This window comes from Arachis hypogaea, chromosome 2 (assembly GCF_003086295.3).
Source record: "Arachis hypogaea cultivar Tifrunner chromosome 2, arahy.Tifrunner.gnm2.J5K5, whole genome shotgun sequence".
Classification (NCBI taxonomy): Eukaryota; Viridiplantae; Streptophyta; class Magnoliopsida; order Fabales; family Fabaceae; genus Arachis; species Arachis hypogaea.
Window position 1 is genome coordinate 778,785 of NC_092037.1, and position 121,896 is coordinate 900,680.

Sequence of the window (121,896 nt, forward strand, 5' to 3'; positions counted from 1 at the left end):
GTTCTGTTTTGTTTCATCTTATGTTTTTCTAATTGTTTCTATAATTATTAAAATTGACCGAATAAAATTAAATTGATCTTTGACACTCACTGGCACCTTTTCTTGAACAAATGCACATTTATTTTTCAAAAGAACCACAAATAAATTAGTGCATTAAATTCTCCATCATAATTGGTTAAAATTAATGTTTCTATGTCCGTGATTAGTGGGTTGGGAGATGGTTGTTATTAGATATTAATACATTAATAATCTATTATTCCTTAGAAAAAAAATCTAATTAAACATTATAATATCTATGAAACTATGATGATTCTTGAACAATGCTTCACTCACTGTGCTTTAATTTTAGACCTTTCTCTATGAAAAATAGCTGCAAATGCAAAACTAAAAGACATTCATTGATATAAATTTGGTGCAACTTGATACACTTTTGGACCATGTTGAATAATTGTGGGGCTAAATCTTAAATTCATAAGAAGCATCATAATAATGTTGAGTGTTCATAGGGCTTCTTTTCAGATACATTGAAAAATGGGTGGCTCTCATTTAGATAAAGAACTCAATCAACCTACCTTTTCATCTCCATCAATCAAAATCTAATAGATAACATTAAAAATTTGATGTTTCATATAATAAGATCATGACTTTGGTACTCAACAATTTGAGATAATAAATAATAAGAAGAAGAATTAAAAAAGCTATAATGTTATGTTAACATATTTTGTAGATACACATTTTCAGGTTTTCATGTTTTTGTCCATTTATTCTTGTAAAGTTCCTGAAGATAAAAATAATATGCTTAAATATATTTTTTTTGGGGTGGGAGGGAATAAAAAGATTGTCCATTAAAAATTAAAGAGAAAGAAAAATGCAATTGAGTATGTACTTATATATATACACAATATGTAAATATTATACAACTTAATAATTAATTCATTATCACCCACTTTAATTATTATATAGCACAGTATTTATATAATTAATTTTTTCTTGATTAGTTTAGTGTATTTATTTTGTGTACACTTTTGTTTTCGGTTTGGACTTCTGGCAGATTTTTAGTTTTCGCAATCAAATGATAGCTAGGCACAGATTTGGGCCAGGTACAGTCTAGAAGCCCAGCCCAATTTGGTGGCCCATTTCAAAGATATACCAAAATGGTAGACAGAAGGATGCTACTAATTGAAGGATTAAAAAAATTTTGCTAATACCAATTTATGTACCACAATATAATAATGGTAATGAACTATTATTATTTATGAACCACAGATACTTTGCTAATTGATATATTTTAGACGCGATATTTATTAATACTTATTCGATATACATATTTATTGTGTAAAACCGTACTTTAATAAAAAAATTCTTTTTGGACATACCAAAATATCTTTACGTATATTCTTGACATGAATTTAAAATAATATATTATATTTATTAAAACAAAAATATTTTAAATATTTTATATAATTAGAAAATATTAAAAACAGTTAAAAAATTATTAAGCATGATAATTTATCTAAAAGATACTTCATATTTTATATATATGCCGTGTCATGTGTCTTATAAAATTTTAGAATTCGTATGTGAATGTTTTGTATCATCATATCGTATCACATTTCATATCCATGTGAATATCAATGTCTGTACATTATAGTTAATATATGATCGATTGAAATAACATATGTTTCTTTTTCTTAAATAGTGATTTCGAATTCAAAATTATTTTTAGCTAGGATCAAATTTGCATGATCATAGTTGAATCTACACTTAAACTATTTTGAAGAGAATAATAAGATATACATAGGATTTGTTTGGGTGAGTTTCTAAAAAAGATTTTTTTTCGAGTTATCTTTTTTTAAAAGATCTTATGAAAAAGTAAAAGTAATTGCATGTTTGGGTATCTCATACAAAAAGATCTTTTTATCTATCAATTATGTTTGGATATAACAATATAAAAATATTTTTTTGTTTATTTATTACATGAAAAACATCTTTTTTTAAGGAAAAAATATCTTTTAAAAAAAGATGTAAATTACATCTTCTCAAAAAAGAAGTTTTTCTGATTTTTCTAGTGCTTTTACTTTTACTACTCGAAATTTGCCAAACACACAAAAAAATAAAAAAGATCTTTTTTCAATGAAAAAAGATTTTTTTTATCAAAATAATAGCACCCAAACAATCACATATACTAAGACATACATCCGAATAAACCAAGCTTATTACTAAAAAGAAATTATATATATGGTTTATATTTTAAACAAGAAGCTAATTAAGTAGGCAAAAGTCCAATCATCATACTGAAAGGCTTACAAACTTAATAATAAAGAAGCCTTCATTTTGAGAAGTACAAGCAGTCTATTATATTATTCAGGACATTATTCTTTTTGCATCTAATTTTTTAAAGTACATTTAATGTGTGTCATAAAGTTATTTACAATCACTTTTTTTTTTTATCACTTGAAGCATTTCATAAATTTTGTTAAAAAAGTCAAGAATAAATGATTGTAAATATTTTTGCAACACACATTATTAAATATACCCTCTATACATATATATATATATATTCTTTTCTTATTCTTCCTCTTCTTCCTCACTTAACAACTTCCTCATATCTGTTCTTGGTTTGTCCAAATCCAACTCATAAAAAGCTCTACCTGTATTATGTATACATAAAAAAATAAGTAATTGGTAATAGTGTTAATTATAATGCTTATAATTAGCTGAGTCTTATTAGTTTGTGTTTTTGAGTTAAAAACATGAGTAGTAAATGTACATTAATTCTTTCTCTACTTTTTTTTTCTAGTATTAAAAAATTAATAAATGATTTAAATAAGTACAAATTTTTAAAAAACAAAATGTATTGGTAGAAAATAAAAAATCAACCAAATCCTAAAATACTAATAACATAGCAAGACAAGACAATGTACCTTAACATCACATTATTTAATTCATTATGTGATTATTTACTGATGTATGTTAGGGGTTAAAATAATAAAACATGTTCATTTTTTTATTTAGACAGATAAAAAAAATTACAAGGATCAAATTATTTAACCTAGTTTAAGCATTGATAAAAAGAGAAATATTACGTAAATAAATGATTTTGACAACGATATGCATGTGACAATAATTACACCAAAAACAAGAAAGATATGTATTTTGAACCTGTTATTAAAAGTTGAAAACTTATTATTTACGTAACATACATTTTTTACTAATAAATTATTTAAAGGATAAAATATATTTTATCTTTTAAATTTGTCAAAAATTTTAAACATATTTCTAAATTTTATTTTATTTTAATTTTATCCAAATAATTTTTATTTGCATCAAATATATCATTGACAATAAATTTTCAAAAAATTTAAGATTAATCTAATAATATTGTTAATAACTATCTCTAATTTACTTGTATTGATGATTATTTTTGTAAAATTACTGTTGAATTGATCCTAAGGTTTTAAAAAATTTAGTGATCAACAGTATATTTGATACAAATAAAAAATTTTTAGGATAAAATTAAAATAAAATAAAATTTAGGAATATGTTTAACAAATTTTGAAGGGGAAAAAAACTTTTCTCAGTTGTGCTTTTAGTAAACTCCCGTACATGCAATTATTTTTATGTGAAATTAATAATTATTAAAAGATAATTTAGTTAAATATGTTAAATTATTTAATTCTTCTTAACTATTAACTTTAAATAAAAATAACTGTACGTAAATCTTCGTCTTAAACAAATAATCAAAATGCTTACCTAATTCAAGCTTGAGTTTAGTCCTTTTCTGAGCAACATGAAATCCAACACAATCTACTAAACCTCGTGCCAAACAGCCACATGAATCTTGTCTTCCTTTTCCAATTGGATCCCTTTCAATCATAACTCTTGGATTCATTCCATCTTTTAATGGCCATATTCTTGTACCTAACCACTTTGAGTCGCTTTCCAAGGAAGCTATGCCGCCGCCGCCGTTCCATTCCGGCACCATAACTTGGTGTCTTGGACCTATAGGGACATGCTTTACTCTCACGTGTCGATCAAAAAACGATTTTTGTTTAGAATTGTTAGACATCTTTTTGGCTGTATGTTTTTTTTCTTTGTCTTCTTTTTTTTCTTCTTGTTTTTGAGGATCCAATGATGCATTTGAAGAAGTACGAATAGAAAATGTGGATCTTTTAGATGAAAATCTCTCATTATTATTTTTCTTGAGCTTCTTCCTAAGGTTATACATTCCATCCTTAGGCTCTTCTTCATACAATGATGGACACATCTTCTGACTCTACAAAATGATGACACCAATATTTTGGTTTAATAAGTATATATAATGTTATAGCTTATAAGTATAATTTGTTTACAAATTTTGATTTTATTGAAGTATATAATAAGTTGCAACATTGATAGAAAAAAATTTAAAGTATATATATAATAAGTTTGAACAATTTTTTTTAATAGTTACAATCACTCATTTAAGCTCAAAATATTGAAATAAGTGACATTTAATTAAATCAGCATAAATAAAACATTAACCGATCAAAAACTATAAATAAAACACCAACAACTTAAAAAATCAATGAAACTAGATATTAAAAAATATTATAAAAAAATATTTGGATAAAAAATATTAAAAGACATCTTGATAAACAACATATTACAAAGAAAAATATTGTACACAACCAAAGTTTTGATACCAAAATGAAGAGACATTTATTGAAAATGGATTTTAAGATTTTTATTATCCAACTACAATAGTGATTTAATTTCTAAAATAAATTAAATAATTCTGATGATATTTCTTTGGATAATATATAGAGTTGAAAATCTTCATTATCCAAAATACATGGAATATAATCTATCAATTTGAAAATTAATTCTTTTTCATGATAACTTAATAGATTAACTAATAGCAGAATAACTAAACTAACATATTGGGAATATAATCTATCAAAAATTGATTTACACAGATATATCTTTAATTATCCCAAAAAAAATTTTTTTTATAAAATAAACAATTAAAGTTACCTTCCAAAATTGTTGTTCCCTGCTTGACCTAAATCTTTTTTTGTTGGAGGCAGCCTCTCTATACGACAAAATCTTCTTCTTCTCAGGGTTTTTATTATTACAAGTTAAACCAACTTTAGATTCACCATAAGAATTCACCGCAACATTTTTAACCCAACTCAATAATTCCATTGAATTATTGTCACCTTTTCTGTCATTATCATTGCCGTCACAACCACCACATTTTTTATCTTCAACATCAAATTCCTTCAACACTTGTATTTCATCGTCACTACTATCTCCTCCTTCTTTTCTACCATACTCGGCGAGAATTGAGTCGTCGAGAATGAATTGATTCAATACACATACCGTTGTATCTACGTCCAGATCATGAAGATATTCTTGGTTAGAAACTTCTTTGTCTTCCTCATCACTTGACTCTGATGATGATGAACTCACAAGATTCACATAGTTACCACTATGAATCTTTTTTGTTGTTGTCATTGTTCGATCACCACCGATATCTATAAAGAATTGTGTCCATATGTATTAGTTTCATATATTATGTATAAAATGTTATTGGTTAAATTATCTTGACTGAACATTTAATAATAACTATATTATTTAGTCAAATAATTTTCTTAAATAGTTAAATTTATTTCAATTTTATCTACTCTCTTATAATTGTAAACCCATTTAGTCAAGCCAAGTTGAATCCTAAATTAATATTGAATTCTTTTGACTAGTGAGAGCATCTTTAATGCTTTTATGTTAAAATAAAACAATTTAAAATTTTTTTTTAACATACTAACATAATATATATATAAGAAAAATTTGATAATTTTACATTCGTAGAGATTAAATGAATTTATATAGGGTGAGCATTTATATTCCTCTTCCCCTCTCTATTCATTTATGACACAGGATTTCATTTCTGTAAATATTTTATAGGTCCTTATTTAATTATTTTTGTTGCAAATAATTTCTGCATATATCTATTTTGGATTTTATTTTCAAGTCAAATCCTAGAAATTGACACGCTTAAAACTTTTTCGACACATATCAAAGTAATATATCTTTAATTGACATTCTTAAAATTTTTTTATTATGAGAGAAGATTTATATATACTTAAATTATTGATGTGCAAATTTAGTTGCAAAAATTAAAATATCTACCGGCATTAATTAATATATATTTATCATTATATATATATATATATATTAATATTATTTTTTATGATATTTTCTAACTCAAGATAACAAAAAAAATTGAATATTCAATATAAATCTAAACTTTAACAACTCTGCATAAAATTCACACCGATTCGACTCGTGGACATTAAAAAATTAAATCTTAATCCACCTTATTCGTAGATATTCAGTCTAATCTGTTTTGTCTCATTCTATTTCTTCTCTAATTGTTTCTATAGTTATTAAAATTTAACGAATAAAATTAAATTTTAAAATTTATATAATCATCATTACTTATATAACATAAATTAAAACAAAAATTTAAATATAATACAATATTATTAATTATTTTACATATATATATATTCATATATATTATATATCGGAGCGAATATTACTTAAATCTGACTCCGTTCGTTAAAAATCTCGATTTGAACAGGTAGAGGCGCGATGGATACTTTTGAATAGTGTTGTAATTCTTAAATAGGTCAAATCTTTTTATACTTATTTAGACATATATGAGTGAATTAATTATTTAACCAAACAAAATTAATTCGATGTGATATATATTAAAATTTGTGATTATTCTAGGTAGGTGGTGGAATAAAATAAATATTTCTTATTAGATATTTTAAAAATTTTTTTGTTCTTTAAAAAGAATATTTATGACCATTATTTTAATTTATAGTATTAAATTTATACTAAAATAATTATTGTTTATAATTCTGTAAATATATAGATATGTCAATAGTCAATATGAACCTAGAAAAAGAGAAAAGAAAAGGAGCTTTTGCTTGTTAGTGAAAAATCAGTTTTAATCTCCATTTTTTTTCTTTTTATTTTTGTTGTGCAGAACAAATATTAATCGTAAGAAGAGAAAGAGAAAGGACTAAAACTTTAACACAAAAAATAAAAGACAGAGAGAGGGAGAGACAAAGACATACCAGTTTCTAGAGAGAGACAAAGAGAGAATCGAAAATTGAAAAGAAGATTTTATTAGTGGGTCTTTTGATGAATGTTTTAGTTTGAGAAAGGACTAAAAGTCTAAAACAGAGAATAAAAGATAAAGAGAGAGAGAGAGACAAAGACATACTAGCTTCTAGAGAAAGACAAAGAGAGAAAGAGAGAATCGAAAATTGAAAAGAAGATTTTATTAGTGGGTCTCTTTGACTAGTGTTTTAGTTTGAGTTGACCTCTTCCGTGAAACTACAAAATATATATTAAGGGTTTTTTACTACGAGAGTATTTTATGATATTTTCTAACTCAAGATAACAAAAAAAATTGAATATTCAATATAAATCTAAACTTTAACAACTCTGCATAAAATTCACACCGATTCGACTCGTGGACATTAAAAAATTAAATCTTAATCCACCTTATTCGTAGATATTCAGTCTATTTTGTTTTGTCTCATTCTATTTCTTCTCTAATTGTTTTTATAGTTATTAAAATTTAACGAATAAAATTAAATTTTAAAATTTATATAATCATCATTACTTATATAACATAAATTAAAACAAAAATTTTAATATAATACAATATTATTAATTATTTTACATATATATATATATATTCATATATATTATATATCGGAGCGAATATTACTTAAATCTGACTCCGTTCGTTAAAATCTCGATTTGAACAGGCAGAAACACGATGGATACTTTTGAATAGTGTTGTAATTCTTAAATAGGTCAAATCTTTTTATACTTATTTAGACATATATGAGTGAATTAACTATTTAACCAAACAAAATTAATTCGATGTGATATATATTAAAATTTGTGATTATTCTCGGGTAGGTGGTGGAATAAAATAAATATTTTTTATTAGATATTTTAAAATTTTTTTTGTTCTTTAAAAAGAATATTTATGACCATTATTTTAATTTATAGTATTAAACTTATATTAAAATAATTATTGTTTATAATTCTGTAAATATATAGATATGTCAATAGTTAATATGAACCTAGAAAAAGAGAAAAGAAAAGGAGCTTTTGCTTGTTAGTGAAAAATCAGTTTTAATCTCCATTTTTTTCTTTTTATTTTTATTGTGCAGAAAAAATATTAATCGTAAGAAGAGAAAGAGAAAGGACTAAAACTCTAAAACAAAAAATAAAAGACAGAGAGAGGGAGAGACAAAGACATACCAGTTTCTAGAGAGATACAAAGAGAGAATCGAAAATTGAAAAGAAGATTTTATTAGTGGGTTTTTTGATGAATGTTTTAGTTTGAGAAAGGACTAAAAGTCTAAAACAGAGAATAAAAGATAAAGAGAGAGAGACAAAGACATACTAGCTTCTAGAGAAAGACAAAGAGAGAAAGAGAGAATCGAAAATTAAAAAGAAGATTTTATTAGTGGGTCTCTTTGATAAGTGTTTTAGTTTGAGTTGACCTCTTCAGTGAAACTACAAAATATATATTAAGGGTTTTTTACTATGAGGGTATTTCTGGAATTTGTTAATTTAAATAAAGGATAAACTATTAACATTATATCTGAAAATTTATGTCATTGACAAAAATATTTTTTAAAAATATAAATAATAAATAAAATTTTAAAATTTTAAAAATATAACAAAAATATTTATTAATAAATATTATATTTTTTTTAAATGACAAAATTTTTTTATATTTAGCAAATGAATTCTTATTCGTTTGATCCAAATTTTTGTAGCCACATTTGAATAAATGAATAACTATTTAAAAGACTCACAAAAAAAATAGAACAAAATTTAATCTTTAATTTTTTTTATTTTTTAGTAAACCTTAATCAAACATAATAAAATTATTTTTAAAAAATATTCGTTTAACAGAAAATTATCAATTTTTAAAAAATAAAATATTTTATTTTTCTATTAATACTTGCAAAAAAATATCAAAATTTGATCTCTAAAATCTTTTTTAGAATATATATTTAATATATAATTATTTTTTATGTTTTAAAATATTTTAAGAACTTATTTATGGTTTGTATCGTTTTTGAGTTGTTTTTGTCAATGGTATAAATTTTTTGTCATCATTTTATTATTTTACCCTGAATACAAAAAATATATTTAGGGACAAAATTAACTCTCAAAGATATAATTATCATCAGCATTTCTGTTAATAGTATTTACTCTGATCTCAAAGGTATAATTGAAACATATTTAAAATTTTAAGAATAAAATTAAAATAAATTAAATATTAATGATATATTTTAATTTTTTTTAAATATTAGGAACAAAAAGAGACAAAATTTTACCCTATTGTCAATTTTGACCTAAAATAATTGCTAAGTACTAAGAGATTATCATTTTTATAAATAATTATATTATAAAAATGGTAAAGTAATTAAAAAAGGAATAAAATCATGTAATAATAATGGCAATTTTCAAAATATATTTGAAATATTTTTCTTTATCTCAAGATATTATTTTGTTATAATAATCCTATGTATATACTAAAATTTAGCTACTAATAAGCCAATATATATATTTGGCATCTTAATTTTTTATCATACTATTGTAAATAATTTTGATTATTCCAGTAAAATATTTTAGGTTTGGTTATTTTATTATGATAAATTTTATTATTTTAATGAATAATTATTTAATTAAAATTAAAAATTATATAAATTGATGTATAAATATAGACAAATATATAATAACTAATTTAATAGCTAAATTTTCTTGCACAAAATATTTTTAATTTAGTTAATACCTTTTTTAGTATCAAATAATTTTCAATTTTAAAAATTTTATTTTTCAATTTCAACCTATGTTGGTGCCATTTAAGAATTTGATGGGTTTTAAAATAATCTCAATAGTTATGATCTTACCTCATATATGAAAAAAGTCGTTTTAAAATAAACAACTTAGGACGATATTTTTTAAACCCAGCGTTTAATTTATGTACCCATTTATAATCTATTAATGAAACATTAACTTTGAATTGTTGCTACCTTAGAAACTATTATTCACTATTCAGTAACTTTTATACCGACATCAATAATGATATTTTATTATCATGTAATATCTTTCTTTTATTCACAGCTAGAGAGTAGTATTTAGTTTGTAAAATTGTTTAAATAAATAACTTCAAAGATCCATATTTTTATTATTAATTTATTATATGATCTTTTGTGATTTTGGATCCGTTATTCTTTCACTAAATTTTGGTGATAGTAAATACACTAGAGGGTGTAAAATCCCAAATATTGTAACTTAAGCCTTTTATGAATAAGACTATATTACTATAGATTACAAAATTTGACTTGTCTTTCTTCGTTGGTAAAGCCCAGAAGATTCATGATGAGTTGATAAATACATTTTATTAAGGTTAAAGAATTTAAATATGAAAAAATATGTATTTTTTAGAAAATGAACTTTTTTGATGTATATACAAGCAGGTGGACGTAATAAAGGTACAGGAATAACACATAGGTAACGTGCTGACTCAGCACGTAACCCACGTGTTGAACATTTGTCAAAATCTGAAGCAACACGCAAGTTCTGTGTTGACACGTGTCAGCCTTTCGTCAACACGCCTGATGCGTAATTCCAACGTGGTAGCAACACGCAAGTTGCGTGTTGCCACGTGGTGGACGTTGGTTAGACGGATTTGCAACACGTTGTCTGCGAGGTGAGTCTTCCGTCTATAAAAAGCAATGCTCGTAACCATTTTGCTTCATTCTGAGAGAAGTATTTTTCTCTAGGGTCGGTACCATGGAGGGCACTACCAATATAGTGGTTTACCACAACGGTGAGGTCGTACGAAATACATATGAGGGTGTGAACTTTACGTGTGAGAATATGTTTTCATTTGTAGTTTCGTGCAGTATAACGATCGCGGAACTACAGTACAGACTCTGTCAAAGCATAAAGGTTGATATTGTAAACATGGTGACCAACATTCTCTACAAGAGTCCGGTTGTCGTATTTGGCTGCCTGATACAATTTGAAGTTATGCCAATCGTCGATGAAACAAGTATTCAGCGGATATTTTGTATTTACCAGAAAACTCAGATGCAACACCCGAGGATTGAGTTATATGTTGAGTTTGAGCATATTGTTGCAGATGAGGTTCAACATGACCCATATGTGCAAGATGACAGAGGTGAGGCATACTTGGGAATGAACGATGATAGCAATGAGGAGTTCGAAGCTACGTACGAAGCCGGTGATGAAGACGCTGACGACGATGTGGGAGGTAAGGCAGTGGCAGAAACTTTAGTGGTTCCAGTCACAGTTAGTCAACCGATGAGCGTTCCACCCTTTATGCGTAGTTTGAATCTTGACGTCATGTATGCACCGAAGTTTTCTGAATATGCAAACATAGGTACCTGAGCAGTGATAATATGTTTACTTGATTTTGTTTTAGCGGATCAATGAACAACAAATTTGTTTTCTTATAGGTGTTGCTGATCTTGAGGATGGGGAGTTTAGGATCAGAATGGAATACGGTTCAAGAAAATCAGTGATTGCGGCAATTCGGAATTACATTATCTTCAGAGGGGTCGATTATGTTGTTTATGAATCCGAGCCACAGATGTTCTATGCAAAGTGCAAGAATTACGGACGTGGGTGTGACTAGCTTATCCGAGCCAGCTTGATACAGAAAAAATCTTGTTGGGAGATTCAAAGATACAATGGGAGGCACATGTGTTCCATGGGAATGATCTCATAGGATCACTCCAGGTTAGACCCAGACACGATTGCTGAGGCTATGAAGCCATCGGTTGAATCCGAAGCTTCCATAAAGTTCAAATCTATAACTGCGGAGGTCCAGGCAAGATTCAACTACACTATTAGTTACCGGAAGGCTTGGCTGACAAAGCAGAAGTCGATAGCCAAGGTTTTCGGTAGATAGAAAGAATCTTACCAAACTTTGTCGTTGTGGTTCTTGGCGATAGTTTAGAAGATGTTTGGTTCACAAGTTCAAATAGAAACACGACTCCTGTATAACGGGAGTCAAGAGGTGGACGGTGTAAGGATACTTCATCGGGTATTCTGGAGCTTTAATCCACGCATAAGAGCTTTCAAATATTGTAAGTCACTGGTTCAGGTTGATGGGACCCACCTATATGGAAAATATAAAAGTTGCATTTTGGTTGCAGTTGCGCAAGATGGGAATCAAAACGTTAATTGTACCGATTGCTTTTACCATTGTAGAGGGTGAGACTACTTATGCGTAGCACTTTTTTCTCAGTAATTTACGAATACCTGTTGTAAGGAAAGACGGCGTGGGGATAATCTCCGATCGTCATGAGTCAATTCGGGCCGCAGTCAATCGTAGCAGAGGTGATTGGAAACCTCCGAGAGCATGGTGGATGTTTTGTATTCGGCACATCGACATCAACTTTTTAAGGGAATTTAAGGTTCCGTACTTGCAAAAGCTTGTGGTCAACATTGGGTATTCAATGACAGTGGAGGAGTACAATGCCAACTACAGGAGGTTGCAAGAATGAGGCGAGGCCTATGTTCATTGGTGCGATAACATCGATCGTCCTCAGTGGGTGTTGGCATTTGACGAGGGACGTCGATGAGGTCACATGACAACGAACCTTGTCAAGTGCATTAATTCAGTGTTGAAGGGTGCTCGAAATCTTCCTATATTGGCGCTAGTTCGAGCAACATGTTATCAGTTGAACGAGTTGTTTACGCGGAAGAGTACTGAGGCTTACTAGCGTAAGCGTGCTGGATTTACTTTCTCTGAGTTTGCCACTCAGCGGATAGAGGCAAACATGCAGCGCGCAGGTAACATCGTTGTGAACCGGTTTGATAGAAGAAACAAGGTGTTTGAGGTGCACGAAATGCCTAGTGGAAAAGTGTTAGTTGTTGATCTTGCGCGACGGAGGTGCGAATGTGGGCATTTTCAGGTGGAGCGACTTCTATGTCGCAATGTTATTGCGTGATGTGCTAACCAGTGACTGGATTGGCAGATATATATCAGCGATGTATATAAGATGTCAGAAATTTGGAAGGTCTACAGAGAGAAATTTGTCCCGTTGGGCGACACGGAGACATGGCCTGATTACATGGGAGCGACCTTGGTCATAAATCCGGCCTTGCGACGAAAGTGAAAAGGTCGTCCCAAATCGACTTGCTATCTGAATGAAATGGATTCATGGAAAATGCGTGATCCCCGGGTATGCCATCTATGCAGAAATCAGAGTCATAGTCGCAGTAGATGTCCTCAACGTGCTGGACCAAGTGGGGTTGATGGCAGTGGGGCCTCGTAGTATTTTTAATATCTATGTATTTTTAATTTGAGTCATTGGATTTTAATTCGATCAAAAAACGATTTTTATTTGGAATTGTTAGGCACTTTTTTGACCATATGTTTGTTTCTTTGTCTTCTTTTTTTGTTCTTGTTCTTCAGAATAATCAGGATCCAATGAAGAATTTAAAGAAGTACGAATAGAAAATGTAGATTTTTTAGGTGAAAATCTCCCATTATTATTTTTCTTGAGCTTCTTTCTAAGGTTATACATTCTATCCTTAGGCTCTTCTTCATATATTGATGGACACATCTTCTGACTCTACAAAATGATGACATCAATATGTTGGTTTAATAAGTATATATAATGTTATAGCTTATAAGTATATGTTTACAAATTTTGATTTTATTGAAGTATATAATAAGTTGCAACATTGATAGAAAAAAATTAAAGTATATAATAAGTTTGAGCATTCTTTTTTAATAGTTACAATCACTCACTTAAGCCCAAAACATTGAAATAAGAGATATTTAAATAAGCATAAATAAAAAATTAACCGATCAAAAACTACAAATAAAACACCAACAATTTAAAAAGTCAATGAAACTAGATATTAAAAAATATTACAAAGGAAAAAAATATTTGAATAAAAAATATTAAAAGACATCTTGACAAACAACATATTACAAAGGAAAATGTTGTACAACCAAAGTTTTTGATACCAAAATAAAGAGACATTATTAAAAATGGGTTTAAGATTTTTATTATCCAACTATAATATATAGTTATTTAATTTTTAAAATAAATTAGATTCTGATGATATTTTTCTGGATATTATATAGAGTTAAAAATCTTCATTATCCAAAATACATGGAATATAATCTATCAATTTGAAAAGTAATTCTTTTTCATGATAATTTAATAGATTAACTAATAGCAGAATAACTAAACTAACATATCGGGAATATAATCTATCAAAAATTGATTCACACAAATATACTTTTAATTATCAACAAAAAATTTCATAAAATAAACAATTGAAAATTACCTTCCAAAATTGTTGTTCCGCTTGACCTAAATTTTTTCTTGTTGGAGGCAGCCTCTTTATATAAAAAAACCTTCTTCCTCTCTTAGGATTTTTATTGTTACAAGTTAAACCAATTTTAGATTCACCACAAGGATTCACCGCAACATTTTTAACCCAACTCAATAATTTCATTGAAATATAGTCACTTTTTCTGTTATTATCATCGCCGTCATAATCACCACATTTTTTATTTTCAACATCAAATTCTTCCAACACTTGTGTTTCGTCGTCACTACTATCTCCTTCTCTTTTTTCACCATACTCGGCGAAAATTGACTCATCGAAAATGAATTGATTCAATACACATATCGTTGTATCTACGTCCAAATCATGATGATGATATTCTTGGTTAGGAACTCCCTTGTCTTCCTCATCATTTGACTCTGATAATGATAAACTCACAAAATTCACATGTTACCATCATGAATCTTTTTCGTTGTCGTCATTGTTCGATCACCATCGACATCTATAAAGAATTGTATCCCATAAATATATAAAATGTTATTGGTTAAATTATCTTGACTGTACATTTAATAATAACTATATTATTTAGTCAAATAATTTAGTCAAGCTAAATTGAATCCTAAATTAATATTGAATTCTTTTGACTAGTGAGAGCATCCTTTTAATGCTTTTATGTTAAAATAACATAATTTAAATTTTTTTTAACATACTAACATAATATATATATATATATATATATATATATATATATATATATATATATATATATATATATATATATATATATATATATATATATATATATATATTATCAGAAAAATTTGATAATTTTACATTCGTAGAGATTAAATGAATTTATATAGGGTATGAGTATTTATATTCCTGTCCCCCTCTCCATTTATTTATATTATGAGATAGGATTTTATCTCTATAAATATTTCATAGGTCCTTATTTAATTCTTTTGTTGCAAATAATTTCTGCATATATATGTTTTGGATATTATTTTCAAGTCAAATCCTAGAAATTGACACATTTAAAACTTTTTCAATACATACTAAAGTAATATATCTTTAATTGACATTCTTGAAATTTTTTTATTAAGATGAGAGAAGATTTATGTATACTTGAATTATTGATGTGCGAATTTAGTTGCAAAAATTAAAATATCTACCGGCATTAATTAATAACTATTTATCATTACATATATATATATATATATATATATATATATATATATAATATTTTCTAACTCAAGATAACAAAAAAAATTGAATATTCAATATAAATCTGAACTTTAACAACTCACATAAAATCCACACCGATCTGACTTGTGGACATTAAAAAATTAAATCTTAATATATCCACCTTTGTAGATATCTGGTCTATTCTGTTTTGTCCCATCTTATTTTTTTCTAATTGTTTCTATAATTATTAAAATTTAACGAATAAAATTAAATTTTAAAATTTATATAATTATCATTACTTATATAACATAAATTAAAGTAAAAATTTAAATATAATACAATATTATTAATTATTTTACATATATATATATATATTAAAATAATATATATTTATATATTATATATCGGAGCAAATATTACTTAAATCCGACTCCGTTCGTTAAAATCTCGATTTGAGCAGGTAGAGGTGCGATGGATACCTTTGAATAGTGTTGTCATTCTTAAATAGATTAAATCTTTTGACACTTATTTAGATATATGAGTGAATTAACTATTTAACCAAACAAAATTAATTCGATGTGATATATATTAAAATTTGTGATTATTCTAGGGTAGGTGGTGTTATAAAATAAATATTTCTTAGATATTTTAAAAATATTTTTTTAGTTCTTTGAAAAGAATATTTATGACCATTATTTTAATTTATAGTATTAAATTTATATTAAAATAATCATTTTTTATATTTCTGTAAATATATAGATATGTCAATAGTCGATATGAACCTGGAAAAAGAGAAAAAAAAAGGAACTTTTGCTTGTTAGTGAAAAATAAGTTTTAATCTCATCAGTTTATTTTTATTTTTATTTTCTTTTGTGCTGTGCAGAACAAATATTAATGGTAAGAAGAGAAAGAGAAAGGACTAAAAGTCTAAAACAGAAAATAAAAGACAAAGAGAGAGAGAGAAAGGCATACAGTTTCTAGAGAGAGACAAAGAGAGAAAGAGAGAATCAAAAATTGAAAAGAAGATTTTATTAGTGGGTCTCTTTGATGAGTGTTTTAGTTTGAGTTGACCTCTTTTGTGAAACTACAAAATATATATTAAGGATTTTTGATGATGAAGGTATTTTTGGAATTTGTTAATTTAAATAAAGAATAAACTATTAATATTATATCTAAAAATTTATGTTGTTGACAAAAATAATTTTTAAAAATATAAATAATAAATAAATTGTTAAATAATTTAAAAATCTGACAAAAATATTTAATAAATATTATATTTTTGTAAGTGACAAATTTTTTTTGTATTTAGTAAATGAATTTTTATTCGTTTGATTCAAATTTTTGTAATCACATTTGAATAAGTGAATAACTATTAAAAAGACTAAGAAAAACAAAATTTTAATCTCTAATTTTTTTATTTTTTAATAAACCTTATTCAAGCATAATAAAATTATTTTTAAAAAATATTCACTTAACACAAAATTATCAAATTTTAAAAATAAAATATTTTATTTTTTTCTTAATACTTATAAAAAATATCAAAATTTGATCTCTAAAATATTTTTTAAAATATATATTTAATATATAATTATTTTTTTACGTTTTAAAATATTTGAAGAGCTTATTTATGTTGATATCATTTTGAGTTGTTTTTGTCTTATATAAATTTTTGGTCATTATTTTATTATTTTACCCTAAATACAATAAATATATTTAGGGACAAAATTAACTCTCAAGGATATAATTGTTATTAATATTTCTGTTAATAGTATTTACTCTGATTTCAATGGTATAACTGAAACATATTTAAAATTTTAAAAACAAAATTAAAACAAATTAAATGTTAGTTAATGATATATTTTAATTTTTTTTAAAATATTAGGGACAAAAAGAGACAAAATTTTACCCTATTATCAATTTTGATCTAAAATAATTGCTAAGTACTAAGAGATTATCATTTTTTTAAATAATTATATTATAAAAATGGTAAAGTAATTAAAAAAAGAATAAAATCATGTAATAATAATGGCAATTTTCAAAATACATTTGAAATATTTTTCTTTATCTCAAGATATTATTTTGTTATAATCATCCTATGTATATACTAAAAATGAGCTACTAATAAGCCAATATACATTTGGCATCTTAATTTTTTATCGTACTATTGTAAATAACTTTTATTATTCCACTAAAATATTTTAGGTTTGGTTATCCTATTATGATAAATTTGATTATTTTAATAAATAATTATTTAGTTAAAATTAAAAATGATATAAATTAATGTATAAATTCACAAAACATTTTTAATTTAGTTAATACTTGCTCTAGTATCAAATAATTTTCAACTTTTAAAATTTTATTTTTCAATTTCAACCTATGTTGGTGCCATTTAAGAATTTGATGGGTTTTAAAATAATGTTAATAGTTATGGTCTTGTCTCATATACGAAAAAAGTCGTTTTAAAATAAACAACCTAGGACGATATTTTTTAAATCCAAAGTTTAATTTATGTACCCATTTATAATATGATAACGAAACATTAACTTTGAATTGTCGCTACCTTACTATTCACTATTCAGTAACTTTTATACTGACATCAATAATGATATTTTATTACCATGTAATATCTTCCTTTTATTCACAGCTAGAAAGTAGTTTTTGGTTTGTCAAAATTGTTTAAATAGATAACTTCAAAGATCCATATTTTTATTATTAATTTATTATATGATCTGCTATTGTAAGTTTGGATCCGTTATTCTATCACTAAATTTTGGTGATGGTAAATACACTAGAGGGTGTAAATTCCAAATAATGTAACTTAGGCCTTTTTTTTTGAATAAGACTATATTACTATAAATTATAAAATTTGACGTGTCTTTTTTCGTTGGCAAAGCTAGAAGATTTATGATGAGTTGATAAATACATTTTATTAATTTAGATACAATAAAATCTAAGAAAATTTGCTATAAAGTTAACGTTAGGAATGGTAAAACTCTTGGATCCTAGCAGGGACGTCACCAAATGGGGTTTGACTATAAAAAATTTTTTTGTGAGAATAAAGACGGAAGATAAAATTTTTCAGAAATATGTGCGAGAATTTGAACGAAAATCTTTATTATGTTTTTGTTAATATCTGAAATTTATAAATTTATTTAATTATCTTTAATAATTTTTTTTATATTTTTTAGTCATTTCACATATGTCATATATAAAAAAAAAAATTTTAAATTTTTAATTTTTATTTGCATAATCCTTTTTCAGTGTAGAAACTTTTAGTGCCGTCCATACTATATGCAATATTCTTTTATATTGAAGAACGAAAACAGAGATGGTAAGTAAATCTGTAAGTAAAGACAAAAAATAGAGAGACATTCTCCACTTCTACTCTATCCTGTTATCATCCCTAATTAACATAATAATATTTCATGTATGAAAAGGTTTATCAACAAATATTGTGTATATGTGATTCAGATTCAGATGAAAGTTTAGTAGGATATATATGCAATGATTTTGTATATACTCCAATGCATATATAGCCTTTGAAATTGATTTGTATATGGAGAATGACATAAGCATTACATAGAGAGAAAAAAAAAATAACAAATAACCCAACCAGGAAGTTGAATTTTTTTTTTAATTTTCTTGGATTAGCCTTCTAATATACTCAACAAGAATAGTCCATTCTGTATAAGGCTCATTATTTTTTACAGTATTTTTTACTAATGAATCAGTAACAATATTAGCAAAATGCAACACCAAAGAATAAATTATCATTTGTACCCATAAAAAATATAAATACTGACAAACGTACTTATATAAGAATAAAACGACAATTATAACAACGGAAGATGGCTTTCGTGTGCCAAAAGTACCCAGACATTAGTTACACAATTGGTCCGTTAGAATATTTTTGACACACGAAAGCTATCTTCTGTGGATACAAAATTAATCCAAGCACGCCAATTTTTCACTAGTAAATCCTGAATCTTTTTTATAATATTCTTTTCCATGGCATGAATAGAGGCATTTGTTCTTGAATAAGAAGAACAATCTGATACAATTCGTTTCATAAATAACATCATAAATACCTATCTTTCAAATTAGAATCAAACTTCTTCAAACAGCAAAAAATTCTCCTTTAAGAATTGATCCAAAAATCTCGTCACTACTACCTCCTCCTCCTTTTCTATCATACTTAGCGAGAATTGACTCATCGAGAATAAATTGATTCAATACACATACCATTGTATCTACGTCTAAATCATGATGATGATATTCTTGGTTAGAAATTCTGTTGTCTTCCTCAACACTTGACTCTGATGATGAACTCACAAGATTCACATAGTTACCACCATAAATCTTTTTTGTTGTTGTCGTTGTTCGATCACCACCATATCTATAAAGAATTGTGTTCCATATATATATTAGTTTCATAGATTATGTATAAAATGTTATTGGTCAAATTATCTTGACTGATCATTGAATAAATATATTATTTAGTTAAATAATTCTCTTGAATAGTTATATAACATATTAATTATAAAAAATAATAATTTAAAATAAAATAATATAAAAAAATTTATGAGATAAAATTTTATTCCTGTGAATATTTTATAGGTTCTTATTTAATTTTTTTATTGTAAATAATTTCTGTATATATGTATTTTGGACTTTATTTTTAAGTCAAATTTTAAAAATTGACACACTTAAAACTTTTTTAATACATACCAAAGTAATATATCTTTCATTGACATTCCTGAAATTTTCTTTTATTAAGATGAGAGAAGATTTATTGAATTATTGATGTGCGAATTTAGTTACAAAAATTAAAATATTTACCGGCATTATTAATAACTATTTATCATTATATATATATATATATTATTTTTTATGATATTTTTTAATTTAAGAGGATAAAGAATAGTTGAATATTCAATATAAATATGAACTTTATGAACTCGTATAAAACCTACGCCGATCTTATCTGCAGACAGTAAAAGTTAAATTCTAATTCATCCTTGTAGATACTTGGTCTGTTATATTTTGTCCCATCCTATTTTGTCTCTAACCGCCTTTATAATTATTAAAATTCAACGAATAAAATTAAAATTTAAAATTTATATAATTATCATCACTTACATAACATAAATTAAAACAAAAATTTTAATATGATACAATATTATTAATTATATATATATTAAAATAATACATATTTATATATACTATATATTAGGACGGGTATTACCTAACTCTGATTCTGTTCGTTAAAAACTCGCTTTGAGCGGGTAGAGGTTAGACAAATACCTGCAAGTTCGAATAATATTATCATTTTTAAATAGGTCAAATTATTTGATATTTATTTAGGCACACGAATGAACTGACTATTTAACCAAATAAAATTAATTTGACGTGATATATTAAAATTTGTGATTAGTTATTCTAAGGTAGGTGGTGGAATAAAATAAATATTTTTTAGATATTTTAAAAATATTTTTAATGTTCTCCAAAACAAATATTTATATCTAATATTAAATTTATATTAAAATAATATTTTATTTATAACTAATATTAAATTTATATTAAAATAATATTTTTTTTTATATTTCTGTAAAGCACATTATATAGATATGTCAATAGTAAATATTAACCTGGAAAAAGAGAAAAAAAAAGGGACTTTTGCTTGTTAGTAAAAAATAAATTTTAATCTCACCGTTTTTTTTTTGCTCTGCAGAACAAATATTAATCGTAAGAAGAGAAAGAAAAAGGCTAAATTTTCAATTGAAGTTTTAAAAAATAAAACAGAAAATAAAAGACAAAGAGAGAGAGAAAGACATACCAATTTTTAGAGGAAGACAAAGAAAGAAAGAGAGAATTGAAAATTAAAAAGAAGACTTTATTAGTGGGTCTCTTTTATGAGTGTTTTAGTTTGAATTGACCTCTTCTTTTGTGAAACTACAAAATATATATTAAGGGTTTTTTGATGATGAGAGTGTTTTTAGAATTTGTTAATTTAAATAAAGGATAAATTATTAATTTTTTATCTAAAAATTTATGTCGTTGACACAATAATTTTTAAGAATACAAATGAAAAATAAATTTTGGAATGATTTAAAAGTGTGATAAAAGTATTTAATAAATATTATATTTTTTAAAGAGACAAAATTTTTTATATTTAGCAAATGAATTCTTATTTGTTTGATCCAAATTTTTGTAGCCACATTTAAATAATTATTTAAAAGATACACAAAAAATAGAACAAAATTTAATTTCTAATTTTTTTATTTTTCAATATAAATCTTAGTCAAATATAATAAAATTAGTTTTAAAAAAACATTCACCTAACACAAAATTATCAAATTTTAAAACTAAAATATTTTATTTTTATACTAATACTTACAAAAAAATCAAAATTTAATCTCTAAATTTTTTTAAAATATATATTTAATATATAATTTTTTGTATTTTAAAGTTTTTTAAGAATTTATTTATTGTTTATATCTTTTTAAGTTATTTTTGTCAATGATATAAATTTTTGGACATCATTTTATTATTTTACCCTAAATACAATAAATATATTTAGAGACAAAATTAACTCTCAAGGATATAATTATCATCAACATTTCTGTTAACAGTATTTACTCTCAAGAGTATAATTAAAAATATTTAAAGTTTTAGAGACAAAATTAAAATAAATTAAATATTAATGATATATTTTAAAACTTTTTAAAAAATATCAGGGACAAAAGAGACTAAACTTTACCCTATTATCAATTGGGCCTGCTACACATACAAGTAAAAAGACCGTACAAGTTTTACAAGTTATCAACCCAAACTTTATTAACACGCGCACCAACTCATTTTGAATGGAGCGTAACTACACGCGCCCCACTCAAACGGTTTCTCTTCGTCTTCTTCTTCTTCTTCTTCCTCTTCCTCTTCCTCTTCCTCTTCTTCTTCTTCTTCTCTTCTTCTTCTTCTCCGTCTTCGTCTTCTTCTTCTTCCTCTTCCTCTTCCTCTTCCTCTTCCTCTTCTTCTTCTTCTTCTTCTTCTTCTTTTTCGTTTTTTTCGATTTTCATGGTTTCTGAAATTCTTCTTCTTCTTGCTGCACCTTCTTCTTCCTCTTACTCTTCTTCTTCTCATTTTCTTTCGTTTCTGCACGTTCTTCTTCCTCGTTTTCTTTTTCTTCTTCTTCATTTACGTCTTTTCTCTCTGTTTTCTCGTTTTTTTTTTCAATTTTTCATGGTAAAATCATTTTTGAAGAAGAAGAAGCAGCAGAAGATGAAGAGGAGAAAGAGAAAGAGTTCTGAATTATGCATGATTTTGGGTGTATTTTCTTAAATCCTTTGGGTGTATTTTCTGTAACCCTTTGGGTGTATTCTATAATCGTTTGGGTGAATTCTTGTAACCGTTTGGGTGTATTTTCTGTAATCATTTGGGTGTATTTGAGTGATATCTGACTGATATCTATGGGTGTATCTGACTCATATCTATGGGTGTATCTTACTGATATCTATGGGTGTATTTTTCATTTCAGAAAAAATAGCAGGCATTACAGAAATTTTCATGGTTTCTGCAATTCTTCTTCTTCTTGCTGCACGTTCTTCTTCCTCTTACTCTTCTTCTTCTCATTTTCTTTCGTTTCTGCACGTTCTTCTTCCTCGTTTTCTTTTTCTTCTTCTTCATTTACGTCTTTTCTCTCTGTTTTCTCGTTTTTTTTTCAATTTTTCATGGTAAAATCATTTTTGAAGAAGAAGAAGCAGCAGAAGATGAAGAGGAGAAAGAGAAAGAGTTCTGAATTATGCATGATTTTGGGTGTATTTTCTTAAATCCTTTGGGTGTATTTTCTGTAACCCTTTGGGTGTATTCTATAATCGTTTGGGTGAATTCTTGTAACCGTTTGGGTGTATTTTCCGTAATCATTTGGGTGTATTTGAGTGATATCTGACTGATATCTATGGGTGTATCTGACTCATATCTATGGGTGTATCTTATTGATATCTATGGGTGTATTTTTCATTTCAGAAAAAATAGCAGGCATTACAGAAATACACCCAAACGATTACATAAAATACACCCAAGAGATTACAGAAATACACCCAAACGGTTACAGGAATTCACCCAAACGATTATAGAAATACACCCAAAAGATTACAGAAAATACACCCAAAGGATTTAAGAAAATACACCCAAAATCATGCATAATTCAGAACTCTTTCTCTTTCTCCTTCTCATCTTCTGCTACTTCTTCTTCTTCAAAAACGATTTCAGAGCTTGATGTCAAAAAACAATAGAAATCGAGAATAACGAAAAAAGAAAACAGAGAGAAAAGCACGTAAATGAAGAAGAAGAACAGAAAGAGTAAGAAGAACGTGTAGCAAGAAGAAGAAGAAGGAGAAAGAGAAGGCAAGAAACGTACATTGAATAATATTTCTTCGTTTTTTCTAGTGATTTTGATGAAGGAGAAAGAGAAAACGAAAAGAGGAGAAGAAATTTCAATAAAAAAAAGAAGGAGGAAGAGAAAAAAAAGAGACACAGAGAAAGAAGAAGAAGAAGAAGAAGAAGAGGAAGAGGAAGAGGAAGAGGAAGAGGAAGAAGAAGAGGAAGCACGGAAAAAGAAGAAGAAGAAAAAGAGGTACAAAAAAAACGTGAAACGGCATGAATAAAGCGCGTGTAAGTAACGTAGGAGTTGCAACACGTTTTGGTGGATTAGGCATTAATAAACTTGTAATAATTACAAGCCCTAATTGCTTGTATATTGAGCTTTTCCCTTATCAATTTTGATCCAAAATAATTGCTAGTAAGTACTAAGAGAGATTATCATTTTATACTATTCACTATTCAGTAACTTTTATACTGACATCAATAATGATATTTTACTACCATGTAATATCTTTCTTTTATTCATAGCTAGAGAGTACTAGTCTTTGGTTTGTTAAAATTGTTTAAATAGATAACTTGAAAGATCCATATTTTTATGATTAATTTATTATATGATCTATTGTAACTTTGGATCCGTTATTCTATCACTAAATTTTGGTGATGGTGGTAAATACACTAGAGGGTGTAAAATCTCAAATAATGTAACTTAGGCCTTTTTTAAATAACTATAGATTACAAAATTTGACGTGTCCTTTTTATGCAATTCTGCTGTCGAATCCATTCTCTTTTTTGCTGTTGCATCTCCTATCTCGTTCACTGCTATGTGCTTTAACTCGCCGTTGCGTCTTTCCACTGCATTGTTTCGAAAGAAGTCGTTGTCCTACCATTTAGACTTTTTGTATAAAATTTTATTATTTTTGTATAGAATAGATATTTGTAGCTTTATTCTTATGAAAATTATAATTAGTCAGAACTATCGAAAAAATATAAATGAAATCCCACAAAGAATAGAATTCTGTAAAAAATGGAATGGAGGACAATATTCTCCTATATGGGATAACCAGAACCAAGACGGTGAGCAAATCTGAAGGTAGAAACAAAAAACAGAGAGACATCCTGCTTCCACCCTATCTTGTTACCATCCCTAATTAACATAATAATAGTTCATGTATGAAAGAAAAGGTTTATCAACAAATATTCTGTATATGCGATTTAGATTCAGATGAAAGTTTAGTAGGATATGCAATGATTTTGTATATACTCCAATGCATATATAGCCAGTGGCGGATCCACGGGGGGACCTAAGGTGGCCATGGTCCCCCCCAAATTTTTTTTAAAAAAATAGTAAATAGTAATAATTAATAATATTAAATTTTTTTATATATAATATTAAAAAAATATAACTTACAAAATTTTATAAATTAAAAAAACTAAAAACTGCATTATGTATTAGATATTTGAATTATTGTTGCTCTTGTTAACAAATAGCACATTCTAATAATTAATAAAAATGGTTCTATTATACTAGTCCAAGCCCATACTATTAATTAAAGTAACCCTAGTACATTTTTCAAATATTTGTTTCAAACTATCATAGGCATAGCGCCACTTTTCTCTCTCTTTTAGTGATTCCCAAACTTTTGGTCTTCTACTCTTCTCATTCTAATTTTCTTTCCATACCAAAACAAGACATATGAAGAAAAACCATTGAAGAGAAGTGAACAACAAAATATTAACCATTGAATGCACAACAAAGATTCAAAGAGGTATATTTCAATTTTTTTTAAGTTAATGACAATGTCAAGTATTATTTACATTATTTATTTAAAATAATTAATTTATTTTTTTTATAATGGACAGTGTTCAAAGATTGAAGTGAGGACAAAACTCAATAGAATTATTTTTTTGTGAGACTTGGAACAAAAAATAATTAGGTAAATCAATAACTTTATTTTTGGTTATTATATATTTGTGTTTCTAAAATTATTTGTTATTGCTCAATAGGTTTAATATTTTTTTTTAAGAAAATAATATATATACAATTATTTTTGTTTTTTTTTTTGTTAGATAGTTCAAGTTAAGTTAAAAATGTCAAAGATGAAAACAATTCACTCATTTTTCAAGAGAAAAGAGAGAATATATGATGAACAAAATTCAGCTTCAGATTCTGAGTAATGTTCAAAATATTATTGAACAACCTGTGACACAACTTGTTGAGCAAGATATTCAACCCCCTGCTTCCAAAATAGCAAGGACTGAAATAGATCAAGTTAATATTGATACATTGATGCGTGATCCCGGAAAGCGTCCGCAAATTTGGAATTATCCTATCAATCAACAAGATGAAATCCGTAGAGCATACATAAAGTTTGGACCATATCAATTTATTATGGATGAGTACCCTCTTTCTGGTCTAGAAAGTCATCCTCGTCGTTTCAAAGCTCATTGGTTTAAGAGTTTTTCTTGGCTAGAATATTCGCCAGAAGTGGATGCTGCATTTTGTCTTTCATGCTATTTATTTTCTAGAAAATCAAGTCCATTCACATCAGGAGGATTTCGCAATTGGAAAAAAGTGAATAATGGAAAGGATTGTGCATTTTTATCTCATGTGGGTAAATCTCTTAATTCTCCTCATAATATTGCTGTTAAGTCTTGTAAAGATTTGCTTAATCAATTATGTCACATTGACAAAGTATTGGCTAAGCAAAGCTCACAACAAGTTTTAAGCAATAGATTGCGTCTTAAAGCCTCTATTGATACTGTCAAATGGTTAACGTTTCAAACTTGTGCTTTTAGGGGACATGACGAGAGTCATGAGTCTCAGAATCGAGGAAATTTTCTTGAAATGTTAAAATTATTAGCTTCTTACAATAAAGAAGTGGATGCAGTTGTTTTGGATAATGCTCCTCAAAATGCAATATACACATCACCTTCTATTCAAAAGGAAATTCTACATGTTTTTGCTAGAAAGGTGCAAAATGAAATTCGCAATGAGATTGGTAATGCAAAGTTTTGTTTGATTGTTGATGAAGCTAGAGATGAATCTAGAAGAGAACAAATGGCAGTTGTTGTTAGATTTGTTGATAAGCATGGATTTGTCAAAGAAAGGCTAATAGATGTTGTTCATGTCAAAGATACTACTTCTGCTACTCTAAAACAAGAGATTTGTTCTGCATTATCTCATCACAATCTCAACATTCAAAATGTTCGAGGTCAAGGGTATGACGGAGCTAGTAATATGCGTGGAGAGTGGAAAGGGTTACAAGCTTTAATTATTCAAGAATGTCCTTATGCATATTATGTTCATTGCTTTGCTCATCAATTACAGCTAGCTCTTGTTGCTGCGGCTAAAGAAGTTGTTGATGTTCATGCTTTTTTCCAAAGTTTGAGTAATATTATCAATGTTGTGTGCTCTTCTTGCAAACGCAATGATGAATTACGATCTGCTTATGCAACTGAAATTTCCCATTTAGTTGCAACTAATCAAATTGAAACAGGAAGAGGAGCAAATCAAATTGGCACATTAAAAAGATCAGGAGATACCAGGTGGAGCTCTCACTTCAACTCAATTTGTAGCCTTTTACGTATGTTTGGAGCAACAACTTCAGTTCTGGAAGATTTGGCTACTAATGGATCTACATATTCTCAACGTGGTGATGCTACTTATGCTCTTAAATCTTTATTATCATTTGATTTTGTTTTCATTTTGCATATGATGAAAGAAATCATGGGAATCACTGATAAACTTTGTCAAGCATTGCAACAAAAATCTCAAGACATTTTGAATGCTATGCATCTGGTTTCTAGTACAAAGTCATTGATTCAACAGTTAAGAGATAGTAGTTGGGGAGCACTTTTGGAGAAAGTTAGTTCTTTCTGCAATGATCATGCTATTCAGATACCTGATATGGGTGCTTCTTTTAGTGACATAATTCGGTCTCGTCGTAAAAAGGATGTTGTCACTGTTGAACACCACTATCGTGTTGACATTTTTACTAGCGTGATAGATTTTCAATTGAAAGAGCTAAATAGTAGATTTAGTGAGCAAGCAACCGAGCTCCTCATACTGAGTATATCTCTAGATCCTAAAGATGCTTTCAAGTTATTCAGTGTTTGCAACATATGCAATCTTGTAAAGAATTTCTATTCTTTAGATTTTTCTGAGCAAGAAAAGATTCAATTGGATTATGAGTTACAACATTATGAACTTGATGTGGTTAAAGCTCCAGATTTTCAGAATTTGTCTACTCTTGCTGAATTGTGTCAAAAATTGACAGAGACAGGAAAATCAAATATATATTCTTTAATTGATAGATTAATTCGTCTTGTTTTGACTCTTCCTGTGACAACAGCAACAACTGAACGGGCCTTTTCAGCTATGAAGATTATTAAAACAAGGCTTCGAAACAAGATGGAAGATGAATTTTTAGCAGATTGTATGATTGTATATATTGAAAAGGAAATTGCTTCAAAATTCACTTTAGAGATGATAATTGATGATTTTAGTTCCATGAAGCATCGTCGAGCAAGTTTAAAAATATCAAAATCTTAAAGTATGTAGTTGAACATTGACTTTTATATAATATAATTACTTTTTTGATATATATGCTACAAATCATATTTTGTTAATTTTTTGTTATATTTTATATTTAATTGGCCCCCCTCTTATGAAATTTCTGGTTCCGCCACTGTATATAGCCTTTGAAACTGATTTGTATTTGTGGAGAATGACATAAGCATTACATACATAAAGTTACAATATTTGTTTGGTGCGTAATAGAGAAAGAAAAAAAAAAGAAAAAAAAAACAAGAAAAAATAGCAAATAACACAACTTAGAAGTTGAAAGTTTTTTTAAATTTTTTTGGATTAGCCTTCTAATATACTCAGAAATATTTCATTCCATATAAGGCTCATTATTCTTTGTAGCATTTTTGGCTAACGAGTCAGCAACAATATTAACAGAACGCAACATCGAATTAATCAAAGCACGCCATTCTCTCACCAGCAAATTCTAAATTTTTTTCATAATATCTTTATTCATGACATGAACAGAGGCATTTGTGCTTGAATAAGAACAATATGAAACAATCTGTTTCACAAATAACATCATAAATATCTATTTTTCAAGTTAGAGTCAAACCTCTTCAAACAACGAAAAATTCTCCTCTAAGAATTAATCCAAATGGAAGAGGACCATCACAACCTTTACAATCAAATTCCGCTTAACTAATATCCTCCACAAAACTGGCATTACAATTTATCTTAAACTAACAAAAAAAAAAAGGACAGCAGCTTCTCAAACATGAACTGAATTGATATACTAAAAAAAACATCCAAAACTAAAATACCATGATATACATAAAGTTACATGTCTATATGTGAAGGGTTTAATACATGTTTATGATTAATTCAAGGATCAATTACTATGTCAATAAGATATTGGACTAACTTGATTGAATTTGATTACGTAACATCACCGATAGTTAAAACTGGAAAAATATATAAAATCAAAACAAAACTATTAATTCATGTATATTCTTCATTTATTATTAATAGATATTGATAAGAAAGAGGTGGAGAGAGTTATGCAATTTCATTTTCCATATTCTATAATAACAATATAATTATAGTCTTTCTTTTGGTGAGGGTACTTCAATGGCATGGAGCCATGGAGGTTGTTGTTGTTGGCCGCCGTGGCGGCGAAGGCGGCAACCGGGCACTAAAGTTTCTCAGAGGCAACTCTCCAGAATCATCCTCAAAATTGAGGGCATAGCTGGAAGGATCATAGCTAAAATCCGCAGATAGCGATTGGCGATGGTGGTGGTGGTGATGGTTGTTGCTGTTATGCCTACGAAGCCACCGTGATGTTGAGCCCGGTGAGGTGGCGGGTGACGATGACGATGACTTTGGTGTCTTAGACATCGGAGTGTTAATATTCAACATATTATTATTATTGTCTAATGATTCATGTACCTTGCCCATGAAGCAACACATTGAAGATTTCAATTTCTCTTTTAGAGAACTTTCATGATGCACTCCACCTTGCATTATCAATCACTAGTAATAATGATGATACTTTTTATGTTGAGATCAAAACAAAACAAGAATTTTCTGAGATTTTTGGATGTCTGAAAGATTGAAAATTATCATTTTCATTGCCATGAGATTTTTGGATGTCTGAAAGATTGAAAATTATCATTTTCATTGCCAGGTATGACGTGTCACGTGTGCGAGTTAATATTAATAGATACTAGTATTTTAAGAGGATGAATGTGAGTTATTGATGAGTTGGAAAAGTCCGAAAAATAATGCATATAATAAGCCTAACTGCGAATTTTTTGTGAAAAATTGTTTTAGTTATATGTAAATTTAAGTATTGACGGGTAAAATTTCTAATTTAGTACAAGATTTAAGTAGTGAGAAAGAGAAACAGTTTAGAATTTTTGTTTCTGCCATCTGTTTTTCCTTCTGATGTTTAACGTTCAAATCTAGTGTTTATCCTTATCAACTTTTTCAATAATGGATAACATATTTTTTAAGATCTAATTTATATTGCAATTAATAAAATTAAGACAGAACATATGAAACACAAGAATATAAATAAGGTTGGTTGATTTTTCTGTTAAGACAGAACATATGAAACACAAGAATCTAAACTGGTCTCATTAGTATGCAATAAAAAGAAGCAAATAATATTATAGCCTTGTAAAATCATACCTTGCAACATCAAAGGAAACCAACCTTTGGAAATAAATAAATAAATAAAGAATAATAATAATAAGGAAATAATAAATTTAAGAATCTGGTGAACAACCTTTGGAAAGATCTTATTCCATGGTCAGCTACCAGGCTGTCTGCAACTAGATACAGTCAACAACAGCCAGAATTCCACATCTACCTACACTTTTTTTATAAACTTTTTTTTATTTTATTAATATTTTTTTTCCTCTTTTGTACTTCTTTAAACATTAAATAAATTTTGCATTTTGCAACCCACAGTTCTTCTAGAATCTAGATACTAAAATGTAACACAAGCATCAAAATTGAGTCAAGATCATTGCACTTATGTTACAATAAAATTACAAGTTGAAAATGATTTGACAAATTTAAATCTCTGCTTATCTGCTCAATTGAAACAAGAAAATTTGAAACTATTACAGTATTACTACACTATATAATCTGGAAAATTCACTTCATGTTTCAGGATCCTAATTCCAAGCATTGTAAGATTCAATGAACAAAGTTAACTAACTAATTTACATCCACATCCCATTTTCTTTTTCAACTTTCTTCTTCCAATTCATCTCCTTAGGAAGTAACTAAAAAAACAAACAAGGAGGAAAAGGGAAAGAGATGAGGTATACTACCTTAAAATGCTATGATCTTGTTGGACTAATTAACAATTTACCATAACCTTTGTTATCTAACATCAACATTGACATTCACATCCATTGGGGAGGGAAATGCATCTCCAACATATGATTCTGAATCAGCAATTGACACTTCCAAGTTGCCGCCGGATAAGCCTCCGCCGGTGGAAATCTCATTGCCGGAATCAGACTTGACGCCTTGAAAGGACTCGCCGGTAACCAATGCTTGTAGCAAATTCGGCAATGGAGGATCCCTAATTTCCACTAACCCTTCCAACATTTTCACCACCATATCCATTGTAGGCCTAATAGCTTCATCATCTTGAATGCACCAAACTGCTACCAAACTAACCCTTCTAGCCTCCTCAATGTTATATACATCTCCAAGTTTCTTATCGATCACGGAAGCCACATTGCCGTCAATTATCTGCCGTGCCGCCCAAGGAGGAAAGAACCATCTCTCTCCCATCTCACAACCACTCTCTTTGCCTCTGTCACAACCACCAGCAGATGGCAGTGTCTCAATGTTTCGGCGACCACCAATTAGTTCAAGCAATGTCATTCCATAACTATAAACATCAGCCTTGGCAGTAATTGCCACCCCGGAAATCCACTCCGGAGCAACATACCCCCAAGTACCCCTCATGGTTGCCAGCACCCTACTGAAATCCCTCCCCATGAGCTTTGCCAAACCGAAATCCGAAACCTTTGCATTGAAACCACTATCCAAAAGGATATTCTCAGGTTTGATATCACAATGTATAATGCAGTTCCTACACTCCTCATGTAAATATGCAATCCCTTTGGCTGTTCCAACTGCAACTCGAAACCTAACATCCCAGCTCAAACTAGGCCCTTCCCTGCGCAGATAACCGCTCAATGCACCGTTTTGCATGAACTCATAAACCAAAAGCCTATGTGAATTCTCAGAACAAAAACCTCTAAGCCTCACAAGATTAACATGCTGAATGTTCCCAATCGTCGAAACCTCGGCCCTGAACTCTTTCTCCCCACTCCCTGGCCTCTCCAACCTCTTCACAGCAACAAGAGTTGAATCACTCAATTCACCTTGAAATACAGTCCCAAATCCACCATGCCCAACTTTCTCCGAAAAACCCCTTGTTGCCAATTGAAGCTCCTTGTAAGAAAACATCCTCAATTCAACATTTGAATAAATCTATCTTCCTCCTCCAACTCCTTCTTCCTCTTTTTCTTCACCAACACCAACAAAGTCACCACCACAACACCCAAAACTGCCACCGACCCAACAAGGACAGCAACAATCAAAACCTTACTATCCAAACCCTTCTCATTCCCATCTCTTGGCACCCTCACATACAACGCACCACCACCATCACCAACACCAAGACCAACAGAACTCACATTCTGAAAATCAAACACTGACCCATAAAAGTTCTTACACAAACCACTCCCTTCACTGAAAGTTAACCCAACACAATCACAAGATCCCAAACATTTACTCTCACAAAGGCTCCTAGACTTAGCTTTCGAAAAATTCACACTACCAGATCCAAATTTCACCAACCCCATGTCCTGAAAACCATCCCTTTTATCACAAGAATCCATTTTTTTACGAACACAACCCATAGTGTAATCCCCATTCCCCCAACCCACTTCATCAGAAGGCCCAAACCCATCAACACAAACACAAAGTTCAGAGCTTTCATGACCTTTGCAAACTCCGAACCTCCCACAAAGCCCCCGAACCTGACAAACCTCAGGCTTGAACCAAAACTTGTTCCACGCCCCAGCTTGCTTCCACCACGTGTACTGCTGAACCTGGCCGTGAGGCTCCAAACGGAACATCGTCGGAACAAAGCCACTATCCGAAGTCGTCTCTGTGAACCCAAACGACGCAGCTACAGTAAAAGGCTCCTCGAAATGGAACCGGTAAATGTACGGATTCGTCATCTCAGGAATTCCGGTGAAAAAATTACCGGTCCAGTTTCCGGTGGACCAGTACGAATCGGTGCCGTTGAAAACAAGCTCAAGCTCACCGTAATCCGGTGGTTTCAGCCGCAGAGAGTAAAGCCCCGGCGAAGGGTCCGTTTCGGTTTTCCACGAAACAAGGGACTGGGTTCGGGTCAAGTTCATACCCGGAAGCCACTTGTCAGTTGGTTCGTCGAAGCTCTGCCACAAAACGGTGCCATTTTCGGAAGAGAGAAGAACCAAGTTTCCATTTTCCAGTAACTGAACATTGCAAGAAGAAAAGGAAGGGCCTTTTGGAGTTGGGGTTTGCCATAGAGGGAGTGAGGTTTGGGGGTGAGTGAGGCTGAGGTGGCACGTGGTGGTGGTGTTGGTGAGTTGGAGGGTGGTGTTGGGTTGGGTTGGGGCGGGTTGGCGGCGGTTAGCGACCCAAATGAGGGTTTGTTTTGAGAGGGAAGCGTAGCGGATTGCGAGGTAGAAGTTGTTGGAAGATGGCAAGTTGAAGATTCCAAGTTCGAAGGTGTTGTTTGGGCTTCGGAGTGTGGTGCTTCCTTCTAGAATAATGGTGGTGGAAGAGGTTGCAATGGTGAAGGTTAGAATGTGTTGAAGGAAGAAGAAGAAGAAGAAGAGAGTGCAACAGAGTGGCATGTTTTTTTGTGGGGGTTGGGAGTGAAGAGAAGGTGTTTGTGTTTTTGTCAGTGAGAAAGAAAGAGAGAGAAAGTGTGTGTGTTTTGGTGGCAGTAAAAAGGTGACATTATTATTAGCAAACAATAGATTGTGGTGGCGTTGATTTTGTCGTTTTCTTAGTTGTTTCTCTGTGTTATGTTCTCTTCTTACCAGTTTTATGAAGTGTTACTACCATGGGAAATTGGATTTGCATTACTATGTTTGAAGTTTCAAGTTACCACTACCTTACAAATTCTCATGGTACTCATTACTCAAGTGGAATCATTTATGAGCTACAAAGTTTGGGTGGCTTAACATATTAGGTTCAACTTAAGCTTGATTTAGAAAAAAGTACAGACATTATTTAGTTTTGTATTTAGGAAATAAAAAAAAATTATATACTTAGTATTTGCTATTTTTAAAAAGTTATAGATAATTTTAAAAATATTAAAATTCATGTACAATTATCTTTATATGAGATTATTAGTTGAGAGTGTTAGATAATAATTTAGTCAAACATATCAAATTATTTAACGATTTTTAATTAATAATTTTACATTCAGAATGTGCATTTTCACTTATTTAAAATTAGTTTATATTTACCGAAAGTAAAAAAAATTTAATATTATTTTAAATATAAACAAGATGAAAATCCAAAAGCAAGGTGTGTCTTTTAAGTTATAACTACTTTATTATAAAACTCAATATGAATTAACTAATTTGGGTTAGTCGAGTAGTTAGCTCACATGTTCACTTAAACAAGTGTCGAGAGTTCGAATTCCGTCTTATACATGCAGTAACTCGCTAAATCCGCGACGGATTATATATTTTTCTTTCATTCAATAATGTATACTTTTTTATATACACATAAATAATTTCGAGATAGAATTTAAAATCACCCCCATACTCAAACTCTTGCTATTACTTAGCTTGGACCAACATGTCTTTGGTTAGCATTTTTTTAGTAATTTAATTAAGTTCTTGTCAACAATTCAAATAAAACCATTTCTATTCTTCAAAAAAGTGTGAGCCATAAATATATGTTGTAAATGTCATAAAAACTTCTTGTTTTGGTTAATCGTTGTTGAAAACGAATCTTACTAAAACAATGTTAAAAAACATAATTAAGAGCTGCAATCATTGCTTCCAAATGATTTCTTCATTTAGGCAAGCTTATCCTCAAAATCTAAATTAAAGTCAAAATTATATGCTCAAATCTTGTTTTAGTAGGTGCGAATGATCAAAGCTTTGAATAATAGTATTGAGTAGCGGGGATTAAATAATTAAGTAACAAATATGGTAGGTTTAGGGTTAGATCGATGATGACAATAATATTAAATATACAATTTGATTTGATAATATTTGTATCATGTAAGAATTAAACAAAAAAGTTTAAATTATAAGAATTTGATTGAAACTTTTATACAACATATATGCTTAATTAAAATTTTATTATAAATTGAAAAATTTAATCGGAAATTGAATAAAATAAAATTAAAAAAAATCTCTAACTTAATTAAACCGGAAAGAAAAATATCTAAAATGGCAGTGGTAAACCTATAAATTCATAAATTTAGAGCTTTATTTATTTATTTAATTTAATTTATTTATTTGGTAAAAAGACAAGTTGGAGAATGAGAGTGAAAGGTGGTGGTAGACAACTGTTTCTGATATCCACTCAACCAAGGGTTTTTTTTTTAAATATTTTTCAACATAAGGCATTTGCTAAAAAAAATTTAAATGATAAAAAATTCATGTGCGGTTAGTCGACTTCAGGTAAAGTTAATAGTTGAGAGTAGTTAAATGACTTGACTAATTTGATTACATTTTTATCTAACAATTTTTAATTATTAACTTCACGTAAAAGTAATTGCACTTGAATTTTCACCGTATTAAATTATATAATTCTTTTTATGCAAAGAATATAATAAGAATTAATAACTCTTTTACGACAACAGCAAAGGGCCAAAGGTATCATATCTCATCTTTTTAAAATTCAATAATTAATTTATGAACTTAAAAAGGTAGAAATAATTAGAGCATGCAGAAAATAACTGGGACCATGGAAATCAGGAAAAAGCAGCAATTGAATAATTGACAAAACTTTTACGGTAGTGCTATGTTACTAATTTTTTATCTGTCAAAATCTGTCAATTTGAATTGAGTTGGACATAAAATTTATCTACTAAATAAAATTATATCTAAATTAATCATGGTTTAATTCTAATTTATCACGTGTTAGTAATAGTTAGCAGACTCTCTCTTGGTAACGTATATTTTTTCAAACTTTTATAAGACCAAACTAAGAAAAACAAAGTCTCTTATTCTTATTCATATTCAGACGGGTGTCAAGAATTAATTGGTTGCAAATTATTTACGCTATACGATTTAAGTTAACTAGACTCTTCTAAAATAAACTTATTAGCCACAAAAATGCAATTACTTTATGTTTATCTTTAGATTAATAAAAGGGCGCCCTTAATAAAACATATCACCTTGTTAATATAAGAAAAAAATTGTATTCTTTTTTTTATTTACAACGTGGCGTTAAATTTAAAAAATAACAAAATGAATAAGTATTTATTTTGAAAATTAGACTTTTTGGTAAAAAAATTATAAATAAGAAATAATTTAAAAAAAAATCATACTATCTAAATATAATAGTCTTTATAAATACGAGATAATTTCCGCATGAAAAATACTAATAAACTATCAAAATTATATTTATTATTTTTGTCATAAATTAAATTTTTAATTTAGTTTATTTAATCTAGTAATTCAATAACATATTTTATCTATAATGCTAAGATATTGGTATGAATATGAGATACGATACAATAAGAAGGAAAACACCGACACATAAATTTTAAAATCTTGTAAGACATAAAAATACCAATATATATAAAAGAGATAAGTACTGTTTTGGTCTCTAAGGTTTAGGATCAAAATTAAATTCATCCCCAATGTTATTTTGGATTTAAAATCGTCCCTAACGTTTTATTAAAATCGTTCTTTTGATTTTTTACAGACAAAAATACTCTCTCCCACCACCACCTTTATCAACACCACCACCTCCCTTACTCCTACCAAATACCAATAATCAGATTAAAAAAACACCAACAATAACACATTATTCAAATTCAACAATAAAATCAACACACAACAACAATAAAATCAGAAAAATAACAAATCAAAATCAAAAGCAAATGCAAAAGCAGAAGCAGAAGCAGACGCAGACGTAGACCCTGAAGCCAAAGCCGAAGCCAAAAACAAAGCAAAAGCAGAAGCCGAATTGGCGAGGCACAGCGACGAAGACGTGAAGTGGCGGCGAGGTCGGTAGCAGCGGCGGCAGTGGCGGAGCGTGACGGCGAGTTCTCTCCCTAGCTCGTGTCTCCTCTCTCCCTCGCGAGCTGTCTCTCCCTCTGATTTTAATTTCCGATGACGACGGTAGCTCCAAACTTCACCGGCACTGTCCCCCTTCCCTCTTTTCTTCTTTCCCCTCATCTTCCCCTCTCCCTCCTCTTCCCCGATTCTCCCTCTTCTTTTTTCCTTTTTCTTTTTCTCCCGCCTCCTTTTTCCATTTTCCTTTCTCCCCCGGCGTTCTTTCCTTTTTTTAATTTTATAATCTTTTTATTAGGATAGAATAAGGATAATTTAGTAATAAAATTAAAAATTTTATTAAAAAAGATAATTTTAATATATAAAAAAATATTAGAAACGATTTTAAATTTAATAAAAGACGAATTTGATTCTAACCCTAAATTTTTGAGACCAAACAGTATTTATTCCTATATAAAATATGATGTATTTTTAAAAAAAATAGTAATAATAATACTTAGATATTTTATTGATATTAAAATATAAATTAAATTTTTAATTATTTTTAATATTTTATTTTAATAAATAATAATATATATTATTTCTAAATTGATTTTAAAAATACATATTAAGAATAAAATTGGATATACTGACATGTGATAGTATTTAGGTATGTCCAAACATATCTGAATTTTTTTTATTTTTTATTAAGATACAATTGGATACAGACACACATGTCAAACAAATATCAATAAATATTGTATCTAAAATGTGTCTGATATACAGACACAACAATTCAATAAAATATTCATATTTTATAATATTTCATTTTATAATTTTAAATATTAATAAATAATTAATAACTAAAAATAAAAAATTCTGATCACCCAATAATATTTCTCCACTCGGATATACAAAATTTGAAGCCACAACTCTAGGACTTTATAAAAATATTAGCAGGTCTCTGTCCCTTTTAATTTTGGGGAATAGAAAAATAGTTGGATAGTAGAAACGTGAGCTGTCTTAAAGTGCAACGTCTATTTCCTTAGTATATATCATATAGTAAGCATTATTTTTATGTGTGACATCATCATATCATATCTTTATCTTGAAATATATACATACAATCCACGTTATATTAAATTAAGAAATAATAAACAAAAAAATCCACTGTATGTTAAAATAATTTGCTCTAAGCCACCCACTTCTTTTCAGAAATCAGTGTTGTTTATGCCTTGAAAAATAAAACAATAACAACAGCAATAGCAAGCTTTGTAGGGTGTAGTTTATTAGTTTAAATTCTTAAATCTCATTTTTATTATATAGTGCATGAAACATTTCAATACAAAATCTAATATAATTGTATAATATATTTTCAAAATTAACTTCAATCTGCTTTACTTTGATTAAAATTATTGTAGTTCTGCCAACCAATTCTTCCTTCATGCTTATTGGTAGGAATCTGACTTTAATTTCTAAAGTGTAATCTGAATTTCAGAAGATAAAACGAATAATTATATATATAGTCAATTAATTACTATAATAAGATGCAGCCATTGATGTGTAATCTTAATAGAACAAAGTCAATGAAAGCAACAAAAATTCATGTCTCCATGGCTGCTCATTCACTCATTCAAGCTTTCATATTAATTAGTTGGTATGGGTTAGCTAGGTTAGGGTTAGGGTTAGACTCATGCACTTTGATTGAATATATTATCTCACTATCCTTTTATTAATATAGTTTTTTTTTAAATCTTTGTCTAAAGTATTTAATTTGACTTCTATTGTCCAAAATTCGATTAATTTAATTTAAAATTTGTTGATGATAACATTAGGTAACAAAATATAAAAAGCTAATTAAGAAGAAATTTTGCTGTTGTTGAGCATGCTTATCAATCAATTAGAATATTTTGAGTGCAACATCATCATGAAGAGGGTCTTCATTGACTACAATTGCTACTCTTTTCTATCTTGCTACTTTTGCTTAACCAATAATAATTAAAGAAAGGTTATAAGATATAATTTTTCTCAAGATTTGAAACCTAACCTGTGGGTTGTGGCTAGGGTTTACAATGCTAGTGACAAATTAGTATTATTAAAGCAATTATTAGGGGAACATATTAAGAGCATGCTTGGAAACATGAAAAATAGACTTTTTTTTTTGGGAAAAAAATATTTTTCTACATTTAGGTAAAAATTTGAAAATAGATTATAATTGAAATTAAAAATTTTAAATTAAAAAAACTTATAAATAAAAGTAATATTTTGAAACTTATGATTATAAACAAAAGCTTATTATTTTTGAATTGCAATGATTTTATGAATTTAATCTCAACTATCAAATATCAAATAATATAAATGATCATTTTATACCTATTTTTTAAAATTATACTATTTGAGAATAATTTTCGTAAATTTCAAACACAATATATTATCTTAAAACCACTTTTTAGCTAAGCATCTAAATATAAGTTAATTGTCACATAATCAAGTATTTAAAAAAAATTAATACAAACAAGAATTATTAAAATAAATATTATTTTTAAACATTTTCAAACTCGGTCTAAATAATGCCGTTAAAGTCCACTATACTCCTAACTAAAACAATTTTTTCATAGTATTTGAGGAAAAATGTGTATCACCTACTTACATTGAAAATAGTGAATGACCATCATTTTCATAAATATCATGTGAAATTAATTAATATGAGTAAAGAGATATTATTGGTCCTTCCAAATGTTTATTATTGCTTACTTCAATCATATTACTGTTGAATCTAATAACAAGATTTTTTTCCATTATTAATCATCTCACCATGTTTACTATATTAACTAAAAATGGAATCAAAATCCATAATTATTTATATATCAATCTCCCACATATCCAAATGACATTCTCTTCCTTATCTCATATTTTTTTTTAAATTTGTCAGTCATTTTTTATTACATTTTTTAAATAAAATATCTACATACATCTTTTTGATAGAAATATTTCTTTACATTGATAAAAAATTGCCAATAATTCATTGTCAGATAAATTAATAAAAAGATTAAGTGACATTAATTAAAATCAGGGATCAAACAGAATATAATATTATAGATACAAATATCAAATATCAAATGACTTGCTCCATTTCGTGGCTGCCTCCCTTGGAGTGAGTTTTTGACGCACAGTATCTCCTTACCCATTTCGTGTTCACCTCCCTTGAAATGGAGGCTAATTCCATTTCGTTGATACTTCACATGAAATGGCCATGCACAATTCAGAAATACTTTTGAGCCATGCACATTATAGAAAATAATGTTTTTCTCATGCGTATATAAATAAAAAAGCCTAAAAATCTCAAGTGAAATTATAGACTATAGACTATAAAAACAACAACAATAAATTTGATCCTTAAAAAAAAAGTATAATATAACATATACATTGAAAATGTGAAGCAAACTTGATTTATAAAATTTATACATCTTCCTTTTTTGTTTCCTTTTTCCCCTTTTTCTTCAGCATAGAGAAACAACAAACAAACAAATATGAACAAATTTGTACAAGAAAGATCCAAACATCAGGGAATTGCAGTGAGAGATGCATCCATGCATGCAATTTGGTGTAGCATTCTGTCAAACTCTTCATTCATTCTTCTTCTTCTGATAGATTGTGTGATCACCAGAACAATGACTTCTTAAAATTGCATGATGAATTGAAAAATGAATTCACTTATCAAACAATGAGTTTCATATATCTTCCATTGCATTTAGAAGAAACTTTTTCTTGTAAACCAATCGAACTAATCCAGTGGCTGGTCAAAGATCATCTCCTGTAAACATTAGATAACAACATTTAGGACATAAACATGCTCAGATAGATTGAATCTTATGTTCGACAATAAGCCGAAAATTCAAAGAATTCGGATGCGTTTTCATGCAGTTATTGATGACTTGATGTAAAAGAAACCAAACCTGATCACATATGGGACACGAGTCGCTTCTTTCCATCCACTCGAGAATGCATGACAGGTGAAAGTGGTGGTCGCATTTCGTCAGTGTTTTGGGATTCTCAGCATCATATTCTGCAGCGAAAAATGAAAAATTCAACTAAAAAGGTTAAAGAGAAGGAGAGTTTGGAACATCCTGATCTGTTCACTAAAACAACACAATCTAGCCGTGTTAGCAATTATACCTTCTAGACAAATTGGACATACATCCTCTTCTTCTGTCACCAATGCATGAGATTCATTTGATTTTAAAGGTTCCGGCTTCCTTGGAGATAAGGGTGCCGATTTAGGTTGAGCTTTACAATCTGATTCTTCAAGATCTTCACACGTAACTAAAGTTTCGAAACTACTACCACTAATGGTTTCTCTACCTGACTCAGAATCTGTTGATGCAGGACCTCTCAGGACAGTATCATACGGTAGAGGCGCAGGAGGGGACTGGTAAGTATCTGGTATGGATGATTCCAAGTTCAATCCGATGAGCAGTCCAGTGGTGAATGAAGCAGCTGTCCCATTACCATCGTTAGAGGTTAGAGACTCGCGCTCTTCCAAAGCTGGCGGACACTGCAAACAGGATACCTTTCAGATTACATAGATTTGTTCACAACATATCAAGCAATCATCTAAATAATTAATGTACGGAAAATATTGCTGCGTTTTAAGGTAATTTAGAAATAGAAAAGCATAGGTATTATATAGTAAGAGCTAGAGTTGTAAATTGCATAGAATCTGCCATTAACAATTTTGCTTAAGCTCCAAACAAATTTTATGCAAGTTGCAATATGCTAAAGAAGTTGCTCCCTTACAGAAACCATTTCGAAGGATTCAGCATAGTGTTGAATATGAAATAGTTGAAACTTTCCTTCAGTGACCAATAAAATCTAAGATTATAGAAGTAACATTTTTACTTGATTGAATTTGAACCATTAAAATGACTTCGATTATGTTCGACTTCATTAAAGGGTTTCTAACTTCTAATTGGTTTCACCAAAGAGGATAAAACCCCAAACTGAATGAATCTTCAACGCTTCAAGTTGATATTCAATAATTTCTTACTTAAACTTTACTTTTTGTCTGAATCGCTTTTAAATGAATTGCCAAACATAGATCACTTTACCTCAAAATTCATTCTAATTAAATCAATTCTACCAAAAACAGAATCACAGAACTAAACACAAAACTACAGATTAAGAGAGCACAGAAATTTACTAACATAGTAATACACCGGCGTTCCGTGAAGATGAGGTTTTCTGGCAGAACAACAGCAACCTCCCATTTTTCCAGCAGTTCGCTTCGGTTATTTAGTTCAACTGACCAATGACACTCTCATCCTCTTCTGTTACTTGGAATTTATAGAGAATTAGATACTATGAAACTCTATGCATCCATTTCTGCAACCACAAATAATAAAAAGGATTAATTGGCCATTTTCACATTAGAAATGAACTTCAACAAGCCATGGCATGAATGGAAGCTAGAAAATTATGCAAGATAACATACAATGATCAAATTCAATCAATTACAAAGTAATGATAACCAAGACCTTCAATTCAGATTTCAGAAACAAAATTACATCATAACAAGTTACATATGGTCTTAAAGAACATGATTAAAGATACTATTCAATAGATGCAAGGGAAAAAAAAAAATTCACAGCTTCATGCCTATACTTCAGGTTCAACCAAATTCATCAACCCAGTTGTATGATACTATAATTAGCATAAAAAATATAACTTTTTCACATAACAAACAATCTACACAATCAATAAGAAGCAAAAAGGAAACAGGAAACAGAAGTTATCAAATTAAGTCCAAACCAGCCCAGAATTCATCATTCACCAGTCACGCAACTAAACATGCCAAACCGCATAAACTGTTTCAATGAAAATTGGGAGCATAAACCCTAATTTGATGAAAGGGGAAAAGGGGTAGTGAATTAGCAGTTACAGTTCATAAAAAAACTACCTTTATGGAAAATAGAGAAGTGTTGGAATTAGGTTCCCAGAAAAGGAGAGATTTTTTAGAGAAGGATTGTGATTTTTGTGCACTGGGAAGAAAAGAAACCTTTGATTCAGTGCAAATTTTGATATTGGTTGAATATTGGTGATTTTGTTGTAGTTGAGGTTGTTGCAGAGTGTGTAGTGAGGGAAAGGTTTGTCTTTTGTTGGAACTTGGAAGTGTGCAAGTAGAAAGTACAGAAACAAAAGTCAACTCAAGGTCTTAAGTTGTTCATTCACCTCTCAAGTCTCAACCATGGTTCTGTAAACCGGACCGATTCAACCGCAAACCGGTGACATTAACGGTTCATTAGAAATATAACATACTCATTTTACAGAATATCATCATGATATTGGTAGTGGTAAAAGTATTACTTGAGTTTTCTGTATTATTCATTTATATATTTTAGGACTTAGGAGCCTTGAAAAAGCAAGCTCAAAACGCTTTTCTTTTTTTCCAGATGCATATAAGTACATAATACATACATATATATTTATATTTTTTATTTATCTCAATAAAATAAATAATTATTACAATCTAGAAGCTACAATAAATGATATTAATAAAATATATTAAGTACACTTTAATAAATGTGTTTGTTTGGATGTCATTAAATCCATAAAAAAAATATTTTTTTAATAAAAAATATATTTTTTATTTTTTAGTGTATTTGACAAATTTCTAATATTAAAACTGGTAGAAACTCAAGCGCAGTCGACTTCACGTGAAGTTGATATATGAGTGATTGGACTAGTTTGACTAAATTTTCATCTAACGGCTCTCAGATATCAATTTCACGTGAAGTCGACTTCACCTGAATTTTCACCATTAAAAATATTAAAAAAATAAAAAATCTTTAAAAAGCTACAATTTATATCTTTTTTTAAAAGATTCTTTTTATTAAAAAAATATTTTTTACCTAATAAATAAACAAAAAATACTTTTATTTAATTTTACCAAAACATAATTGATAGATAAAAAAATCTTTTTACATAAGATATCCAAACATAAAATTACTTTTATTTTTATAAAAAATCTTTTAAAAAAATATCATCTAAAAAAAGATCTTTTTCGAAAATAACATCCAAACAAATCCTATATATTAGTGTATATATATATAACAAATAATTCCTATTTCTCTATACAAAATTTATCACAATACCGTCGAAGTAAAAACCGGTAGGCTGATCGACCGAGAACCTGTCGGTTGGACCGGACTGGAAACCGGCCGGTTTGGAAAAACGGCGTCGTTTTTGGCAACGGTTAAACAACCATGCACTCCTCCGTCTTCACATCTCACTCTCTCCCTCAAGCTGCAGAACTCTGAATCACTCCCCCTTCTCCAACCCTAGTCGCTGCCGTCGTCCGTCCGTGTAGCCACTGCCCCCAAGTCTCTAGCCCCTGCTCTCTTCTTCCGCGAGCTCTCGGCCCATCCGTCGTCTTCATCTTCTCGCAGTCGTCGCATCTTCTCGCCGTCGCCTGGTCGGCGTCGTCCGTCAATCAACGGTCTGTTGGCGTCGTCTTCAAGGTCAGTGGCTCGGTCGCTTGTTCTTCACTTGTTCTTCGTTTTTTTTTTTTACTTTTTTTCTGCTCTGTGGTTCGAATCTTGTGGACTTGTGGTTGTGTTTTTATTTTTTGGTGAACGATTACTTGCTTATTAATTAGCTTTGGTTTTGCTATGCTGTTGTTTTGTGATGTTATTATTTTAATTTACTGATTATTGATGATTGAATGTGTTGTGATTATTGATTAGCTTTGGTTCTGCTAGTGCTCACTGATGGTGTTTTGTGTTTTCATTGATTGATTATTGATTAAGAGATGTGTTGCTGTTTTTTTTTTTTTTTTTTTACTTAATTGTGCTTGGATTAACTGGCTGCTCAGTCAGTGCTCACTGCTCAGTGCTTGTTCTTGGTTGATTGGCTTTGCTCACTCCTTGATGATAAATTTTAACTCTATTACTGGCTTGTTCTTGACTGTTAAAACACTTCTTAAAAAGAACCTCATCTATGTATCTTAAGTAATACCTACTAGCAAAAATTCTTGAAATCAACTGAACTGTTAAAAAACTAATAATAAATATTTATAAAAATATCTTCATATAAATAGTTAAATATGATATGATATTCTAGTGGTTCTTTGATTAGGGTTCTTCGGATCATTATGATATTCTAGTGGTTTTTGAACTTTGAATTAAGATTTACTCTTCTCAAAAAAAATAAAACCTCTGTAGGAAGTTGGAACCTTCGTTGCTATTTGTGATCGTGGGTTTTGATAATTGATACATTGTTTCTGTGGGGATATGGTTTGATTATCCTGTTGCTTGCAGTGAATATGAATCGACGTGGAGGAGGAGGGTTTGGTGGTGGTGCTGGCGGTGGTAGGGATCCGTTCTTTGATTTTGGTGGTGACCCTTTTGGTGGTGGTTTTGGAGGAGGGTTTGGTCCCTTTGGACCTCCTGGAAGCTTAATCTCGAGCTTCTTTGGGGGAAGGGACCCTTTTGATGACCCTTTCTTCAGAAGTCCTTTTGGTGGAGGCATGTTTGGTTCTAGCCCCTTTGGTGCTGCCCCTGCTGGATTCCCTCGGTTCCCTTTCTCCCAGGATATGCATCCAGCTGGATTTCTTGACCAGCATCAGGCTCAGGCTCCAGCTCCCGAGTCTAGGGCGCAAAGGGGGCCTATCATTGAGGAATTGAAGTCTGATGACGATGATGATGATGATGAGAGTGGGGAAGTGAAAGACGGAAACAAGGCAAAGAAAGAGAATCCACGAAAGCATGGCAGGTCAAGCAGTGAGCCCTTCATTGAACATCCAAACGGAGGAATTGAAGGTAATGGGAAGCTGTTGGTTGGTACTTTTGCTTTTTCTCTTCCTGAAATCAGATGGTTGGTTTGTTCATGCTAAAAGTTTATATTTACAGGGAAGAAAAGCAGACACCTGCAGGCTAGGAATGAGTACAACAATGAATTCAACAACAGATTCAATGTGGCTAGGGCTGATCCTCAAACTCAAAGCTTCTGCTTCCAGAGCTCAACCGTACGCTATGGTGGTGCTAATGGAACATACTATACTTCGTCAACGACAAGGAGGACCGGCAGTGATGGGGTGAGCATTTAGAATCTGGTTAAATAACTCTCTAGAGTGAATTAGTGGATTGTTGGTTTTCTGATGTCATCTTCAACATATTAGGTGACATTTGAAGAGGCCAAAGAGGCTGATAGTTCTACAAGGGAAGCTTCTCACAGAGTTTCCAGAGGCATTCATGGCAAGGTATTCATATACTATTTCTTTGGTATCAAATTAATAATATTGGATTAAGTTGCTTCGGTTTATAGCTGTGTATTTGTAATTGCCCTGCTTATTAAATTTATTTCACTTGGTCTGGTACTTCATAGGGACATTCCCTTTCAAGAAAACTTAATTCGGATGGTAGAATGGACAGCATGCAGACCTTGCACAATCTAAATGAAGGTATATCTTGGATTCGATATTCATGATGTCGATGGTGTGATGTCTACTGTAGCAGTTCCATGCTTCCATGCCCTTCTATGTTAATGTTACTGAAGGATTTGTGTTGTTAATTTGTCATCTTGTAGATGAACTTGCTAGCTTTGAAGATGATTGGAAACAAAAAGGTCAAAAGTATTTGCCTGAATGGACTGGGAATATTGGTCAGTTGCCTAATATTCTTTTTGTTACTTAAGGGCGGGGGATGATTAATCTCTAGAATATATCATCTTTAATTTGTTTCTCTTTTCTGTTTTAGGAGCTCTTGATAACCAGCAAACTGCACAGGCCAGGCAGGTTGGGTGGGCTCTCCCTTCTTCGGAGCTTCGTCATCCTGCTCGAACAATGTCTGAAGCTCAAGATAGAGCAGGCTCTTCTCGCACGCAGGAGAGAGCAAGGATAGATTCCGGTGAGAGGAGCGCATCTCATCCACGGGGACGGGGCAGAAACTAAGGCATCTTGTTGCTTTCAAGGTGTCAAGTCTGGTATCCCCTCGTCAATGTACTTCCATATTATGTCCCTATTGTTTCTTCTTCTTACCCCTTCCCTTACAGAGGTCTATGCTGATTTTGGCGGGAGTTATAATCCTTGGTTGAGTGGGTTATAATCCTTGGTCTGAGATTTGAACATTAGGAGCTGATTGCATTACAAACCAGTAGTTAATGCCTAATGGTTTATATTTGTTGGTATTCCTGCCTCGTGTTGTAATTACTGGTATGCATTACAAAACCAGTAATTAATATGCATTATTAATTATTATTAAAAAAAATTATCTAAAATAATTTATATAATTAAAAATGTTAAAAATATGAAAAAGTAAGTTTGTATATTAATATTAATAAAATATCAATATTTATTAAAAAATCATAATAAGTCATAACAGGGCTTAAGCAGGCCCACACGTTTTAGTGGGACTTGGTAGACTCCCAAAACAAAATAATTATGACCATAATAATAAAGGAAAATACCACCAATTTTCTTTTCTATTTTTTATTTTTCGAGAATCATTGAATCTCCACCAAAAAGGCAAAAATTACATGCATATTTTAAAAGGAACTGACATGTTAAATAGACAATAAGCATACAAAGGGGGAAAAATGCCAATTATGTTTCAAACAACTATTTTTATATAGGGAATGGATTAGGAATCAAAAAACCTTTTTTCTCCTTGTTTGGATCGAAAATATATATACCAATGATCTAAAAAAAATTCATGTAATTTTGTTTGTGACCAAATAATTATTCTTTATCTTTTTATTTGTATTGAAAATCCTTTTTATCCAAGATGGATATTTAAGAAACTGAAATTCATCTCACACTAATAAAAAATTTTACGAGCTCTTATTCATGTTGATGATACTTTTAGAACTCTTTTTTGACACATAATTATTTCAAATTATGACTCTTAGCTGCTTTGTGAATTTTATAAAGGAATAATGGTGGCTTTAGACCCAAATTCTTCTCAACATAATGATGCTAATTATTAAAGTATAAGAATTATAATTACACCAGAATAAATTTTTTAATAGTAAACAAATCAGAGAAGAATAAAAGCTAGTAAATTCACATAAGAAAAAAAAGGAAGAAAAAGAAAGGAGATAATAAGGAATAAAATTATTATAATATAAAACATCTCTACTTAGTACAGAGTAGAAAATGCCAATGTGCCAAAGACAAAGCATAGGAAAAAAAAAAAAGCACGGCAAACCAAGATGATTATATATCATCCCAAGAGAAATGATTATAGAAAAATGCTTTAGATATTTATTTTTGTCTTGTATGTCAAATTCATATATCTTTTTAGTTTTTATTATTAAATTAAAAATAAAATTTATCTTATAATATGAATTTCAAACATAATCCAATAATAAACAGGTATATAATTAGAATACAAAATAAAATATCAAATTTTACTTTTTATTTTAAATATTAGATTAACAATAGTATTTTTTTTTGAATTGTAGAATGATAGACATTAATATTAAATATGAAGCAGTTTAATTTAAAGTGTAAAAATTGAATCTTTCAATTTTTAATAAGTACATAAATCAAACTCTCTAATTTCTGTTTAAAAAAATTTGAGGTATAAAATCAAACCCCAATTTTAATGTCTCTCATAATTTTAAAAATAACAAAAATTACAATATTAAAGCATATTACTCGCCTTACTCCCACGAAGAAAAACCTAGCTGCCACCAAATCCACAGGTATGCAGAAGTTTATAACATGAAATTTTCAGGGTTCAGTTGTAATTTTATCTTTTTAATTTTTATCCTATGTTCTTCAAATCCCATTGCAAAAAACAGTTCCTTTTCCCTCCAACACTTTTCTCATTTGTAACTCAATGCTTCAGTAACTATTCTCATGAACCACATCCATGTAATCATTCCCTTAGCAGACTCAAAGCTTTTGTTCCAATCCCTAATGAACCTAACTTTAGGGACCCTGAAATTGTTCATTTGTTTTGTGCTAAAGCCCTCAAAGTTGCTGCTATAAGGGCTTTTCTCCCTGAAGGGAAACAGTTGCATGCCCATTTGATAAAGTTTGGTTTTTGTCATGTTCTGTCATTGCAAAATCAGTTCTTGAGTATTTACCTTAAATGCAAGGAAACCAAAGAAGCACTTAAACTGTTTGATGAATTGCCTGGGAGAAATGTGGTCTCGTGGAATATCGTGATCCGTGGCATTGTTGGATGTGGAAATGAAAATGACTTGAATCCTCATCTGGGGTTTTCTTATTTCAAGCGGATGTTGTTCGAAAAGGTGGCTCCGGATGATATAACATTGAATGCTTTGATTGGTGTGTGTGCAAAGCTTCATGATATCGAAATTGGAGTACAACTGCACTGTTTTGCAATGAAAAGAGGACTTGATTTGGATTGTTTTGTAGGTAGTGCTTTGGTTGATTTTTACGCAAAATTTGGTTTGGTTGAGAATTCAAGGAAGGTTTTTTGTGCTGTTACACATAGAGATTTGGTTATGTTGAATGTCATGATTTCTTGTTATGCCCTGAATTGTTTACCAGAAGAGGCCTTCAGGATTTTCAACTCAATGAGATCGGGTGGTGCTAATGGCGACGAATTCACTTTTAGCAGCCTGCTAAGTATATGTGATATTTTAGAATATTATGATTTTGGAAAGCAAGCTCATAGTCTTATTCTGAAACTGTCATTTGAATCCGATATTCTAGTGGCGAGTGCATTAATCAATATGTACGCAAAAAATGAAGATGTCATTGATGCAAAGAGAGTATTTGACAAGATGGCGATTCAAAATGTTGTGGCATGGAATACCATGATTGTTGGGTGTGGAAATAATGGCGAAGTGATTGATGTTATGAAGATTCTCAGAGATATGTTACTCGAAGGAATTTTCCCCGATGAACTCACTATTTCCAGCGTTCTTAGCTCGTGCGGCTATGCTTCTGCCATAACTGAAACTCAGCAAGCTCATGCCTTAGCAGTTAAGCTGTCATTTCAAGAATTTTTATCTGTTTCCAATTCTTTGATTACTGCATACTCCAAGTGTGGTAACATAACTAATGCATTCAAATGCTTCAGATTGATGTTAGAACCTGATCTTGTTACATACACTTCACTGATAAATGCATATGCATTCCATGGTCTTGGCAAAGAAGCAATTGAGATGTTTCAGAAGATGATATCTTGCGGCATAAAACCTGACCGGATTTCTTTTCTTGGCATTCTCTCTGCTTGTGTGCATTGTGGATTCGTGAACGCAGGACTGCACTACTTCAAATTAATGACAGATGTGTATCATATTATTCCTGATTCAGATCACTATACTTGCCTTATTGATCTCCTTGGAAGACATGGTTTCATAAGCGAAGCCTTTGAATTCTTGAAATCAATTCCAATTCAAGCTGAATCGAACATGTTAGGAGCATTCATTGGGTCTTGTAAACTTCATGAAAATATAGAACTGGCTAAATCAGCAGCAGGAAAGCTTTTTGCCATAGAGCCAGAGAAGATTGTGAACTATGCTGTCATGGCTAACATTTATGCTTCTCATAATCACTGGCTTGATGCCGAAAGAGTTCGAAAAACCATGAGGGACAAGAATGTTGCTAAATTCCCAGGCTGTAGCTGGATACAGGTTGGTAATCAAGTTCATTCATTTGTGTCTAGTGATAAGGTACACCCTAAACTTTTGCAAATTTATGCTACACTAAAAATGTTGCTTAGGTCAATGAAAGAAGAAAATGGTGTGAAATTGTAAATGGTATATAGATCATGATCAATAATAAATTGGGAAATACTTTATGATTTTTCTAAAGTTGTATCAACAAGAATTTGATTAAAAGTTTGTGTTGTACTTGTACCCAAAGTAAGTTTATCCAAACACACCTATGTGGTGATAAGATTTCTGGAATAGCACATTTAAGACTTCTCTCTTGTAATGAATATCCATGCCAATTCTACTAAGTTTTTCAATCAATGTCTAGGACTAGAACTGAGAGTAATACCTCCTTTTATAGTCTCTAATCAACCATTTAACCCCGTAATGGGACTATAAATTTACATGTATGACTGATTTAGGTAAAATTTATGTCCTATTTTAATCCCTAACCAAACATATCCTTAGTGTTTCACTGTTTTGACCTTTGTTGTTTCTTCATTGAATATGTAACTGTTCTACAGCATGTATTAACAACTTACAAATAATTCTATTTAAAAAAGTAACCTAGAAGACAGCAACCACGTGAAGCTAATGTCCGAACTCGATTGCCAAGAAATTTTAACCTTATATTATTAGTATTACTTACCATGATTCATGTGCAGCTACATGTTCCTAGATTTATGTAATTGTTTAATCTATCTATTTTTATTATATAAAAATTGATATTTAATTTCTTATACGATAAGTTTAAACCGTATTTTTTCTTTTAATAATGTCATGTTAGCAATTTTAATAATTTAACAAAACTTAAAAATTAACCAGTAATTTTTTTTAAAAAGATTAAAAGAAAAAACTCTTATTTATTATTATTCATTAAAACATAAAGATACTAATTAAATACAATAAATAATTAAATATACATTAAAAGTGTCATAATAATAATTATTATAAAAATTTCAGTTACAAATATTAAAATTCTACAACTTAATACTTTTATTAGTACATTACTTGGTCTACTTATGCATATATGTCTTTTACTATTCTTTATTTCTTAATTTCTCATACCAATTAGCAAAAACTCTTTCAAGTAAGTTTAAATTTGTCATATTTTCTTACTAAATATATTCAAATATACCATGATTATAAAATTTATTCATAAATTTATATTATATTTTTGGTATTTTTCATTTTCATTCATTTTTCTAAACCCAAATAAGTTTAAATTTGATACATCTCCTTATTAAGTAGATTTAAATATATCATGATTATAAAACTAATTTATAATTTTATATTATATTTTTGGTGTTTTTTAATCTCATTCATTTTTTCTATTTTTTCTTTAATTATTTGTAAAGCAAAGAATACCATATGAAAAGACAAAGTATGATAACTAAAGGGAATGTAAAAGTAAAAGCAACAAATAAAGATGTAGTTTTGTACAATTCTAATATAAAAGGCCTATGTCTTTTTTAAAAATATTTGGATTCACTTTTTTAAACTAATAAATTATATTTTAATTGACATTATATTTTAGTTGAATAATTATATGAAATTATATACAAATTATCAAATAAATATTCTGTAAAATATTATAACACTTATTAAAATATACTATATAGTATAATTAATTTACTTCTTGACTCTAGTTCCACAAAGCTTTAGTGACCGTTGCTCGCATTGAAACAACAACACTATTTCTATTTAATAATCTGTTGCATCTTTCAAACAAGAATTGAAAAATGAAGTTAGTACAAAGCCAGCTAGGAACTCCACTGCTTAGAATTATTTTAAGTTACCTCGGAGACCCATACCATGTCCTGTTGCTAAGGAATCATTGACTCCTCCTAAGCATACACTACTTGATTCAGAAAAACTTAGTAGTTCACTACACTGCAACCATTGTTCTCTTACCTTTCTCTGAAAATCCATTCACTTTGCTGTTGTTGAGATCATATCATCATGGCTGGTGCACTTGTTGGTGGAGCTTTCCTTTCTGGCTTCATTAACGTTGTCTTTGACAGGTTGCTCACAATGGATACGGTCAACCGGGTCTTGGGCAAGACACTTGGCCCTGACTTGGTTGAGAGGTTGAAAATTTCTCTGCATGCTGCTGAAGCTGTGCTTGATGATGCTGAGTACAAGCAACTGGGCGACAATCGTGTGAGGGATTGGCTCAACTGTCTGAGAGATGCTGTTTATGATGCTGATGACTTTCTGGACGCTGTACTCACCAAAGCCGCCACTCAAAAGGAGGTACGTTCTTTGTTGCCTAGTTTCTTCCTCAACCGACATAGGAAGATGGTAGATAACATGGAAGGGGTGGTTTCAAGAATAGAATTTCTTGTAAGTCAAAAAGATATCCTTGGTCTTCAAAAGACTACCAAGGATAATAACTTGTCATCATCATCATCATCATGGCGAGAAACCACATGTCTGATGGAAGGGAGCATATATGGCAGGGAGGATGATCAACAAGCTTTAATCAAAACAATAAATGACAACAGTGAATCTCGGTTATCTGTGATTCCTATAGTTGGCATGGGTGGGGTTGGTAAAACAACCTTAGCCAAATGGGCATACAGTGTCGCCGAAGGATTTGATCTCAAAGCATGGGTCTGCATCTCTGAAACAGTTGATGTCGCTGAGATTACAAAGAAAACCATTGAGGAGATTACCAAAAATTCTTGTACTCTTGGGAGTTTAAATTTGCTTCAAAATAAACTGCAGGAAATCTTGTCGGTAAAGAAGTTCTTTTTTGTTCTAGACGATGTCTGGAGCGAAGATGCCGATAAGTGGAAGCAATTTATAGCTCCTTTTCACTCTGGGGCTAAGGGTAGTTCAATTCTTCTTACAACTCGTATGAAAGAGGTTGCTTCAGTAGTTCAAACATGTCCCTCTTGCACTCTTAATGAGTTGTCGGAAGAGTCTTGTTGGTTATTGTTTGCAGCCAATGCATGTTTTCCAGAGTCAAACGGGAACCCAACACTAGAGGATGTTGGTAGAAAGATTGTTAAGAGGTGTAAGGGGTTGCCATTAGCTGTAGAAACACTTGGGCGTTTCCTGCGAGGAAAGGATGATGTTAAAGATTGGAATGTTGTTTTAATAAATGACATTTGGGAATTGAAAAATAATAAAATTATTCCAGCATTGTTAATAAGCTACTTCCAGCTACCTCCTTACTTGAAGCGTTGTTTCGTTTATTGTTCTTTGTTTCCCAAAGATTATAATTTCGAGAAAACTGAACTCGTTTTGCTGTGGATGGCTGAAGATCTTTTAAGGCTACCAAAAAGAGGAGAGAGTTTGGACGAGGTTGGTTCTGAGTGTTTTGAAGAATTAGCTTCAAGGTTATTTTTTAAACCAGCTGAGGATCCTGCTGACAGGTACGTGATGCATGATCTCTTGCATGACTTGGGAATATTCCTTGCTGGAGACTTCTGTAATAGAATAGAAGAGCTTGGTGAACAAGAAAAGAAGAAGGTTCTCACTCGTCATTTGTCACGTTTCCCACGTGGAACCGTATGTCCTCCAATCACAAAATTCTCTAACACCATCGCGAAATTGGAATCTTTGAGGACATCGTTGTATATCGATGATTTGTTAAGCCTGAAAAGCAGAGCATCAAAGTTGAAATACTTTGAGTTTTATCCTTTCGTGAACTTGATGTATTACCAGATTCAATAGGTAAATTGATTCATCTACGCTATTTGAATATCTCTTGGACCAATGTTAAGACATTACCAGAGTCATTATGCAACTTGTATAATCTACAAACTTTAATGTTGAATGGATGTTATTGCCTGACCAAGTTGCCCAATGGCATGCATAATCTTGGGAATTTACAGCACCTTGATCTTAGGAGTACTTCTTTGAAAGAAATGCCTGGAGGAATAAGCAAATTGAAGCACTTGTCTATTTTATATTATTTTGTGGTGGGCAAGCAGAAAGACTGTGGAATCCAGGAATTAGGAGGGCTCTCAGACCTTAAAGGATCATTTGAGATTCTGAAGTTGGAGAATGTTGTTGATGTCAGACAAGCAAAGAGCGCAAGGATGTTGGAGAAGAACCACATTGACAACTTATCGTTGGAATGGGGTGCAGGTGATGAGATGGTTTCAAACACAGACTGAGAGAGATATACTCGACTGCTTGCAACCCCACAATGGCTTGAAAATGTTGACAATCGCGGGATACAAGGCCGAAAGATTTCCAGATTGGGTGGGTCACTGTTCTTACAACAATATGACGAGTGTATCTCTAGTGTTTTGCAAGAATTGCTGCATGCTGCCTTCACTTGGACAACTGCCATCTTTTAAGTCCCTGAGAATTGAAGGTTTTCTTCAGCTCAAGCGTATTGGTGATGAGTTTTACAAGAGTGACAGCAATCATCATTCTTTGCCTACACCGTTTCCCTCACTTGAGAATTTGGTGTTTAATAACATGCCATGCTGGGAGGAGTGGCACGTACCTGACCCAAAATCTTTTCCTCAGCTTAAGAAACTTCGAATAGGAAATTGTCCAATGTTAAACGGCATATTCAGGAGAAGGGTTTCTTCTTTGTTGGATGTTTCCAAAGTAGGCAAGCTGGAATTCCCGCAGCAGAGGTATGATTTGGTAGACCTAATAATATACATCTGTGATTCACTGACCTCCTTGTGGTTGGATATCTTTCCCAATTTCAAGGATCTCCAGATAAGAGATTGTGGGAATCTGGAATCAGTGTCAATTTCAGAGCCACCACACGCTACGCTTCAACGTCTCATAATCAGTGGGTGCTCCAAATTAGTGTCATTTGGAGGAGAAGGACTGGCTGCACCCAACTTGACTCATCTTCAAGTCACATATTGCGACAAGTTGGAGGCATTACCACGTGACATGAAGAGTCTACTCACAAGTTTACAGTCTCTCAAGATATATGGTTGCCCAAACATTTGCAGGTTACCAAAGGGTGGTTTACCGCCTAACTTGAAATCACTTGTTGTGGGAATTGGCGAGCAACAAACGAGGGATCTATCATGGATGGCCAACTTGCACGCCCTCACTCATCTTGAAATTTATGGTGAATACTGCGACAACATAAAGTCATACCCAGAGGTGGGTTCGCTGCCTCACCTTCCCTCCCTTACCACTCTTGAGATATTGCACTTCCGTAAACTGGAGACATTGGAGTGCAACGAGCTTCTCCGCCTCACCTCCCTCCAACAACTACACATTTATCGGTGTCCAAAGCTGGAGAATATGGAAGGAGAAAAGCTGCCGCCCTCTCTCTTGCTACTTGAAGTTTTTCACTGTCATTTGCTGGAAAAACACTGCAAGAACAAGCATCAACTAATCTGGCACAAAATTTCCCACATCCCCAGCGTTAAATTTTTTGAATAGAGATTTCTGAGCAGGCAATTCTCTAATCTTCATGTTTCTCATGCTGCCACAATTAAATTCACAAATGCATAAATTTCCATTTCCTTCAAGAGAAAAAAGATAATTGAACTCGTATGCCAAATTGCATTCTTTTCTTTCATTTATCTGGGAAGCTCTCACTTTGCAGTTGTAGTTAAAGAAATATCTTTTGTTTCTTTCATAAACTCATTGCTCTCTCTAATAGTTATGAACATTCATATTTTCAATAAAATCATATTTACAAAAGAAGATAAGAATTAACATCAAACAAAAATTGAAGGAGTGTGAACATCTTTTTTGTTGAAAAGATTCTTTTTTTGTTGTTGGTATGTTTCTCTCTTCCTCTCTATAATTTTATTTTTCCTGTTTTGCACAGAAAAAAATAAAATAATAGCTTGATTTGTCGAGAGAAAAGAGTTACAAAATGGTATTTCTGTCTTTGCCAATTCTTTATGATCAGAGCCAGTTGTTGTGCTGCAAGATTCATGTAGGAATAATAGCCATCAATCACTTGTAGTATTATAACCATCAAATTTTCTGAATACAGATTTCTGAGCAGGTAATTATCTAATTTCACGGTTCTCATACCACCACAATTAAATTATACATGCATAAATTTCCTTCTCCTCAAAAGAAAATACCTCTCTCTTTCTTTAGACATTATTAACTAGTTGGACTGATATAAATTTGCATTTTTTTTTTCATTCATTGGGAAACCTCTCACTTTGTAGTTGTACTTGAAAGAAATATATATATTGTGCATCCAACATTTGAGAATTTCTTTACATACATAGATAAATGAAATTTACTGTTTTCATCCATCTTCTCCAGGTACATTGTTATGAAGTAAAAGTGCCAAAACTGCAGATATTTCATCATATATAATCTTATACAAATATTTTAGCTACAGGTTGGTAAATTTACTCTACTTCATTCCATTCTAGAATTTACTTTTCCTCTTCTGTTGGGAAAAAGAAAATGTTATCAAAACTTGATTTTAGAAGAATTAGATATTAGATATATGCCCTTAACGGTAAAATTGTGTTTCTGCATTTGCCACTATTTGATGTTTGTGGCTTTATGCTGAACTAATTGGTACTGCCATGTAGTAACTTAAATTTGATTCTTTAACTGTTTTTGGAATCTCTAAATTGTACTTTTTGTTACGATGCTATTTACTGTCGATCATTCATAATTTTAGCAGAGAAATAAATTGAAATCCTTTAAAAATATTCGGAGTAAAATTAAAACTTTCGCCAAACACTAGGGACATTTGGTATGGTTTTCCTTGTTTCCTTTTCTTCTATTCTTTAATCTTCTTTTAAAGTTATTTTTACAATATAACACAACACGATGCGGTTTGCGACTTTGATCCAACATTGTGTTCATGAGGTTTCAGATAATTGCAGTACTATATGTGTACCCACCAAAGATATATACAAAATGAAAAAAAGAAAAAAGAAAGACCATAGAATGATAAATTGATAATAATGCATTTTGGTTTTTGTGATGACAAACACTTAGTCATGAAATGTTTTTAATTTGTGTAACCTCTGAATTCGGCAGGAGATACAAGGAGGATTAAGCAGAGAAAGTCAAAGATTATGAAACTGTTAGGGACTTGGGTATTATGGGGTGCTCAAAGTCGCACATCGAGTAGTATGGAATGCTTGATATTGTATATAAGGAGAGTGGTTCTTCCCCCTTAACAGCTAGTTTTTAAGGTGTGGTTTTCCACTTTCCTTAGATACTTAACAATGGTATCAGAGCGTGGTTCTCGACGCCATGAAAAGGGCTACTTATAGGTTGGATTAAGGTGAACATTATTTGATCTTTGTTTGGTAAGTATTAAGCTCGATGGAGTGTAAGCTTGAAAACACTTCATCAGAAGTTGTTTGTTTTACTTTCTTGGAAGAAGAGTCTTCAGGTTAAAGTGGAACACTGTTGTAGTTGTACTAGCTTAGCTTCTTGGTGGTGTTGTTTGACTGAAATTCTATTATTTAACCTAAGGCTGAAATTTGTATGTTGAGCTTCATTATCCATCTGTAAATAGATAAATAATAATTTATATATTACTTCTAGGGGAAGAATTTCTTATCCCTATATTATACCCTCCACATTTTTCATTGAGTTCACTTTATTTTCCTTTAGCTCTTCTCAATAAAGCCGTGACTTTTAACCTGCACCTGCCAGCATAAGGTGAAGCATTCACCTCAGTGCTGTCACACTTATATTGTCAACACGTAGCACAAATTTTAGTGATGTGGCAAAAATTTTCCTACTTTGTTACCAAGAAACTTGTTTATGGGTTTAGGAGAAAATTGTTTATTCTCCCAAACGTGGAGTTTATTTCATAAATAAGAAAAGTTTGTGTTGAATATTGAGCCAATAAAAAATATATCAGAATATTTTTAAAAAGTGTATTGGGCATTCTATTGTTGACAAGTGACAACCCATAATTAATTTGTGTTTGAAGGCCTTATGTAGTGTTTTCAAATAATGAAATGTTCAGCTTTATAAGACGTTGTCATTTAGCCCCCTATTTCCGATATAAGGTATATTATTTTTGCATGCAGTAGCACTAACGTATCACCACCATGTGTTTTTTTTTTCCTAGAAAAAGTAATAAACATGCATGTTAAGGGTTAACCACATGATAGCTTATATTATTGGCACAAATTTTCATTTCCTCCATCACATCCCATAAGCTTGTGTCTAGTCTAATATAATCTATCCTCACCATTACCAAACCATATATATTCCACTTTTCAGATGGACCATGGTGAAGAAAATTATTATAGCAACTTATAATAGATTTGTGACAACAATCCTATAGCTCAGTACCTCTTTGTTTCTCCCATTGCTTTAATTGGATATTAGCATGAACTGCATGTGTACAAAGATGAAATTAATTAATTAATTAATTAAAGTTTTGGAGAAATTCTTAATTATTATATATATTTTTATCCTTCTTAATTATGATATACACAAGAATTCTTCTATGCGATAAAAAGTTTTGGACATTACATATAAAGAAATATAATTGTCACTCACGGTTCATGTGGGACAAAAGTTTTAGATATTAATTAATTAAATAAAATCTTGCTTTTGAATTATAATAAAATTAATGGGACGAATATTAGGACAAACACTGGAGAGGGAAGAGTGCAATAATTTGCCAATTAGTAAAATTAGAGAGATAAAAAATAATTAATTTAAATCGTCTAAAATTATTTTATTTATTATAAGATATATTAAATAAAATAAAAAATAATAAACTTTGATAAATTTTGGCTAATATTTTTTTTGTTATTAAATATTTTTTTGTCAATCAATAATATTTTAAAAATAATAAAAAATTAGTCCAAATAATTTAAAGTGACTTTATTTAATATTAATTAATTATTGTTAAAATAATTATATATAATTTTAAATGTAATAAATATGCAATTATAAATATTATATGTATAAAATTATACATATTATATTATATAACATAATTTTAATATTATCTCTCAAATATTACTGTTTACCAATTAATATATAAATTTGATATAACAAACATAATAAAACCGATGAGCCGTTTCCTAACCAATTTGTAAAAGTGACATAAATTTGTATAACAAACATAATAAATTTGCCTTCTTTTTTTTCTTGGTTAGGGTTGTGTACAATGAATTAGTCCAAAACTAGATAACCGAACCCAACTCATTGGATGAACTCTTCCATATGCCCATTTGTTCAAAAAAGACAACATTGCAATTAATATTTTTATCAAAAAATATACTAATAATCTACTGGTCATACTGAAATTTATCAAATAATAGGACACATACACACTTACCTGTGTCAGCAGTGAGAGGTGAATGCTTCACCTTTTCCTGCCAGGCGCAGGCTAAAATCGCCCCAATAAAGCTGTATGAGGTACCTTCCTCTGCAATTAAACATTAGTGCTTTGCTTCAATGTTGGGACCCATAGGTGGTTGTTTGGTTATCAATAGCAGTCATGTTTGAACTTTGAACCAACATGTTAAACAAATGCTTCTTTTTCCAATAAGTTAGACCAATTATACCATGAACTGATGTTTTATCAATGAACTTCAAAGTATTAGTGTAATTTATTTAGGAGTATCTCTCAAAGAGAATTTTATTTTATTTCAGTAGAAACAAATTAAAAGCAAAAAGAGAAAAAAAGAGAGTAGTAACTAACATGCTATTATCTAACTAATGCGATTGATGCATTTGAGAGAGATTAGTAATTTAGTAAAGTAATAAATTAGTATAGTAGTACTATTGAGCCTTGTCACCTAAGTTTATCAGGTGTACCTAGGAACATCGGTGTTCCAGTTGTTTTAACCGTTGATTTTAATTAATATATATTATATATATTTTTTATAATTCAGATCAACGGTTAAAACAACTGGAACACCGGTGTTCCCGGTACACCTGATAACCTTCCCATAAGATAACACATTAATTGAAACTTCCAACAAGATGCAATAATGTTGCATCCACCAAATAAATTAGAATCAAGGACAGAGTAAGTGTGATCCAGCTAGATGCTAGGCAATTCTAATAACTCAATTCATACAATTTTTCCATCAACAGAGATGTTGGGATGACTTGAAGTCAATGTCCTTTAGCTAACAAGTAAGGAGCACCACACAATCAAGAAGGGAATACAATGAATAAAGCTGAATTATTTGAACTTGGAAGGAGCAACTCTTCATCACATCAAATTACATGCAGCATATCTGATCTATTAATTTGTTCTACAAATTACAATGTGTGGATTAAAGCAATTTCTCCAATAAGAATATTTTTGTTATAAAGAATTTGTTACCTAAAAGAAGAAGGCTAAGTAACAAAGTAGACCTTATTTTACCAATTGCATAATTTTTTACCATGATTCACAACTGGCTCATTATGATACTGATAATGTATCTGACATCAAAGGACAAAATTTCCACAATGACTATAACTCTACGTCTTGAAATCACATGGCTTGACAGCCACTTGTAATAGTTCAAATAATACCATCAGTCTTAATTTAATGCTGAATAGTAACTAATATGCTATAGGAAAATGTTCAAGTATTCCGAAAATTAGAATGAGATCCGCGCAATGTGTGGAGAGGTAAATTATTTATATTATACAGTATATTTTAATAAATGTTATATTAAAAATATTTTAGAAAATATATTATAAATAGATTTTAAATTTATTTATTTAAAAAAAAAGACATATATTATTTATATTAGAGTTATACAAAATTGTATTTTCATTTTTTTTCATTTTTTGATTTGCATTAGTGCTTACACTTTGTCTTTTCTTGTAGTTTTTTTGTTTGTAAATAATTAAAAAAATAAATGAATGAGAATGAAAAATATATAAAAATGTTATATTAAATTTAAGGAATTTTTGATAATTAGTATGAGAGATTAAGAAATGAAGAGTAGTAAGAATCTTAATATGTATAAATTGTAGAATTTGAATATTTGTAACTGAAATTTTTTATAATTATTATTATTATTGACACTTTTAATGTATGTTTATTGCATTTAATTAGTACTTGATAGTTCAATTGAATAATAATAGATAAGAATTTTTTGTTTTAATTTTTTTAAAACATTTTACTAAATAGTAATTGGTTAATTTTTATTTTTTGCCAAAATATTAGAATTGCTGATGTGGCATTATTAGCAAAAAAAAGCTTAAACTATTATGGAAAGACTTAATATCAGCTTTTATATATTATAAATAGATATCGATGTTTCGGTAGTTTTGTCTATTGATCTCCACCACGTACATATTTTATAATTGAGATCAATTATTAAAACCACTAAAACACTAGGATTCCTGAAATATTTGAAATGCCTCCTATGCTATTTACCATAACTAATGCAATTTGATGTATTTGAGAGAGATTAGTATAATTGTACTATTGAATCTGCTCCCATAAGTCATAACAAAACACATCAAAATGAAACTTCCAACAAGATTAAAAAATGTTGCATCCATCAAATAAATTAGAAGAAAGGACAAAGTTAGTGTGAGCCAGCTAGAAGCTAGGCAATTCAAATAACCCAATTCGTACAATTTTTCCATGGACAGAGATGTTGGGACGACTGGAGGTCAATGTCTTTCAGCTAACAAGGAATGAGCACCACACAATCTAAAAGGGAATACAGTGAATCAAGCTGAATCAATGTCCTTTATCAATGTCCTTTATGATAATGTATCTGACATCAAAGGCAAAAATAATGATGTCAGTTTTGAAAAAATAAATAAATAAAAACTTAAAAAGTAACAAACAGTAAGAAATAAAGGCAAAAATGAAAATTACGTTTTTTTTTTCCAAATTGCAAAATTACTTTCAAGTTTCAAGCACGTAAAATTAGTACATAGCCAGCAAGACACTCCCCACTAAGTAAGGAGACCAACGTTTTATTGAGTCAACAGTCTTTCTCTTTTTGCCATCAAATTATTGACAACTACTTCTTCACAATAAGCTTTCATACACCTACACACAGTTCACTTACAAACCCTGCAAAATCTACATTTTCACTCTCCTTCATACCTGAATTCTGATCACTTGTTTGAGATAATATCATGGCTGTTGCACTTGTTAGTGGAGCTTTCCTTTCTGGCTTCATTAACGTTGTCTTTGACAGGTTGCTCACAAAGGATACGGTCAACTTGGTCTTGGGCAAGAAGCTTGGCTCTCGCTTGGTTGAGAGGCTGAAAATTTCTCTGTATGCTGCTGAAGCTGTGCTTGATGATGCTGAGTACAAGCAATTGGGCGACAAACATGTGAGGGAGTGGCTCAACTGTCTCAGGGATGCTGTTTATGACGCTGATGACTTGCTGGACGCTGTACACACCAAAGCCGCCACTCAAAAGGAGGTACGTTCTTCAAAGCTTAGTTTCTTCCTCAACCGACATAGGAAGATGGTAGATTACATGGAAGGGGTGGTTTCAAGAATAGAATTTCTTGTAAAGCAGAAAGATGACCTTGGCCTTCTAAAGAGTACCAAGGATAATAACTTGTCATCATCATCATCACCAACACCATCATCATGGCGAGAAACCACATGTCTGATACAAGGGAACATATATGGCAGGGAGGATGATCAACAAGCCCTAATCAAAACAATAAATGACAAGAGTGAATCTCAGTTATCTGTGATTCCTATTGTTGGCATGGGTGGGGTTGGTAAAACAACCTTAGCCAAATGGGCGTACAGTGTCGTGAAAGGATTTGATCCGAAAAAAGCATGGGTCTGCATCTCTGAAACATTTCATGTTGCTGAGATTACAAGGAAAACCATTGAGGAAATTACAAAAACTACTTGTAGCCTTGCGAGTTTAAATTTGCTTCAAAATGAATTGCAGAAAATCTTGTCGGGAAAGAAGTTCTTTATTGTTCTAGACGATGTCTGGAGCGATGATGCCGATAACTGGAAGCAATTTATAACTCCTTTTCACTGTGGGGCTAAGGGTAGTACGATTCTTCTAACAACTCGCAATCAAGAGGTTGCTTCAGTAGTTCAAACATGTCCCTCTCACTTTCTTAATGAGTTGTCGGAAGAGTACTGTTGGTTATTGTTTGCAGCCAATGCATGTTTTCCAGAGTCAAACGGTAATCAAACATTAGAGGAAATCGGTAGAAAGATTGTCAAGAAGTGTAAAGGGTTGCCATTAGCTGTTGAAACACTTGGGCGCTTGTTGCGAGGAAAGGGTGATGCTAAAGAATGGAAAGCTGTTTTAAGGAGTGACATCTGGGAATTTTCTACGAAAAATAGTAAAATTATTCCAGCATTGTTAATAAGCTACTTCCAGCTACCTCCTTACTTGAAGCGTTGTTTCGTTTACTGTTCTTTGTTTCCCAAAGATTATAACTTCGAGAAAACTGAACTAGTTTTGCTGTGGATGGCTGAAGATCTTTTAAGGCTACCAAAGGGAGGAGAGAGTTTAGAAGAGGTTGGTTCTGAGTGTTTTGAAGAATTAGCTTCGAGGTTATTCTTTAAAAAGCTTCAAGACAATGACAAGTATTTTAAAGATTTAGCTTCATGGTTATTTTTTGAACGATCTCGGTTTTTCTCTGAGAGGTTCGTGATGCATGATCTCTTGCATGACTTGGCAATATTCCTTGCTGGAGACTTCTATTGTAGAATACAAGAGCTTCGTGAACAAGAAGAGAAGAAGGTTCTCACTCGCCATTTCTCATATTTCCCACTTGGAAGGTTAGATCATCCAATCTCAAAAGTCTTTAAGTCCATTGTGAAGCCAGAAGAATCTTTGAGGACATCGTTGTATATCGATGATTTGTTAAGCATGGAAAGCAGAGCATCAAAGTTGAAATACTTGAGAGTTTTATCCTTTCGTGAACTTGATGTATTACCAGATTCAATAGGTAAATTGATTCATCTACGCTATTTGAATCTCTCTCGGACCGATGTTAAGACATTACCAGAGTCACTATGCAACTTGTTTAATCTACAAACATTAATATTGTATGCATGTTATAAGCTGAGCATGTTGCCCAATGACATGCATAAACTTGTGAAATTACGGCATCTTGATCTTAGGGGAACTTCTTTGGAAGAAATGCCTAGAGGAATAAGTAAATTGAAAATGCCTATTTTAGAATACTTTGCGGTGGGCAAGCACGAAGACAATGGAATACAGGAATTAGGAGGGCTCCCAAATCTTGAAGGATCATTTGAGATTAAGAAGTTGGAAAATGTTGTTGATGCGAGACAAGCAAGGAGTGCAAGGATGTTGGAGAAGAACCACATTGACAACTTATCGTTGGAATGGTCTTCAGGTAATGAGATGGTTTCCAACATAGAGACTGAGAGAGATATACTCGATGACTTGCAACCGCACAATGGCTTGAAAGAGTTGAGAATGAAGGGATACAAGGGCGAAAGATTTCCAGATTGGGTGGGGGACTGTTCCTACATTAATATGACAAGCGTAACACTAGAATCTTGCAAGAATTGCTGCATGCTACCTTCACTTGGACAGCTGCCATGTCTTGAGTACCTGAGCATTAAAGGTTTGGATCAGCTGAGGATTATTGGCGAAGAGTTTTACAAGAATGACAGCGGTCATCATTCTTCGCCTATTGCACCGTTTCCTTCACTCGAGGAATTGGTGTTTGCTAACATGCCATGCTGGGAGGAGTGGCACGTACCTGACCCAGAAGCTTTTCCTCGGCTTAGGAAACTTCGAATAAAAGAGTGTCCAACGTTAAAGGGAGATATGCTTAATGGCATATCCTTGAGAATGGTTTCTTCTTTGTCGGATGCTTCCGAAGTTCGCAAACTGGAAATACGGGGAGATCATGAAGAAAGGTATGATGAGATGCTATATCGGGATACTTTATCAATTGGGGGATGTGAATCCGCAGTGAAGTCTGCATTAAACCTTCTAGCTTGCTTCCCAGAAATATGTATCGTGGGGTGTTCGTCTGCTGTATCCTTTCCGGGCAATTGTTTACCTAAATCTCTGCAAAAGCTGATAATCAATGATTGCAGAAACTTGGAATTTCCTGAGCAACAACAGCAGAAGTATGATTTGGTAGAGCTACAAATACATAACAGTTGTGATTCACTGACCTCCTTGTCGTTGGATGTCTTTCCCAATCTCAAGAATTTGGAGATAGTCAGGTGTAGGAATCTGGAATCAGTGTCAATGTCAGAGGCACCACACGCTGCTCTTCAACGTCTATCCATTACTTTCTGCGAGAAATTAGTGTCATTAGCAGGAGAAGGACTGGCTGCACCCAACTTGACTTTTCTCAATGTTAGCAAATGCTACAGGTTGGAGGCATTGCCACAGGACATGAATAATCTTCTCCCAAGTTTACGGTCTCTGGATATATATAGTTGCTCGAAAATTTGTAGCAGGTTGCCAGAGGGTGGTTTGCCGCCTAACTTGAAATCACTTACTGTGGGAGGTTGCGAGGAACAAGTGAGGAGTCTATCATGGATGGGCAACTTGGATGCCCTCACTCATCTTACCATTCATGGTTCTGATTGTGATAGCGTGACGTCATTCCTAGGTTCGCTGCCTCACCTTCCCTCCCTTACCACTCTTTCTATTGAATACTTCCAGAATCTGGAGACATTGGAGTGCAACGAGCTTCTCCGCCTCACCTCCCTTCAACAATTACGCATTTCAATCTGCCACAAGCTGGGGAATATGGAAGGAGAAAAGTTGCCTCCCTCTCTCTTGCTACTCAAAATTCAATACTGTGGTTTGCTGGGAGAACACTGCAAGAACAAGCATCAACTAATCTGGCCCAAAATTTCCCACATCCCCACCATTAAAGTCGATAGCAAACAAATTTCGTGAATAGAGATTTCTGAGCAGGTAATCATCTAACTTCACGGTTCTCATGCCACCACAATTCAATTATACATGCATCAATTTCCTTTTCCTAAAAAGAAAAGACCTCCTTCTTTCTTTAGACATTATTAACTAGTTGAACTGATAAATTTGCATTCTTTTTTGGTTTAATTACGTTGTTGGTCCCTATAGTTTCGCGGAATTTTCAATTGGGTTCTTATACTTTTTTTTTTCTTTTAATTGAGTCCTTACACCAAATTTTTTTTTTAATTGGTTCCTTACACTTTTTTTTTCTTTTATTTAGGTCCCTATACCAATTCTTTATTTTTTAGTTGGGTCCCTGCAAAATTAAGCCAATTACTAGTAAGAGGGACTTAATTAAAAAAAAATTTAGTGCAGGGACCCAATTAAAAAGAAAAAAAGTATATGGACCTAATTGAAAATTTCACACAACTATAGGGACCAACAGAATAATTAAACCTTCTTTTTTTCATTCATTCGGAAACTTCTCACTTTGTAGTTGTAGAAATATCCTCTGTTATTCTAAAAAAAATCATTCTTATAAATTCAAAGACAAGGAATGTATATATATTGTGTATCCAACATTTGAGAATTTCTTTACATAATCGATAAATGAAATTTACTGTTTTTTAAAAATAATTTTTCAAGAATAAATATTTGATTATGTGATCCTTTCTATTCAAGATTAATGATTTGCAAGAGGTATCTATTCTTTGTTGAGTTCTTAGACGTCATCTGCTCTATATGTCACAACATCCATCTATATTTTATTTTTGTTAAAAATGTAATTATTCATTCTTGAAGCTGCAAATTTATATTCGAATCTATTAGGCTTACTGGGGGACTATTTTCCTGAGCGTCAATCATGGCTCATTTTAGGTTGTGACATGTTTTTGCCATCTTTTGCAGTTAAAAAGTTCCCAGATTTTAGAGATTTCATTGCACATGTATATCTATATATATATATGGAGATGTAAACTGGATTAATATGTTGGGAAGCAGTAGTGTTTTCTGATTTCAGCTTTCATTGTAATTGATATCTACACTAGTTTAAATTAATGACTGATGTGTATCATATGATTCATATCCACACTACTTGTGATGTGGACTTGCTTGGATTATTCAATTCAATGCTTTGCTTCAAAGATAGAACCATAGATGGTTGTTTGGTTATCAATAGCAGTCATGTTTGAACTTCGAACCAACATGCTAAACAAATGAGTTTCAATATCTAATGCAAGGGTTGTATCAAACTTGAATTGTAGGCTTTTTCTTTCTTTCTTTTTTTTATTAAATTTATAATTCAAAGGCATGATGATGATTAACATCATTATTGAAGCTAGCTGAAGTAGTGTTACTTATATGTTAAAGCTATGATAATCTACATCTTACCAAGCATGAAACAGTTAATTTAATTAACTTCTAATCAAAGGTAGGTGCAACAGCTTTCATAATCCCTTGGAAACATACATGACATAAAAATAAAGTAACTTCCATTGTTAATAATACAATTTTTTTCATTTGTGTAAATATTAATCTATGATTTTTGTTTTGTTATGTCTAATAAAAAAAATCCATTATTCTTTTGTTTAGAGTTTGTGCGCATCCGTGCAAAATCGTAAAATGCATATGACATAAAATAATTAATAAAAATGAGACTCAAATGTGTTGGTTATTTCTCTAACTCTTAAGTATAATGTAATTACTATATTTGTTTAAAAAGTTTTCTTTTCTTATTATATTATTTAAAATGTTTAGACATTGGATAAGTATATATCTTATTTATGTCATTGGCTACATTTTTCACCTTAGTGTACTCTTCTATTCATATATAATCAACCCAAAAAATTAAAAAAAAACATTGAATGTTTTCTAGTCAATTATATGATGGATTCTCTTAGTCTGCGAAAAGTATATCATGTGATCATGTCATTTTTAATTTAATATTGTTTTACTTTTATCGTCTTCCAATTTCCATTGATTTTTTTTAAGTTTATACCAATGTAAAAATAAGGTGTGAAATCAATCAAAATATTCAACTTGTATACTAATTATCACACTGAAAGGAACGCAGTTTATGCTTATCTAGAATTACAAGATTTTTGCATTTTAAAAACAAGTTAAAGTTTTTGACTTTGAATACTAGCACAATAAAATGAAGAATATATGTTCATTTTTAAATTAGCAAAGTCTAATTTAAAATTCTTCAAACTCTTTAATATTTAATGCCCCGGCACTGTTTGTTAACAACCTAGAAAATGGGCGGCTGATTCAATACTCCTGGAAGGTTTGGAGTATTAAAACTCTTTTTAAAGAGTTAAACAAAAATTAAGGGAAAAGTAAGAGAAAAAAAACTTATTTAAAGTTTTAGTGTTCCTTAATTAAGAAGAGAGAGAAGAATCATCATTTAATTATTAAAGAAAGAGATTGTCCAATGTTAAAGGGAGACATGCTCAATCATGTATTAATGAGAATTGTTTCTTCCTCAATGGATGTTTCAAAAGTTCGCCAACTGGAAATACAAGCCGACGATGACAAAGGAAGGTTTCTAGAGATGCTATTCTCTGGGGATACTTTATCATTTAGCAGTTGTGAATCTATGGTGGAGTCTGCATTTAAGGCAATGATGAGCATCAGCCATCTAAGTTGCCTCCAAGAAATATATATCTCAGAGTGTTCATCACTGATCTCGTTGTCGTTGGATGCCTTTCCCAGTCTCAAAGTTCTCGAGATAAAAGGGTGTTCAAATCTGGAATCAGTTTCAACGTCAGAGCCACCACCTAAATCTCTGCGAAATCTGAGAATCCTGAATTGCCAAAAACTGGAATTTCTTCAACAACAGCACAAGTATGAGTTGGCAGAGCTACAAATAGAATACAGCTGTGATTCACTGAGCTCCTTGTCGTTGGACGTCTTTCCCAATCTCAAGAATCTCCAGATAAAAGGGTGTGAGAATCTGGAATCAGTGTCAATGTCAGAGGCACCACACGCTGCTCTTCAACGTCTCTCCATTACTTACTGCGACAAATTAGTGTCATTTGCAGGAGAAGGACTGGCTGCACCCAACTTGACTTATCTTCAAGTCGAATATTGTGAGAAGTTGGAGGCATTACCACGTGACATGAAGAATCTACTCCCAAGTTTACACTCTCTCCACATACATGGTTGCTCAGACATTTGCAGGTTGGCAGAGGGTGGTTTGCCGCCTAACTTGAAAGCACTTGATGTGGAAATCTGCGAGCAACAAATGAGGGATCTATCATGGATGGCCAACTTGCACGCCCTCACTCATCTAAGAATTGTAGGCAATTACTGCTACAACATAAAGTCATACCCAGAGGTGGGTTCACTGCCTCACCTTCCCTCCCTTACCACTCTTGATATACGGCACTTCCAAAATCTGGAGACATTGGAGTGCAACCAGCTTCTCCGCCTCACCTCCCTCCAACAACTATACATTAATTGGTGTCCAAAGCTGGAGAATATGGAAGGAGAAAACCTGCCTCCCTCTCTCTTGCTACTTGAAGTTTATTCTTGTGGTTTGCTGGGAGAACACTGCAAGAACAAGCATCAACCAATCTGGTCCAAAATTGCCCACATCCCCACCATTGAAGTCGATTGGCAACAAATTTTCTAAATAGAGATTTCTGAGCAGGTAATCATCTAACTTCACGATTCTCATACCACCACAATTAAATTATACATGCATAAATTTCTTTTCCTCAAAAGAAAATACCTCTCTCTTTCACACACTAACTACACTTCAATCATTTAATTTAATGAGTTAGTGTGCACACTATTTATACACTATCTGCTGGAGTGTATAAATAGTGTGCACGCGTGACTCATTAAATGATTGAAGTATAGTCGTATCAGTAAACTTTCAAGTGTATTTTTGTCTTTTTTTTTTCATTCATTGGGAAACCTCTCGCTTTGTAGTTGTACTCGAAAGAAATATCCTCTGTTATTCTCACAAAAGGTCATTCTTATAAATTCAAAGACACGGAATATATACATATATATTGTGCATCCAACATTTGAGAATTTCTTTACATACATCCATAAATTAAATTTACTGTTATCATCCATCTTCTGCAGGTACATTCTTATGAAGTAAAAGTGCCCAAACGACAGAGATTTCATCATATATAATCTTATACAAAATATTTTAGCTTCAGGTTGGCAAATTTACTCTACTTCATTCCATTCTAGAATTTACTTTTCCTCTTCTATTGGGAAAAAGAATTAGATATATGCCCTTAATGGTAAAATTGTGTTTCTGCCTTTGCCACTATTTGATGTTTATGGCTTTATGTTGAACTAATTGGTACTGCCATGTAGTAACTTAAATTTGATTCTTTAACTGTTTTTGGAATCTATAAATTGTACTTTCTGTTATGATGCTATTTACCGTCGTTCATTTATAATTTTAGCAATGAGATCAATTGAAATCTTTTAAAAATAGGGGGCTGCTACACATACAAGCAAATAAGGCTTACAAGGCTTACAAATTGGCCCAGCCCAGAAATAAATAAAACGGTTTCTCACCCGCACTCACTCCTTAGAGTGGAGCGTCAATCCCACGCACCTCACACAATGGTTACGCTTCGCAAAACGCGCTCATTATGGCGCACTCTTCCTCTTCTCCTTCAAAGAAAAAGCAAACCGTCAAGTTTTGAGGAACATTCCAAACAAATTACAATTCTGAAGAGACGTTCGAACTCGTCGCGAAGATTAGAAGAAACCAACAACAAAAGATAGAACTCTCCATCAACAATCTCCAGAAAAAACGAAGAAATATTATTCAAGGTACGTTACTGTTCTACTGATCTTGTAGATTTTTTACATTTCTGTTTTTGATTTCGAAATCGAAGAACTAGGTTTTACTGTTCTTCTAAGTTCTTCTAGGTTTTACTGTTCTTCTTGTTCTAAATCTCATATTACTATTTTTACTGTTCTTCTTATTCTAGGTTTTACTCTTCTTCTATGTTCTTCTAGGTTTTACTGTTCTTCTAAGTGGTTTTAGGTTTTACTGTTCTTCTTGATGTAGTTCTTCTCCTAACTGATTTTTCGCTGTATATTGCGTAATTTGTTGGGTGTATATGGAGTAATTTATATGGGTGTATATGGTTGATTGTTGGGTGTATATGGTTGATTGTTGGGTGTATATGGCGTAATTTGTTGGGTGTATATTTCTGAACCCGTATAATGTAATATAATCAACTGTTGCAACTGTTCTAATATTGATTATCCTTGGGTGTATATTGCTTGACGATTGCTTGACCTTGTATATTTATCCATGTTTGAGGGAATTGAACATCATTTTGAACTGATCTAATTAAATACTTATGAAATCGGTTTGGGTGTATGTGCCTGATCTAGCTTTTTACCGTTAATCTTGTTCTAGGTTTTACTGTGGTTTTATTGTTCTTCTAAATTGTTCTAGATTTTACTGTTCTTCTTGTTCTAGTTCTTCTCCTAACTAATTTTTGTGTGTATATTGCGTAATTTGTTGGGTGTATAGGCGTAATTTGTTGGGTGTATATGGTTGATTGTTGGGTGTATATGGAGTAATTTGTTGGGTGTATATTTCTGAACTCATATAATATAATATAATCAACTTTTGCAACTGTTCTAATATTGCTTGTCCTTGGGTGTATATTGCTTGACCTTGTATATTTATCAATGTTTGAGTGAATTGAACATCATTTTGAACTGATCTAATTAAATACTTATGAAATCGATTTGGGTGTATGTAGCTGAACTATGGGTGTATCTGACTGATATATGGGTGTATTTTTTATATATTGACAGCATCTCTTTTTCATTGCAGTAAAAATGGCAAGCAAAAACCAAGCTGAAAAAAATGTAAGCACAAATATATGTCTTAGATCAAATCAGTTTCTCATAATAGAAATATATCTGACTCTAATTTTGCTTTGTTTACAGCAAACCAAAGACTTGAAGTGTGCAACCCATTTGTTGAGTGAGAAATTCAAAAATATGAGCGAGGAAAAGAAAGCAATTGTTAGGGATTTGGGGTTTGGTGGCCTGATGCACATCCTGCCGCTAAGGGTGTATCACAAATTATTAAAGGAGTTGGCTAACTCCTTTAAATTAGGGAAAAACACACTCGAAACCGGTTACGGTTCGTTTAGAGTAAGACCAAGCACAATAGGCGCTGCACTTGACCTCAACGCGTCAGGTAACTCGTTACAAACATAGGTGTATATGAGCCATATTGGGGTGTATTTCAAGTGATGTTTGGGTGTATTTCAAGTTATTTTCATACAATCTTGTTTTCCTTTTTGTAGGAGATTTACTTCCTCAGAAAGTCAATTATAAGGAACTTTCAGAAGACAACAAACAAATTTTTTTAGAAGATTTCAGGGGAAGACCCTAAAAAATCTGACAGATGAGATGATGGCTATTGGTGTTGATAATGAATAGGATCGCCTCATGTTTAAGAGGATTTTCATCCTCTATATACAGATGGCGTTCATGTTACCAACCACAATAAACAAAATCTCACCTGTGCACCTGGCACCAATTTTCAAGATGGACATAATAAAAGAGGGGAACTGGAAAGCACATGTTCTGAATTTCATCATCAAGGGCATAACAGATTACAATCTGAAAAAGAAAAAGGCAATTGACGGCTGCCTGTTTGCCCTGATGATAGTTTACTTCCATCTATAAAAAAATAAAGACAAGAAAGGAGAAGAAACACATCCACAACCCTGGATTGCCAACTGGACTAGAGAGCAATTGGTTGAAAGAATGAGAGCAGAAATGGATGAACATATGGTAAGTGAAAAGAATATTGGGTGTATTTTTTTTTTACCTGAATGCTGTTAACTAACATTTCTAATGTTTCAGGGAATTGTAAAGATGGCCGAAACAAAGGAGAAATTAAAACAAATGAAGAAAAATGAAAAAACCAAAAAAACAAAAAAAGAAAGGCAAGTTCATCATCTGAGAGTGAAACAAGTGAAAGAGAAGTCCATTCTACCTCTGAGTTTGAGACTGAAAAAGACTCAGAGGATCCAACAAGGAAACAACCCACCCGAACAGCCAAAAAGTAAGTAACATACTTGGGTGTATTTTGTTTATCCAGTTGGGTGTATTTTGTGTATTCATTTGGGTGTATTTTGTGTATTCAGTTGGATGTATTTTGTGTCTTCATTTGGGTGTATTTTATATCTTCATTTGGGTGTATTTTGTCCCTTTTAGTATGTTTTTAAATAATGATTGTTTGCCTTCCAGAACGGAATCCAAAAAAAAGAAGAAGATTCAAGAGGATTCTGATTCAGAATCTAAATCGAATGATGAGTAGTGTTCTGAAATTATTATTCCTTTCCTTTCGGTTTATTATCAAAATTTTATGTATTAACAGAGCGTCTCTTATTAACTTTCAGAAGCGAAAAATCATCAATAGTAGAGAAGCAAAAAACAAAGAAAAAGACTAAGAGAACACCCCAAAAGTAAGCACTTCTTTGGATAGTATTTTCTGATCAATTTTATTTTGTATTTCTGATTCATACTTGTTTTTTCCCCCAGGACACAATCGAAAAAGAAAAAGGTCATTGTTGAGGATTCATCTCCTGAACAAGCTCAATCCTATCATGAGTAGAGTACTTTGTAAGCTATATTACCGTTTATCATCAAAATTACATTTGTTAACATGTTCTTTTATGCATGTACTGTCAGATATGAAATTGGAACTGAAGAATTAGAAGAAATCTTAAGGGAATCTAGGAAGAAGAAAAATAATGAAAAATCTGCTACACAGGGGTATGTCTTGTTGGGGTGTATATTTCCGATTTTAGGGTGTTTTCTTTGCTAATAATTTTTTCTGGTTTTCCAGGGAGAAGGAAGCTGACCTGCGATCGACAGAAGGTCACTATGTCTCATCTGAAACGTAAGAACCTTTATTTGATAAAATCTTGTTATCCCGATTTAACAATATGGTATTTTTACTGAATAATATCTACTCTATGTTTAGAATACCGGAGGTAAACTTAGGAACTGTTGATCCTTTGTCTCAAGGACACACAGATCAAAGTAGCGTAAACAAACCGGCAGAGAGCATGTAATTTCTCTTTCTAATACCGGTTGCTTTTATCTTTTATTACCTTCTGCTTCTAATTCTGTATATATTTTTTTTAGAAAAAAAGCCCTTTAATGTTTTATTCGAGAAAAAAAAGGCAGGAAAAAAAAGCCAAAACTGGAACTATGTAAGTTCTCAAAAAACAAAGACTGTCTTTCTTTTGAATGCTTCGGGTGTATTTTTGACTTTCTTTGGGTGTATTTCAGGTTGGGTTTAGTTGAAGAGTCAGCCAACGAGCCAGCGAAAGAGAACATGATGGTTGTGCGGATAGAGACACAGTCACAAACCGAAGCGCTTCAAATGTAAGTTTTTCAAGAAAATTTCAACCTTATAACTATTTTACTTTCGCGGGCTTTGTTAACCTTTTATTGTTCTTCTTGTTTAGAGTTCCGATTCAAGTTTGTCTACCACTGTCCCAAACAACCACTGTGCCAGAAATTGAACCAACCCCTGTGCCAGAAATTAAACCAACCCCTGCAAAGTCTCCAAGTGAAAAAACTAATGAAGAAACTACAAAAATGTAAGGAATAATCTTGGGGTGTATTTGTTTATTGTTTGGCTGTATATTGTTCTTGTTATGGTGTATTCATTTGAGTGTATTTTCTGTATTCATTTGGGTATATTGTCTGTATTCGTTTGGGTGTATTTTCTGTAATCTTTGGGTGTATTTGTTTATTGTTTAGGTGTATATTGTCCTTGTTGGGGTGTATATCCTCACAATTGTTCTGTAACACTGCAGCACTCCAGAACCACCGCCAAACACTGAACAAAGCACACCCACGCTTCCACCAGCTCCATCTAAAGTGTAAGTTCATTAGAGTAAAATTTTTTTTTCAATATCATTCATCTATTATTGTTCTTATAGTATGTTATATCTCATCACGCAATAATCCAGCCCCAGAAGATGCTGCTGCACTGATAATGATGGCACGGACAGCATCGTACATTCCTAAACAAGATCCGATGCCATCATTCAGTCTCGGCTTGACTGATTCAAGCCAAGAAGAAGCATCAACGCAAGAGGGTGCAGCAACGCAAGAGGGGCAGAGGGCAAAAACTCCTGAAACGCCAAAACTAATAGAACAGTTAAGGGAGCTGGTGGAAAAAATTACAGGCAGTGGGGTGAAAACAGAAGGTAAAACTCCACCTATTCATAAGCAAAGTGGTGAAGAAAGTTTTCAAAAGTTTGAAACTCCTGCGAGGACAAATGTAATGAGTGCTGAAATGAAAGAGAAATGCTACATCTGGGCCACACGTGTGAAAACATACGCAGATGGAAAGACTAATGAGTATGACACCGTGTGCACACTCAATGCCCAAGATAAATACATTATCTCAAAAATCCACTTCGCATCTCTCCAAGCTGATACACATATAGAAGCTGAGGTAATATTAGAATAACATTAATGATTTTATCATGAAAAGTAACTGCAATATTGATTTATGTAAAATTGATTTGGGCTTTTATTTCTAGATTGTCTCTGCCATGTGCCTCATCCTTAACCAGCAAAACATTAAAAGGTTTCAAGAAGAAATATACTTCTTGTGGTAAGTGATACTTCAACAAATCTTGAGTGTATTTTTTGCATTCGTTTGGGTGTATTTTATGTATTCATTTGGGTGTATTTTCTGTATTCATTTGGGTGTATGTTCTGTATTCGTTTGGGTGTATTTTCTGTATTCATTTGGGTGTATTTTCTGTATTCATTTGGTGTTTCACAATTTTTGCAGAACATGGCCATTGCAAATCATCCAGAAGGGGTATTCTTATAGCCTAAATCCAATAAGCCATTCAGGGTGGAAGACTACCCAATGTTTATACCCTTCTTGGACCTTAAAAAATTAGCATCGTATCGTTATGTAAGTTTTCGTTTCTAAAACTTCTTATCAACATTCTTTACTTATGTGCCAAATAAACTTAAAAACTGTTCAATATGGACATACTTAAGATTTTTGCACCTATTTGCCATTCACAACATTGGTGGTTATGGGTGGCTGATACAAGAAAAAGAAAAACTTTTATACTCGACCCATATCACACGACTTGTCCAGCCGATGAAAGAAAAAAGATAAATATATTCGCTGTAAGTTGGTTCTGTGTTCTATATTTTAATATTTGGGTGTATTTCTTTTCAGTATAAGGTGTAGGTTTGTGCTCCTTTGTTTATATTCCTTTATTGAATTTATTTATATATTACTAATTTGTTGTGTTTTAAGGGACATGTAATTTCAAGAATGAGAGTATATATTGGGGGGACTCCTCTGAAGAAAGATGATCGCGAAATTTGTACACCATACATTAACATCTTAGGCCAAAATACAAGGTATAAATCTTTTAATCTGAAAATTAAGCTTTCCTAGATGTAATTTGCTAATTTATTTCTTATTTTTCAGCTATGACCGTGCTATATATGTAATGAAGTGGCTTGAGATAATTCAGCCTGAAAACGTTAAAAGAGGGAAGTATGAGTGGGACAACTGGACCCAGGTAATTGTGTTTACAAACTAAATAACTCTATATTACCTTACTAAATTAACATAGTTGATTAAAAAGAAAATTCTTTTAAACTTCAGGACGAGGTGGACCACTATAGAGTAGAATATGCTTCCCCGATTCTATTCCATGAAATGAATTAAGACAAAGCTGAAGCGATTAGAGGAAGTGATGCAATAAGACTATCCAGGCCATCCTCATTGTTATTGAGTCCATATTGTCAGATAGATTCTAATGATATTGACACTAATTAATGTAACTGTTATATAGTCTTGTAAGAAATTGAACACATGCGGTAAATATATTTGATCCGATTATAAGTAAAATTTCTTTCCATAATTAAACTCTCTTTGCTGTATTCAAAATGTCTGATTTACAGGTACTATAATATAAAGGAAAACATCAAACCAAATATATACCCATAACCTGACATTTTACACCCAAAGAAAGTTGAATATACACCCAAACATCTATCCCCCTGATGATTTATCCCTAAAACCCTAAACCCTAAACCCTAAAACCCTAAATCCTAAACTCTAAACCCTAAACCACCCAACCTACTATACACCCAAATTATTGATTTTTACACCCATAAGATCTCATTTTACACCCAAAGAAAGTTGAATATACACCAGACTTCTATCCTCTGATGCTTTATCCCTAAACCCCTAAAATCCTAAACCCTAAACCCCTAAATCCTAAACCCCTAAACCCTAAACCCTTAAAAACCTAAACTCTAAACCCTAAATCCTAAACCATAATAAAAAAAACCAACAATAATTTATAACATAAATAGCAGATTCTGAAATATATATATATATATATGTATGTAAAATGTCAAACACAAGAAAATTCAGAAATACACAAAAAAAACTAAGGTTTACACCCATATTCTGTAACTATACACCCAAAAAACTATCCACTGCTGCTGGTTCCCTGAACTGATAATTCATAACACGTCTTTGATATTGGCTAGAATTTGGATGCACCACAGATGCAGCATCAAAGAGGTTTAACTGGATATAATAAGCTCACATATTAGCAAAAATATTAACAAGAAAATTAAAATCAACCACCACAAGTTTAAAGAACATCACTTTTACCTTGTTTAGATATTTTGTTTTCTTCTTCTTTGAGGCATTTGCAATCTGTTTGTCCAACTTTGAACCTAGCCTATTTTTTGGACGTCCTCTTGTTCGAATCCTTGGAGGGCTTTGAAGCTCGTTAACGGATTCCAAGTTGGCGTCTTCATGAGATAACGAACATGTCCCCTTCCTTTTGGCTTTCAATTCTTCCATCTCAACCATGACGTTATCGTACGCACGGTGCAGAATGGCAGTCAACTCGTCCGATTCTGATGTAAATTTGCAAATATTTTGTGAACGAAAAACCAATTCGTCAAATCTCTTACTTCTTGGCTCCAACAATGGCTCGTCGCTGCTCTTGATGTGTGTGTGTCGCCTCTTTACCTTCTTGCTCCATCGTTCCAATATATATCTCGATGACACTTGGCTTACTCGTTCAAAGCTTAACACACTTAGTGCGTGACGGCACAATATCCTTCTTGACTCGAATAATAAGCATTGACATTTTACCTCGGCTGCTACTGAGTCGTAAGTAACCACAAACTTGTTAAATATTGAGTTGGAAACTTGTTCTCCAACTTCGTATACTGAATAGCCTAGAGCTGAATTCGTTAATCTAGTGATGCAATTCGCCTTTCCTCTAAATTGTGCTTGGACTTTCCTAAACTTTTGATGAGTGTACACATCTTGAAACTGAGCTTCAATGGAGGATTTGGTTGCACACGGTATGACCGTATGAAAATCTGCAGTATCTGATTCTCTCTCTACTTGCTCCCTGCTTCTAAGGCAATTATTGTATTGTTTGACAAATTGAATAAGCGAGCTGTTCCAGGTAATAAACTTGTTAAAAAATAAATGCATGCTCTCGCTGTTTTGTGTGCTTCTCATCCCTGCCCAGAAGTGGTGATCCAGATAGATTGGAACCCATATATGACGGTCGTCATAAAGATCTGCATAATACACCCAAATAAAGCTATAATACACCCGAAAAACATGCAATTTACACCTCTGCTGCAGATTTTAAACAACATTACCTGACAGCCACTTGTTGTCCACAAGACCAAAATTCAGCAGAAAATCATTCCAATTCCTATTAAATGAGTCTTTACTATGAGAGTTCCAAACAACTTGGGATCTTCTTCGTAATGTGCCAAATACACCAACGGTGAATTGTTGTTGGCATACAAGCCTCTATAGCCCTTTTCATTGACGCGCATTAATCGGTGAGAAACCCTTTCGGAGCATTTCTCCCAATGCAACGAAGCCAACATTAAAATAACCATTTGAACGACTCAATTTCTTCGTTTTTCATCAAAGCGCATCCAAGAAGTATTGACTGACCGTGGTGATTCACCCCAACAAAAGAACCACAAACCAAATTATACCTAAAATAAATTACGACATTGCAGAATGAAAATCATTACGTACACCCATATAATGAATTTATACACCCAAGGAACATCCAATATACACCTCTACAGCAGATTCATAGAACAAAATTAATTTAGCAGCATAAACAAGAACAGCATATTACCTGTTTGTATTGTAGGTGGTGTCAAATGAAATAACATTCCGAAATGCTCAAAGGCAGCTCTGCTCCTTGCATCGGCCCAAAAAGCAAGCTTAATCAATTGATCGTCCTCGAGTTCGAGCTCAAAAAAGAAATTCTAATTCTTCTCTTTCATTCTCAATAAATATTTCCCGAATTCCTTTGCATCTTCTTGTTCTGAAATATTCCGCACTTCTCTCGTGATGTAATTCCTCACATCCTTTTCAATAAAATTTAACTCGCGGCGACTCCCAGCTGCCGCAACGAATGATTGGAATATTTTGCTTGGTATGATACCGGCCTCCTCGTTATTCTCTATTGTACGACGAACGGACATGCTTAGTTCCCTGTGCTCTTTGAGCATCTCTGCTTGAGTTGGACAGCAAGGGTGTGAATGATGCAGCACGACCTTCGAAATGATCCAAGCACAAACATCCTTCAATGTGTGTATATAAATTCTTGCAGGACAATTTAAACCAGCTGTGAGATTTGTCTTCTCGGTCGGAGATATTTTAGATTTTCATTTTCCCTCTCTGCTACATATGATCAATTGATTCTTAATTTCGTTTCCCTTTTTATTTGTGCTCCGAACTCTTGTAGAAAAACTTGCAACCTTGGCATAGTCCTTGTAAAATTTTGCAGCATCTTCAAGCGTTTTAAAAGCCATTCCAACCTTGGGAACAAGCTGCTCATCAACAACAGAGAGGGGCTGCAAATTATAACATGTTAAAAACAAGAAAATACTATAGAATTTCTGCACCTCATAAAAAAACAACAATTAAAGTAAAATACACCCAAGGACTCCTGATCTACACCCGAACGACAACAAGTCAATTAAAATAACAAGAAAAACCATAAACTGTAAATACACCCAAACTTCCTTAAAATACACCCAAACTTCCCTAAAAATACACCCAAAAAGTTCTGATCTACACCCGAGCGTCTGCTATAAATTGCAAATAATTAATCAAAACTAATACATTAGATTCAATCCACAGAATATGTTCACGCATTAATTTCACAGTCTTTGTTCACGAATTATTCAGCTAGACAATCATAGACGAATAACTGCATCAAATTTAGATTAATCTTAATTAGCTGAATCTAAATTAAACCTCAGGAACTTTGTTCGATTCAAATTCAAAATCCAAATCGCCCTGATTGAGCTGACAATCTGAGGTTGAATCATCCATTATCTTCAAAACAAATTCAAAATTTGATTTCAGAAACCAGAAAATCGAAAACAAACGAAGCTAGAGTTACAGCGAGAGAAACTCAGGTGAATGACGAAGAAAACGCAGAAGAAAGAACGATCGAAAAGAGAAGGGAAGAACGCAAGAAGGAGAACGAAGAAACTTGGCAAGAGATTCGAAGAAGGTAACGAAATCTTTTGAAAATCGGAAGTAATATATTCGCGCGTTAATTGATTTTGATTGAATAAAAATTCTATTATATAGCGCGTGACTTGTACGTAACAATTAGAGCGCATTTAGGGTGTTAGTATGTTTCAGGACTTGTAACACTTATAACTCTTAAACGCTTATATGCTAAGATTAATCCTTAAAAATATTCAAAGTAAAATTAAAATTTTCACCAAACACTAGGGACATTTAATATGGTTATCCTTGATTCCTTTTCTTCTATTCTTTAATCTTCTTTTAATTTTTTTTTTACAATATAACAACATGATGCGGTTTGCGACTTAGAGTAATAGGCTAAAAGAAAATAAAGCTTATTGTCTTGCTTGAAATGGAGAGTGAAGCTTCAAAATAATTTAACAATTTTTTTTCCTTCTCTTTTTGCCATCTTTTGCAGGTTTTCATTGCACATGTATATCTATAAAATACATTAAATCAACAAAAAAAATTTACAAAAGACATTAAATTCATATTCCTATAGTCACCAAAAAAATTCATATTCCTATAATTATTATATCTTACCATTATAAGCAATACAATAAATTTATAACCTCAATAATTAATTTATGGTTTAATTACTCTGTTGGTCCCTATAGTTTCGTGAAATTTTCAATTAGGTCCTTATATTTTTTTTTTCTTTTTAATTGGTCCTTGTACTGAATTTTTTTTTCAATTAAGTCCCTCTTAGTAGTAATTGGCTTAATTTTATAGGGACCCAACTAAAACAAAAAGAATTGGTACAGAGACCTAAATAAAAGGAAAAAAAAGTGTAGGGACCCAATTAAAAAAATTTTTGGTGCAAGGACTCAATTAAAACAAAAAAAAAATATAAGGACCTAATTGAAAATTTTGCGAAACTATAGGAACCAGTAGAGTAATTAAACCTTAATTTATTAATTTCTACAAATAACTCATTAAATGTAATAAACATCCATATTACAAATATTATAATAATATTATTAATCATAATAAATTTTATGTTACAAATATTCAAATTCCATACTATTTGAACTATTTATATAAGTCTCTTAAAATACTTTATTTATTTTGTCTTTTATACTTTTTATATTATTTTATAATACTTTAAATTGTATTTTAATATCGTTAAAATTATACTTCTTTCAATATGCTATTCATTGTTCCTTTTTTAATAACTTAAAAAACATAAATGTAATCAATTTTTTTACTAACCCAATACTTATTTTAGGTCCAGAATTCAATTTAAATGTTTCGATCAAAGTGTTACAATAACTTTTGTACTATTTAATGGCGAAGCAAAAAAATTATTGGGCACAACTGCTTCAAATCTAATGACACTCGAGAAAAATAATGACATTGAAATACCACCTCAATTGAAAAATTTGTGCAATCTCACACTTATATTTGAAGTCAAAGTAAATGATTTTAATCTCAAAGAAAGTTTTTAACAATACACTGTTGCCAAAATATTTGTTCCAATGAAAAATACTGAATCTCAACACCCATTACAACAAATAAAACAGGTAATACTCCAAAAAAATTTACTTATTTAAGACATCATTTTTATTTCTAATTTAAATTATTTATTGATTATAGGAACCAATTTCGCCAACACTAATATCATCACGAAGATCTCATACCCATCAATAGATTAAGGAGAAAGAAAACCATACAAATTCAAGACACATCTAGAAGTCCATCAACTAAAAGTTTAAAACATATGCAAAAATCAAACTACCAAATAAAAATGTCATTTTGTACAACTCCAATATCTAAATCTTTTGTACTACAAATTATTTTAAATAAAATATCTTTCAAATTTTAACTGTAATTTACATATATTTAATTTAATTCTACACAACATAATAATTTTTAATATTTATTATATACCATTATTAATTTATCGCTCCGCGCATCGCGTGTCTCATTCTAGTTTAAATTAATGACTGATGTGTATCATATGTGATACGTGCTTCAAATGTTCGAGATATGAAGAGTTCAAGTATTATTTAGAAGATATTAGTTTTTATTTTTAGAATATTTTAATTTAATTTGATGTATTTTAATTTTGTTTATTTAATTACTAGATTGGGCTTTATGTTTATGGGCATAGGGTTTTATATATTTTAACCTAATAAGAAATTATAAATACCTTATAACTAGGGTAATCGTAGTATAGAATGATTTAGAGGTTTCAAAACCCCTTTTTGGTTTCGTGATGAAACCATGGTGTGAACAATTGAGGTTGAGGAGTCCTCTTTTGTTGCATCGGAGAATTGAGTAGAAGGTTGAGGAGTCCCTTCGATTCAATTTCCAAGCTATGTAGTTGACAAGTTAGGTTGAGGAGTCCCTCTTTTGTTGTGTCAAGAAATTGGGTAGAAAGTAGAGTGATTCTTTTTGTACTCAATTTCAATCTATCCTATTTGTTTCTATTTCAATTTCAATGTATCTTTTTTTATTCAGTTTGAATCATTATCTTCTTGTTTATCCTTTTTGTCTCGTATGTCAAACAGGTATATAATTAGAGTACAAAATAAAATATCAAATTTTTACTTTTTATTGATGATATTGAATTAACAATGATATTTTTTCGGATTGTAGACTGTTGGGGGCGTTAATCTCAAATGTGAAATAGTTTAATTTGGAGTAAATGATCAAATTAGTCCGTGAAAGATCAATCGTTCTCCAAATTCGTTCAAAAAGATTTTTTTAATCAAATTCATCGGGCGTTAATCTCAAATGTGAAATAGTTTAATTTGGAGTAAATGATCAAATTAGTCCGTGAAAGATCAATCGTTCTCTAAATTCGTTCAAAAAGATTTTTTTAATCAAATTCATCCTCTAAAGATTTTAAATTAATTATGTTAGTCCTTCCGTCACTTTCTTTGTTGTTGGTGTCAAAATTTGCTAATGTGGCAATTTAAGTGACGCCCCAATACATACCTAGGAGTCTTAATTAACTATTAACATAATAAGTTTATGAAATTATATCAAATCAAAACCTAATTGAGGAGAGAACTTGAGGTATTAGAATCCCTCAATTTAGGATAATTTGATCTAATTTCATAAACTAATCATGTTAATAGTCAATTAGGACTACTAGGTGTGTCTTAACGTACCACATCAATAAACTCTAATGCTATTAGTAATGGAAGTGATGGAAGGATTAAGAAGACTAATTTAAATGACAAATTTGATTAAAAAAGTCTTTCGGAACCAATTTAAAGAACAAGTGATTTTTCAGGAACTAATTTGATCAGTTACTCATTTAATTTGAGATGTAGAAATCAGATCTTTTAATTTTTGGGAGATGCGGAAATCGAATTCTCCGATTGAAAGATTAAAAAAATTTGAGGTACACAAATCGCTGACATTTTAGTACTTTTGGTAGTTTTAAAAAATACAAATATATATATATATATATATATATATATATATATATATATATAATGTTTTTATCTTTTTATCCTATGATCTTCAAATCCCGTTTCAAAAAACAGTTCCTTTTCCCTCCAACACTTTTCTCATTTGTAACTCAATGCTTCAGTAACTATTCTCATGAACCACATCCATGTAATCATTCCCTTAGCAGACTCAAAGCTTTTGTTCCAATTCCTAATGAACCCAACTTCAGGGACCCTGAAATTGTTCATTTGTTTTGTGCTAAAGCCCTCAAAGTTGCTGCTATAAGGGCTTTTCTCCCTGAAGGGAAACAGTTGCATGCCCATTTGATAAAGTTTGGTTTTTGTCATGTTCTGTCATTGCAAAATCAGATCTTGAGTATTTACCTTAAATGCAACGAAACCAAAGATGCACTGAAACTGTTTGATGAATTGCCTGGGAGAAATGTGGTCTCGTGGAATATCGTGATCCATGCGATTGTTGGATGTGGAAATGAAAATGACTTGAATCCTCATCTGGGATTTTCTTATTTCAAGCGGATATGGCTCCGGATGATATAACATTGAATGCTTTGATTGGTCTATGTGCAAAGCTTCATGATATTGAAATTCGAGTACAACTGCACTGTTTTGCAATGAAAAGAGGACTTGATTTGGATTGTTTTGTAGGTAGTGCTTTGGTTGAGAATTCAAGGATGGCTTTTTGTGCTGTTACACGTAGAGATTTGGTTATGTTGAATGTCATGATTTCTTGTTATGCCCTGAATTGTTTACCAGAAGAGGCCTTTAGCATTTTCAACTCAATGAGATCGGATGGTGCTAATGGCGACGAATTCACTTTTAGCAGCCTGCTAAGTATATGTGATATTTTAGAATATTATGATTTTGGAAAGCAAGCTCATAGTCTTATTCTGAAACTGTCATTTGAATCCGATATTCTAGTGGCGAGTGCATTAATCAATATGTACGCAAAAAATGAAGATGTCATTGATGCAAAGAGAGTATTTGACAAGATGGCGATTCGAAATGTTGTGGGCATGGAATACCATGATTGTTGGGTGTGGAAATAATGGCGAAGTGATTGATGTTATGAAGATTCTCAGAGATATGTTACTTGAAGGAATTTTCCCCGATGAACTCACTATTTCCAGCGTTCTTAGCTCGTGTGGCTATGCTTCTGCCATAACTGAAACTCAGCAAGCTCATGCCTTAGCAGTTAAGCTGTCATTTCAAGAATTTGTATCTGTTTCCAATTCTTTGATTACTGCATACTCCAAGTGTGGTAACATAACCAATGCATTTAAATGCTTCAGATTGATGTTAGAACCTGATCTTGTTACATACACTTCACTGATAAATGCATATGCATTCCATGGTCTTGGCAAAGAAGCAACTGAGATGTTTGAGAAGATGATATCTTGCGGCATAAAACCTGACCGGATTTCTTTTCTTGGCATTCTTTCTGCTTGTGTGCATTGCGGATTCGTGAACGCAGGACTGCACTACTTCAAATTAATGACAGATGTGTATCATATTATTCCTGATTCAGATCACTATACTTGCCTTGTTGATCTCTTTGGAAGACATGGTTTCATAAACGAAGCCTTTGAATTCTTGAAATCAATTCCAATTCAAGCTGAATCGAACATGTTAGGAGCATTCATTGGGTCTTGTAAACTGCATGAAAATATAGAACTGGCTAAATCGGCAGCAGGAAAGCTTTTTGCCAAGAGCCAGAGAAGATTGTGAACTATGCTGTCATGGCTAACATTTATGCTTCTCATAATCAGTGGCTTGATGCTGAAAGAGTTCGAAAAACCATGAGGGACAAGAATGTTGCTAAATTCCCAGGTTGTAGCTGGATACAGGTTGGTAATCAAGTTCATTCATTTGTGTCTAGTGATAAGGCACACCCCAAAGTTTTGCAAATTTATGCTACTGTAAAAATGTTGCTTAGTCCATTGAAAGAAGAAAACGGGTTGAATTTGTAAATGGTATACAGATCATGATCTGCAACATATTGGGCATGTTTTACAACTCCTCAATTTTGGGAAATACTTTTGGTTTTTCTAAAGTTGTATCAACAAGGATTTTATTAAAACTTTTTGTTGTGCTTTGTACACAAAATGAGTTTATCCAAACACAATTCTACTAAAAATTTATCAATGTGTAAAGCCAAGAGTAATACCTCCTTAACTCCTTTTATAATCCCTATTAAACCAACTAACCACTCATGGAACTATAAATTTACACGCAAAATTCATTTAGGTAAAGTTTCTCTCTTATTTTTACCCCCTAACCAAACAAATCCTTTTTTGTTTCTTCATTGAATATGAAGCTGTTCTACAGTATTAAGAAAGTTAACTTAATATTTCAGCATCAGCATCATTATTTTAGCATGAGCGACAAACAGCTCATGAATCATGGTGATTTTTTCTGTAGTACAAAATTTCCACAAAGACTACATTTCCATTGGTTGTTAAAAAGTTTGCTAGGACACGATTAAAGGTTTTATGCAATTACTTTGCACCTTCCAAAACAACAATTAAAAACTAAAAGTATAGTGTTATAATTAAGAGCCAGCAAGACACTCCACTAACACAATTTTTTTATGGCGTGAAACCAATGTCTTTGAATAATGAACCTTAAATTATTTTATTACCAAGGTGTGCAGGGGAATGTTCCTTCTTTTTTTCGAATAATTGATTAATATTAAATATAATAAATGTATAATTACTAAGTTGAACAAAATAAAAGGAACTATATAGAATTGAGTTAGAAATGGAGATCACAACGATTTGTTAGCCTCTCTCCAATTACCGTTTTGGTTTCTTTATGAGAAAAATACAAATAAAGAAATTGTTCATTTCGATTATTAAGATTTAAAGCAAAAACCACTTATTATGAAACTAAACAACTTGTAATTCTCTTTCATCTCTCAAATAATTTAAGAAAACAAAAATTCAAAGTTGCAAACAAAGTAAGCATAAGACATTCAACAAGGTCCGAATAATTCTATTGCCAAGTAATCTGTTGCATCTTTCAAACAAGAAATAAAAAATGAAGAGTTAGTACAAAGCCAGCTAGAAACTCCACTACTTAGAATTATTTTAAGTTATCTCGGAGACCGATACCATGTCTTGTTGCTAAGGAATCTTTGACACCTCCTTATCATACACTTGATTGAGAAAAACTCTTAATAGTTCACTATCCTGCAACCATTGTTCTCTTGCCTTTCTCTGAAAATCCATTCACTTTGCTGTTGTTCTTGAGATCATATCATCATGGCTGGTGCACTTGTTGGTGGAGCTTTCCTTTCTGGCTTCATTAATGTTGTCTTTGACAGGTTGCTCACAACGGATACGGTCAACCGGGTCTTGGGCAAGAAACTTGGCCCTGCCTTGGTTGAGAGGCTGAAAATTTCTCTGTATGCTGCTGAAGCTGTGCTTGATGATGCTGAGTACAAGCAACTGGGCAACGAACCTGTGAGGGATTGGCTCAACCGTCTGAGAGATGCTGTTTATGATGCTGATGACTTTCTGGATGCTGTACTCACCAAAGCCGCCACTCAAAAGGAGGTACGTTCTGTCTTGCCTAGTTTCTTCCTCAACCGACATAGGAAGATGGTAGATAACATGGAAGGGGTGGTTTCAAGAATAGAATTTCTTGTAAGTCAAAAAGATATCCTTGGTCTTCAAAAGAGTACCAAGGATAATAACTTGTCATCATCATCATCATCGTCATCATGGCGAGAAACCACATGTCTGATGGAAGGGAACATATATGGCAGGGAGGATGATCAACAAGCTCTAATCGAAACAATAAATGACAACAGTGAATCTCAGTTATCTGTGATTCCTATTGTTGGCATGAGTGGGGTTGGTAAAACAACCTTAGCCAGATGGGCGTACAGTGTCGCGGAAGGGTTTGATCCGAAAGCATGGGTCTGCATCTCTGAAACATTTGATGTTGCTGATATTACAAAGAAAACAATTGAGGAAATTACAAAAACTACTTGTAGCCTTGGGAGTTTAAATTTGCTTCAAAATGAATTGCAGAAAATCTTGTCGGGAAAGAAGTTCTTTATTGTTCTAGACGATGTCTGGAGCGATGATGCCGATAAGTGGAAGCAATTTCTAACTCCTTTTCACTTTGGAGCTAAGAGTAGTACAATTCTTCTAACAACTCGCAATCAAGAGGTTGCTTCAGTAGTTCAAACATGTCCCTCTTGCCCTCTTAATGAGTTGTCGGAAGAGTCTTGTTGGTTATTGTTTGCAGCCAATGCATGTTTTCCGGAGTTAAACGGGAACCCAACACTAGAGGATGTGGGTAGAAAGATTGTGAAGAGGTGTAAGGGGTTGCCATTAGCTGTAGAAACAGTTGGGCGTTTGTTGCGACGAAAGGATGATGTTAAAGAATGGAATGTTGTTTTAATGAATGACATTTGGGAATTGAAAAATAGTAAAATTATTCCAGCATTGTTAATAAGCTACTTCCAGCTACCTCCTTACTTGAAGCGTTGTTTTGTTTATTGTTCATTGTTTCCCAAAGATCATGAGTTTGAGAAAAATGAACTAGTTTTGCTGTGGATGGCTGAAGATCTTTTAAGGCTACCAAAGAGAGGAGAGAGTTTAGAAGAGGTTGGTTCTCAGTGTTTTGAAGAATTAGCTTCAAGGTTATTTTTTAAACCAGCTGATGAGGATTTTCCCGAGGCGTACGTGATGCATGATCTCTTGCATGACTTGGCAATATTCCTTGCTGGAGACTTCTATTGTAGAATAGAAGAACTTGGTGAACAACAAGAAAAGAAGGTTCTCACTCGTCATTTGTCACATATCTCACGTGGAAGCTTAGGTCCTCCAATCTCAAAAGTCTTTAACTCCCATATGAAATCAGAATCTTTGAGGACATCGTTGTATATCAAAGATTTGTTAAGCAAGAAAAGCCGAGCATCAAAGTTGAAATACTTGAGGGTTTTATCCTTTCGTAAACTTGATGTATTACCAGATTCAATAGGTGAATTGATTCATCTACGCTATTTGAATCTCTCTTGGACCAATGTTAAGACATTACCAGAGTCATTATGCAACTTGTTTAATCTACAAACATTGATATTGTATCATTGTTATTCCCTGACCATGTTGCCCAATGACATGCATAGACTTGTGAATTTACGGCATCTTGATCTTAGGGGAACTTCTTTGGAAGAAATGCCTAGAGAAATAAGTAAATTGAAACACGTGCGTATTTTAGATTACTTTGTGGTGGGCAAGCACAAAGATAATGGAATCCAGGAATTAGGAGGGCTCTCAAATCTTGAAGGATCATTTGAGATTAACAAGTTGGAGAATATTGCTGATGTCAGACAAGCCAGGAGTGCAAGGATGTTGGAGAAGAACCGCATTGACAACTTATCGTTGAAATGGTCTTCAGGTAATAAGATGGTTTCAAACATAGTGACTTTGAGAGATATACTCGATAATTTGCAACCGCACACTGGCTTGAAAGAGTTGCGAATCGAGGGATACAAGGGCGAAAGATTTCCAGATTGGGTGGGGCACTCTTCTTACAATAATATGACAAGATTAACTCTTTTGGATTGCGAGAATTGCTGCATGCTGCCTTCACTTGGACAACTGCCATCTCTAAAGTCCCTGTGCATTATCAGTTTTGATCAGCTCAAGCGTATTGGTGATGAGTTTTACAAGAATGACAACGATCATCATTCCTCGCCTATTGCACCGTTTCCTTCACTCGAGGAATTGGTGTTTCATAACATGACATGCTGGGAGGAGTGGCACGTACCTCACCCAGAAGCTTTTCCTCAGCTTAGGAGGCTTCATATAACATTTTGTCCAATGTTAAAGGGAGATATGCTTAACGACATATTGTGGAGAAGGGTTTCTTCTTTGCGGGAAGGTAATGAAGGAAGGTGTGATGAGATGGTAGGTGGTGGGGATGCTTTATCAATAAGGCCATCTCAATCATTTAATGCAACCACCATCAACCATCAACCACACGCTGCTCTTCAACGTCTCATAATCAGTGGTACAGGAGAAGGAGTGGCTGCACCCAACTTGGAGGCATTACCACCTGACGTGAATAGTCTACTCGCAAGTTTACACTCTCTCGACATACATGGTTCCTCAAACATTTGTAGGTTGCCAAAGGGTGGTTTGCCGCCTAACTTGAAAGAGCTTAGTGGGGGAGGTTGCGAGGAACACGTGAGGAGTCTATCATGGATGGGCAACTTGGATGCCCTCACTCATCTTACCATTCATGGTTATGGGTGTAATAAGAACATAAAGTCATACCCAGAGGTGGGTTCGCTGCCTCACCTTCCCTCCCTTACCACTCTCAAGATATGGTGCTTCGATAATCTGGAGACATTGGAGTGCAACGAGCTTCTCCGCCTCACCTCCCTTCAACAATTGCGCATTGCGTGCTGCGACAAGCTGGAGAATATGGAAGGAGAAAAGCTGCCTCCCTCTCTCTTGCAATTTGAAGTTAATTATTGTGGTTTGCTGGGAAAACACTGCAAGAACAAGCATCAACTAATCTGGCCCAAAATTTCCCACATCCCCACCATTCAAGTCGATGACAAACAAATTTTCTGAATAAAGATTTCTGAACAGGTAATTATCTAACTTCACGGTTCTGATGCCACCACAATTCAATAATACATGCATCAATTTCCTTTTCCTCGAAAGAAAAGACTTCTCTCTTTCTTTACACATTATTAACTACTTGGACTCATATTCTGATTCGCCCACAACAAAATTTACATTCTTTTTTTCTCATTCATTGGGAACCTCTCACTTTCTAGTTCTACTCAAAAGAAATATCCTCTGTAATTCTCAACAAAAAGTCATTCTTATAAATTCAAAGACGAAGAATATATATATATATATATATATATATATATATATATATATATATATACATACAACGATAAATGAAATTTAATATTTTCATCCATCTTCTGCAGGTAGATTGCAATGAAGTAAAAGTGCCCAATGGTGGAGATTTCATCTTATACAATATCTTAGCTTTAGGTTGGTAAATTTACTCCACTCCATTCCATTCTAGAATTTACTTTTCCTGTTCTGTTGGAAAAAAGAAAAATGTTATGAAATCTTCATTTAGTTATAAGCACTGAATGGAAAAACTTTGTTTCTGCCTTTGCCACTATTTGATGTTTATGATGAATTTATTGGTATAGCCATACAGTAACTTAAATTTGATTCTTCATCTGTTTTTGAATCTATAGATTCCACTTTTTGTTAAGATCTTAATTACTGTTGATCATTCATAATTTTAGGAGAGAGATAAATTAAAATCCTTTGAAAATATTCGAGATAAAATTAAAATTTTCACCAAACAGTAGGTACATTCTTTAATATGGATTTGCTTGTTTTCTTTTCTTCTATTCTTTAATCCTCTTTTAAATTTTTGTTACAATATAACAGAACATGATGCGGTTTGCAACTTTGAGTGATTGGCTAAAAGAAAATAAATCTTATTGTCTTGCCTGAAATGGAAAGTGAAGCTTCAAAATAATTTAACAATTTTTTTCCTTCTGTTTTTGCCATCTGTTGCAGGTGAAAAGTTCATGGATGTTAGACATTTCATTGGACATGTATATCTATATATATGGAGATGAAAACTGGATTAATGTGTTGGGAAGCAGTAGTATTTTCTGATTTCAGCTTTCATTTTAATTGGTATCTATACTAGTTTAAATTAATGACTGATGTGTATCATATGATTCATATCCACACTACATGTGGAGTTGCTTCGATTATTGAATTCAATGCTTTGCTTCAAAGATAGGAACCATAGATGGTTGTTTGGTTATTAATAGCAGTCATGTTTGAACTTTGAACCAATATGCTAAACAAATGAGTTTCAGTATCTAATGCAAGGGTTGTATCAAACTTGAATTGTAGGCTTTTTCTTTCTTTTCTTTTTTTTTTTCTGTTAAATTTATAATTCAAAGGCATGAGGATGATTAACATCATTATTGAACCTAGCTGAAGTAACGTTACTTATATGTTAAAATCTATGATAATCTACATCTTACCAAGCATGCAACAGTTAATTTAATTAACTTCTAATCAAAGGTAGGTGCAACAGCTATCATAATTCCTTGAAAACATATGATGGTTTTCAGTGGCTAAGAGAAAGGGGGGTTGAATCTTAGCCCCTTTTTGCTTGATTACACTCGCTGGTCTTTGAGGAAACTTTTTTTTTATTTTTGTCTCGTCTCTAGCCATGAGACTTTTATTTTTGTCTCGTCACTTGGAACGAGATATTTTTTCAGTTTTAGCTCCTGTGCAGTAGAAACAGAAATGGAGTAGAAGAGAGAGAAAAATTACACCCAGATATATCCTGGTTCAGCTGCTAAGTGCAGTGCAGCCTACATCCAGTCTCCATCACAACAAGATGGAATTTTACTATAATCTTCTTGATTACAGACTGTAAAGTGCTAACCCAACTTACAAAGGGATTCCCACAGAATCATGAAACACAACACAGATGTACAAAGAAACTCTAAGGACACCTATGACTTTTTCTTTTAATTTTGCACTCTCTGCTGCCTTTTTCCGCTCTATGACTTTTTCATACAAACCTCACTGTTTGCCTTTTTCCATGAGACTCAAGACATGACAAAATTAAACAGAAAATACAAAACAGAATACATTGAAGGAGAAGAGAAATCTGTTAGCTCAGGTAGCTCTGAGAACTATGTGCCTTGCACTCTCACACTTTCTCCTTGCTTCAACCCGTGGCTGTTCACTCTTTTTATAGAAGAGGGAAGCCTCCACCTTTGAAGCCAAAAACCAAGCCAACTTCTTCTTCTCCAAGAACAAAACCGGTTCGGCTAGAGAGAGAAGAGATAACCCATGCAAAACCCAACATGCAATTACCTCTAGTCCTTCTTTGGTCATCACTCTTCATCAATCCGAGCGCTCCATCCTTGGCTTGCTCTCCAAGATGAATTTTTTGCCCTTGATGCTTCATGATGATGATGGCTTCATCTGCTCCAATCTCTGCCTCTTCCATCACGTAGCCACCCTAGCTACTTCCTGTGGTGGTTGAGCAGAATCAGAGACAAAACATCCCTCCAAGAATCTTCACCTTACTGGCCGAAGCTCCTTCTACCATTTTTGGTATGGAGAAGCCAAGATCTCATCACAAAATCTTATCACAAGTGATAAGAATCTCAGCCACTATATTTTTTATGTTTTCTTGCCATCATTGTGATGGTCTTTAGACGTGCCTTTCCTTATTTTCGATAGCTCAATGTAGCTTCCATGGCTGCTGTGTAATGACCGAAAGAGATGAAGAAAGTTAAGAGAGAAGAAAGAGAAATTTGAACATTAACTAATGGATTTTGATAAAGCAAAATAAATGTCCACTTCCCTTTTACTGAGCAACGTGTAGCTTAATGATGCCCATCAAATTAATGATCAACTCTCTCTTATGTTTCCAATGCATATATTAACTTCACTTTAATGAAATTTGAATTCCATCACATGGTGAAGTGTGAGATCCGTTGAAGGCATAAAACAATAACAACATTTGCTTTCTTGATTAATTATTTTCGGATCATGCATTGGGGCTTATAGCAAAACATGATTAACTTGTACTTGTAACAATAATGGATCAATCTGGCCCATGATAACTTGCTTCAGCCAAATTAATTTGGACATTTTGTTTCAAGGCTGAGCTACAAGTAATACATTTGGGCTTGCCAGTTTTTCTTTCATTTCGCCTCAAATCAATTCAGCCATAATGATAAAGATTTATATCAATGCTGAGTATGTTTCATCAAATTGGGCTAGCCAATATTTTTTGGCCCAAGCAGAACCTGCATTGCAAAAATTAATTCAATCAACATATATGAATTAATATTTTTGCAATTAATCACATTAATAATGTTTAATCATCACAAATATTAATTTAGAGTTTTCCAAACTCATCAACATATATATGACAAAAAAATAAAGTAACTCCCATTGTTAATAATACATGTTTTTTCATTTGTGAAAATATAAACCTATGTTTTTTGTTAATAATCCATTATTCTTTTGCTTAGAGTTTGTGCGCATCCGTGCAAAATTGTAAAATGCATATGACAAAATGATTAATAAAAAATGAGACTCACATATGTTAGTTATTTCTCTAACTCTTAAGTATAATGTAACTATTATATTTGTTTAAAACGTTTTTTTTTCTTATTATATGATTTAAATTGTTTAGACATTGGATAACTATATATCTTATTTATGTCATTCGCTACATTTTTAGCCTTAGTGTACTCTTCTATTCATATATAATCAACCCAAAAAAAAAATTGAAAGTTTTCTAGTCAACTTTATGGATTCTCTATTTCTCTTAGTCTAGGAAAAGTATATCATGTGATCATGTCCCTTTGAAATTTTTATTTAATATTATTTTATCGTCTTCCAATTTCCATTTTTTTTTAAAGTTTATACTAATGTAAAAATAAGGTGAGAAATCAATCAAATTATTCAACTTGTGTACTAAATATCACACCAAAAGGTATGCAGTTTATGCTTATCTAGAATTACAGATTTTTGCATTTTAAAAACAAGGTTTTTGACTTTGAATACATTTTTGCACAATAAAATGAAGAATATATTTTGTGGCTATGTTCATTTTTAAATTCGCAAAGTCTAGTTTTAAATTGACTAATTACCTAAGTCAATTCTTGAGGTTTTTAAAATCGGACACTTTAGTCCCACAATTTTTGAAATACACAAAAAACTCCCACTTTTATTTCCGGCTCAGTTCCTAGCCTTATTTTTCCGTCAATGACAAATGAAAAATGCTGACATGAAGACTTGGACTAGCACACATATAATGTATTTTCTTGTGTATCTAACATTTAAGAATTTCTTTACATATATCAATGAATCAAATTCACTTTTTTTCCCTTTTTTTTTTACCATATTCTGCAGGTAGCTTGTAATGAGGTAAAAGTGTCCAAATGGCAGAGATTTCATCATATATAATCTTATATAATATTTTAGCTCCAGGTTGGTAAATTTACTCCATTCCATTCCATTCTAGAATTTACTTTTCGTGTTCTGTTTTGGAAAAAAGAAAAAAAGTTATGAAAGCTTGATTTGAGAAGGAATTAGTTAATGCACTTAATGAGAATTGTGTTTCTTTTTTTTGCCACTATTTGATGTGTATGCTTTCTGCTTTCAAAATAATTAAACAATCTTGTTTCTATCAACTTTATTTATTGGTGAGTTTCTTTATTCTTCTTCTTTTATTTTTTTTAAAAAAAAATGAAAAATAGGCATAGCATGAATAAATCATGATATGTGCAGTTTGTAATAACTACATATATTAAGCTGCAGAGGATCAGAAAAAATATATTATACTTACATGTAAAATTATTTAAGAAGAAATCTTGTCTTAGAATATTTGATCATTTGGGACTTAAAGAGGATGGCTACAAGTATTCTGTTCTGAAAATGTCGGTAGAAAACTTTTTCTTTTAACTTGTAATATTATGTCAATCAAATCATGATTGTGATAACTTTCTTTTCTATCTAACTGCACTGCTGTTTTAGCTTCAAGTTGGTAACTTTACTCAATTCCATTCTTGAATTCACTTTTCCTGTTCTGTTGGGTGAAAGAAAAAGTTATGAAGCTTGATCTGAGAAGGAATTGTTATATGCGCTTAATGTGAAATTGTGTTTCTGCCTTTGCCACTATTTTCATGTTTATGCTGAATGGTATTGCTATATAGGCCATATAGCAACTCAAATTTGATCTTTAACTGTTTTTTGAATCTGTAAAATGGACTTTTCGTTTTAATGCCATTACCTTTGATCATTAATACTTTTAGCAGGAAGGTAAATTGAAATCCTTTAATATGGTTTTCCTTGTTTCCTTTTCTTCTTTTCTTTAATCTTCTTATATTTATTTATTTAATTTTTTCTACAATATAACGCAACATGATGCACTCTGCGACTTTGAGTGATAGGCTAAATGAAAATAAAGTTTATGGTCTTTTCTTTCTTAGTTTCTAGTCAACAAAATAAAAAAGCTTATGGTCTTGCCTAAAATGGAAAGTGAAGCCTCAAAACAATTTAACCATTTTATTTCTGTTTTTTTGGACAATTTTTGCAGGTAAAAGTTCACAGATGTTCGGGATTTCATATACATGTATATATGTGGAGATGTAAACTGGATTAATGTGTTGGGATGCAGAAGCAGTGTTTTCTGATTTCGGCTTTCATATCTACACTACATGTGGACTTGCTTTGATAATCCCTTTGGAAATATATAACACAAAAATAAATAACTTTCGTTGTCATTAATACTCGAATTTTGGGCATTTCTTACATATCATGTAGATGTAGGCCTTCTTTTTCCAATTAGTTAGACGAATAATACCATGAACTAATGTTCTTATCAATGAAGTTCAGCAAATTAAAACCAATAAGGGAATGACTCAAAGCAATTAAGACAGTACTTCAGAAAACAAAATAAGCTCATGATCCTATAGGCGTTGTTCTCTTCAAAATTGATAGTGTAATTTATTTAGGAGTATCTCTGAAAGAGGACTTTATTTTATTGTGTATAAACAAATTGAAAGTTAAAAAAAAAAAAAGAAATCATCATATGTCCCTTATTAACAGCATAGAAGCTCCTGCAGTCACTCTAGAAAACCGTACTATTACCATGCTCATACAAAAGTTGAAAGCCTTGAAATTTTGTTGCTTCTTCATAGAGTTGAAGCTAACTTTTTTTGATAATCACTTGTAATAGTTGAAATAGTAGCATAACTCTTAATTTAATATTAAGTATTAACTAACATGATATATACCAAAACTAATGTGATTTGATGCATTTGAGAGAGATTAGTAATTTAGTATAGTAGTACTATTGAGCCTGGTCACATAAGTCATAAGATAACAGATTGATTGAAACTTCGAACAAGATGCAATAATCAAGGACAAAGTTAATGTGAGCCAGCTAGATGCAATTCAAATAACTCAATCCATACAAATTTTCCATGGACAGAGATGTTGGGACGACTTGAAGTCAATGCCTTTCAGCTAACAAGTAAGCAGCACCACACAATCAAGAAGGGAATACAGTGCTTGAAGCTGAATTATTGGAACTTGAAAGGAGCAATTGCATAACATCTGCATCATTATTTTACCATGATCCACAACTAGCTCATTATGACAATGTATCTGACATCAAAGGCAAAATAATGATGCCAGTTTCGGAAAAAAAAGGAATTAAAAGGTAACAAAGAGTTAGAATTAAAGGCAAAAATGAAAATTACATTCCTTCCAAATTGCAAAATAACTTTGAAGCACATAAAATTAGTAGAGAGCCAGCAAGACACTCCCACTAATCAAGGACACCAACGTTTTATTGAGTCAACAGTCTTTGTCTTATTGCAATCGAATTATTGAGAACTACTTCTTCACAATATGCTTTGATACACCTACACACAGTTCAGTTACAAACCCTGCAAAATCTGCATTTTCACTCTCCTTCATACCCGAATTCTGATCACTTGTTTGAGATCATATCATGGCTGGTTCACTTGTTGGTGGAGCTTTTCTTTCTGGCTTCATTAACGTTGTCTTTGACAGGCTCCTTACAAAAGATGCGGTCAACTTGGTATTGGGCAAGAAGCTTGACCCTGACTTGGTTAAGAGGCTGAAGATTTCTCTGCATGCTGCTGAAGCTGTGCTTGATGATGCTGAGTACAAGCAACTGGGCAACGAATCCGTGAGGGAGTGGCTCAACGATCTTAGAGATGCTGTTTATGAGGCTGATGACTTGCTGGACGCTGTCCTCACCAAAGAGGCTATTCAAAAGGAGGGAAGTTCTTACTGGCCTGATTAGTTCCTCAACCGCGAAAGGGAGATGGTAGATGAGATGGAAAAGGTGGTTACAAAGATAGAATTTCTTGAACAACAAAAAGATTTCCTTGGTCTTCAAAAGACTACCAATATCTTGTCATCATCATGGAGAGAATCCACATCTCTGGTGGAAGGGAATATATATGGCAGGGAGGATGATCAACAAGCCTTACTCAAAGTAATAAATGACAGCAGTGAAAGTGAGTTATCTGTGATCCCTATTGTTGGCATGGGTGGGGTTGGTAAAACAACTTTAGCAAAATGGGTGTACAATACCACAGAGGGATTTGATTTCAAAGCATGGGTTTGCATCTCTGAAACATTTGATGTTGTTGAGATTATAAGGAAAACCATTGAGGAAATTACTAAAACTACTTGTTCCCTTGGGAGTTTGAATTTGCTTCAGAATAAATTGCTAGAGATCTTGTCGGGGAAGAAGTTCTTTGTTGTTCTAGACGATATCTGGAGCGATGATGCTGATAACTGGAAGAAGTTTACGACTCCTTTTCACTGTGGGGGTAAGGGTAGTACGATTCTTCTAACAACTCGCATTAAAGAGGTTGCTTCAGTTGTTCAGACATGTTCCTCTTACTTTCTTAATGAGTTGTCCCAAGATTCTTGTTGGTTACTCTTTGCAGAGAATGCATGTTTTCCGGAGTCAAATGGGAACCCAACACTGGAGGATATCGGTAGAAAGATTGTCAACAAGTGTAAGGGCTTGCCATTAGCTGTAGAAACACTTGGGCGGTTGTTGCAAGGAAAGGATGATGCTAAAGAATGGAATGCTGTTTTAAGCAGTGACATCTGGGAATTTCCTATGAAAAATAGTAAAATTATTCCAGCATTGCTAATAAGCTACTTCCAGCTCCCTGCCTATTTGAAGCGATGTTTCGTTTATTGTTCATTATATCCCAAAGATTATCTTTTCGAAAAAGATGAACTGATCCTGCTATGGATGGCTGAAGATCTTTTAAGGCCACCAACAAGAGGAGAGAGTTTAAAAGAAGTTGGTTGCAAATGTTTTGAAGAACTAGCTTCCAGGTTATTTCTTAAACCAGCTAAGAATTTTTCTGTGAGGTACGTGATGCATGATCTCTTGCATGACTTGGCAATATTCCTTGCTGGAGACTTCTATTGTAGAATAGAAGAGCATGGTGAACAAGAAAAGAAGAAAGTTCTCACTCGTCATTTGTCACATTTGTCATATAGAAGCTTAGATAATCCAATCGCAGAAGTCTTGGAGTCCATTGTGAAATCAGAATCTTTGAGGACATCGTTGTATATCGATGATTTGTTAAGCATGGAAAGCAGAGCATCAAAGTTGAACTACTTGAGAGTTTTATCCTTTCGTAAACTTGATGTATTACCAGATTCAATAGGTAAATTGATTCATCTACGCTATTTGAATCTTTCTTGGACCAATGTTAAGACATTACCAGAGTCATTATGCAACTTGTTTAATCTACAAACATTGATATTGCATCAATGTCGTTCCCTGACCTTGTTGCCCAATGACATGCATAAACTTGTGAATTTACAGCATCTTGATCTTAGGGGAACTCTTTTGGAAGAAATGCCTAGAGGAATAGGTAAATTGAAACACTTGGGTACCTTAAGTTCTTTTGTGGTGGGCAAGCACATAGACAATGGAATCCAGGAATTAGGAGGGCTCTCAAATCTTAAAGGATCAATTGAGATTAAGAAGTTGGAGAATGTTGTTGATGTGAGACAAGCAAGGAGTGCAGGGATGTTGGAGAAGAACCACATTGACAACTTATCGTTGAAATGGTGTTCAGTTGATTGGATGGTTTCAAACACAGAGACTGAGAGAGATATACTTGACAGCTTGCAACCGCACAATGACTTGAAAGTGTTGACCATCGAGGGATACAAGGGTACAATATTTCCAGATTGGTTGGGGCACTGTTCTTACAACAATATGACTTATGTATCTCTATTGTCTTGCAAGAATTGCTGCATGCTACCTTCACTTGGACAGCTGCCATCTCTTAAGTACCTGCGCATTAAAGGTTTGGATCAGCTGAGGAGTATTGGCGAAGAGTTTTACAAGAATGAAGGAGATCATCATTCTTCGCATATTGCACGGTTTCCCTCACTTGAGAGATTGGAGTTTGATAACATGGCATGTTGGGAGGTGTGGCACATACCTGAGTCAGAAACTTTTCCTCAAATTAGGAATCTTCGAATAAGAAATTGCCCAATGTTGAAGGAAGAGATGCTTAATCAGGTATTCTTGAGAATCGTTTCTTCTTTGTCGGATGTTTCCAAAGTTCGCAAACTACATATAACCGTCTCTAGTATAGTAAGTCACTTTGAGGGCATATCTCTTAATGGGGATACTTTATCAATTAGGGGACGTAAATCTAAGAAGGAGTCTGCATTGAAGGCAATGCTCAGCATCAACCATATAAGTTGCCTCTAAGAAATACACATCTCAGAGTATTCATCTCATGTATCCTTTCTAGGCAATTGTTTTCCCAAATCTTTGCAAAAGCTGAAAATCGATGGGTGTAGAAAACTAGAATTCCCGGAGCAACAGCAGCACAAGTATGATTTGGTAGAGCTAAAAATACAACACAGCTGTGATTCACTGACCTCCTTGTCGTTGGACTTCTTTCCCAATATCAAGAATTTGGAGATAGAAGGGTGTAGGAATCTGGAATCAGTGTCAAAGTCAGAGGCACCACACGCTGCTCTTCAACGTCTCTCCATTACTTACTGCTCGAAATTAGTGTCATTTGCAGGAGAAGGACTGGCTGCACCCAACTTGACTCATTTTCAAGTCACATGTTGTGGCAATTTGAAGGCATTTGCAGGAGAAGGACTGGCTGCACCCAACTTGACTCATCTCCACGTCACATATTGCGACAAGTTGGAGGCATTACCACGTGACATGAAGGGTCTACTCCCAAGTTTACACTCTCTTCAGATATTTGATTGCCCAAACATTTGCAGGTTGGCAGAGGGTGGTTTGCCACCTAACTTGAAATCAATTAAAGTGGGAATTGGCCAGCAACAAATGAGGGATCTATCATGGATGGCCAACTTGCATGCCCTCACTCATCTCATAATTGAAGGTGATTACTGCCACAACATAAAGTCATACCCAGAGGCAGGTTCGCTGCCTCACCTTCCCTCCCTTACCACTCTCAAGATAAGGCGGGTTCTTTAATCTGGAGACATTGGAGTGCGATGAACTTCTCCGCCTCACCTCCCTCCAAGAATTAACAATTAGCGTATGTTCAAAGCTGGAGAATATGGCAGGAGAAAAGCTGCCTCCCTCTCTCTTGCTACTTTATATTTTCCACTGTCGGTTGCTGGAAAAACACTACAAGAGCAAGCATCAACTAATCTGGCCCAAAATTTCCCACATCCCCACCGTTGAAGTCGAGTACTATCAAAGTTTTTGAATTGAGATTTCTCACCAGGTAATTATCCAACTTCACGGTTCTCATGCCACTATGCCACCACAATTCAATTATACATGCATAAATTTCCTTTTCCTCAAAGGAAAAGAATTCTCTCTTTCTTCACGCATCTATTATCTATCTATCTATCTATCTATCTATTAGTAATATATTTAAACAAAATACAAGGTAGTCTCTAGATGCATTGTTAGCCTCCTTTGAGAAATATCCTCTGTTATTCTCAAAAAAGGTCATTCTTATAAATTGGAAGATAGGGAATATATATGTGCATCTTTGATATTCCCTTGGAATTATATGACACAAAACATAAAGATTTCATTAAGAGAATGGTATACTTTTAATAAATTGATCTTTTAAACTTTACAATTTTGTGATCATATTTTTGTTGACTTGCTGTGTTCTATGGTTCATGCCAAACAAAAAGCTTAGAATTATTTTTTGTTGATTAAAACATGCAATTATTTACAAAATATCATATTAAATGAATTGTAGATCCTATACTAACTCTTTCTAATATGAAATTGTATGCTGCCATGTGCTTACTATGTAATAGTTTGACTGATATAATAAGATATTCTTTGCAAGCCTAATTTGGATTCATTGGCATATTATGATTCTCTTACTAGTTATTTTTTGTAAAATATTTGCGCCATACGATATTATGTCAGCCTCATCTTCCATTGCATTATTGTTATATTGATGTCAAATTTTTTTCAAGCTGAATTTGTGCCTTTCAAGTTTCAATTCTGTTTTTGAATCTAAAAAGGAAGTCAACAATGTTGAAGAAGTGCTCTTTCTCCATTTACTAAATTGCTCATATGATTGTGTATTTATCATGTAGGTTCTGGTCATTTTCCTGTGTGGTAGGCCCAAGCCAAAACTTTCTGAAGTGTGTCTACATCCCCGTTAGTGTATGAACCTAATCAGATTTGGATTAACTTGAGTGGACACAACCAATTGAGCAAAGAGAAGAAAAGTTGCGAGGAGATGCTAATTTTGTGTTAGTGTTGCAAGTGTGAGGAGTGTTGAAGTTAGTCCCACATCAAAGAAAGCAAGGAAGAGTGAGGAGTTTATAAGATGAGAGACCCATTAACTTGATGCCTTAAGGTTTTGAGTTGGATGTGGTGTCTTCTCATCTTATGTTCTCCCACTTGATTTAGTTCACACTGATGTTTGCACTATGGATGCTAAGACACTAGGTGGTGCATCATATTTTGTTACTTTTATTGATGATTATTCTCGAAAAGTGTGGGCTTTTGTTTTGAAACCATGTGCTCGGAATCTTCAAACACTTTCATGCAAGTGTTGAAAGAGAAACAGGAAGGAAATTGAAATGTGTTCGAGCAGATAATGGTGGTGAATACAGGGTCCGTTTGAAGAGTATTGTAAAGGACATGGGATCAAGCTTGAGAAGACAGTTCCTAAGACTTCTCAACACAATGGAGTTGCTGAGAGAATGAATCGCACTATCAATGATAGAGTAAGGTGTATGCTCTCTTATGCAAAGTTGCCTAAATCCTTTTGGGGTGAAGCGATGAGGACTGCAGTAGATTTGATCAACCTTTCTCCTTCAGTTCCACTTAATGGTGATGTTCCAGAGAAAGTTTGGAGAGGGAAAGATGTCTCCTATAGTCACTTGAGAGTGTTCGGCTGCAGGGCTTTTGTTCACATTCCAAGAGATGAAAGGTCCAAACTTGATGGAAAGTCAAAGCAGTGTATCTTCATGGGTTATGGTCACGAAGACTTTGGTTACAGATTATGGGATCCGGTGAGCAAGAAGATAATTAGAAGCCGAGATGTGATTTTTCTTAAAGACCAAACTATTGAAGATCTTGAGAAGACAGATAAGCCAACAGTAACTGTTAGACATTCTGTTGATGATGAACCTGGTCCTTCCACTAGACCTCCTATTGATGGGGGAGATGTACAAGTTGATAATGATGGTGATGATTTTCATGATGAACCTACACCTCAACCTGAGGTGCCAGATGTTGAAGTTCCACCTGAACCATCAGTTGAGCCTGAATTGAGAAGATCTACTAGAGAGCGTAATCCTTCTCAGAAATACTCTCCTCATGAGTATGTGATGAACACTGAGACTGGGGAGCCAGAGAGCTACTAGGAAGCTATGTCTGATGAGCATAAGGAAGATTGGTTGAAGGCCATGCAAGAAGAAATGAAATCTTTGCATGAGAATCATACTTTTGAATTAGTGAAGTTGCCGAAGGGTAAGAGAGCATTCAAGAATAAATGGGTGTTCAAATTGAAAGCGGATGAAAGTGTCTCACGGCCAAGGTACAAAGCTCGATTGGTTGTGAAAGGCTTTGAGCAAAAGAAAGGTATTGATTTTGAGGAGATTTTCTCTCCAGTTGTGAAGATATCCTCTATTCGAGTTATGCTTGGATTGGCGGCTAGCTTGAATTTAGAGGTTGAGCAGTTTGATGTGAAGATTGCATTCCTTCACGGTGACATAGATAAAGAAATCTATATGGAGCAACCAGAGGGTTTCGAGGTTAAAGGAAAGGAGCATCTTGTATGCAAGTTGAAAAAGAGCTTATATGGGCTGAAGCAAGCGCCAAGGCAGTGGTACACGAAGTTTGATTCCTTCATGGAAGCTCATGGGTACAGTAAGACTTCTTCTGATCATTGTGTATATGTTAAGAAATTCTCTGATGGTGATTTTATAATTCTCTTACTTTATGTTGATGACATGTTGATTGTTGGTCATGACACTAAGAAGATTGAAAGTCTTAAGAAAGACTTGAACAGATCCTTTGCTATGAAGGATTTGGGTCCTGCAAAGAAAATCCTTGGCATGAGTATCACTCGTGACAGGAAGAATGGGAAACTGTGGTTGTCACAGCAGAAGTACATTGAGAAGGTTTTAGAGAGGTTTAGCATGAGTAATTCCAAACCTGTTAGTACTCCACTTGCTAGTCATTTCAAGCTGAGTTCGCAGCAATGTCCTACAAGTGAGAAAGAGAAAGCGGAGATGAAGAAGATTCCATATGCATCTGCAGTTGGCAGTTTGATGTATGCTATGGTTTGCACCAGGCCGGATATTGCTCATGCAGTTGGAGTTGTTAGTCGGTTTCTCTTTAATCCTAGCAAGGAACACTGGCAAGCAGTGAAGTGGATTCTCAGATACCTTAATGGTACTTCCAGAGTTTGTTTGTGCTTTGGGAGTGGCCAACCTGTGTTGGATGGTTACACAGATGCAGATATGGCTGGGGATCTTGATTCAAGGAAGTCTACTTCTGGTTATATGATGACTTTTGCAGGGGGAGCTGTGTCGTGGCAATCTCGACTTCAGAAATGTGTTGCTTTGTCTACTACAGAGGCAGAATACATTGTTGTTGTTGAAGCTTCTAAGGAACTCTTGTGGATGAAAAAATTTCTACAAGAGTTAGGCATCAATCAAGAGAAGTTTGTGTTGTTTTGTGACAGTCAGAGTGCTATCCATCTTAGCAAGAATCCTACGTTTCATTCCAGATCGAAGCACATAGAGGTGATGTATCATTGGATACGTCAAGCGCTTGAGATGAAGTCATATGCACTTGAGAAGATCCATACTGATGATAATGGTTCAGATATGATGACTAAGAGTTTACCTGCAGTGAAGTTTGATTACTGCAAAGAGAAGGCGGGCTTGGTGGAGCAGCCTATCCCCACTTGAGTTGGTGAGGGGGAGATTTGTTGGTGGGTCCCCAACCAAGTGGGGCCCACAAGTTTTAAAAGAAACAAAAAAAAATAAAGAAAGAAGAGTGGCTAACAAGCCACGGTAAGGAGAGAGAATGAGGTTTTTGAAGCCCTCCTTTTGAAACAAATGAAACAGTGAAAGGAGGTGTGGTTTTCGGCGTCGAAGAGAAGAGAAAATTTGGGGGAAAAGGGCATGTCAATCTTGATCACATTGACTTGGTAAATTTGCTCTATTTCTTATGAAATTTTAGTATGTTATTCCTGGTGTAGAGATGAACATTAGGATATAACTTATTTGTTGTATTGTCTTCTCTTTTGCCTGATTTGAGATATCCACTTTGTGGAGGATTTATGTTGATTCCACCAGTTTTGGTGATGTATTTTGTTGATTGTTGAGATACCCTAGTGTCACTAGGAAGACTATTTGTGTACCCATTATTCTGATAGTGGAAGATTTTTCTGCCCTTTTTTGGGGGTTTTCCCACGTTAAAAATTTTGGTGTTTGATTATTTAAATTCTGTCATTATATTTGCTACTTGGAGTATCTTTGGTGTTGCCCATTTAATTGCACAGGTTGTGGGAAAATTATTTTTGGTGCTTTCGCTGTTAGACAGGTTCTTGATTTAAACCTGTGTTGAGTTTTCCCAACAAAGTGGTATCAGAGTCGATGGTTTAATCGGTCTGGTTTAAGGAGTATTCAAGGTGAAGCATCGAAAGTCTTCCCGGCAAAGGTGATCCCGGCGGCGTGTCCCGCGGTATTTTGCGGCGGTGTGATGGACGAATACTCATGGTGGTGGAGGAGCTAGAGGGGAGTTGATGCTTGATGTGGAGGCTCACACTTGAGGGGGAGATTGTTAGTGTTGCAAGTGTGAGGAGTGTTGAAGTTAGTCCCACATCAAAGAAAGCAAGGAAGAGTGAGGAGTTTATAAGATGAGAGACCTATTAACTTGATGCCTTAAGATTTTGAGTTGGATGTGGTGTCTTCTCATCTTATGTTCTCTCACTTGATTCCTCCCCGAAATCTCCCCGATGGTCGAGACTGCTTTTCTAGTTGATGCATTTAGGTAACCATTTGCTTTCATCATGAACAGCAGCTGCTTTTCTAGTTGATGCATTTAGGTAACCATTTGCTCAGTGTAGAAGAGATTATGAGTACAATAGTATGATGATATTGGTTATTATTTTGTACGATGATCCACCAACATTCATGGTCTTTATTATTGACTCCAAGTTATGAATTTTCTAAGGAATCATTGACTCCTCCTTAGCATACACTACTTGATTGAGAAAAACATAGCAGTTCACTACACTGCAACCATTGTTCTCTTACCTTTCTTTGAAAATCCATTCACTTTGCTGTTGCTTAGATCATATCATCATGGCTGGTGCACTTGTTGGTAGGGCTTTCTTTTCTGGCTTCATTAACGTTGTCTTTGACAGGTTGCTCACAATGGATACAGTCAACCGGATCTTGGGCAAGAAACTTGGCCCTGGCTTGGTTGAGAGGCTGAAAATTTCTCTGCATGCTGCTGAAGCTGTGCTTGATGATGCTGAGTACAAGCAACTGGGAGACGAACGTGTGAGGGATTGGCTCAACAGTTTGAGAGATGCTGTTTATGATGCTGATGACTTTCTGGACGCTGTCCTCACCAAAGCCGCCACTAAAAAGGAGGTACATTCTGTCTTGCTTAGTTTCTTCCTCAACCGACATAGGAAGATGCTAGATAACATGGAAGGGGTGGTTTCAAGAATAGAATTTCTTGTAAGGCAAAAAGATATCCTTGGTCTTCAAAAGACTACCAAGGATAATAACTTGTCATCATCATCATCATCGTCATCATGGCGAGAAACCACATGTCTGATGGAAGGAAACATATATGGCAGGGAGGATGAGCAACAAGCTTTAATCAAAACAATAAATGACAAGAGTGAATCTCAGTTATCTGTGATTCCTATTGTTGGCATGGGTGGGGTTGGTAAAACAACCTTAGCCAAATGGGCGTACAGTGTCGCGGAGGGGTTTGATCTGAAAGCATGGGTCTGCATCTCTGAAACATTTGATGTTGCTGAGATTACAAAGAAAACTATTGAGGAAATTACAAAAACTACTTGTAGCCTTGGGAGTTTAAATTTGCTTCAAAATGAATTGCAGAAAATCTTGTCGGGAAAGAAGTTCTTTATTGTTCTAGACGATGTGTGGAGCGATGATGCCGATAAGTGGAAGCAATTTATAACTCCTTTTCACTGTGGGGCTAACGGTAGTACAATTCTTCTTACAACTCGCAATCAAGAGGTTGCTTCAGTAGTTCAAACATGTCCCTCTTGCACTCTTAATGAGTTGTCCGAAGAGTCTTGTTGGTTATTGTTTGCAGCCAATGCATGTTTTCCAGAGTCAAATGGGAACCCAACACTAGAGGATGTGGGTAGAAAGATTGTCAAGAGGTGTAAGGGGTTGCCATTAGCTGTAGAAACACTTGGGCATTTCTTGCGAGGAAAGGATGATGTTAAAGAATGGAATGTTGTTTTAATGAATGAAATTTGGGAATTGAAAAATAGTAAAATTATTCCAGCATTGTTAATAAGCTACTTCCAGCTACCAGCTTACTTGAAGCGTTGTTTTGTTTATTGTTCATTGTTTCCGAAAGATCATTACTTTAAGAAAAATGAACTAGTTTTGTTGTGGATGGCTGAAGATCTTTTAAGGCTACCAAAGAGAGGAGAGAGTTTAGAAGAGGTTGGTTCTCAGTGTTTTGAAGAATTAGCTTCAAGGTTATTTTTTAAACCAGCTGCTGAGGATTTTCCCGAGGAGTACGTGATGCATGATCTCTTGCATGACTTGGCAATTTTCCTTGCTGGAGACTTCTATTGTACAATACAAGAGTTTGGTGAACAAGAAGAGAAGAAGGTTCTCATTCGTCATTTGTCACATTTGCCATATCGAAGCTTAGATCATCCAATCTCAAAAGTCTTGTCCATTGTGAAATCAGAATCTTTGAGGACATCGTTGTATATCGATGATTTGTTAAGCAAGAAAAGCAGAGCATCAAAGTTGAAATACTTGATAGTTTTATCCTTTTGTAATCTCTATGCATTACCAGGTTCAATAGGTAAATTGATTCATCTACGCTATTTGAATCTCTCTTGTACCTATGTGAAGACATTACCAGAGTCATTATGCAACTTGTATAATCTACAAACATTAATATTGTATAAATGTCTTTGCCTGACCATGTTGCCCAATGGCATGCATAAACTTGTGAATTTACGGCATCTTGATCTTAGGGGAACTTCTTTGAAAGAAATGCCTAGAGGAATAAGTAAACTGAAACACACGCCTATTTTAGATTACTTTGTGGTGGGCAAGCACAAAGACAATGGAATCGAGGAATTAGGAGGGCTCTCAAATCTTGAAGGATCATTTGAGATTAAGAAGTTGGAGAATGTTGCTGATGGCAGACAAGCAAGGAGTGCAAGGATGTTGGAGAAGAACCACATTGACAAGTTGTCGTTGGAATGGTGTTCAGATGATGAGATGGTTTCGAACACAGAGACTCAGAGATATATACTCGACGGCTTGCAACCGCACACTGGCTTGAAAGAGTTGACAATCTTGCGATACAAGGGCAAAAGATTTCCAGATTGGGTGGGGCACTGTTCCTACAACAATATGACAAGTGTAACACTAGGATCTTGCAACAATTGCTGCGTGCTTCCTTCACTTGGACAACTGCCATCTCTAAAGTCCCTGGGCATTTACGGTTTTCTTGAGCTCAAGCGTATTGGTGATGAGTTTTACAAGAATGACAGCGATCATCATTCCTCGCCTATTGCACCGTTTCCTTCACTCGAGGAATTGGTGTTTAATAAGATGCCATGCTGGGAGGAGTGGCACGTACCTCACCCGGAAGCTTTTCCTCGGCTTAGGACACTTGACATATGGAATTGTGGAATGTTAAAGGGAGATATACTTAACGGCATATTCTGGATAAGGGATTGTTGTTTGCGGGAAGATGATGAAGGAAGGTCTGATGAGATGGTAGGTGGTGGGGATGCTTTATCAATAAGGGCATGTCCATCATCTAATGCAAGGAACATCAATTATTGCATTTCAGGGTGTCCGTCTATTGTATCCTTTCCGGGTAATTGTTTACCCAAATCTCTGAAAATCTCGAGGTGCCCAAAATTTGAATTTCTGGAGAAACGGCAGCACAGGTATGATTTGGTAGAGATACAAATAGAAGACAGCTGTGATTCACTGACCTCCTTGTCGTTGGATGTCTTTCCCAATCTCGAGACTCTCGATATATATGAGTGTAGGAATCTGGAATCAGTGTCAATGTCAGAGGCACCACACGCTGCTCTTCAAGGTCTCACCATCAAAGGGTGCTCCAAATTAGTGTCATTTGCAGGAGAAGGACTGGCTGCACCCAACTTGACTTATCTTCAAGTCAGCTTCTGCTCAAAGTTGGAGGCATTACCACGTGACATGAAGAGTCTACTCCCAAGTCTGCTCCAATTGAAGACTGTAATTTGCTGGAAGAACACGGCAAGAACAAGCATCAACTAATCTGGCCCAAGATTTCCCACATCCCCACCATTAAATTCGTAGGTTGAGTAGGTAATTCTCTAACTTCACGGCGGTTCTCATACCACCACAATTAAATTATACATGCATACTTTTTTCCTTTTCCTTTTTCTTTCCTCAAAAGAAAAGACCTCTCTCTTTCTTTACACATTATTAACTAGTTGGACTAATATAAATTTGCATTCTTCTTTTTTCATTCATTGGGAAGCCTCTCACTTTTTAGTTGTACTCGAAAAAAATATGCTGTTATTCTCAGAAAAAGTCATTCTTATAAATTCAAAGAAACGGAATATATATATTGTGCATCCAACATTTGAGAATTTTTTTACATACATTGATAAATGAAATTTACTGTTTTCATCCATCTTCTGCAGGTACATTGTAATGAAGTAAAAGTGCCCAAGCGGCAGAGATTTCATCATATATAATCTTATACAAATATTTTAGCTTCAGGTTGGTAAATTTACACTACTTCGTTCCATTGTAGAATTTATTTTTCCTATTCTGTTGGGAAAAAGAAAAATGTTATGAAAACTTGATTTTAGAAGAATTAGATATATGCCCTTAATGGTAAAATTGTGTTTCTGCCTTTGCCACTATTTAATGTTTATGGCTTTATGCTGAACTAATTGGTACTGCCATGTAGTAACTTAAATTTTGATTCTTTAACTGTTTTTGGAATCTATAAAATCAATGTACTCTTTGTTACGATTCTATTTCTTGTTGTTCATTCATAATTTTAGCAAAGAGATCAATTGAAATCTTTTAAAAATATTCGAGGTAAAATTAAAATTTTCACCAAATACTAGGGACACTTAATATGGTTTTCCTTGTTTTCTTTTCTTCTATTCTTTAATCTTCTTGTAAGGTTTTTTACAATATAACACAACGTGATGTGGTTTGCGACTTAGAGGGATAGGCTAAAAGAAAATAAAGCTTATTGCCTTGCCTGAAATGGAAAGTGAAGCTTCAAAATAATTTAACAATTATTTTCCCTTCTGTTTTTGCCATCTTTTGCAGGTAAAAGTTCACAGATGTTAGATATTTCATTGCACATGTATATGTCTATATATATATAGAGATGTAAAGTGGATTAACGTGTTGGGAAGCAGTAGTGTTTTCTGATTTCTGATTTCAGCTTTCATTTTAATTGGTATCTATGCTAGTTTAAATTAATGACTGATGTGTATCATAAGTGTGGAGTTGCTTGGATTATTCAATTCAATGCTTTGCTTCAAAGATAGGAACCATAGATGGTTGTTTGGTTATCAATAGCAATTATGTTTGAACTTGAACCAGTATGCTAAAGAAATGAGAATGTAAGGGTTGTATCAAACTTGAATTGTAGGCTTTATCTTTTTTTTTTTTAAATTTACAATGCAAAGGCATGATGATGATTAACATCATTATTCAACCTAGCTGAAGTAGTGTTACTTATATGATAAAGACTTAAAGTTATGATAATCTGCATCTTACCAAGCAGGAAGGAGTTAAATTAATTGACTTCTAATCAAAGTTACGTGCAACAGCTTTCATAATCCCTTGGAACCATATGCATAACAAAAAAAAATACCATTGTTAGTATAGGTGTTTTTTCATTTGTGAAAATATAAACCTATCGGTTTTTTTTTTTTTTTGTATTTTATGTCTAAAAAATCTATTATTTCTTTTGCTTAGAGTTTGTGCGCATCCGTGCAAAATTGTAAAATGTATATGACATAAAATAATTATGTTGGAAGTGTGTAAGTAGAGAGTACAGAAACAAAAAGTCAATTCAAGTTGTTCATTCGCCTCTCAACTCGATGCTTTACTACTATGTTGTGATGATATGATATCATATCAATCATCCACAATAATTTGACTCCATTGGGACCATTAATTAATCAATGAATTTTGGTTTAGGAAATGAATACCAAAAATTTTGATTCGATGAACGATTTGTGTATTTGATCTAAATATTTTAAAATAAGTATTTAGAAGTTATATAAAAAAATCATAGTAAACTTTAATTTTTAAATTTTTTTATACTCTAAAAAATTTTTCAATCATTAAAAAAAGAGACAAAACTTCATGTTAGTAAAATTTCCAAAATCTAAGTATTAAAATATTTTATTTTCTAATTATATCTGTATAAAAATATCAAAATCTAATATCAATTTTTTTAGAATATATATTTAATATATAATTATTTTTGTAATATTTTAAAAAAATTTAAGACTTCTTGTAAAATTATTTCTGTCAACAATATGAATTATTAGATCTCATTTTGATGATTTACCCAAATTTGCATAATAAATATATTTTGTGAGTGTAATTTTTATTATTATCTTAAAAATACTTTCATTTAGGTATATAAAATAACAATTTTTTTGATACGATACTCATTTAATATTCTTTTTACACGCATGGTTTTGGCATTTAATGGTGTCAAGTATTTTTGATAAGATATAGCTAATGTAATTAGAAGGTCAAGTTGTGTTCATGCCATCAGAAGACAATTTAGTTTCTATCAACTTTATTTATTGGTGAATTTCTTTATTCTTCTTCTTTTTCTTTTCTTTTTTTTTTAAATAAAATGAAAAATTGGCATACCAAGAATAAAACCTGATATGTGCAGTTTGTAATAACTACATATATTAAGCTGCATAGGATCAGAATAAATATATTATTCTTACATGTAAAATTATTCAAGAAGAAATCTTGTCATAGAATATTTGATCATTTGGGACTTAAAAGAGGATGGCTACAAGTATTCTCTTCTTAAATGTCTGTATTGAAAACTTTTTCTTCTAACTTCTAATATTATGTAAATCAAATAATGCTTGTGATCACTTTCTTTTCTATCTAATTGCACTGCTGTTTTTAACTTCCTCTTTTGCAATTTCATTTTTTGGCGCATTTCTGTTTGTAAATATACTTTCAGTGCTGATCCTCAAATCAAAACAGTGATCCAACATAGCTGTTGTACTATGCATTCTCACAAAAAGGTGTAGAAAATAAAATTTGTGGAATGATAAGTGTCTTTCGTATTCGTGATGACAAGCACTTAGTCTTGAAATGTTATTAATTTGTGTATTAGTGTTTCCGGATAAGTCCTGAAATCAGAAGAGTTGTTTTTTTTTTTATTTTAGCTTCAAGTTGGTAAATTGAAATCCTTTAACATGTTTTTCCTTGTTTCCTTTTCTTCTTTTCTTTAATCTGCTTACCATGCATGTAGCAGTTAAATTAACTAACTTCTAATCTAAGGTAGGTACACAGCTTTAATAATCCCTTTGAAAATACACGACACAAAAATAAAGTACCTTCCGTTGTCATTAATACTCGAATTTTGGGCATTTCTTACATATCATGTAGATGTATGTCTTCTTTTTCCAGTTAGTTAGACCAATAATGCCATGAACTAATGTTCTTATCATTGAAGTTCAACAAACTAAAACCAATTGAATGACTCAAAGCAATTAAAACAGTACTTCAGAAAACAAAATATGCTCGTGATCTATAGACATTATTCTCTTCAAATTGAACGTGTAATTTGTTTAGGAGTCTCTCAAAAAGAGGTTTTATTTTATCTCATATAGAAACAAATTAAAAGTATATAGAATATAGAAGCTCCTTCAGTCACTATATTTTAAGAGTTGAAACGCTTGAAATTCTGTTGCTTCTTTGACAGAGTTAAAAACAAAAAATTATGTGTCAATAACTTTGCTTGATAATCACTTGTAAAGTAGTAATAGTTGAAATAGAAGCATAACTCTTAATTTAATACTGAGTGGTAACTAATATAATATGCTATAGACAAAACTAATGCGATTTGATGTATTTGAGTGAGATTAATAATTTAATATAGTAGTAATATTGAGCCTGGTCCCATAAGTCACAAGATAACACATTAATTGAAACTTCCAATAAGATGCAATTATGTTGCATCGATCAAATAAATTAGAATCAAGGACAAAGTTAGTGTGAGCCAGCTAGAAGCTAGGCAATTTAAATAACTCAATTCATACAAATTTTCCATGGACAGAGATGAGGGCTTGAAGTGGATGTCTTTACTCTTTAAGCTAAAAAGCAAGTAACACGACACAATCAAAAAGGGAATACAGTGAATGAAGCTGAATTATTAGAACTTGGAAGGAGCAAAGCAATTGCACTGCATCTGCATCATTATTTTACCATGACCCACAACCAGCTCATTATGATAATGTATCTGACATTAAAGGCAAAAATAATGATGCCAGTTTTGAAAAGATAAATAAACAAAAGGTAACAAACAGTAAGTATTCAAAGCAAAAATGAAAATTACATTCCTTCCAAATACATAAAATTAGTACAGAACCAGCAAGACACTCCCACTAATTAAGGAGACCAACTTTGCCATCAAATTATTGAGGACTACTTCTTCACAATAAGCTTTCATACACCTACACACAGTTCACTTACAAACTCTGCAAAATCTGCATTTTCACTCTCATTCATACCCGGATTCTGATCACTTGTTTGAGATCATATCATAATGGCTAGTGCAGTTGTTGGTCGAGCTTTCCTCTCTGGCTTCATTAAGATTATCGTTAACAAGTCCCTTAGAGAAGATGTGGTCAACGGGGTCTTGGGCAAGAAGCTTGGCTCTGACTTGCTTGAAAGGCTGAAGATTTCACTGCTTGCTGCTGAAGCTGTGCTTGATGATGCTGAGTACAAGCAACTGGGCGACGATAGTGTCAGGGATTGGCTCAACAGTCTGAGAGATGCTGTTTATGATGCTGATAACTTTCTGGACGCTGTCCTCACCAAAGCCTCCACAAAAAAGGAGGTACGTTCTTTGTTGCCTAGTTTCTTCCTCAACCGACATAGGAAGATGGTAGATAACATGGAAGGGGTGGTTTCAAGAATAGAATTTCTTGTTAAGCAAAAAGACATCCTTGGTCTTCAAAAGACTACCAAGGATAATAACTTGTCATCATCATCATCGTCATCATGGCGAGAAACCACATGTCTGATGGAAGGGAACATATATGGCAGGGAGGATGATCAACAAGCCCTAATCAAAACAATAAATGACAAGAGTGAATCTCAGTTATCTGTGATTCCTATTGTTGGCATGGGTGGGGTTGGTAAAACAACCTTAGCCAAATGGGTGTACAGTGTCGTGGAAGGATTTGATCTCAAAGCATGGGTCTGCATCTCTGAAACATTTGATGTTGCTGATATTACAAAGAAAACCATTGAGGAGATTACTAAAAATTCTTGTACCCTCGGGAGTTTAAATTTGCTTCAAAATAAACTACAGGAAATGTTGTCGGGAAAGAAGTTCTTTTTTGTTCTAGACGATGTCTGGAGCGAAAATGCAGATAAGTGGAAGCAATTTATAACTCCTTTTCACTGTGGGGCTAAGGGTAGTTCAATTCTTCTAACAACTCGCAATCAAGAGGTTGCTTCAGTAGTTCAAACATGTCCCTCTTGCACTCTTAATGAGTTGTCCGAAGAGTCTTGTTGGTTATTGTTTGCAGCCAATGCATGTTTTCCGGAGTTAAACAGGAACCCAACATTAGAGGATGTGGGTAAAAAGATTGTGAAGAGGTGTAAGGGGTTGCCATTAGCTGTAGAAACAGTTGGGCGTTTGTTGCGAGGAAAGGATGATGTTAAAGAATGGAATGTTGTTTTAATGAATGACATTTGGGAACTGAAAAATAGTAAAATTATTCCAGCATTGTTAATAAGCTACTTCCAGCTACCTCCTTACTTGAAGCGCTCTTTCGTTTATTGTTCATTGTTTCCCAAAGATCATAAGTTTGAGAAAGACGAACTAATTTTGCTGTGGATGGCTGAAGATCTTTTAAGGCTACCAAAGAGAGGAGAGAGTTTAGAAGAGGTTGGTTCTCAGTGTTTCGAAGAATTAGCTTCGAGGTTATTTTTTAAACCAGCGGAGTATCCTCGTGACAGGTACGTGATGCATGATCTTTTACATGACTTGGCAATATTCCTTGCTGGAGACTTCTATTGTAGAATAGAAGAGCGTAGTGAACAAGAAAAGAAGAAGGTTCTCACTCGCCATTTGTCATATTTGTCATCTTTGTCACATTTGTCATATGGAAGGTTAGATCATCCAATCTCAAAAGTCTTGTCCATTGTGAAATCAGAATCTTTGAGGACGTCTTTGTATATCGATGATTTGTTAAGCATGAAAAGCAGAGCATCAAAGTTGAAATACTTGAGAGTTTTATCCTTTCGTAAACTTAATGTATTACCAGATTCAATAGGTAAATTGATTCATCTACGCTATTTGAATCTCTCTTGGACCAAGGTTAAGACATTACCAGAGTCATTATGCAACTTGTTTAATCTACAAACATTGATATTGTATCAATGTTCTTACCTGACAATGTTGCCCAATGGCATGCATAAACTTGTGAATTTACGGCATCTTGATCTTAGGGGAACTTATTTGAAAGAAATGCCTAGAGGAATAAGTAAATTGAAACACATGCCTATTTTAGAATACTTTGCGGTAGGCAAGCACGAAGACAATGGAATACAGGAATTAGGAGGTCTCCCAAATCTTGAAGGATCAATTGCGATTAAGAAGTTGGAGAATGTTGTTAATGTGAGACAAGCAAGGAGTGCAAGGATGTTGGAGAAGAACCACATTGACAATTTATCGTTGGAATGGTCTTCAGGTAATAAGATGGTTTCAAACACAGAGACATTGAGAGATATACTCCACTGCTTGCAGCCGCACAATGGCTTGAACATGTTGAGAATATCGGGATACAAGGGCGAAAGATTTCCAGATTGGGTGGGGCACTGTTCTTACAACAATATAACATGGGTAACACTAGCATCTTGCAAGAATTGCTGCATGCTGCCTTCACTTGGACAACTGCCATCTCTTGGGTACCTGCGCATTGAAGGTTTTGATCAGCTCAAGCGTATTGGTGATGAGTTTTACAAGAGTGACGGCGATCATCATTCCTCGCCTATTGCACCGTTTCCTTCACTCGAGGAATTGGTGTTTGATAACATGCCATGCTGGGAGAAGTGGCACGTACCTGACCCAGAAGCTTTTCCTCAGCTTAAGAAACTTCAAATAGAAAGTTGTCCAATGTTAAACGGAGATATGCTTAACAGCATATTCTGGAGAAGGGATTCTTCCTTGCGGGAAGATGAAGAAGGAAAGTCTGATGAGATGGTAGGTGGTGGGGATGCTTTATCAATAAGGCCATCTCAATCATTTAATGCAAGGAGCATCGACTATCTATGTATTTCAGGGTGTCCGTCTATTGTATCCTTGTCGTTGGATGTCTTTCCCAATCTCAAGAATTTGGAGATAAAAGGGTGTAGGAATCTGGAATCAGTGTCAGAGGCACCACACGCTGCTCTTCAACGTCTCTCCATTACTTCCTGCCAGAAATTAGTGTCATTTGCAGGAGGAGTGGCTGCACCCAACTTGACTCATCTCAGCCTCACACAATGCTACAATTTGAAGGCATTACCACGTGACATGAAGAGTCTACTCCCAAGTTTACACTCTCTCGAGATATATGGTAGCCCAAACATTTGCAGGTTGCCAGAGGGTGGTTTGCCGCCTAACTTGAAATCACTTAAAGTGGGATATTGCGAGCAACAAGTGAGGAATCTATCATGGATGCGCAACTTCCACACCCTCACTCGTCTTACCATTGATGGTAATTGCTGCCACAACATAAAGTCATACCCAGAGGTAGGTTCGCTGCCTCAGCTTCCCTCCCTTACCACTCTTGAGATAACAAACTTCGATGATCTGGAAACATTTGAGTGCAACGAGCTTCTCCACCTCACCTCCCTTCAACAACTATACATTTCATTCTGCTACAATCTGAAGAATATGGAAGGAGAAAAGCTGCCTCCCTCTCTCTTGCGACTTCAAGTTGATTTTTGTGGTTTGCTGGGAGGATTATGCAAGAACAAGCATCAACTAATCTGGCCCAAAATTTCCCACATCCCCAACATTCAAGTCGATTGGAAACAAATTTTCTAAATAGGAATTTTTGAGCAGGTAATTATCTAACTTCACGGTTCTCATACCACCACAATTAAATTATACATGTATAAATTTCCCACATCCCCACCACTAGTGTATTTCCTGAATAGAGATTTCTGAGCAGGTAATTTATCTAGCTACATGGGTTCTCATGCCACCAAAATTCAATTATACATGCATAATTTTCCTTTTCCTCAAAAGACGAGACTTTTCTCTTTCATTACACATTATTAACTAGTTGGACTCATATCCGAAGGGCAATCGCTCATTCTTAAAACTAGCATTCTTAAGACCAAAGAGTCGGGCTGAAAGGGGGCTCTCCGTTCCCGGTTCTCCTGTAGCTGGATCCTCCGGAACCACAAGAATCCTTAGTTAGAAGCACCGTCCGCTAAAATTTGACCCCTTTTTATGCATTTACCGCGTTGAACTTGAGGTTTTTGATGCATGCAAGTATTTTTATTAGAACCTTGATACCCCCAAAAAAAATGAAATGAATTCTCAAATAATTCGTTTATATGGATCATTCGGGGTTGAGACCAAATATCAAAATAACATTGCCAGAAATAAGCGACAACAAAATTTGCATTCTTTTTTTTCATTCATTGGGAAACTTCTCACTTTCTAGTTGTACTCAAAAGAAATATCCTCTGTTATTCTCAAAAAAGGTCATTCTTATAAATTCAAAGACACGGAATACATACATACATATATATAATATTGTGCATCCAACATTTGAGAATTTCTTTACATAATCGATAAATGAAATTTACTGTTTTTATCCATCTTCTGCAGGTAGATTGTAATGAAGTATAAGTGCCCAATGGTGGAGATTTCATCTTATGCAATATTTTAGCTTCAGGTTGGTAAATTTACACCACTCCATTCCATTCTAGAATTTACTTTTCCGGTTCGGTTGGGAAAAAGAAAAATGTTATGAAAGCTTGATTTAGTTATATGCACTGAATGGTAAAATTGTGTTTCTGCCTTTGCCACTATTTGATATTTATCATGAACTTATTGGTATTGCCATATAGTAACTTTAATTTGATTCTTTCTCTGTTTTTCGAATCTATAGATACTACTTTCTGTTAAGATGCTATTTACCGTCAATCATTCATAATTTTAGCGCAGAGATAAGTTGAAATCCTTTAAAAATATTCGAGGTGAAATTAAAACTTTCGCCCAAACAGTAGGGACATTCTTTAACATGGTTTTCCTTGTTTCCTTTTCTTCTATTCTTTAATCTTCTTTTAAATTTTTGTTACAATATAACAGAACATGATGCGGTTTGCAACTTTGAGTGATAGGCTAAAAGAAAATAAAGCTTATTGTCTTGCCTGAAATGGAAAGTGAAGCTTCAAAATAATTTAACAATTCTTTTCCTTCTGTTTTTGCCATCTTTTGCAGGTAAAAGTTCACAGATGTTAGAGATTTCATTGGACATGTACATCTATATATATATGGAGATGTAAACTAGATTAATGTGTTGGTATTTTCTGATTTCAACTTACATTTTAATTGGTATCTATACTAGTTTAAATTAATGACTGATGTGTACCACATGTTTCATATCCGTACTACATGTGGAATTGCTTGGATTATTCAATTCAATGCTTTGCTTCAAAGATAGGAACATAAGATGGTTGTTTGGTTATCAATAGCAGTCATGTTTGAAGTTTGAACCAACATGCTAAACAAATGAGTTTCAGTATCTAATGCAAGGGTTGTATCAAACTTGAATTGCAGGCTTTTTCTTTCTTTCTTTCTTTCTTTTGGTTAAATTTATAATTCAAAGGCATGATGATTAACATCATTATTGAACCTAGCTGAAGTAGTGTTACTTATATGTTAAAATCTATGATAATCTACATCTTACCAAGCATGAAACAGTTAATTTAAAAAAAAGTTACTTTCATTGTTAATAATACATGTTTTTTCATTTGTGAAAATATAAACCTATGTTTTTTGTTTTTTACTGTCTAATAAAAAAATCCATTATTCTTTTGCTTAGAGTTTATGCGCATCCGTGCAAAATTGTAAATTGCATATGACATAAAATGATTAATAAAAAATGAGACTCACATATGTTGGTTATTTCTCTAACTCTTAAGTAAAATGTAACTATTATATTGTTTAAAAAGATTTTTTTTTCTTATTATATGATTTAAAATGTTTAGACATTGAATAACTATATATCTTATGTATGTCATTGGCTACATTTTTAGCCTTAGTGTACTCTTCTATTCATATATAATCAAACCAAAAGAAAAAATTGAAAGTTTTCTAGTCAACTTTATGGATTCTCTATTTCTCTTAGTCTAGGAAAAGTATATCATGTGATCATGTCCCTTTGAAATTTTTTATTTAATATTATTTTATCGTCTTCCAATTTCCATATATTTTTTTTAAGTTTATACTAAAGTAAAAATGAGGTGAGAAACCAATCAAATTATTCAACTTGTAAAAAGAACGCAGTTTATGCTTACTAGAATTACAGATTTTTGCATTTTAAAAATAAGCTTTTTGACTTTGAATACATGTTTGCACAATGAAATGAAGAATATATGTGGCTATGTTCATTTTTAAATCCGCAAAGCCTAATTTAAAATTGAATAATTACCTAAATCAGTCTTTTGAGATTTTTAAAATCGGACACTTTAGTGCCATAGCTTTTGAAATACACAAAAAACTTCCAATTTTTAATTTCGGCAGATAAATCAGTCCCTAACATTATTTTTTCGTCAATAACAAACGAAAAATAATATTTTAGCTTGTAATGAGGTAAAAGTGTCCAAATGGCAGAGATTTCATCATATAAAATCTTATATAATATTTTAGCTCCAGGTTGGTAATTTGCTCCACTCCATTCCATTCTAGAATTTATTTTTCCTGTTTTGTTTTGGGAAAAAAAAGTTATGAAAGCTTGATTTGAGAAGGAACTAGTTAATGCACTTAATGACAATTGTGTTTATGCTTTTGTCACTATTTGATGTGTAAGCTTGTTGAGTTTGAAAAACTTATATTCAAAATGATGATCAAATATTATTAAAATATTATTTAAAAATTATTAAATTGTTATTTGCTTCTAATAGGTTGTTTAATATGTGTATTAGTGTGCAGGAAGTAAAATAAAATTGTTTCTTGGCTCAAGTGATAAAAATCCAGTTTGGTTACTAAACATGTTTAGCCCAAAAATAATTGTTCACTACAAGTGGCTGAAATAGAATAAATCCTTAAGCTAGCCCAAAAATCTGGTAAGCCCAAGCAAACACCTCTCTGGGTCCAACATCATTATGGATCCGAATTGGAAGAAGAAAGATGGAATTGGAGCATGCACTCTTCAGCTACCTACTCCCTTGGTTAATGGAATTCAAATTTCAATACAATTGAGTGCATGCATAGGTAACCAAAACTTAAAATTAAATTGAGTTTATTGTGCATTAAAAGTTTTGTCTCTCCTCTCTCCTCTCTTTC

General features: G+C 32.7%; 15 protein-coding genes and 1 long non-coding RNA gene across 23 annotated transcripts; 13 read left to right on the forward strand and 3 right to left on the reverse strand.

Moving 5' to 3' along the window:
* Window positions 1-25,529: 25,529 nt before the first annotated feature.
* On the forward strand, window positions 25,530-29,113 carry LOC112761694 (uncharacterized). Its single transcript, XM_025808203.2, has 3 exons — window positions 25,530-25,766; window positions 25,861-28,132; window positions 29,054-29,113. Exons 2-3 carry the CDS (start codon window positions 26,141-26,143, stop codon window positions 29,111-29,113), a joined length of 2,052 nt encoding a protein of 683 aa, XP_025663988.2. The 5' UTR covers window positions 25,530-25,766; window positions 25,861-26,140.
* Window positions 29,114-31,044: 1,931 nt separating this feature from the next.
* On the reverse strand, window positions 31,045-34,181 carry LOC112730586 (G-type lectin S-receptor-like serine/threonine-protein kinase SD2-2). The gene is given in 2 exon segments (XM_029290605.2): window positions 31,045-32,529; window positions 32,532-34,181. Coding segments are annotated over 2 exon segments (2,544 nt in total). The 5' UTR covers window positions 33,967-34,181; the 3' UTR covers window positions 31,045-31,420.
* Window positions 34,182-40,669: 6,488 nt separating this feature from the next.
* On the reverse strand, window positions 40,670-43,507 carry LOC112730595 (probable E3 ubiquitin-protein ligase RHB1A). Its single transcript, XM_025780667.2, has 5 exons — window positions 43,259-43,507; window positions 42,507-42,684; window positions 41,479-41,857; window positions 41,259-41,368; window positions 40,670-41,116 (listed from the first exon to the last, which is right to left on the reverse strand). Exons 2-5 carry the CDS (start codon window positions 42,567-42,569, stop codon window positions 41,087-41,089), a joined length of 582 nt encoding a protein of 193 aa, XP_025636452.1. The 5' UTR covers window positions 42,570-42,684; window positions 43,259-43,507; the 3' UTR covers window positions 40,670-41,086.
* Window positions 43,508-44,572: 1,065 nt separating this feature from the next.
* LOC112730604 (uncharacterized) lies at window positions 44,573-47,484 on the forward strand. The gene is made up of 7 exons (XM_025780675.3): window positions 44,573-44,819; window positions 45,618-46,118; window positions 46,209-46,393; window positions 46,478-46,558; window positions 46,684-46,759; window positions 46,885-46,959; window positions 47,055-47,484. Exons 2-7 carry the CDS (start codon window positions 45,623-45,625, stop codon window positions 47,246-47,248), a joined length of 1,107 nt encoding a protein of 368 aa, XP_025636460.1. The 5' UTR covers window positions 44,573-44,819; window positions 45,618-45,622; the 3' UTR covers window positions 47,249-47,484.
* Window positions 47,485-48,911: 1,427 nt separating this feature from the next.
* LOC112730666 (pentatricopeptide repeat-containing protein At2g46050, mitochondrial) lies at window positions 48,912-58,445 on the forward strand. 6 transcript variants are annotated; one of them, XM_072212403.1, is made up of 5 exons: window positions 48,971-50,256; window positions 50,355-50,949; window positions 52,956-56,324; window positions 57,160-57,238; window positions 57,895-58,445. In XM_072212403.1, the coding sequence occupies exons 2-3, from the start codon at window positions 50,876-50,878 to the stop codon at window positions 54,613-54,615; spliced, it is 1,734 nt and encodes a 577-aa protein (XP_072068504.1). In that variant the 5' UTR covers window positions 48,971-50,256; window positions 50,355-50,875; the 3' UTR covers window positions 54,616-56,324; window positions 57,160-57,238; window positions 57,895-58,445. The 6 variants fall into 6 exon arrangements, with proteins under 6 accessions (XP_072068500.1, XP_072068502.1, XP_072068508.1 ...); XM_072212399.1 differs by having other exon boundaries at window positions 48,912-50,949; XM_072212401.1 differs by having other exon boundaries at window positions 48,928-50,910.
* Window positions 55,105-56,310, forward strand: LOC140180883 (putative disease resistance RPP13-like protein 1). The gene has a single exon (XM_072222435.1). It carries the CDS (start codon window positions 55,105-55,107, stop codon window positions 56,308-56,310), a length of 1,206 nt encoding a protein of 401 aa, XP_072078536.1.
* A 546-nt stretch (window positions 58,446-58,991) lies between the features above and the next one.
* LOC140177996 (uncharacterized) lies at window positions 58,992-60,613 on the reverse strand. The gene is made up of 2 exons (XR_011869933.1): window positions 60,173-60,613; window positions 58,992-59,214 (listed from the first exon to the last, which is right to left on the reverse strand). It is a non-coding gene; the product is annotated as an uncharacterized lncRNA (long non-coding RNA).
* A 2,045-nt stretch (window positions 60,614-62,658) lies between these two features.
* LOC112730610 (putative disease resistance RPP13-like protein 1) lies at window positions 62,659-67,853 on the forward strand. The gene is made up of 2 exons (XM_025780682.3): window positions 62,659-66,711; window positions 67,618-67,853. Exon 1 carries the CDS (start codon window positions 62,941-62,943, stop codon window positions 66,691-66,693), a length of 3,753 nt encoding a protein of 1,250 aa, XP_025636467.2. The 5' UTR covers window positions 62,659-62,940; the 3' UTR covers window positions 66,694-66,711; window positions 67,618-67,853.
* A 1,103-nt stretch (window positions 67,854-68,956) lies between these two features.
* On the forward strand, window positions 68,957-73,648 carry LOC112730637 (putative disease resistance protein At3g14460). The gene is made up of 7 exons (XM_029290621.2): window positions 68,957-70,363; window positions 70,807-70,886; window positions 71,174-71,517; window positions 72,542-72,576; window positions 72,658-72,913; window positions 73,023-73,515; window positions 73,588-73,648. The coding sequence occupies exon 1, from the start codon at window positions 69,143-69,145 to the stop codon at window positions 70,343-70,345; it is 1,203 nt and encodes a 400-aa protein (XP_029146454.2). The 5' UTR covers window positions 68,957-69,142; the 3' UTR covers window positions 70,346-70,363; window positions 70,807-70,886; window positions 71,174-71,517; window positions 72,542-72,576; window positions 72,658-72,913; window positions 73,023-73,515; window positions 73,588-73,648.
* LOC140173031 (uncharacterized) lies at window positions 73,648-77,638 on the forward strand. The gene is made up of 15 exons (XM_072212423.1): window positions 73,648-73,789; window positions 74,127-74,192; window positions 74,269-74,337; window positions 74,419-74,502; window positions 74,576-74,629; window positions 74,714-74,800; window positions 75,025-75,120; window positions 75,204-75,338; window positions 75,502-75,623; window positions 75,714-76,204; window positions 76,293-76,366; window positions 76,550-76,678; window positions 77,036-77,142; window positions 77,213-77,306; window positions 77,393-77,638. Coding segments are annotated over exons 6-12 (921 nt in total). The 5' UTR covers window positions 73,648-73,789; window positions 74,127-74,192; window positions 74,269-74,337; window positions 74,419-74,502; window positions 74,576-74,629; window positions 74,714-74,798; the 3' UTR covers window positions 76,551-76,678; window positions 77,036-77,142; window positions 77,213-77,306; window positions 77,393-77,638.
* Window positions 77,639-85,286: 7,648 nt separating this feature from the next.
* LOC140180885 (pentatricopeptide repeat-containing protein At2g46050, mitochondrial-like) lies at window positions 85,287-85,814 on the forward strand. Its single transcript, XM_072222436.1, has one exon. The coding sequence runs from the start codon at window positions 85,287-85,289 to the stop codon at window positions 85,812-85,814; it is 528 nt and encodes a 175-aa protein (XP_072078537.1).
* A 19-nt stretch (window positions 85,815-85,833) lies between these two features.
* Window positions 85,834-86,493, forward strand: LOC114925537 (pentatricopeptide repeat-containing protein At2g46050, mitochondrial-like). Its single transcript, XM_029293998.1, has one exon. It carries the CDS (start codon window positions 85,834-85,836, stop codon window positions 86,491-86,493), a length of 660 nt encoding a protein of 219 aa, XP_029149831.1.
* A 1,128-nt stretch (window positions 86,494-87,621) lies between these two features.
* LOC112730671 (putative disease resistance RPP13-like protein 1) lies at window positions 87,622-92,687 on the forward strand. Its single transcript, XM_025780736.3, has 3 exons — window positions 87,622-91,379; window positions 91,733-91,799; window positions 92,346-92,687. The coding sequence occupies exon 1, from the start codon at window positions 88,029-88,031 to the stop codon at window positions 91,359-91,361; it is 3,333 nt and encodes a 1,110-aa protein (XP_025636521.1). The 5' UTR covers window positions 87,622-88,028; the 3' UTR covers window positions 91,362-91,379; window positions 91,733-91,799; window positions 92,346-92,687.
* A 5,298-nt stretch (window positions 92,688-97,985) lies between these two features.
* LOC112761742 (putative disease resistance RPP13-like protein 1) lies at window positions 97,986-106,316 on the forward strand. Of its 2 annotated transcripts, XM_072212435.1 has the most exons (3): window positions 98,117-99,193; window positions 99,314-102,124; window positions 102,966-106,316. In XM_072212435.1, the coding sequence occupies exons 1-2, from the start codon at window positions 98,680-98,682 to the stop codon at window positions 101,116-101,118; spliced, it is 2,319 nt and encodes a 772-aa protein (XP_072068536.1). In that variant the 5' UTR covers window positions 98,117-98,679; the 3' UTR covers window positions 101,119-102,124; window positions 102,966-106,316. The 2 variants fall into 2 exon arrangements, with proteins under 2 accessions (XP_072068534.1, XP_072068536.1); XM_072212433.1 differs by having other exon boundaries at window positions 97,986-102,124.
* On the forward strand, window positions 105,908-111,744 carry LOC112730679 (putative disease resistance RPP13-like protein 1). Of its 2 annotated transcripts, none has more exons than XM_072212429.1 (4): window positions 105,908-106,042; window positions 107,264-110,441; window positions 110,783-110,861; window positions 111,429-111,744. In XM_072212429.1, exons 1-2 carry the CDS (start codon window positions 106,017-106,019, stop codon window positions 110,388-110,390), a joined length of 3,153 nt encoding a protein of 1,050 aa, XP_072068530.1. In that variant the 5' UTR covers window positions 105,908-106,016; the 3' UTR covers window positions 110,391-110,441; window positions 110,783-110,861; window positions 111,429-111,744. The 2 variants fall into 2 exon arrangements, with proteins under 2 accessions (XP_072068530.1, XP_025636530.2); XM_025780745.3 differs by lacking the exon at window positions 105,908-106,042 and adding an exon at window positions 106,316-106,887.
* Window positions 111,745-114,635: 2,891 nt separating this feature from the next.
* Window positions 114,636-120,162, forward strand: LOC112730688 (putative disease resistance RPP13-like protein 1). Its single transcript, XM_025780754.3, has 3 exons — window positions 114,636-118,437; window positions 119,215-119,281; window positions 119,830-120,162. Exon 1 carries the CDS (start codon window positions 114,922-114,924, stop codon window positions 118,417-118,419), a length of 3,498 nt encoding a protein of 1,165 aa, XP_025636539.1. The 5' UTR covers window positions 114,636-114,921; the 3' UTR covers window positions 118,420-118,437; window positions 119,215-119,281; window positions 119,830-120,162.
* Window positions 120,163-121,896: the final 1,734 nt, after the last annotated feature.

Excerpts from the sequence above, each read along its gene's own strand:
- LOC112761694 (XM_025808203.2), top strand. The coding sequence starts at position 26,141 with ATGATGAACAAAATTCAGCTTCAGATTCTGAGTAATGTTCAAAATATT. Across the intron at positions 28,133-29,053 it reads TTTGCAACATATGCAATCTT|AGGCATTTGTGCTTGAATAA; the intron begins GTAAAGAATTTC and ends TGACATGAACAG.
- LOC112730595 (XM_025780667.2), bottom strand. The coding sequence starts at position 42,569 with ATGGGAGGTTGCTGTTGTTCTGCCAGAAAACCTCATCTTCACGGAACG. Across the intron at positions 41,369-41,478 it reads ATGTCCAATTTGTCTAGAAG|AATATGATGCTGAGAATCCC; the intron begins GTATAATTGCTA and ends TTTTCGCTGCAG. Across the intron at positions 41,117-41,258 it reads CGTGTCCCATATGTGATCAG|GAGATGATCTTTGACCAGCC; the intron begins GTTTGGTTTCTT and ends TAATGTTTACAG.
- LOC112730604 (XM_025780675.3), top strand. The coding sequence starts at position 45,623 with ATGAATCGACGTGGAGGAGGAGGGTTTGGTGGTGGTGCTGGCGGTGGT. Across the intron at positions 46,119-46,208 it reads TCCAAACGGAGGAATTGAAG|GGAAGAAAAGCAGACACCTG; the intron begins GTAATGGGAAGC and ends TTATATTTACAG. Across the intron at positions 46,394-46,477 it reads GGAGGACCGGCAGTGATGGG|GTGACATTTGAAGAGGCCAA; the intron begins GTGAGCATTTAG and ends TCAACATATTAG.
- LOC112730666 (XM_072212399.1), top strand. The coding sequence starts at position 49,072 with ATGTTCTTCAAATCCCATTGCAAAAAACAGTTCCTTTTCCCTCCAACA. Across the intron at positions 50,950-52,955 it reads CATTTGTGTCTAGTGATAAG|GTTGCTCACAATGGATACGG; the intron begins GTACACCCTAAA and ends TGTCTTTGACAG.
- LOC140180883 (XM_072222435.1), top strand. The coding sequence starts at position 55,105 with ATGTTGACAATCGCGGGATACAAGGCCGAAAGATTTCCAGATTGGGTG.
- LOC112730610 (XM_025780682.3), top strand. The coding sequence starts at position 62,941 with ATGGCTGTTGCACTTGTTAGTGGAGCTTTCCTTTCTGGCTTCATTAAC.
- LOC112730637 (XM_029290621.2), top strand. The coding sequence starts at position 69,143 with ATGTTAAAGGGAGACATGCTCAATCATGTATTAATGAGAATTGTTTCT.
- LOC140173031 (XM_072212423.1), top strand. Across the intron at positions 75,339-75,501 it reads AATGAAGAAACTACAAAAAT|GTGTATATTGTCCTTGTTGG; the intron begins GTAAGGAATAAT and ends TTTATTGTTTAG. Across the intron at positions 75,624-75,713 it reads CCACCAGCTCCATCTAAAGT|CCCCAGAAGATGCTGCTGCA; the intron begins GTAAGTTCATTA and ends GCAATAATCCAG.
- LOC140180885 (XM_072222436.1), top strand. The coding sequence starts at position 85,287 with ATGGCTCCGGATGATATAACATTGAATGCTTTGATTGGTCTATGTGCA.
- LOC114925537 (XM_029293998.1), top strand. The coding sequence starts at position 85,834 with ATGAAGATTCTCAGAGATATGTTACTTGAAGGAATTTTCCCCGATGAA.
- LOC112730671 (XM_025780736.3), top strand. The coding sequence starts at position 88,029 with ATGGCTGGTGCACTTGTTGGTGGAGCTTTCCTTTCTGGCTTCATTAAT.
- LOC112761742 (XM_072212433.1), top strand. The coding sequence starts at position 98,680 with ATGGTAGATGAGATGGAAAAGGTGGTTACAAAGATAGAATTTCTTGAA.
- LOC112730679 (XM_025780745.3), top strand. The coding sequence starts at position 106,853 with ATGGTCGAGACTGCTTTTCTAGTTGATGCATTTAG. Across the intron at positions 106,888-107,263 it reads TTTCTAGTTGATGCATTTAG|GTTGCTCACAATGGATACAG; the intron begins GTAACCATTTGC and ends TGTCTTTGACAG.
- LOC112730688 (XM_025780754.3), top strand. The coding sequence starts at position 114,922 with ATGGCTAGTGCAGTTGTTGGTCGAGCTTTCCTCTCTGGCTTCATTAAG.